The following is a 118,173-nucleotide window of genomic DNA, read 5'->3' as shown; positions in this document are numbered from 1 at the left end:
AGAGGAACCATGCTATGAGGGGTGGCCAGTCCTCTTCTGGCTGTGTCGGGTGGAGATTATAACAGAACATGGTCAAGATGTTCAAATGTTCATAAATGACCAGCATGGTCAAATAATAATAATCACAGTAGTTGTCGAGGGTGCAACAAGTCAGCAAATCAGGAGTAAATGTCAGTTGGCTTTTCATAGCCGATCATTAAGAGTATCTCTACCGCTCCTGCTGTCTCTAGAGAGTTGAAAACAGCAGGTCTGGGACAGGTAGCACATGAACAGCTCAGGGTTCCATAGCCGCAGGCAGAACAGTTGAAACTGGAGCAGCAGCACGGCCAGGCGGACTGGGGACAGCAAGTAGTCATCATGCCAGGTAGTCCTGAGACATGGTCCCAGGGCTCAGGTCCTCCGAGAGAGAGAAAGAAAGAAAGAGAGAAAGAGAGAATTAGAGAGAGCATACTTAAATTCACACAGGACACCGGATAAGACAGGAGAAGTACTCCAGATATAACAAACTGACCCTAGGCCCCCGACACATAAACTACTGCAGCATAAATACTGGAGGATGAGACAGGAGGGGTCAGGAGACACTGTGGCCCCATCCGATGATACCCCCGGCCAGGGCCAAACAGGCAGGATATAACCCCACCCACTTGCCAAAGCACAGCCCCCACACCACTAGAGGGATATCTTCAACCACCAACTTACCATCCTGAGACAAGGCCGAGTATAGCCTACAAAGATCTCCGCCACGGCACAACCCAAGGGGGGGACGCCAACCCAGACAGGAAGATCACGTCAGTGACTCAACCCACTCAAGTGACGCACCCCTCCTAGGTATGGCATGGAAGAGCACCAGTAAGCCAGTGACTCAGCCCCTGTAATAGGGATAGAGGCAGAGAAACCCAGTGTAGAGGAACCAGCCATGCAGAGACAGCACTCCGAGAATTATGGTTTGTAAAAAATAAATAAATATATACATATATATTTTTTTTATATTAGTTCGATCATTGTTGGATGACAATGATTCAAAAAATAAAGCGATAAAGTATACATTTGAATCAATCGCTTTCGGAGGTTTTAAATAAAAATAAAAAATCAGTAATCTTTAAACAGTAAGCTAGTAATATATAAAATAAATGCAAAATCTTTAATGGTTTAAAAAATGGACTTAGCAAGTTTGACTCAAACCTTTCCAAAATAGGCAGTAATGTTGCCCTCATGTTTTAAGATATTAGATTTGTTTTTGCTTTGAGAAAAAAAAAATAGTTAAACTGTAAAAAGACAGGTGATTAGATAAGTGATCTGTAGTGATTTTTATATATTCTATATATACTGATTGTTGCCTTGAGTGCAATTGAGTCATTGTAATGTTTACTTTTTTACACTCCTGGGCCAGACTACACTCAATCATATGACCTACTAAAGAGATGAGTCTTCAGTAAAGACTTAAAGGTTGAGACCGAGTTTGCGTCTCTCACATGGGTAGGCAGACCATTCCAGAAAAATGGAGCTCTATAGGAGAAAGCCCTGCCTCCAGCTGTTTGCTTGGAAATTTTAGGGATAATTAGGAGGCCTGCGTCTTACGTGTAGGTAGCGTACGTGTAGGTATGTACGGCAGGACCAAATCGGAAAGATAGGTAGGAGCAAGCCCATGTAATGCTTTGTAGGTTAGCAGTAAAACATTGAAATCAGCCCTTCCCTTTACAGGAAGCCAGTGTAGGGAGGCTAGCACTGGAGTAATATGATAATTTTTTTTGGTTCTAGTCAGGATTCTAGCAGCCGTATTTAGCACTAACTGAAGTTTATTTAGTGCTTTATCCGGGTAGCTGGAAAGTAGAGCATTGCGGTAGTCTAACCTAGAAGTAACAAAAGCATGGATACATTTTTCTGCATCATTTTTGGACAGAAAGTTTCTGATTTTTGCAATGTTACGTAGATGGAAAAAAGCTGTCCTTGAAACAGTCTTGATATGTTCGTCAAAAGAGAGATCAGGGTCCAGAGTAACGTCGAGGTCCTTCACAGTTTTATTGAGACGACTGTACAACCATCAAGATTAATTGTCAGATCCAACAGAAGACCTTTTTGTTTCTTGGGACCTAGAACAAGCATCTCTGTTTTATCCGAGTTTAAAAGTAGAACGTTTGCAGCCATCCACTTCCTTATGTCTGAAACACAGGCTTCTAGCGAGGGCAATTTTGGCGCTTCACCATGTTTCATTGAAATGTACAGCTGTGTGTCATCCGCATAGCAGTGAAAATTAACATTATGTTTTCGAATGACATCCCCAAGAGGTAAAATATATAGTGAATACAATAGTGATCCTAAAACGGAACCTTGAGGAACACCGAAATTTACAGTTGATTTGTCAGAGGACAAACCATTCACAGAGACAAACTGATATCTTTCCGACAGATAAGATCTAAACCAGGCCAGAACTTGTCCATGTAGACCAATTTGGGTTTCCAATCTCTCCAAAAGAATGTGGTGATCGATGGTATCAAAAGCAGCACTAAGGTCTAGGAGCACGAGGACAGATGCAGAGCCTCAGTCTGACGCCATTAAAAGGTAATTTACCACCTTCACAAGTGCAGTCTCAGTGCTATGATGGGGTCTAAAACCAGACTGAAGCATTTCGTATACATTGTTTGTCTTCAGGAAGGCAGTAAGTTGCTGCGCAACAGCTTTTTCTAAAATGTTTGAGAAGAATGGAAGATTCGATATAGGCCGATAGTTTTTTATATTTTCTGGGTCAAGGTTTGGCTTTTTCAAGAGAGGCTTTATTATTGCCACTTTTAGTGAGTATGGTACACATCCGGTGGATAGAGAGACGTTTATTATGTTCAACATAGGAGGGCCAAGCATAGGAAGCAGCTCTTTCAGTAGTTTAGTTGGAATAGGGTCCAGTATGCAGCTTGAAGGTTTAGAGGCCATGATTATTTTCATCATTGTGTCAAGAGATATAGTACTAAAACACTTGAGTGTCTCTCTTGATCCTAGGTCCTGGCAGAGTTGTGCAGACTCAGGACAACTGAGCTTTGGAAGAATAGGCTGATTTAAAGAGGAGTCCGTAATTTGCTTTCTAATGATCATGATCTTTTCCTCAAAGAAGTTCATGAATTTATTACTGCTGAGGTGAAAGCCATCCTCTCTTGGGGAATGCTGCTTTTTAGTTAGGTTTATGACCGTATCAAAAATAAATTTCGGATTGTTCTTATTTTCCTCAATTAAGTTGGAAAAATAGGATGATCGAGCAGCAGTGAGGGCTCTTCGATACTGCAAGGTACTGTCTTTCCAAGCTAGCCGGAAGACTTCCAGTTTGGTGTGGCGCCATTTCCGTTCCAATTTTCTGGAAGCTTGCTTCAGTGCTCGGGTATTTTCTGTATACCAGGGAGCTAGTTTCTTATGACAGATGTTTTTAGTTTTTAGGGGTGCGACTGCATCTAGGGTATTGCGCAAGGTTAAATTGAGTTCCTCAGTTAGGTGGTTAACTGATTTTTGTTCTCTGACGTCCTTGGGTAGGCAGAGGGATTCTGGAAAGGCATCTAGGAATCTTTGGGTTGACTGAGAATTTATAGCACGACTTTTGATGCTCCTTGGTTGGGGTCTGAGCAGATTATTTGTTGCGATTACAAACGTAATAAAATGGTGGTCCGATAGTCCAGGATTATGAGGAAAAACATTAAGCTCCACAACATATCCACAGTATATATCCTTTCGAGAGTTCGAATTGTGTCCTGCACGTCATCTTTAGGTTATTGTTTTAAATTAGAAAAAGAAATGAGCATTTTCATCTTTAAACTGGTTAAAAGTTGATCGTTAAAATGTTTTGTCAGAGACTACCTCTACTATACCTTCAGACATTCTGTTGAATGTACTGATCACCAACGCCTGATTACAGACCAATTGTTCATGAATGATGTAAATAAACTTGTGTTGTTCTGTCAATATTCTGTGTATCGTCTGGGACATGAACCTTTTTCTTCATATATTGCTGTGTTGTTGTTAAACGCTGTTATCAAATCACTTTGGCAATGTTAAGCTAATCTACTTTCCAAATGGAAACATGGGACATTTTGATAAGATTATGAAAAGGTACATTCAGCATTACTTAGTCCCAGATAGGTGCAGTGAAATATGTTGTTTTAGAGGGTCAGTCATAGAGGTACGGCGCTCCCAAGAGCAAATTAGGGCTAACGACAGGTTTTTCTCCTTGTCGGCTCACGTTTCACAAAACAGTGATTGAGTTATGTTATTAGCCTAAATTATGACTATGCAATCTATTCATCACGTAAAGAATGGTAGCCTATTTTACATAAGTTTTTGCTATAATAGATGCACGCAATGCTTTAATATAAAGGTTACATTTTATGTTGAAATAAAAGAGCTTCCCTAAACTTTAAACTCACGTGCCGCCTACGCATGTCGGCATTTGATGTCGGCCTTGTTGTTATTTGATCATGTGTATTATGCGTCTATTTCACGTTGCACTGAATATGCCGTTCCACAAGTAAATGAGACAATATACCATGAGGTTGAGTAATGGTCGACATTATACACCACATCACAAAACATTAGGAACACCTGCTCTTTCCATGACATAGACTGACCAGGTGAATCCAGGTGAAAGCTATGATCCCTTATTGATGTCACTTCTTACATCCACTTCAATCAGTGTAGATGAAGGCGAGGAGACGTGTTAAAGAAGGATTTGCAAGCCTTGAGACAAATGAGACATGGATTGTGTATGTGTGCCATTCAGAGGGTAAATGGGTAAGACAAAATATTGTATTATTTCAAGTGCCTTTGAAAGGGGCTATGGTAGTAGGTGCCAGACGCACCTGTTTGAGTGTGTGAAGAACTGCAACGCTGCTGGGTTTTTCACGCTCAACAGTTTCCCGTGTATCAATAATGGTCCACTACCAAAAAAGATATCCAGCCAACTTGACACAACAGTGGGAAGCATTGGAGTCAACATGGGCCAGCATCCCTGTGGAACGCTTTCGACAACTTGTAGAGTCCATGGCCCTACTAAAAAACGAAATATTAGGTAGTTGTCCCTAATGTTTTGTACACCCAGTGTATATGCCGTTCCACAAACCTTTAACTCTAATATTGCAGTGATAATGAATGGTTGTGAATAAAATACAATTTTTGTTTATTTTTGCTGTTCTCCAAATATTATTATAGAGTTTTTAAATTGTCTAGAAATGCAGTAAATGAGCTTCAACTTTCAAAAAAGTTCCCACTTTGCCATATCCTGTTTATCTAAACTGACCCCCCATATCCTGTTTATCTGAACTGACCCCCCATATCCTGTTTATCTGAACTGACCCCCCATATCCTGTTTATCTGAACTGACCCCCCATATCCTGTTTATCTGAACTGACCCCCCCATATCCTGTTTATCTGAACTGACCCCCCATATCCTGTTTATCTGAACTGACCCCCCCATATCCTGTTTATCTGAACTGACCCCCCCCCCCATACCCTAGGTTTATCTAAACTGACACACCATACTCTAGGTTTATCTAAACTGACACACCATACTCTAGGTTTATCTAAACTGACCCCCCATACTCTAGGTTTATCTAAACTGACCCCCCATACTCTAGGTTTATCTAAACTGACCCCCCATACTCTAGGTTTATCTGAACTGACCCCACTATACTCTAGGTTTATCTGAACTGACCCCCCCATACTCTAGGTTTATCTGAACTGACCCCCCATATCCTGTTTATCTGAACTGACCCCACTATACTCTAGGTTTATCTGAACTGACCCCCCCCATACTCTAGGTTTATCTGAACTGACCCCCCCCATACTCTAGGTTTATCTGAACTGACCCCCCATATCCTGTTTATCTGAACTGACCCCCCCATATCCTGTTTATCTGAACTGACCCCCCCATATCCTGTTTATCTGAACTGACCCCCCCATATCCTGTTTATCTGAACTGACCCCCCCCCCCCATACCCTAGGTTTATCTAAACTGACACACCATACTCTAGGTTTATCTAAACTGACCCCCCATACTCTAGGTTTATCTAAACTGACCCCCCATATCCTAGGTTTATCTGAACTGACCCCCCCATATTCTAGGTTAATCTAAACTGACCCCCCCATACTCTAGGTTTATCTGAAATGACCCCAAAGTTACACAGACTAGTATCCAGATATATTTTGCTTTCCCAGATTAGATGACTGTTCATTAACATTGTTCCTGAATTATATTTACTTTTGCTACATAGACGTTTTATATTTGTAACCACTTCACACTTTTCTTATCTGAAGTTGTGTTATCACTAGTGTTCCAAATGGCACTCTGTTCCCTACATAGGGCACTACTTCTGACCAGAGGCATATGGGCCCTGTTCAAAAGTAGTGCACTATATAGGGGATAGCATGCCATTTTGGGACATACCCATAGCTTTGACATTGTGTGCTGAAGGAGGGCATTAACATGGTCGATTGGCTGTGGGATTGGGTCCTGGTGTACAGGACGACTGTATATAAGGCCTGAGTTCTCCTCCTCCTAACTTCACTCCCTCTGTCCAAGAAGAACCAGAAGCAACCATGATGAACTGGGCTGTCCTCCTGTGTGCCCTAGTGGCCCTGTCCGAGTGTAATGTGAAGTAAGTTTTGTTCTTCTCTTCTCAGTCTGCATATTCTGTTTATTGTTGTCAGCACCTGACCCCAGGTCCAATTCCTGGTACATGGTAATTGCGGCGAATAAAGGGGATTTAGATTGTGACTGTTATTGTGTTTTCAGGATCTCTCTGATCAAGGGGAAGACTGCCAGAGAGACCCTGATGGAGAAGGGTATATGGGAGGAGACCAGGCTGAAGTTCCCCTACAACCCTATGGCCAAGTTCTACCAGACCGGTGATGAGGCTATGACCAACGATGCTGATGTAAGGCACAGACAGAAGCAGTATGGTGAAATGCCTGGTCACTGATCCCACAACTGTTTTTGCTCTATAGCTAATGGCCACGGGAGTTGTCTATACAGCACAAACAGACCTGGGACCAGGCTAGTCTATAGGCTGTATGTTTATTGTTTCAAATATGTCATTATATGTTGGATATTGTGACTGCATAGTTTGAACCCCATTGGCTCTACAGTTTGTGTTCATGTCTTGCTTAAGTTAAATGTACACTGGCATGATCAGATGAATTATGAGCTTACAGAGGAGCATATAGCCAGCCATGCTTCTTGGCATGTGACTAGCTACGTTGTTAGACAAATGTCTGTTTCTTCATAGGACTGTGAAATGTTCACTTGTGTGACCCTGTCACCGTCTCCCTGCAGATGTCCTACTACGGAGTGATAACCATTGGAACCCCTCCCCAGTCCTTCAACGTCATCTTTGACACTGGCTCCTCCAACCTGTGGGTTCCCTCTGTCTACTGCTCCAGCCAGGCCTGCCGTGAGTATATCTTAGGGGTCTGTAGAACACTGCTGGCGTTGGAGAATAGCTATATTTCAAAGTAGTTTACGAGTAGTCTCTTGTGACAAAAGTTGCAAAATACAGTTTTATATTGAGTACTTAGCCAGAGAATGGGAGACGTGGTTGTCGGTTGAGGTTAGGGGCTGAGGGTTTACAGCATAAGAGGGTTGGCTCAACACAATTAAACAATAGAATAGGATTAATGCGTTTTTTTCTATTGTCCCCTTAAGAGCGTGGATGGTAGCGAATAGATCAATACCAATGAATAAATGAATGTTCCGTTTTGCAATGGCACAGTATGTACTTGGTCTGTAATGAACATGTTCATGTTTTTAAATAGAGAATCATGCCAAATACAATCCTGCACAGTCCAGCACCTTCACGTGGGCCAACAAGCCTGTTTCCATTCAGTACGGAACCGGCAGCATGACTGGACAGCTGGCATACGACACTGTTTCGGTATGTAAATGTAGCTAGCTACACATTATTGTGATACATGTTTAGTTGACACTTTCAATTACAACATACTGTACATTACATACAATGCAACCCCTCAAATAATCTTCCACTCAGCACCCGCCATCCCAAAGCGGTCCTGTTTTATATCATCACATGCTAAAAAGTATATTAGTAACTGACTCCAGTACAATCAGCAAAGAAATATAACTACTATTTTGGGTACACTCAATATGGCCGCCTGTCCACACGTCACCAAACAATTGACTTGAATGGGGAAATCATATTCTAGTAATTCTATTTCTATGGTGCCCAGTGACTGACGCTTGCTGTTCTGTTTTTCCAGGTTGGCGGTATCTCTGTAACTAAGCAGATCTTTGGTGCCAGTCAGACTGAGGCTCCCTTCATGGCCCACATGGTTGCCGACGGTATCCTGGGTCTGGCTTTCCCCAACCTGGCGGCCTCTGGGGCCACACCCGTCTTTGACAACATGATGACCCAGGGCCTGGTGTCCCAGAACCTCTTCTCGGTCTACCTGAGCGGGTAACATAGTAACTGTACAAATACACCTGGATGGGAGGTGGCCTTTTCTCTCTGAGCTGTGATATTAATACAGCAATAACGTACCAGCGAATTGATATTTAATACAATTATACAACTGCTTTAAATGTCTTTGAAGGAAAGGTCACATCCATTTCAACATGTGTTGATGATTAAGCAACCTTGTTGACCTTTCTCCTCCTCCAATAGAAACTCAGCAGAGGGTAGTGTGGTGTCTTTCGGAGACATTGAGTCTAACTACTACACCGGACAGATCACCTGGATCCCCCTGTCCTCCGAGACCTACTGGCAGATCAACATGGACAGGTGGGTACACTAGTCCACACAGAGCCTATATCCTGGTCCATATCCATACAAAGATTCATGTCTATACAGTGCCTTCGGAAAGTATTCAGACCCCTTGACTTTTTCTACACATTAAGTTACAGCCTTATTCTAAAATCGATTGCATAGTTTCCCCCCCTTATCCATCTACACACAATGCTCCATAATGACAAAGCAAAAACAGGTTTTTGGAAACCTGATGTGTGTGTGTGTATATATATTAGAAATTTACATAAGGTTTCAGACCCTTTACTCAGTACTATGTTGGAGCACCTTTTGCAGCGATTACAGCCTCAAGTCTTCTTGGGTATGACGCTACAAGCTTGGCACAACTGTATTTGGGGAGCTTCTCTGTACTTTGTGTCGTTCATCTTTCACTCTATCATGACTAGTCTCCCAGTCCCTGCTGCTGAAAAACATCCCCACAGCATGATGCTGCCACCACATGCTTCACCGTAGGGATGGTGCCAGGTTTCCTCCAGACGTGACGCTTGGCATTCAGGACAAAGAGTTCAATCTTGGTTTCATCAGATCAGAGAATCTTGTTTCTCATTGTCTGAGAGTCTTTAGGTGCCTTTAGGCAAACTCCAAGTGGGCTGTCATGTGCCTTTTACTGAGGAGTGGCTTACATCTGGCCACTCTACCATAAAGGCCTGATTGGTGGAGTGCTGCAGAGATGGTTGTCCTTCTGGAAGGTTCTCCCATCTCCACAGACGAACTCTGGAGCTCTGTCAGAGTGACCATCGGGCTCTTGGTTACCTCCTTGACCAAGACCCTTCTTCCCCAATTGCTCAATTCTGACAGGCAGCCAGCTTTAAGAAGAGTGGTTCCAAACCTCTTCCATTTAAGAATGATGGAGGCCACTGGGTTCTTGGGGACCTTCAAAACTGCAGAAATGTTGTGGTACCCTTACCCCGTTCTGTGCCTTGACACAATCCTGTCTTGGAGCTCTACGGACAATTCCTTTGACCTCAGGCTTGTTTTTTGCTCTGACATGCATTGTCAAATGCGGGACCTTATATAGACAGGTGTGTGCCTTTTCAAATCATGTCCAATCAATTGAATTTACCACAGATGGACTCCAATCAAGTTGTAGAAACATCTCAAGGATGATCAATGGAAACAGGATGCATCTGAAATCAATTTCGAGTCTCATAGCAAAGGATCTGAATACTTATGTAAATATGGTATCTGTTTTAAATGTTTTATACATTTGCTAAAATGTAAAAAAAACCTGCTGTCATGTTTTTTTTCGCTTTGTCATTATGGGGTATTGAGATGTCATTATGGGGTATCGTGATGTCATTATGGGGTATTATGATGCCATTATGGGGTATTGTGATGTCATTATGGGGTATTGTAATGTCATTATGGGGTATTGTGTGTGTAGATTGACGAGAAAGATGTTATATTTAATCCATTTTAGAATAAGGCTGTAATGTTAAAAAAAAGTGTGTAAAAAGTCAACATGTTTGATAGTGGACAAGTACATGAAATGAACATACCTACTTCCTGTCTGGAGCCTATGACTAAATGTTGCTGTGCACCTAGCACGTTGAAGTTAATTTTCTCACAACAAACACCTAAAAATGCCAAGAAATATATACATACAACCAAATAGAGGAAGAACAGGTACTCAGCTAGTATTTGTACTTCCAGCGTTACCATCAATGGCAACACAGTGGCTTGCAATGGTGGATGTCAGGCTATCATAGATACTGGCACCTCCCAGATCGTTGGACCAACCACTGACATCAACAACATGAACAGCTGGGTCGGAGCCACCACTGACCAGTATGGAGATGTGAGTTACACGCACACGCACACACACACACGTGTCCAACTATAAGGCTTTTCACACTACTGAGCAGAACCAAGCCAACCCAAGCTGCACTAAGCTGCCTGGTCTTGTTAGTTGTTTGAACGACCGTATTGTTGGAACAACCATGCAACAAATATTTGGGTTGGGACCGGCGTGGTAGTGTGAAAAGGGTGTACATCTGTTCTTGATGTTTTTCCCCTCAATCACCGCCTCCCCTTTGATTAACCACAGAATAAATTACAACATGCTATTACTCCTCTCATAGGCCAACGTGAACTGCAACAACATCGCCAACATGCCCGCGGTGACCTTTACTCTCAACGGAAACGCCTTCACCATCCCTGCCTCCGCCTACACCTCCCAGGTAGTCTACTGAAATACATGTTACATACAACCTATCACCTCCCAGGTAGTCTACTGAAACACATGTTACCTACAACCTATCACCTCCCAGGTAGTCTACTGAAACACATGTTACATACAACCTATCACCTCCCAGGTAGTCTACTGAAACACATGTTACATACAACCTATCACCTCCCAGGTAGTCTACTGAAACACATGTTACATACAACCTATCACCTCCCAGGTAGTCTACTGAAACACATGTTACATACAACCTATCACCTCCCAGGTAGTCTACTGAAACACATGTTACATACAACCTATCACCTCCCAGGTAGTCTACTGAAAGACATGTTACATACAACCTTTATGACCCATCTGACCTTTAATGCTGATGTGTTTCGTAGCTCCTTCATCAGAACACAGATACATCTGAGACGTAACCTTTCTTTTAGATCCTAGAAGCAAAGGGCCTCACATGCCTGATTTTCCTCCTCTCTCTCTCTCTCTCTCTGTAGAGCTCCTACGGCTGTAGGACTGGTTTTGGTAACGGTGGAACTCAGCAGCTCTGGATCCTTGGAGATGTCTTCATCAGGCAGTACTATGCCATCTTTGACAGGCAGAACAACAATGTTGGTCTGGCCCAGATCGCGTAAGATATCTACTGTGAAAGAAGTCTGGATTGAATGGAAGTCTTCCAGTGATGAATAGTAATATGTTATATATGTGATTGTAGCACTAGAATTGGCATAGTTGGGGAAATGTTGTAGATTGTGAAATGTGCACAGTTGCTAAAGAATAAAATATATTTTAGCCTTGGGAATATAGTGTGTGTTTGATGGTCTGTAGCTCTTTCTCCCTGAAGTGAAACTATCCTCTTGTGGAACCTCTTAATGTAAGAGAAATAATAGAATACTATAGAATATAGATCTGGACATGGTGAAGGCAGGTAGGCCCAGAACCATAGATAACCATCTCTTATAGGACTCGGGGTACGAGAACGCTCTGGCTGTAAGGGTTTTCTCCAGAGGAAACTGATAAGGACATGGTGATTGGATGCCAGATAACCTGATGTCCCGATAGATACTGTATCTATCTCAGCCTGTCAATAGAACCAGCTTGTTGAAAGACAGTCTGATATCAAACTCAAAAGTAAATCCTGGTGCAGCGGATTGATCCTTTATTTGTATGGTTTATGAGTCAAAATAGATATCAATCAATCACCTTAAAGCTAGAATCTGTATCTGAAACAAAGTGGACACCCCACCTCTGTTTTGGTAAAAAGCTGAGGGATGGGGCTGGAGAAATGTAACCACTCAAATGAATAGACAGAGCTGTGGATGCAACGACTGACCATCCATGATATCAACATGATGGCATAAAACTTAGATTCAATCAAATCAAGCTTTAACTGGCGATAGCCAGAGGTGGAACTGCGTTTGTGCGGTCAAATCGGTGAGCAGCTGCTCTTGTGTCTGCTTGACAATGATCGCACCCGTCCCACTCGCTCCCACTCCTGTTAGAAGTTCAAAGCAAGAATATGTAAGCTAATTAAGCAATAAGGCCCGGCGAGGTGTGGTATATGGCCAATATACCACGGCTAAGGGCTGTTCTAAGCAAGACACAATGCGGAGTGCCTGGATACAGCCCTTAGCCGTGGTATATTGGCCATTTATCACAAACCCCCAAGGTGCCTTATTGCTATTATAAACTGGTTACCAACGTAATTAGAGCAGTAAAAATAAATGTTTTGTCATACCTTACTCTTACCTGTGTCCTGCGCCTGACTCCTTCGCTATCTTTTAGATAGACTCTGACAGAATCACGCACCTCTTAGAAGGAGTCAGGCGCAGGACACAGGTAAGAGTAATAATCACTGATTTACTCAATCCAAAACGTAACAAAATCCCGTTCCAAACAAGAACCAAAACAGGACTCAAAATACAACACACCGGAATACACAAAAGACAATCACGCACAAAACAGACAGGGAAAACCAGAGGGTTAAATAAGGAACATAATTATGAACCAGGTTTGTAAACAGACAAAACAAAAGGAAAAATAAAACATGGATCGGTGGCGGCTAGAAATCCGGTGACGTCGACCACCAAACACCGCCCGAACAGACGTGACAGATACAGAGATAGTAGGGGTCATTAGAAGGTAGAGAGACAGATACAGAGACAGTAGGGGTCATTAGAAGATAGAGAGAGACAGATACAGAGACAGTAGGGGTCATTAGAAGATAGAGAGAGACAGATACAGAGATAGTAGGGGTCATTAGAAGGTAGAGAGACAGATACAGAGATAGTAGGGGTCATTAGAAGGTAGAGAGACAGATACAGAGAGAGTAGGGGTCATTAGAAGGTAGAGAGAGACAGATACAGAGAGAGTAGGGGTCATTAGAAGGTAGAGAGAGACAGATATAGAGAGAGTAGGGGTCATTAGAAGGTAGAGAGAGAGACAGATACAGAGAGAGTAGGGGTCATTAGAAGGTAGAGAGAGACAGATACAGAGAGAGTAGGGGTCATTAGAAGGTAGAGAGAGACAGATACAGAAAGAGTAGGGGTCATTAGAAGTGACAGTTGGAAGGTAGAGAGAGACATAGAGAGTAAACACCAAATTGAGACTGCATGTAGAATTCTACAAAAATAAAAATATAAAATATCCTCTGTGTTCACCAAATAATGCATGCAGAGCAGAATTAGGACGATACCCGCTAATGATCAAATTCCAGAAAAGCGACGTTAAATTCTACAACCAATTCTCAAACCTTCCATAACAAAGCCATCACCTACAGAGAAATAGACCTGGAGAAGCGCCCGCTAAGATTGCTGGTCCTGGGGTTCTGTTCACAAACAGACTCCACAGAGCCCCAGGAGAGCAACACAATTAGACCCAACCATAGGCGGAAATCCCAAGGGGGACGGGACACACACAACCCCCCATCCTGGGAAAAATATGATTTGTCCCCCCCAATATATCACTGTAAACATAACTATGTAATTTCAATAATATTAATAATACGCAATGAAAGCACTTGTGCTGATTATAGACACTTAATAGCTTGTCTTTAAGTTTTAAAAGATTGCGACCCCCCCTGCCATTTGCACAGGTACTGGGCATCAAATCAAATCAAATCAAATGTATTTATATAGCCCTTCTTACATCAGCTGATATCTCAAAGTGCTGTCCAGAAACCCAGCCTAAAACCTCAAACAGCAAGCAATGCAGGTGTAGAAGCACGGTGGCTAGGAAAAACTCCCTAGAAAGGCCAAAACCTAGGAAGAAACCTAGAGAGGAACCATGCTATGAGGGGTGGCCAGTCCTCTTCTGGCTGTGTCGGGTGGAGATTATAACAGAACATGGTCAAGATGTTCAAATGTTCATAAATGACCAGCATGGTCAAATAATAATAATCACAGTAGTTGTCGAGGGTGCAACAAGTCAGCAAATCAGGAGTAAATGTCAGTTTGCTTTTCATAGCCGATCATTAAGAGTATCTCTACCGCTCCTGCTGTCTCTAGAGAGTTGAAAACAGCAGGTCTGGGACAGGTAGCACATGAACAGCTCAGGGTTCCATAGCCGCAGGCAGAACAGTTGAAACTGGAGCAGCAGCACGGCCAGGCGGACTGGGGACAGCAAGTAGTCATCATGCCAGGTAGTCCTGAGACATGGTCCCAGGGCTCAGGTCCTCCGAGAGAGAGAAAGAAAGAAAGAGAGAAAGAGAGAATTAGAGAGAGCATACTTAAATTCACACAGGACACCGGATAAGACAGGAGAAGTACTCCAGATATAACAAACTGACCCTAGGCCCCCGACACATAAACTACTGCAGCATAAATACTGGAGGATGAGACAGGAGGGGTCAGGAGACACTGTGGCCCCATCCGATGATACCCCCGGCCAGGGCCAAACAGGCAGGATATAACCCCACCCACTTGCCAAAGCACAGCCCCCACACCACTAGAGGGATATCTTCAACCACCAACTTACCATCCTGAGACAAGGCCGAGTATAGCCTACAAAGATCTCCGCCACGGCACAACCCAAGGGGGGGACGCCAACCCAGACAGGAAGATCACGTCAGTGACTCAACCCACTCAAGTGACGCACCCCTCCTAGGTATGGCATGGAAGAGCACCAGTAAGCCAGTGACTCAGCCCCTGTAATAGGGATAGAGGCAGAGAAACCCAGTGTAGAGGAACCAGCCATGCAGAGACAGCACTCCTAGAATTATGGTTTGTAAAAAATAAATAAATATATACATATATATTTTTTTTATATTAGTTCGATCATTGTTGGATGACAATGATTCCAAAAATAAAGCGATAAAGTATACATTTGAATCAATCACTTTCGGAGGTTTTAAATAAATAAAAAAAATCAGTAATCTTTAAACAGTAAGCTAGTAATATATAAAATAAATGCAAAATCTTTAATGGTTTAAAAAATGGACTTAGCAAGTTTGACTCAAACCTTTCCAAAATAGGCAGTAATGTTGCCCTCATGTTTTAAGATATTAGATTTGTTTTTGCTTTGAGAAAAAAAAAATAGTTAAACTGTAAAAAGACAGGTGATTAGATAAGTGATCTGTAGTGATTTTTATATATTCTATATATACTGATTGTTGCCTTGAGTGCAATTGAGTCATTGTAATGTTTACTTTTTTACACTCCTGGGCCAGACTACACTCAATCATATGACCTACTAAAGAGATGAGTCTTCAGTAAAGACTTAAAGGTTGAGACCGAGTTTGCGTCTCTCACATGGGTAGGCAGACCATTCCAGAAAAATGGAGCTCTATAGGAGAAAGCCCTGCCTCCAGCTGTTTGCTTGGAAATTTTAGGGATAATTAGGAGGCCTGCGTCTTACGTGTAGGTAGCGTACGTGTAGGTATGTACGGCAGGACCAAATCGGAAAGATAGGTAGGAGCAAGCCCATGTAATGCTTTGTAGGTTAGCAGTAAAACATTGAAATCAGCCCTTCCCTTTACAGGAAGCCAGTGTAGGGAGGCTAGCACTGGAGTAATATGATAATTTTTTTTGGTTCTAGTCAGGATTCTAGCAGCCGTATTTAGCACTAACTGAAGTTTATTTAGTGCTTTATCCGGGTAGCTGGAAAGTAGAGCATTGCGGTAGTCTAACCTAGAAGTAACAAAAGCATGGATACATTTTTCTGCATCATTTTTGGACAGAAAGTTTCTGATTTTTGCAATGTTACGTAGATGGAAAAAAGCTGTCCTTGAAACAGTCTTGATATGTTCGTCAAAAGAGAGATCAGGGTCCAGAGTAACGTCGAGGTCCTTCACAGTTTTATTGAGACGACTGTACAACCATCAAGATTAATTGTCAGATCCAACAGAAGACCTTTTTGTTTCTTGGGACCTAGAACAAGCATCTCTGTTTTATCCGAGTTTAAAAGTAGAACGTTTGCAGCCATCCACTTCCTTATGTCTGAAACACAGGCTTCTAGCGAGGGCAATTTTGGCGCTTCACCATGTTTCATTGAAATGTACAGCTGTGTGTCATCCGCATAGCAGTGAAAATTAACATTATGTTTTCGAATGACATCCCCAAGAGGTAAAATATATAGTGAATACAATAGTGATCCTAAAACGGAACCTTGAGGAACACCGAAATTTACAGTTGATTTGTCAGAGGACAAACCATTCACAGAGACAAACTGATATCTTTCCGACAGATAAGATCTAAACCAGGCCAGAACTTGTCCATGTAGACCAATTTGGGTTTCCAATCTCTCCAAAAGAATGTGGTGATCGATGGTATCAAAAGCAGCACTAAGGTCTAGGAGCACGAGGACAGATGCAGAGCCTCAGTCTGACGCCATTAAAAGGTAATTTACCACCTTCACAAGTGCAGTCTCAGTGCTATGATGGGGTCTAAAACCAGACTGAAGCATTTCGTATACATTGTTTGTCTTCAGGAAGGCAGTGAGTTGCTGCGCAACAGCTTTTTCTAAAATTTTTGAGAGGAATGGAAGATTCGATATAGGCCGATAGTTTTTTATATTTTCTGGGTCAAGGTTTGGCTTTTTCAAGAGAGGCTTTATTATTGCCACTTTTAGTGAGTATGGTACACATCCGGTGGATAGAGAGACGTTTATTATGTTCAACATAGGAGGGCCAAGCATAGGAAGCAGCTCTTTCAGTAGTTTAGTTGGAATAGGGTCCAGTATGCAGCTTGAAGGTTTAGAGGCCATGATTATTTTCATCATTGTGTCAAGAGATATAGTACTAAAACACTTGAGTGTCTCTCTTGATCCTAGGTCCTGGCAGAGTTGTGCAGACTCAGGACAACTGAGCTTTGGAAGAATAGGCAGATTTAAAGAGGAGTCCGTAATTTGCTTTCTAATGATCATGATCTTTTCCTCAAAGAAGTTCATGAATTTATTACTGCTGAGGTGAAAGCCATCCTCTCTTGGGGAATGCTGCTTTTTAGTTAGGTTTATGACCGTATCAAAAATAAATTTCGGATTGTTCTTATTTTCCTCAATTAAGTTGGAAAAATAGGATGATCGAGCAGCAGTGAGGGCTCTTCGATACTGCAAGGTACTGTCTTTCCAAGCTAGCCGGAAGACTTCCAGTTTGGTGTGGCGCCATTTCCGTTCCAATTTTTTGGAAGCTTGCTTCAGTGCTCGGGTATTTTCTGTATACCAGGGAGCTAGTTTCTTATGACAAATGTTTTTAGTTTTTAGGGGTGCGACTGCATCTAGGGTATTGCGCAAGGTTAAATTGAGTTCCTCAGTTAGGTGGTTAACTGATTTTTGTTCTCTGACGTCCTTGGGTAGGCAGAGGGATTCTGGAAAGGCATCTAGGAATCTTTGGGTTGACTGAGAATTTATAGCACGACTTTTGATGCTCCTTGGTTGGGGTCTGAGCAGATTATTTGTTGCGATTACAAACGTAATAAAATGGTGGTCCGATAGTCCAGGATTATGAGGAAAAACATTAAGCTCCACAACATATCCACAGTATATATCCTTTCGAGAGTTCGAATTGTGTCCTGCACGTCATCTTTAGGTTATTGTTTTAAATTAGAAAAAGAAATGAGCATTTTCATCTTTAAACTGGTTAAAAGTTGATCGTTAAAATGTTTTGTCAGAGACTACCTCTACTATACCTTCAGACATTCTGTTGAATGTACTGATCACCAACGCCTGATTACAGACCAATTGTTCATGAATGATGTAAATAAACTTGTGTTGTTCTGTCAATATTCTCTGTATCGTCTGGGACATGAACCTTTTTCTTCATATATTGCTGTGTTGTTGTTAAACGCTGTTATCAAATCACTTTGGCAATGTTAAGCTAATCTACTTTCCAAATGGAAACATGGGACATTTTGATAAGATTATGAAAAGGTACATTCAGCATTACTTAGTCCCAGATAGGTGCAGTGAAATATGTTGTTTTAGAGGGTCAGTCATAGAGGTACGGCGCTCCCAAGAGCAAATTAGGGCTAACGACAGGTTTTTCTCCTTGTCGGCTCACGTTTCACAAAACAGTGATTGAGTTATGTTATTAGCCTAAATTATGACTATGCAATCTATTCATCACGTAAAGAATGGTAGCCTATTTTACATAAGTTTTTGCTATAATAGATGCATGCAATGCTTTAATATAAAGGTTACATTTTATGTTGAAATAAAAGAGCTTCCCTAAACTTTAAACTCACGTGCCGCCTACGCATGTCGGCATTTGATGTCGGCCTTGTTGTTATTTGATCATGTGTATTATGCGTCTATTTCACGTTGCACTGAATATGCCGTTCCACAAGTAAATGAGACAATATACCATGAGGTTGAGTAATGGTCGACATTATACACCACATCACAAAACATTAGGAACACCTGCTCTTTCCATGACATAGACTGACCAGGTGAATCCAGGTGAAAGCTATGATCCCTTATTGATGTCACTTCTTACATCCACTTCAATCAGTGTAGATGAAGGCGAGGAGACGTGTTAAAGAAGGATTTGCAAGCCTTGAGACAAATGAGACATGGATTGTGTATGTGTGCCATTCAGAGGGTAAATGGGTAAGACAAAATATTGTATTATTTCAAGTGCCTTTGAAAGGGGCTATGGTAGTAGGTGCCAGACGCACCTGTTTGAGTGTGTGAAGAACTGCAACGCTGCTGGGTTTTTCACGCTCAACAGTTTCCCGTGTATCAATAATGGTCCACTACCAAAAAAGATATCCAGCCAACTTGACACAACAGTGGGAAGCATTGGAGTCAACATGGGCCAGCATCCCTGTGGAACGCTTTCGACAACTTGTAGAGTCCATGGCCCTACTAAAAAACTAAATATTAGGTAGTTGTCCCTAATGTTTTGTACACCCAGTGTATATGCCGTTCCACAAACCTTTAACTCTAATATTGCAGTGATAATGAATGGTTGTGAATAAAATACAATTTGTTTATTTTTGCTGTTCTCCAAATATTATTATAGAGTTTTTAAATTGTCTAGAAATGCAGTAAATGAGCTTCAACTTTCAAAAAAGTTCCCACTTTGCCATATCCTGTTTATCTGAACTGACCCCCCATACTCTAGGTTTATCTGTAACGGGTGACGCTCTCCTCATCCTCAGATGAGGTGAGGAGAGAAGGATCCTCAGACCAAAACGCAGGCTTTGGGAAATAAGCCATCTTTATTAACACAACGATAAAGATGGCAACACGAAACGAAACAAACACTTGCAAAACTACAAAATAACAAAACGACGTTGACGAGACCTGAACATAAACTTACATAACTAAACATAAACTTACGTACAGGTAACAGACGACATCGAAACGAAAACGAAACAAACAAACTCTACAGTCCTATGTGGTACGAACATAACATACGGACACAGGAGACAATCACCCACAAACAAACAGTGAGAATGCCCTACCTAAATATGACTCTTAATTAGAGGCAAACGCAAACCACCTGCCTCTAATCAAGAGCCATACCAGGCAAACCGAAACCAACATAGAAACAGATAACATAGAATGCCCACCCAACCTCACGTCCTGACCAACTAACACACAAAAACTAACATAAATAGGTCAGGAACGTGACATTATCTGAACTGACCCCCCCCATACTCTAGGTTTATCTAAACTGACCACCCCATACTCTAGGTTTATCTGAACAGACCCCCCCCATACTCTAGGTTTATCTGAACTGACCCCCCATATCCTGTTTATCTGAACTGACCCCCCCATATCCTGTTTATCTGAACTGACCCCCCCATATCCTGTTTATCTGAACTGACCCCCCCCCCCCCATACCCTAGGTTTATCTAAACTGACACACCATACTCTAGGTTTATCTAAACTGACCCCCCATACTCTAGGTTTATCTAAACTGACCCCCCATATCCTAGGTTTATCTGAACTGACCCCCCCATATTCTAGGTTAATCTAAACTGACCCCCCCATACTCTAGGTTTATCTGAAATGACCCCAAAGTTACACAGACTAGTATCCAGATATATTTTGCTTTCCCAGATTAGATGACTGTTCATTAACATTGTTCCTGAATTATATTTACTTTTGCTACATAGGCGTTTTATATTTGTAACCACTTCACACTTTTCTTATCTGAAGTTGTGTTATCACTAGTGTTCCAAATGGCACTCTGTTCCCTACATAGGGCACTACTTCTGACCAGAGGCATATGGGCCCTGTTCAAAAGTAGTGCACTATATAGGGGATAGCATGCCATTTTGGGACATACGCATAGCTTTGACATTGTGTGCTGAAGGAGGGCATTAACATGGTCGATTGGCTGTGGGATTGGGTCCTGGTGTACAGGACGACTGTATATAAGGCCTGAGTTCTCCTCCTCCTAACTTCACTCCCTCTGTCCAAGAAGAACCAGAAGCAACCATGATGAACTGGGCTGTCCTCCTGTGTGCCCTAGTGGCCCTGTCCGAGTGTAATGTGAAGTAAGTTTTGTTCTTCTCTTCTCAGTCTGCATATTCTGTTTATTGTTGTCAGCACCTGACCCCAGGTCCAATTCCTGGTACATGGTAATTGCGGCGAATAAAGGGGATTTAGATTGTGACTGTTATTGTGTTTTCAGGATCTCTCTGATCAAGGGGAAGACTGCCAGAGAGACCCTGATGGAGAAGGGTATATGGGAGGAGACCAGGCTGAAGTTCCCCTACAACCCTATGGCCAAGTTCTACCAGACCGGTGATGAGGCTATGACCAACGATGCTGATGTAAGGCACAGACAGAAGCAGTATGGTGAAATGCCTGGTCACTGATCCCACAACTGTTTTTGCTCTATAGCTAATGGCCACGGGAGTTGTCTATACAGCACAAACAGACCTGGGACCAGGCTAGTCTATAGGCTGTATGTTTATGGTTTCAAATATGTCATTATATGTTGGATATTGTGACTGCATAGTTTGAACCCCATTGGCTCTACAGTTTGTGTTCATGTCTTGCTTAAGTTAAATGTACACTGGCATGATCAGATTATTTATGAGCTTACAGAGGAGCATATAGCCAGCCATGCTTCTTGGCATGTGACTAGCTACGTTGTTAGACAAATGTCTGTTTCTTCATAGGACTGTGAAATGTTCACTTGTGTGACCCTGTCACCGTCTCCCTGCAGATGTCCTACTACGGAGTGATAACCATTGGAACCCCTCCCCAGTCCTTCAACGTCATCTTTGACACTGGCTCCTCCAACCTGTGGGTTCCCTCTGTCTACTGCTCCAGCCAGGCCTGCCGTGAGTATATCTTAGGGGTCTGTAGAACACTACTGGCGTTGGAGAATAGCTATATTTCAAAGTAGTTTACGAGTAGTCTCTTGTGACAAAAGTTGCAAAATACAGTTTTATATTGAGTACTTAGCCAGAGAATGGGAGACGTGGTTGTCGGTTGAGGTTAGGGGCTGAGGGTTTACAGCATAAGAGGGTTGGCTCAACACAATTAAACAATAGAATAGGATTAATGCGTTTTTTTCTATTGTCCCCTTAAGAGCGTGGATGGTAGCGAATAGATCAATACCAATGAATAAATGAATGTTCCGTTTTGCAATGGCACAGTATGTACTTGGTCTGTAATGAACATGTTCATGTTTTTAAATAGAGAATCATGCCAAATACAATCCTGCACAGTCCAGCACCTTCACGTGGGCCAACAAGCCTGTTTCCATTCAGTACGGAACCGGCAGCATGACTGGACAGCTGGCATACGACACTGTTTCGGTATGTAAATGTAGCTAGCTACACATTATTGTGATACATGTTTAATTGACACTTTCAATTACAACATGCTGTACATTACATACAATGCAACCCCTCAAATAATCTTCCACTCAGCACCCGCCATCCCAAAGCGGTCCTGTTTTATATCATCACATGCTAAAAAGTATATTAGTAACTGACTCAAGTACAGTCAGCAAAGAAATATACAGTATATCACAAAAGTGAGTACACCCCTCACATTTTTGTAAATATTTGAGTATATCTTTTCATGTGACAACACTGAAGAAATGACACTTTGCTACAATGTAAAGTAGTGAGTGTACAGCTTGTATAACAGTGTAAATTTGCTGTCCCCTCAAAATAACTCAACACACAGCCATTAATGTCTAAACTGCTGGCAACAAAAGTGAGTACACCCCTAAGTGAAAATGTCCAAATTGGGCCCAAAGTGTCAATATTTTGTGTGGCCACCATCATTTTCCAGCACTGCCTTAACCCTCTTGGGCATGGAGTTCACCAGAGCTTCACAGGTTGCCACTGGAGTCCTCTTCCACTCCTCCATGACAACATCACGGAGCTGGTGGATGTTAGAGACCTTGCACTCCTCCACCTTCCATTTGAGGATGCCTCACAGATGCTCAATAGGGTTTAGGTCTGGAGACATGCTTGGCCAGTCCTTCACCTTTACCCTCAGCTTCTTTAGCAAGGCAGTGGTCGTCTTGGAGGTGTGTTTGGGGTCGTTATCATGTTGGAATACTGCCCTGCGGCCCAGTCTCCGAAGGGAGGGGATCATGCTCTGCTTCAGTATGTCACAGTACATGTTGGCATTCATGGTTCCCTCAATGAACTGTAGCTCCCCAGTGCCGGCAGCACTCATGCAGCCCCAGACCATGACACTCCCACCACCATGCTTGACTGTAGGCAAGACACACTTGTCTTTGTACTCCTCACCTGGTTGCCGCCACACACGCTTGACACCATCTGAACCAAATAAGTTTATCTTGGTCTCATCAGACCACAGGACATGGTTCCAGTAATCTATGTCCTTTGTCTGTTTGTCTTCAGCAAACTGTTTGCGGGATTTCTTTGCATCATCTTTAGAAGAGGCTTCCTTCTGGGACGACAGCCATGCAGACCAATTTGATGCAGTGTACGGCGTATGGTCTGAGCACTGACAGGCTGACCCCCCACCCCTTCAACCTCTGCAGCAATGCTGGCAGCACTCATACGTCTATTCCCCAAAGACAACCTCTGGATATGACGCTGAGCACGTGCACTCAACTTCTTTGGTCGACCATGGCGAGGCCTGTTCTGAGTGGAACCTGTCCAGTTAAACCGCTGTATGGTCTTGGCCACCGTGCTGCAGCTCAGTTTCAGGGTCTTGGCAATCTTCTTATAGCCCAGGCCATCTTTATGTAGAGCAACAATTATTTTTTTCAGATCCTCAGAGAGTTCTTTGCCATGAGGTGCCATGTTGAACTTCCAGTGACCAGTCAGTATGAGGGAGTGTGAGAGCGATGAAACCAAATTTAACATACCTGCTCCCCATTCACACCTGAGACCTTGTAACACTAACGAGTCACATGACACCGGGGAGGGAAAATGGCTAATTGGGCCCAATTTGGACATTTTCACTTAGGGGTGTACTCACTTTTGTTGCCAGCAGTTTAGACATTAATGGCTGTGTGTTGAGTTATTTTGAGGGGACAGCAAATTTACACTGTTATACAAGCTGTACACTCACTACTTTACATTGTAGCAAAGTGTCATTTCTTCAGTGTTGTCACATGAAAAGATATACTCAAATATTTACAAAAATGTGAGGGGTGTACTCACTTTTGTGATATACTGTAACTACTATTTTGGGTACACTCAATATGGCCGCCTGTCCACACGTCACCAAACAGTTGACTTGAATGGGGAAATCGTATTCTAGTAATTCTATTTCTATGGTGCCCAGTGACTGACGCTTGCTGTTCTGTTTTTCCAGGTTGGCGGTATCTCTGTAACTAAGCAGATCTTTGGTGCCAGTCAGACCGAGGCTCCCTTCATGGCCTACATGGTTGCCGACGGTATCCTGGGCCTGGCTTTCCCCAACCTGGCGGCCTCTGGGGCCACACCCGTCTTTGACAACATGATGACCCAGGGCCTGGTGTCCCAGAGCCTCTTCTCGGTCTACCTGAGCGGGTAACATAGTAACTGTACAAATACACCTGGATGGGAGGTGGCCTTTTCTCTCTGAGCTGTGATATTAATACAGCAAGAACGTACCAGCGAATTGATATTTAATACAATTATACAACTGCTTTAAATGTCTTTGAAGGAAAAGTGACATCCATTTCAACATGTGTTGATGATTAAGCAACCTTGTTGACCTTTCTCCTCCTCCAATAGAAACTCAGCAGAGGGTAGTGTGGTGTCTTTCGGAGACATTGAGTCTAACTACTACACCGGACAGATCACCTGGATCCCCCTGTCCTCCGAGACCTACTGGCAGATCAACATGGACAGGTGGGTACACTAGTCCACACAGAGCCTATATCCTGGTCCATATCCATACAAAGATTCATGTCTATACAGTGTCTTCGGAAAGTATTCAGACCCCTTGACTTTTTCTACACATTAAGTTACAGCCTTATTCTAAAATCGATTGCATAGTTTCCCCCCCTTATCCATCTACACACAATGCTCCATAATGACAAAGCAAAAACAGGTTTTTGGAAACCTGATGTGTGTGTGTGTATATATATTAGAAATTTACATAAGGTTTCAGACCCTTTACTCAGTACTATGTTGGAGCACCTTTTGCAGCGATTACAGCCTCAAGTCTTCTTGGGTATGACGCAACAAGCTTGGCACAACTGTATTTGGGGAGCTTCTCTGTACTTTGTGTCGTTCATCTTTCACTCGATCCTGATTAGTCTCCCAGTCCCTGCTGCTGAAAAACATTCCCACAGCATGATGCTGCCACCACATGCTTCACCGTAGGGATGGTGCCAGGTTTCCTCCAGACGTGACGCTTGGCATTCAGGCCAAAGAGTTCAATCTTGGTTTCATCAGATCAGAGAATCTTGTTTCTCATTGTCTGAGAGTCTTTAGGTGCCTTTTGGCAAACTCCAAGTGGGCTGTCATGTGCCTTTTACTGAGGAGTGGCTTCCATCTGGCCACTCTACCATAAAGGCCTGATTGGTGGAGTGCTGCAGAGATGGTTGTCCTTCTGGAAGGTTCTCCCATCTCCACAGAGGAACTCTGGAGCTCTGTCAGAGTGACCATCGGGCTCTTGGTTACCTCCTTGACCAAGACCCTTCTTCCCCAATTGCTCAATTCTGACAGGCAGCCAGCTTTAAGAAGAGTGGTTCCAAACTTCTTCCATTTAAGAATGATGGAGGCCACTGGGTTCTTGGGGACCTTCAAAACTGCAGAAATGTTGTGGTACCCTTACCCAGTTCTGTGCCTTGACACAATCCTGTCTTGGAGCTCTACGGACAATTCCTTTGACCTCAGGCTTGGTTTTTGCTCTGACATGCATTGTCAAATGCGGGACCTTATGTAGACAGGTGTGTGTCTTTCCAAATCATGTCCAATCAATTGAATTTACCACAGATGGACTCCAATCAAGTTGTAGAAACATCTCAAGGATGATCAATGGAAACAGGATGCATCTGAAATCAATTTCGAGTCTCATAGCAAAGGATCTGAATACTTATGTAAATATGGTATCTGTTTTAAATGTTTTATACATTTGCTAAAATGTAAAAAAAACCTGCTGTCATGTTTTTTTTCGCTTTGTCATTATGGGGTATTGTGATGTCATTATGGGGTATTGTGATGTCATTATGGGGTATTGTGATGTCATTATGGGGTATTGTGATGCCATTATGGGGTATTGTGATGTCATTATGGGGTATTGTAATGTCATTATGGGGTATTGTGTGTGTAGATTGACGAGAAAGATGTTATATTTAATCCATTTTAGAATAAGGCTGTAATGTTAAAAAAAAGTGTGTAAAAAGTCAACAGGTTTGATAGTGGACAAGTACATGAAATGAACATACCTACTTCCTGTCTGGAGCCTATGACTAAATGTTGCTGTGCGCTTAGCACGTTGAAGTTAATTTTCTCACAACAAACACCTAAAAATGCCAAGAAATATATACATAAAACCAAATAGAGGAAGAACAGGTACTCAGCTAGTATTTGTCCTTCCAGCGTTACCATCAATGGCAACACAGTGGCTTGCAATGGTGGATGTCAGGCTATCATAGATACTGGCACCTCCCAGATCGTTGGACCAACCACTGACATCAACAACATGAACAGCTGGGTCGGAGCCACCACTGACCAGTATGGAGATGTGAGTTACACGCACACGCACACGCACACACACACACACGTGTCCAACTATAAGGCTTTTCACACTACTGAGCGGAACCAAGCCAACCCAAGCTGCACTAAGCTGCCTGGTCTTGTTAGTTGTTTGAACGACCGTATTGTTGGAACAACCATGCTACAAATATTTGGGTTGGGACCGGCGTGGTAGTGTGAAAAGGGTGTACATCTGTTCTTGATGTTTTTCCCCTCAATCACCGCCTCCCCTTTGATTAACCACAGAATAAATTACAACATGTTATTACTCCTCTCATAGGCCAACGTGAACTGCAACAACATCGCCAACATGCCCGCGGTGACCTTTACTCTCAACGGAAACGCCTTCACAATCCCTGCCTCCGCCTACACCTCCCAGGTAGTCTACTGAAATACATGTTACATACAACCTATCACCTCCCAGGTAGTCTACTGAAACACATGTTACATACAACCTATCACCTCCCAGGTAGTCTACTGAAACACATGTTACATACAACCTATCACCTCCCAGGTAGTCTACTGAAACACATGTTACATACAACCTATCACCTCCCAGGTAGTCTACTGAAAGACATGTAACATACAACCTATCACCTCCCAGGTAGTCTACTGAAACACATGTTACATACAACCTATCACCTCCCAGGTAGTCTACTGAAATACATGTTACATACAACCTATCACCTCCCAGGTAGTCTACTGAAAGACATGTTACATACAACCTATCACCTCCCAGGTAGTCTACTGAAATACATGTTACATACAACCTATCACCTCCCAGGTAGTCTACTGAAACACATGTTACATACAACCTATCACCTCCCAGGTAGTCTACTGAAACACATGTTACATACAACCTATCACCTCCCAGGTAGTCTACTGAAAGACATGTTACATACAACCTTTATGACCCATCTGATCTTTAATGCTGATGTGTTTCGTAGCTCCTTCATCAGAACACAGATACATCTGAGACGTAACCTTTCTTTTAGATCCTAGAAGCAAAGGGCCTCACATGCCTGATTTTCCTCCTCTCTCTCTCTCTGTAGAGCTCCTACGGCTGTAGGACTGGTTTTGGTAACGGTGGAACTCAGCAGCTCTGGATCCTTGGAGATGTCTTCATCAGGCAGTACTATGCCATCTTTGACAGGCAGAACAACAATGTTGGTCTGGCCCAGATCGCGTAAGATATCTACTGTGAAAGAAGTCTGGATTGAATGGAAGTCTTCCAGTGATGAATAGTAATATGTTATATATGTGATTGTAGCACTAGAATTGGCATAGTTGGGGAAATGTTGTAGATTGTGAAATGTGCACAGTTGCTAAAGAATAAAATATATTTTAGCCTTGGGAATATAGTGTGTGTTTGATGGTCTGTAGCTCTTTCTCCCTGAAGTGAAACTATCCTCTTGTGGAACCTCTTAATGTAAGAGAAATAATAGAATACTATAGAATATAGATCTGGACATGGTGAAGGCAGGTAGGCCCAGAACCATAGATAACCATCTCTTATAGGACTCGGGGTACGAGAACGCTCTGGCTGTAAGGGTTTTCTCCAGAGGAAACTGATAAGGACATGGTGATTGGATGCCAGATAACCTGATGTCCCGATAGATACTGTATCTATCTCAGCCTGTCAATAGAACCAGCTTGTTGAAAGACAGTCTGATATCAAACTCAAAAGTAAATCCTGGTGCAGCGGATTGATCCTTTATTTGTATGGTTTATGAGTCAAAATAGATATCAATCAATCACCTTAAAGCTAGAATCTGTATCTGAAACAAAGTGGACACCCCACCTCTGTTTTGGTAAAAAGCTGAGGGATGGGGCTGGAGAAATGTAACCACTCAAATGAATAGACAGAGCTGTGGATGCAACGACTGACCATCCATGATATCAACATGATGGCATAAAACTTAGATTCAATCAAATCAAGCTTTAACTGGCGATAGCCAGAGGTGGAACTGCGTTTGTGCGGTCAAATCGGTGAGCAGCTGCTCTTGTGTCTGCTTGACAATGATCGCACCCGTCCCACTCGCTCCCACTCCTGTTAGAAGTTCAAAGCAAGAATATGTAAGCTAATTAAGCAATAAGGCCCGGCGAGGTGTGGTATATGGCCAATATACCACGGCTAAGGGCTGTTCTAAGCAAGACACAATGCGGAGTGCCTGGATACAGCCCTTAGCCGTGGTATATTGGCCATTTATCACAAACCCCCAAGGTGCCTTATTGCTATTATAAACTGGTTACCAACGTAATTAGAGCAGTAAAAATAAATGTTTTGTCATACCTTACTCTTACCTGTGTCCTGCGCCTGACTCCTTCGCTATCTTTTAGATAGACTCTGACAGAATCACGCACCTCTTAGAAGGAGTCAGGCGCAGGACACAGGTAAGAGTAATAATCACTGATTTACTCAATCCAAAACGTAACAAAATCCCGTTCCAAACAAGAACCAAAACAGGACTCAAAATACAACACACCGGAATACACAAAAGACAATCACGCACAAAACAGACAGGGAAAACCAGAGGGTTAAATAAGGAACATAATTATGAACCAGGTTTGTAAACAGACAAAACAAAAGGAAAAATAAAACATGGATCGGTGGCGGCTAGAAATCCGGTGACGTCGACCACCAAACACCGCCCGAACAGACGTGACAGATACAGAGATAGTAGGGGTCATTAGAAGGTAGAGAGACAGATACAGAGACAGTAGGGGTCATTAGAAGATAGAGAGAGACAGATACAGAGACAGTAGGGGTCATTAGAAGATAGAGAGAGACAGATACAGAGATAGTAGGGGTCATTAGAAGGTAGAGAGACAGATACAGAGATAGTAGGGGTCATTAGAAGGTAGAGAGACAGATACAGAGAGAGTAGGGGTCATTAGAAGGTAGAGAGAGACAGATACAGAGAGAGTAGGGGTCATTAGAAGGTAGAGAGAGACAGATATAGAGAGAGTAGGGGTCATTAGAAGGTAGAGAGAGAGACAGATACAGAGAGAGTAGGGGTCATTAGAAGGTAGAGAGAGACAGATACAGAGAGAGTAGGGGTCATTAGAAGGTAGAGAGAGACAGATACAGAAAGAGTAGGGGTCATTAGAAGTGACAGTTGGAAGGTAGAGAGAGACATAGAGAGTAAACACCAAATTGAGACTGCATGTAGAATTCTACAAAAATAAAAATATAAAATATCCTCTGTGTTCACCAAATAATGCATGCAGAGCAGAATTAGGACGATACCCGCTAATGATCAAATTCCAGAAAAGCGACGTTAAATTCTACAACCAATTCTCAAACCTTCCATAACAAAGCCATCACCTACAGAGAAATAGACCTGGAGAAGCGCCCGCTAAGATTGCTGGTCCTGGGGTTCTGTTCACAAACAGACTCCTCAGAGCCCCAGGAGAGCAACACAATTAGACCCAACCATAGGCGGAAATCCCAAGGGGGACGGGGGACACACAACCCCCTATCCTGGGAAAAATATGATTTGTCCCCCCCAATATATCACTGTAAACATAACTATGTAATTTCAATAATATTAATAATACGCAATGAAAGCACTTGTGCTGATTATAGACACTTAATAGCTTGTCTTTAAGTTTTAAAAGATTGCGACCCCCCCTGCCATTTGCACAGGTACTGGGCATCAAATCAAATCAAATCAAATGTATTTATATAGCCCTTCTTACATCAGCTGATATCTCAAAGTGCTGTCCAGAAACCCAGCCTAAAACCTCAAACAGCAAGCAATGCAGGTGTAGAAGCACGGTGGCTAGGAAAAACTCCCTAGAAAGGCCAAAACCTAGGAAGAAACCTAGAGAGGAACCATGCTATGAGGGGTGGCCAGTCCTCTTCTGGCTGTGTCGGGTGGAGATTATAACAGAACATGGTCAAGATGTTCAAATGTTCATAAATGACCAGCATGGTCAAATAATAATAATCACAGTAGTTGTCGAGGGTGCAACAAGTCAGCAAATCAGGAGTAAATGTCAGTTGGCTTTTCATAGCCGATCATTAAGAGTATCTCTACCGCTCCTGCTGTCTCTAGAGAGTTGAAAACAGCAGGTCTGGGACAGGTAGCACATGAACAGCTCAGGGTTCCATAGCCGCAGGCAGAACAGTTGAAACTGGAGCAGCAGCACGGCCAGGCGGACTGGGGACAGCAAGTAGTCATCATGCCAGGTAGTCCTGAGACATGGTCCCAGGGCTCAGGTCCTCCGAGAGAGAGAAAGAAAGAAAGAGAGAAAGAGAGAATTAGAGAGAGCATACTTAAATTCACACAGGACACCGGATAAGACAGGAGAAGTACTCCAGATATAACAAACTGACCCTAGGCCCCCGACACATAAACTACTGCAGCATAAATACTGGAGGATGAGACAGGAGGGGTCAGGAGACACTGTGGCCCCATCCGATGATACCCCCGGCCAGGGCCAAACAGGCAGGATATAACCCCACCCACTTGCCAAAGCACAGCCCCCACACCACTAGAGGGATATCTTCAACCACCAACTTACCATCCTGAGACAAGGCCGAGTATAGCCTACAAAGATCTCCGCCACGGCACAACCCAAGGGGGGGACGCCAACCCAGACAGGAAGATCACGTCAGTGACTCAACCCACTCAAGTGACGCACCCCTCCTAGGTATGGCATGGAAGAGCACCAGTAAGCCAGTGACTCAGCCCCTGTAATAGGGATAGAGGCAGAGAAACCCAGTGTAGAGGAACCAGCCATGCAGAGACAGCACTCCTAGAATTATGGTTTGTAAAAAATAAATAAATATATACATATATATTTTTTTTATATTAGTTCGATCATTGTTGGATGACAATGATTCAAAAAATAAAGCGATAAAGTATACATTTGAATCAATCGCTTTCGGAGGTTTTAAATAAAAATAAAAAATCAGTAATCTTTAAACAGTAAGCTAGTAATATATAAAATAAATGCAAAATCTTTAATGGTTTAAAAAATGGACTTAGCAAGTTTGACTCAAACCTTTCCAAAATAGGCAGTAATGTTGCCCTCATGTTTTAAGATATTAGATTTGTTTTTGCTTTGAGAAAAAAAAAATAGTTAAACTGTAAAAAGACAGGTGATTAGATAAGTGATCTGTAGTGATTTTTATATATTCTATATATACTGATTGTTGCCTTGAGTGCAATTGAGTCATTGTAATGTTTACTTTTTTACACTCCTGGGCCAGACTACACTCAATCATATGACCTACTAAAGAGATGAGTCTTCAGTAAAGACTTAAAGGTTGAGACCGAGTTTGCGTCTCTCACATGGGTAGGCAGACCATTCCAGAAAAATGGAGCTCTATAGGAGAAAGCCCTGCCTCCAGCTGTTTGCTTGGAAATTTTAGGGATAATTAGGAGGCCTGCGTCTTACGTGTAGGTAGCGTACGTGTAGGTATGTACGGCAGGACCAAATCGGAAAGATAGGTAGGAGCAAGCCCATGTAATGCTTTGTAGGTTAGCAGTAAAACATTGAAATCAGCCCTTCCCTTTACAGGAAGCCAGTGTAGGGAGGCTAGCACTGGAGTAATATGATAATTTTTTTTGGTTCTAGTCAGGATTCTAGCAGCCGTATTTAGCACTAACTGAAGTTTATTTAGTGCTTTATCCGGGTAGCTGGAAAGTAGAGCATTGCGGTAGTCTAACCTAGAAGTAACAAAAGCATGGATACATTTTTCTGCATCATTTTTGGACAGAAAGTTCTGATTTTTGCAATGTTACGTAGATGGAAAAAAGCTGTCCTTGAAACAGTCTTGATATGTTCGTCAAAAGAGAGATCAGGGTCCAGAGTAACGTCGAGGTCCTTCACAGTTTTATTGAGACGACTGTACAACCATCAAGATTAATTGTCAGATCCAACAGAAGACCTTTTTGTTTCTTGGGACCTAGAACAAGCATCTCTGTTTTATCCGAGTTTAAAAGTAGAACGTTTGCAGCCATCCACTTCCTTATGTCTGAAACACAGGCTTCTAGCGAGGGCAATTTTGGCGCTTCACCATGTTTCATTGAAATGTACAGCTGTGTGTCATCCGCATAGCAGTGAAAATTAACATTATGTTTTCGAATGACATCCCCAAGAGGTAAAATATATAGTGAATACAATAGTGATTCTAAAACGGAACCTTGAGGAACACCGAAATTTACAGTTGATTTGTCAGAGGACAAACCATTCACAGAGACAAACTGATATCTTTCCGACAGATAAGATCTAAACCAGGCCAGAACTTGTCCATGTAGACCAATTTGGGTTTCCAATCTCTCCAAAAGAATGTGGTGATCGATGGTATCAAAAGCAGCACTAAGGTCTAGGAGCACGAGGACAGATGCAGAGCCTCAGTCTGACGCCATTAAAAGGTAATTTACCACCTTCACAAGTGCAGTCTCAGTGCTATGATGGGGTCTAAAACCAGACTGAAGCATTTCGTATACATTGTTTGTCTTCAGGAAGGCAGTGAGTTGCTGCGCAACAGCTTTTTCTAAAATGTTTGAGAAGAATGGAAGATTCGATATAGGCCGATATTTTTTTATATTTTCTGGGTCAAGGTTTGGCTTTTTCAAGAGAGGCTTTATTATTGCCACTTTTAGTGAGTATGGTACACATCCGGTGGATAGAGAGACGTTTATTATGTTCAACATAGGAGGGCCAAGCATAGGAAGCAGCTCTTTCAGTAGTTTAGTTGGAATAGGGTCCAGTATGCAGCTTGAAGGTTTAGAGGCCATGATTATTTTCATCATTGTGTCAAGAGATATAGTACTAAAACACTTGAGTGTCTCTCTTGATCCTAGGTCCTGGCAGAGTTGTGCAGACTCAGGACAACTGAGCTTTGGAAGAATAGGCAGATTTAAAGAGGAGTCCGTAATTTGCTTTCTAATGATCATGATCTTTTCCTCAAAGAAGTTCATGAATTTATTACTGCTGAGGTGAAAGCCATCCTCTCTTGGGGAATGCTGCTTTTTAGTTAGGTTTATGACCGTATCAAAAATAAATTTCGGATTGTTCTTATTTTCCTCAATTAAGTTGGAAAAATAGGATGATCGAGCAGCAGTGAGGGCTCTTCGATACTGCAAGGTACTGTCTTTCCAAGCTAGCCGGAAGACTTCCAGTTTGGTGTGGCGCCATTTCCGTTCCAATTTTTTGGAAGCTTGCTTCAGTGCTCGGGTATTTTCTGTATACCAGGGAGCTAGTTTCTTATGACAAATGTTTTTAGTTTTTAGGGGTGCGACTGCATCTAGGGTATTGCGCAAGGTTAAATTGAGTTCCTCAGTTAGGTGGTTAACTGATTTTTGTTCTCTGACGTCCTTGGGTAGGCAGAGGGATTCTGGAAAGGCATCTAGGAATCTTTGGGTTGACTGAGAATTTATAGCACGACTTTTGATGCTCCTTGGTTGGGGTCTGAGCAGATTATTTGTTGCGATTACAAACGTAATAAAATGGTGGTCCGATAGTCCAGGATTATGAGGAAAAACATTAAGCTCCACAACATATCCACAGTATATATCCTTTCGAGAGTTCGAATTGTGTCCTGCACGTCATCTTTAGGTTATTGTTTTAAATTAGAAAAAGAAATGAGCATTTTCATCTTTAAACTGGTTAAAAGTTGATCGTTAAAATGTTTTGTCAGAGACTACCTCTACTATACCTTCAGACATTCTGTTGAATGTACTGATCACCAACGCCTGATTACAGACCAATTGTTCATGAATGATGTAAATAAACTTGTGTTGTTCTGTCAATATTCTCTGTATCGTCTGGGACATGAACCTTTTTCTTCATATATTGCTGTGTTGTTGTTAAACGCTGTTATCAAATCACTTTGGCAATGTTAAGCTAATCTACTTTCCAAATGGAAACATGGGACATTTTGATAAGATTATGAAAAGGTACATTCAGCATTACTTAGTCCCAGATAGGTGCAGTGAAATATGTTGTTTTAGAGGGTCAGTCATAGAGGTACGGCGCTCCCAAGAGCAAATTAGGGCTAACGACAGGTTTTTCTCCTTGTCGGCTCACGTTTCACAAAACAGTGATTGAGTTATGTTATTAGCCTAAATTATGACTATGCAATCTATTCATCACGTAAAGAATGGTAGCCTATTTTACATAAGTTTTTGCTATAATAGATGCATGCAATGCTTTAATATAAAGGTTACATTTTATGTTGAAATAAAAGAGCTTCCCTAAACTTTAAACTCACGTGCCGCCTACGCATGTCGGCATTTGATGTCGGCCTTGTTGTTATTTGATCATGTGTATTATGCGTCTATTTCACGTTGCACTGAATATGCCGTTCCACAAGTAAATGAGACAATATACCATGAGGTTGAGTAATGGTCGACATTATACACCACATCACAAAACATTAGGAACACCTGCTCTTTCCATGACATAGACTGACCAGGTGAATCCAGGTGAAAGCTATGATCCCTTATTGATGTCACTTCTTACATCCACTTCAATCAGTGTAGATGAAGGCGAGGAGACGTGTTAAAGAAGGATTTGCAAGCCTTGAGACAAATGAGACATGGATTGTGTATGTGTGCCATTCAGAGGGTAAATGGGTAAGACAAAATATTGTATTATTTCAAGTGCCTTTGAAAGGGGCTATGGTAGTAGGTGCCAGACGCACCTGTTTGAGTGTGTGAAGAACTGCAACGCTGCTGGGTTTTTCACGCTCAACAGTTTCCCGTGTATCAATAATGGTCCACTACCAAAAAAGATATCCAGCCAACTTGACACAACAGTGGGAAGCATTGGAGTCAACATGGGCCAGCATCCCTGTGGAACGCTTTCGACAACTTGTAGAGTCCATGGCCCTACTAAAAAACTAAATATTAGGTAGTTGTCCCTAATGTTTTGTACACCCAGTGTATATGCCGTTCCACAAACCTTTAACTCTAATATTGCAGTGATAATGAATGGTTGTGAATAAAATACAATTTGTTTATTTTTGCTGTTCTCCAAATATTATTATAGAGTTTTTAAATTGTCTAGAAATGCAGTAAATGAGCTTCAACTTTCAAAAAAGTTCCCACTTTGCCATATCCTGTTTATCTGAACTGACCCCCCATACTCTAGGTTTATCTGTAACGGGTGACGCTCTCCTCATCCTCAGATGAGGTGAGGAGAGAAGGATCCTCAGACCAAAACGCAGGCTTTGGGAAATAAGCCATCTTTATTAACACAACGATAAAGATGGCAACACGAAACGAAACAAACACTTGCAAAACTACAAAATAACAAAACGACGTTGACGAGACCTGAACATAAACTTACATAACTAAACATAAACTTACGTACAGGTAACAGACGACATCGAAACGAAAACGAAACAAACAAACTCTACAGTCCTATGTGGTACGAACATAACATACGGACACAGGAGACAATCACCCACAAACAAACAGTGAGAATGCCCTACCTAAATATGACTCTTAATTAGAGGCAAACGCAAACCACCTGCCTCTAATCAAGAGCCATACCAGGCAAACCGAAACCAACATAGAAACAGATAACATAGAATGCCCACCCAACCTCACGTCCTGACCAACTAACACACAAAAACTAACATAAATAGGTCAGGAACGTGACATTATCTGAACTGACCCCCCCCATACTCTAGGTTTATCTAAACTGACCACCCCATACTCTAGGTTTATCTGAACAGACCCCCCCATACTCTAGGTTTATCTGAACTGACCCCCCATATCCTGTTTATCTGAACTGACCCCCCCATATCCTGTTTATCTGAACTGACCCCCCCATATCCTGTTTATCTGAACTGACCCCCCCCCCCATACCCTAGGTTTATCTAAACTGACACACCATACTCTAGGTTTATCTAAACTGACCCCCCATACTCTAGGTTTATCTAAACTGACCCCCCATATCCTAGGTTTATCTGAACTGACCCCCCCATATTCTAGGTTAATCTAAACTGACCCCCCCATACTCTAGGTTTATCTGAAATGACCCCAAAGTTACACAGACTAGTATCCAGATATATTTTGCTTTCCCAGATTAGATGACTGTTCATTAACATTGTTCCTGAATTATATTTACTTTTGCTACATAGGCGTTTTATATTTGTAACCACTTCACACTTTTCTTATCTGAAGTTGTGTTATCACTAGTGTTCCAAATGGCACTCTGTTCCCTACATAGGGCACTACTTCTGACCAGAGGCATATGGGCCCTGTTCAAAAGTAGTGCACTATATAGGGGATAGCATGCCATTTTGGGACATACCCATAGCTTTGACATTGTGTGCTGAAGGAGGGCATTAACATGGTCGATTGGCTGTGGGATTGGGTCCTGGTGTACAGGACGACTGTATATAAGGCCTGAGTTCTCCTCCTCCTAACTTCACTCCCTCTGTCCAAGAAGAACCAGAAGCAACCATGATGAACTGGGCTGTCCTCCTGTGTGCCCTAGTGGCCCTGTCCGAGTGTAATGTGAAGTAAGTTTTGTTCTTCTCTTCTCAGTCTGCATATTCTGTTTATTGTTGTCAGCACCTGACCCCAGGTCCAATTCCTGGTACATGGTAATTGCGGCGAATAAAGGGGATTTAGATTGTGACTGTTATTGTGTTTTCAGGATCTCTCTGATCAAGGGGAAGACTGCCAGAGAGACCCTGATGGAGAAGGGTATATGGGAGGAGACCAGGCTGAAGTTCCCCTACAACCCTATGGCCAAGTTCTACCAGACCGGTGATGAGGCTATGACCAACGATGCTGATGTAAGGCACAGACAGAAGCAGTATGGTGAAATGCCTGGTCACTGATCCCACAACTGTTTTTGCTCTATAGCTAATGGCCACGGGAGTTGTCTATACAGCACAAACAGACCTGGGACCAGGCTAGTCTATAGGCTGTATGTTTATGGTTTCAAATATGTCATTATATGTTGGATATTGTGACTGCATAGTTTGAACCCCATTGGCTCTACAGTTTGTGTTCATGTCTTGCTTAAGTTAAATGTACACTGGCATGATCAGATGAATTATGAGCTTACAGAGGAGCATATAGCCAGCCATGCTTCTTGGCATGTGACTAGCTACGTTGTTAGACAAATGTCTGTTTCTTCATAGGACTGTGAAATGTTCACTTGTGTGACCCTGTCACCGTCTCCCTGCAGATGTCCTACTACGGAGTGATAACCATTGGAACCCCTCCCCAGTCCTTCAACGTCATCTTTGACACTGGCTCCTCCAACCTGTGGGTTCCCTCTGTCTACTGCTCCAGCCAGGCCTGCCGTGAGTATATCTTAGGGGTCTGTAGAACACTGCTGGCGTTGGAGAATAGCTATATTTCAAAGTAGTTTACGAGTAGTCTCTTGTGACAAAAGTTGCAAAATACAGTTTTATATTGAGTACTTAGCCAGAGAATGGGAGACTTGGTTGTCGGTTGAGGTTAGGGGCTGAGGGTTTACAGCATAAGAGGGTTGGCTCAACACAATTAAACAATAGAATAGGATTAATGCGTTTTTTTCTATTGTCCCCTTAAGAGCGTGGATGGTAGCGAATAGATCAATACCAATGAATAAATGAATGTTCAGTTTTGCAATGGCACAGTATGTACTTGGTCTGTAATGAACATGTTCATGTTTTTAAATAGAGAATCATGCCAAATACAATCCTGCACAGTCCAGCACCTTCACGTGGGCCAACAAGCCTGTTTCCATTCAGTACGGAACCGGCAGCATGACTGGACAGCTGGCATACGACACTGTTTCGGTATGTAAATGTAGCTAGCTACACATTATTGTGATACATGTTTAGTTGACACTTTCAATTACAACATACTGTACATTACATACAAAGCAACCCCTCAAATAATCTTCCACTCAGCACCCGCCATCCCAAAGCGGTCCTGTTTTATATCATCACATGCTAAAAAGTATATTAGTAACTGACTCCAGTACAATCAGCAAAGAAATATAACTACTATTTTGGGTACACTCAATATGGCCGCCTGTCCACACGTCACCAAACAATTGACTTGAATGGGGAAATCATATTCTAGTAATTCTATTTCTATGGTGCCCAGTGACTGACGCTTGCTGTTCTGTTTTTCCAGGTTGGCGGTATCTCTGTAACTAAGCAGATCTTTGGTGCCAGTCAGACCGAGGCTCCCTTCATGGCCCACATGGTTGCCGACGGTATCCTGGGCCTGGCTTTCCCCAACCTGGCGGCCTCTGGGGCCACACCCGTCTTTGACAACATGATGACCCAGGGCCTGGTGTCCCAGAACCTCTTCTCGGTCTACCTGAGCGGGTAACATAGTAACTGTACAAATACACCTGGATGGGAGGTGGCCTTTTCTCTCTGAGCTGTGATATTAATACAGCAAGAACGTACCAGCGAATTGATATTTAATACAATTATACAACTGCTTTAAATGTCTTTGAAGGAAAGGTCACATCCATTTCAACATGTGTTGATGATTAAGCAACCTTGTTGACCTTTCTCCTCCTCCAATAGAAACTCAGCAGAGGGTAGTGTGGTGTCTTTCGGAGACATTGAGTCTAACTACTACACCGGACAGATCACCTGGATCCCCCTGTCCTCCGAGACCTACTGGCAGATCAACATGGACAGGTGGGTACACTAGTCCACACAGAGCCTATGTCCTGGTCCATATCCATACAAAGATTCATGTCTATACAGTGCCTTCGGAAAGTATTCAGACCCCTTGACTTTTTCTACACATTAAGTTACAGCCTTATTCTAAAATCGATTGTATAGTTTCCCCCCCTTATCCATCTACACACAATGCTCCATAATGACAAAGCAAAAACAGGTTTTTGGAAACCTGATGTGTGTGTGTGTATATATATTAGAAATTTACATAAGGTTTCAGACCCTTTACTCAGTACTATGTTGGAGCACCTTTTGCAGCGATTACAGCCTCAAGTCTTCTTGGGTATGACGCAACAAGCTTGGCACAACTGTATTTGGGGAGCTTCTCTGTACTTTGTGTCGTTCATCTTTCACTCGATCTTGATTAGTCTCCCAGTCCCTGCTGCTGAAAAACATCCCCACAGCATGATGCTGCCACCACATGCTTCACCGTAGGGATGGTGCCAGGTTTCCTCCAGACATGATGCTTGGCATTCAGGCCAAAGAGTTCAATCTCGGTTTCATCAGATCAGAGAATCTTGTTTCTTATTGTCTGAGAGTCTTTAGGTGCCTTTAGGCAAACTCCAAGTGGGCTGTCATGCGCCTTTTACTGAGGAGTGGCTTCCATCTGGCCACTCTACCATATAGGCCTGATTGGTGGAGGGCTGCAGAGATGGTTGTCCTTCTGGAAGGTTCTCCCATCTCCACAGACGAACTCTGGAGCTCTGTCAGAGTGACCATCGGGCTCTTGGTTACCTCCTTGACCAAGACCCTTCTTCCCCAATTGCTCTATTCTGACAGGCAGCCAGCTTTAAGAAGAGTGGTTCCAAACTTCTTCCATTTAAGAATGATGGAGGCCACTGGGTTCTTGGGGACCTTCAAAACTGCAGAAATGTTGTGGTACCCTTACCCAGTTCTGTGCCTTGACACAATCCTGTCTTGGAGCTCTACGGACAATTCCTTTGACCTCAGGCTTGGTTTTTGCTCTGACATGCATTGTCAAATGCGGGACCTTATGTAGACAGGTGTGTGTCTTTCCAAATCATGTCCAATCAATTGAATTTACCACAGATGGACTCCAATCAAGTTGTAGAAACATCTCAAGGATGATCAATGGAAACAGGATGCATCTGAAATCAATTTCGAGTCTCATAGCAATATGGTATCTGTTTTAAATGTTTTATACATTTGCTAAAATGTCAAAAAACCTGCTGTTATGGTTTTTTTCGTTTTGTCATTATGGGGTATTGTGATGTCATTATGGGGTATTGTGTGTGTAGATTGACGAGGAAGATGTTATATTTAATCCATTTTAGAATAAGGCTGTAATGTAAAAAAAAAGTGTGGAAAAAGTCAACAGGTTTGATATTGGACAAGTACATGAAATGAACATACCTACTTCCTGTCTGGAGCCTATGTTGCTGTGCACTTAGCACGTTGAAGTTAATTTTCTCACAACAAACACCTAAAAATGGCAAGAAATATATACATACAACCAAATAGAGGAAGAACAGGTACTCAGCTAGTATTTGTACTTCCAGCGTTACCATCAATGGCAACACAGTGGCTTGCAATGGTGGATGTCAGGCTATCATAGATACTGGCACCTCCCAGATCGTTGGACCAACCACTGACATCAAAAACATGAACAGCTGGGTCGGAGCCACCACTGACCAGTATGGAGATGTGAGTTACAAGCACACACACACACACACACACACACACACACACACACACACACACGTGTCCAACTATAAGGCTTTTCACACTACTGAGCAGAACCAAGCCAACCCAAGCTGCACTAAGCTGCCTGGTCTTGTTAGTTGTTGGAACGACCGTATTGTTGGAACAACCATGCTACAAATATTTGGGTTGGGACCGCGTGGTAGTGTGAAAAGGGTGTACATCTGTTCTTGATGTTTTTCCCCTCAATCACCGCCTCCCCTTTGATTAACCACAGAATAAATTACAACATGCTATTACTCCTCTCATAGGCCAACGTGAACTGCAACAACATCGCCAACATGCCCGCGGTGACCTTTACTCTCAACGGAAACGCCTTCACCATCCCTGCCTCCGCCTACACCTCCCAGGTAGTCTACTGAAATACATGTTACATACAACCTATCACCTCCCAGGTAGTCTACTGAAACACATGTTACATACAACCTATCACCTCCCAGGTAGTCTACTGAAATACATGTTACATACAACCTATCACCTCCCAGGTAGTCTACTGAAACACATGTTACATACAACCTATCACCTCCCAGGTAGTCTACTGAAACACATGTTACATACAACCTATCACCTCCCAGGTAGTCTACTGAAAGACATGTAACATACAACCTATCACCTCCCAGGTAGTCTACTGAAACACATGTTACATACAACCTATCACCTCCCAGGTAGTCTACTGAAACACATGTTACATACAACCTATCACCTCCCAGGTAGTCTACTGAAACACATGTTACATACAACCTATCACCTCCCAGGTAGTCTACTGAAAGACATGTAACATACAACCTATCACCTCCCAGATAGTATACTGAAACACATGTTACATACAACCTATATGACCCATCTGACCTTTAATGCTGATGTGTTTCGTAGCTCCTTCATCAGAACACAGATACATCTGAGACGTAACCTTTCTTTTAGATCCTAGAAGCAAAGGGCCTCACATGCCTGATTTTCCTCCTCTCTCTCTCTCTCTCTCTGTAGAGCTCCTACGGCTGTAGGACTGGTTTTGGTAACGGTGGAACTCAGCAGCTCTGGATCCTTGGAGATGTCTTCATCAGGCAGTACTATGCCATCTTTGACAGGCAGAACAACAATGTTGGTCTGGCCCAGATCGCGTAAGATATCTACTGTGAAAGAAGTCTGGATTGAATGGAAGTCTTCCAGTGATGAATAGTAATATGTTATATATGTGATTGTAGCACTAGAATTGGCATAGTTGGGGAAATGTTGTAGATTGTGAAATGTGCACAGTTGCCAAAGAATAAAATATATTTTAGCCTTGGGAATATAGTGTGTGTTTGATGGTCTGTAGCTCTTTCTCCCTGAAGTTTAACTATCCTCTTGTGGAACCTCTTAATGTAAGAAAAATAATAGAATACTATAGAATATAGATCTGGACATGGTGAAGGCAGGTAGGCCCAGAACCATAGATAACCATCTGTTATAGGACTCGGGGTACGAGAACGCTCTGGCTGTAAGGGTTTTCTCCAGAGAAAACTGATAAGGACATGGTGATTGGATGCCAGATACCCTGATGTCCCGATAGATACTGTATCTATCTCAGCCTGTCAATAGAACCAGCTTGTTGAAAGACAGTCTGATATCAAACTCAAAAGTAAATCCTGGTGAAGCAGATTCATCCTTTATTTGTATGGTTTATGAGTCAAAATAGATATAAATCAATCACCTTAAAGCTGGAGAAATGTAACCACTCTCAAATGAATAGACAGAGCTGTGGATGCAACGACTGACCATCCATGATATCAACATGATGGCATACAACTTAGATTCAATCAAATCAAGCGTTAACCGGCGATAGCCGACACCCGCACAGCCTATGCTTTGGCGGTGTCAGAGGTGGAACTGCGTTAGAGCGGTCAAATCGGTGAGCAGCTGCTCTTGTGCCTGCTTGACAATGATTGCAGCCGTCCCACTCGCTCCCACTCCTGTTAGAAGTTCAAAGCAAGAATATGTAGGCTATTTAAGCAATAAGGCCCGGCGAGGTGTGGTATATGGCCAATATACCACGGCTAAGGGCTGTTCTAGCCACAACAGAACACGTAGTGCCTGGACACAGCCCTGAGCCCAAGGTGCTTTATTGCTATTACAAAACTGGTTACCAACGTATTTAGAGCAGTAAAAATAAATGCTTTGTCATACCCGGGGTATACGGTCTGATATACCACGGCTGTCAGCCAATCAGCATTCAGTTTATAAACAGAAATAATGGCACAAATTAAAAAATAATTATCAGCCTAACCGTGGTGTAGATTACATCTCACATTGCAGTGTTCAAACTTGTAAACAAAGCTGCGTGGGATTTCTATCATTGCGAATCCGTGCAGCCAATGGCAATGTCCACCTTTAGGTATAATGCCCGGAGCCGCGTGTGGATTTGATAACCCTGCAAGCAGTTCCACCTCCAACACCGCAAAAACAACCACTATGCAGTCATCGACTAAAGTGGATCTGACTGAACAGAGCCCTAAACCAGGTTGAGGTTATACAATGTTTGTTTTCAAACATTGGAGTAAAAAAAGCTTATATTTTGGTTTCTGATGGGGACGACGACAGTTGAACAAAGGTCATGAGGCATCTATTCGTTATATTCTTCAAGAATAAATGGGTATATATATATAATGAATTTATAAGATCCCAAAAAATGTATGTAGCAACTAAAGATTCTAGCTTTAAACACAGTTTTCATACTTAATTAGCCACATTGAAGCAAGATACAGATAGCCTGGTCATAACAACATATCAAGACAAACAGTTCTGGGATCATCAGAAAGATAATCCGGTTCAGCGTCGGTTGCTAGCCAGTGTGGAGTACACCACTGTCCCAGCAGGCTCTCTGTGTGCGTCGGGGTTTCTGGGGCTGCGGAGTGTCTGTAGGTTAGCATACAGCTCAGTGGTATGGTTCTTATGAGGCTTGAAGTCCACTGTGGTGTAGACAATACTGCTCTCCTCCTGAAGGACATCCTGCATATTACATATTTAAATTCACTTTTTCCTGTGTTTTCATAGTTTCATCAGCTGTTTTTGCAATAACACTGAAACTAACACTAAAAAAGTGAGCACACATGTGATCAGTGCTATTTCCTGATAGTTGCTGGTTGAAAATACAATCTACACAGGACAGGCTTTCTAAAATCATCAGGTTTGCATGGGCAGGAGTGTCCCCACTTAGAACACTCCCAGAAAGTCCTATTGCATGAGAAATACATTTTTGCCCATTTGAATGAAAAATCTATTACAGTAAGGTACTTAATTCTTACACACATTTGTTTTGATGATGAGTAAAACGGCTGCACTGGGCCTTTAAGGTATACGTTATGAGTAGCAATACATATTTATAAGTAGTTAATAAACTGTTCAGTCTGGGGCACACTACAGAAGAACATCCACAGGGAAAATACATAATGGGAACGTCAAGTTCAAACACAAGTATTTTTCTTTGGTTGTTGTTTCTGGGACAAAAGACATTTGACACTGAGTCACAGAGACAAAGTCCACCTTTAGCACTTACTGAGAGGATGTGTGCAGCTGAGTCACTGGAAGTTGCTCCACATTTCTCTGCGAAGAACGAGGTAATTAAATCAATTTAAAAACAAAAGAACAGACACACTGCTACAATGAAAAAAAAAAAAAAAGTCATTGCACGTCTACTGGCTAGAAAGGTCATAGCCGACACATTTGAAAAATGATTTCAACATGAACAGCAATTCATCTATGAAACACTGAAGGTTTGTCCTCTTACTTTTCGTGATGATTTTGTGACAAACCACAACAAGGACTACTGAGCTGATCACAATCACCATAGCGATGCAGAGACCTGCAGCCAGTGGTAAACCAAAGCTCCAGGGAACACTACCAGGTGAATAGGACAAACATGACAACTTATTGACATAGGCATTAAAAACGCTCCCAGAAATATGCTCAACTATAACACGATCAACTACGAGGAATAATTAACCAGTGTTAGAGAGAGATTGCACCTGGGGCTGTCACTGTGGTCCTTGGTGAAAACAGGCCCAGAGGTGTCTGATGAGGAAGAGAAGATGAAGGGGCTGATGGTTGACCTGACCGGAGGTCGAGGGGATACAGGACCGCTACGCCGACCACTATCTAAACAGAGACTGAGTTTAATAAGCACTCCTTTCAATACAGTTAAATTGTTATTTTAAAAAGGTGACTTCCTCATCCTGTACAGATGTCTTTGTCTTCAACACTGATTGGTTTACAATATCACAGTTCCTAGAATACAACAGAATAACTTTCTTTCCCCAGATGAAACTTCATATAAGATTTAGTATGATTTATTTATGATGATTCTTACCAATCTGGAGGTTATAGTCATTGTACATACGATTCCATCCAATGGTGACAATAGCACACCTGTAGTCGCCAGCGTCCACTGGCTTTAAACTCCATATCATAACGTTCCTCCCACCGTTGTACTCTGTTGTGGATACTCTTCCCTTGTAGAAGTCATTGACATATCCTCTGGTATTCACAACAACAGAAAATCCCCAAGGATTTAGTTTAGAACAGAACTTCTCATAACCATTGTAGAAAGGAGGAAAGACAAATCTCAGCAGCGCTTGTCCATTCACCACCGTCCTCTGTTGTGCTTCCATCTCAGGGTCATCTATCAAACACACACACTAAGAAATGACAAACAAGCAGACCCCCTCCCACATACATGAAAAAAAACTAGTTAACTATAAAATATTATACAGTATTTACTATAGAAACATATTAAAATAAACATAACTATCACATTTACATAAATATTCAGACCCTTTTCTCAGTTTTTTATTTTTATTTATTTATTTTACCGTTATTTTACCAGGTAAGTTGACTGAGAACACGTTCTCATTTGCAGCAACGACCTGGGGAATAGTTACAGGGGAGAGGATGGGGATGAATGAGCCAATTGTAAACAGTACTTTGTTGATGCACCTTTGGCAGCGATTACAGCCCGAGTCTTCTTGGGTATGATGCTACAAGCTTGGCACCCCTGTATTTGGGCAGTTTCTCCCATTATTTTCAGAGAATCGTCGCTGCACAGCTATTTTCAGGTCTCTCCAGAGATATTAGATCGGGTTCAAGTCCGGGCTCTGGCTGGGCCACTCAAGGACATTCAGAGACTTGTCCTGAAGCCACTCCTTGTCACGTTCCTGACCTGTTTTCCTTGTTTTTGTATGTGTTTAGTTGGTCAGGGCGTGAGTTGGGGTGGGCATTCTATGTTATGTGTTTCTATGTTTAGGTTCATTGTCTATTAGCCTGATATGGTTCTCAATCAGGGACAGGTGTTTTACATTTCCTCTTATTGAGAACCATATTAAGGTAGGTTGTTCACACTGTTTGTTTGTGGGTGATTGTTCCTGTGTCTGTCGCACCACATGGGACTGTTTCGTTTTCGTTCGTTTGGTTAGTCTGTTCCTGTTCGTGCGTTCTTCGTGTTTATGTAAGTTCACATGTTCAGGTCTGTCTACGTCGTTTTGTTGTTTTGTAATCTATTCAAGTGTTTTTTCGTGTTCGTCTTTGCTTTAATAAATATTCGTCATGTCTTCACAACACGCTGCATTTTGGTGTGATCCCTACTCCTCCTCTTCAGACGAAGAAACCGTTACACTCCTGCGTTGTCTTGGCTGTGTATTTAGGGTTGTTGTCCACCCCAGTCTGAAGTCCTGAGCGCTCTGGAGCAGGTTTACATCAAGGATCTTTCTGTATTTTGCTCCGTTCATCTTTCCCTCGATCCTGACTAGTCTTCTAGTCCCCGCCACTGAAAAACATCCCCACAGCATGATGCTGCCACCACCATGATTCACCGTAGTGATGGTATTGGCCTGGTTTCCTCCAGAAGTGACGTGTTGCATTCAGGCCAAAGAGTTCAATCTTGGTTTCATCAGATAAGAGAATCTTGTTTCTCATGGACTGAGAATCCTTTAGGTGCCTTTTGGCAAACTCCAAGCAAGCTGTCATGTTCCTTTTACTGAGGAGTGGCTTCCGTCTGGCCACTCTACCATAAAGGCCACTATGTTCTTGGGGACCTTCAATGCTGCAGAAATGTTTTGGTACCCTTCCCCAGATCTGTGCCTCAACACAATCCTGCCTCGGAGCTCCACGGACAATTCCTTCGACCTCATGGCTTGGTTTTTGCTCTGACATGCACTGTCAACTGTGTGACCTTATATAGACAGGTGTGCGCCTTTCCAAATCATGTTCAAATCAATTGAATTTACCACAGGTGGACTCCAATCAAGTTGTAGAAACCTCTCAAGGATGATCAAGTTCCATAGCAAAGGATCTGAATACTTACGTAAATAAGTATTTTTTAATACATTTGCTAAAATAAAAACTGTTTTCATGGGGTATTCTATGTAGCTTGATGGGGGAAAAACATTTAATACATTTTAGAATAAGGCTGTAACGTAACAAAATGTGGAAAAAGTCAAGGGGTCTGAATACTTTCTGAATGCACCCTGCCCATTCCCCTCCCCCATATCTTATTTTGTGCCACCCATAAGTGAGAAACCTACATGCCAAGTATAAGACATATAGTGTTGTCTACAGCTTATTGAAAAGAGAGAAGAATCCATTTCAGACCCCAGTCCTACCTACAGGTTGTGGAAAATGTGCTCTTTTAAGCCTTGTTTCCATGGGCAGTTTGAAGTTTTTTTTGCACATCTGATTAAAATCTGTTATTTTTCCTGCAGTGTGAACAGCCAAAAAGCTATTTCAAGTCACCTTCCTACAGCGCCTTCAGAAATGAGTCATAACCCGTGACTTATTCCACATTGTTGTTTAACACCATGAATTCAAAACAGATTAAATATATGTTTTTCCCTCACCCATCTACACGCAATACCTCATAAAAGTGAAAAGCTGTTTTAGATTTTTTTGCGCATTTTAAATAAAAAACCCCAGACATATTGGATTTACATAAGTATTCAGACATGAGTCAATACATGTTAGAATCCCCTTTGGCAGCGATTACAGCTGTGAGTCTTTCTGGTTAAGTCTTTATTAAGAGCTTTGCACACCTAGAATGTACAATATTTGCCCATTATCTGTTCACAATTCTTCAAACTCTGTCAAATTGGTTGTTGATCATTGCTAGACAACCATCTAGACAACCAAATCCCAACTGTTTTTGGTTATTATCCTGCAGAAGGGTGAATTGTTCCCATGTCTGTTGGAAAGCAGACTGAACCAGGTTTTCCTCTAGGATGTTGCCAGTCCTTAGCTCTCCTACGTTTATTTTTATCCTAAAAAAACTCCCTAGTCCTTGCTGATGACAAGCATACCCATAACATGACGCAGCCACCACCATGGATTTGCCCCAAACGTAAAGCTTTGTATTGAGGACAAAGTTAATTTCTTTGCCACATTTGCAGTTCTACTTCAGTGCCTTGTTGCAAACAGGATGCCTATTTTGGAATATTTGTATTCTGTACAGACTTCCTTCTTATCACTCTGTGATTTAGGTTAGTATTGTGGAGTAACTAGAATGTTGTTGATCCATCCTCAGTTTTCTCCTATCACAGCCATTAAACGCTGTAACTGTTTTAAAGTCACCATTGGCCTCATGTTGAAATCCCTGAGCAGTTTCCTTCCTCCCCGACAACTGAGTTAGGAAGGACGCCTGTATCTTTGCAGTGACTGGGTGCATTGGTACACCACCTGAAGTGTAATAAATAACTTCACCATGCTCAAAGGGGATATTCAATGTCTGCTTTTTTTATTGTTACCCATCTACCAATAGGTGCCCTTCTTTGGAAAACCTCCCTGGTCTTTGTGGTTGAATCTGTGTTTGAAATGAAATGAACTGCTCGACTGAGGGACCTTAGAGCTAATTGTATGTGTGGGCTACAGAGATGAGGTAGCCATTAAAAAAATCCTGTTAAACACTATTATTGCACAGAGTGAGTCCATGCCATTACAAAGGTGTTGGATACTTATTCACTCAAGACATTTCAGCTTTTCATTTTACATTCATCTGTAAACATTTCTAAAAAACACAACTTCACTGACATGATGGGGTAATATGTAGGCCAGTGACACAATCTCAATTGAGTCCATTTTAAATTCAGTCTGTATCAAAACAAAATGTGGAAAAAGTCAAGGGGTGTGAATTATTTTTGAATGCGCTGTACCTAACTAGCTAGTTTACTGCCCTGGCTAGCCAAAAATAACTAGTTTTGAAAGTTGGATCGTCTTATCCTTTGAGGCTTTAAAAAAAGTGTTTTTACACTACGATTTTGAATATTCAAAGCAACTGGGAAACTTCCATGGCGAAGCATTGTCGTCACCTTAGGTTGTTACATAACTTCTGAGTGATGGGAAGCACGAGCACCACCACCAATCAAGACTACACCAAAGACCCATGTCGTTACTATGGCAACTAGCGTAGCCATATCAGCAAATGACTGCTGTTCTGAACACACACATCTGATTTGGTCATTTGTAACTTGCTGTTTGGACAGTCAGTTGTCCAAAATATATTTGGAAAACAAAACTGATTAGAGCATTAAGGTCTGGAGTGTGAACAAGGCTTTAGAATTTCTCCAGTAGGTTTCCTGAATGAGAACGCCTCAATGCCAAAGATAATAAAAAATAAAAAGACATAGTAAATACTAGTTATACTGCAAAGACACTACAGTAAATACTACAGTATAGTACAGTCTGCAAAAACACTACAGTATACTATATTATTTTTTCATGTGGGTCTCTCGCAAATTATTATAATTATTATTCTTTTTTTTTATCTTAAAATGAGACAAACCTGGATAAAATCTCACCTAATAGAAGAATCAAGAGAAAGATAATCTTCATCTTCAAGTCAAAAACTCACTGAGGCTGGGCAGCTGTCCCCACACATCCTAGTCACCAACCCAAAAAAAGGCAACTGGAGTTGACAGCGTTTTAACTGTATTGTTCCGAGACCAGCCTTGTGATTCACTTCCTTCATTTGTGCGGCGGGGCGGCGAGGGGGCGGGGTCTCTCTAACTTGCAATTTACAAGTTTCAGAACACTTATTATTGGCTTTAGAGTAGGAGGATGATAGGTTGTACTGTTGTCATGGTACCAGCATCAGGTATCACAGTTTCAAGTAGTATCATAATACCTCTATAATGTTTTTTGTCATAGAAAAACAAAATGATCTGGCCAATATTTAACCATAAGAAAACAAATCACATAAAAGGGAAGTGAAAGATCTGACAGAATGTAGTAATGGTGTGGCAGGCAGCCTAGCGATTAGAGCATTGGGCCAGAAACCGAAAGGTCGCTGGTTTGAATCCTTGCGTCAACTAGGTGAAAAATCTGTCGATGTGCCCTTGAGCAAGGCACTTAACCCTAATTACTCATTTAAGTCGCTCTGGATAAGAGCGTCTGCTAAATGATTCATATGTAAATGTTGTGATTTATTTGGCATCAGCTTTTAGCTTATTCAGCGATTTTCATTTAAGCAAATCATGGGAAAAAAATGCTTCATATGCAAAACGATATGTACAAATTACCAAATGATTAACCACTCCTTTTAAACCACAAATCACAATCAACCCTGTAGTCTGACAGTCCTCCGATCCTCCAGAGGCAGTCTTCACACAGTCCTTTCCCATTCAAAACTAAACATCCCATTGGAAGCTGTGCTTTATTCTAAAACATATCAGCCATTTTAATTTCTTCTTTCGTGACATTGTCTTGCAAGTCAAAGCAGGTGTTGAGGAAACCGCAGATCTTAAATAATTACAGAGTACGCCTACGTACCAAAATGGCAAACTATTCCCTATTTAGTGCACTACTTTTGAAGGGCCCTGGTCAAAAGTAGTGCACTATGTAGGGAATAGGGTGGCATTTCAGACACAACTAAGATCATCCAACCGTGTGTAACTTTGTTCTTTAATGTACATCAGCCCCTATTGATTAACCTAGAAGCGATGGGTATAATATTTAGAATTTACAAAAGCTTCTGTTAATGGATCTACTTAACAGTGAGAGTTCATCTATTTAACACTCCCACTATGAGTGATAGATCTACCAGCCACTAAAATCCTCTCTCGTGCTGTTTCTATCATCCCAGGTATCTGAAGCACGGCAGAGCTCCTAGAGTAGAGCAGTGTGTTCTGGGTATCTGAAGCACGGCAGAGCTCCTAGAGTAGAGCAGTGTGTTCTGGGTATCTGAAGCACGGCAGAGCTCCTAGAGTAGAGCATGTGTCCTGGGTATCTGAAGCACGGCAGAGCTCCTAGTGTAGAGCAGTGTGTCCTGGGTATCTGAAGCATGGCAGAGAGAGTAGACCAGTGTGTTCTAGGGGATGGATATAGGCAAGACCCTGCCCAGATTTGATCAATCTTGATCGCATAACGAGTAGCTGTTTGGGATGATTTTACACAATGATTTGTAGATTCTCTGCAGTCGCGCTCAGGCCGATCCTGACGAACCACGCTGGAGGTCACTGGTCATCGTGGTTCCACCGTACTAGTCCTGCAATACATACGGTCATCAGGCAGCCAATAGTAGACATCATACTAGGAGACAAGTCCGCAATCACAGAGAGCCATCCCTCCCGACTTCCATCCGTCCGACAGAGGGTCTCTACTCATCGGTGAAGGTGATGACATCATACTGGATTCCCTGCTGTTGTAGCTGCTCCAGCTGTTCTTGTGTGGCCTCTGTATAGACCGTCTGGGTCTGTTGCAAGGCTGCATCTGCGACCGCTGGAACAGAGAGGGAGGGAGGGAGAGCAGGTAGTGTTAATAAACTGACAAGAGAACAACCATTTCAAGGTTCTCAACCTCCAGTTCTTGAGCCCTTTTGTTCCAGCCCGTCGCCTCTAAAACTTCTGATTCAAAGAATCAACAAATCCTGGTGTTACATATAGACAGCATGAGGATTTTAATTGAACTAGGCAAGTCAGTTAAGAACAAATTCTTACTTTACAGTGAAGGCCTACCCCGGTCAAACCTTTCCTTAACCCAGACGAAGCTGGGCCAATTGTGCGCCGCCCTATGGGACTCCCGATCACGGCCGGTTGTGATATAGCAGGGTCTGTAGTGACGCTTCTAGCACCGAGGTGCAGTGCCTTAGACCGCTGCGCCACTCGGGAGCCCTCGGGATAGCATGAACCAGGTGTTGCTACAGGGTTGGACGGACTGCACCGGTGTTGCTACAGGGTTGGACGGACTGCACCAGGTGTTGCTACAGGGTTGGACGGACTGCACCGGGTGTTGCTACAGGGTTGGACGGACTGCACCGGGTGTTGCTACAGGGTTGGACGGACTGCACCGGGTGTTGCTACAGGGTTGGACGGACTGCACCAGTCTTTGCTACAGGGTTGGACGGACTGCACCAGGTGTTGCTACAGGGTTGGACGGACTGAACCAGGTGTTGCTACAGGGTTGGACGGACTGAACCAGGTGTTGCTACAGGGTTGGACGGACTGCACCAGGTGTTGCTACAGGGTTGGACGGACTGCACCAGGTGTTGCTACAGGGTTGGACGGACTGAACCAGGTGTTGCTACAGGGTTGGACGGAATGCACCAGGTGTTGCTACAGGGTTGGACGGAATGCACCAGGTGTTGCTACAGGGTTGGGCGGACTGAACCAGGTGTTGCTACAGGCTTGGACGGACTGAACCAGGTGTTGCTACAGGGTTGGGCGGACTGAACCAGGTGTTGCTACAGGGTTGGACGGACTGCACCAGGTGTTGCTACAGGGTTGGACGGACTGCACCAGGTGTTGCTACAGGGTTGGACGGACTGAACCAGGTGTTGCTACAGGGTTGGACGGACTGAACCAGGTGTTGCTACAGGGTTGGACGGACTGAACCAGGTGTTGCTACAGGGTTGGGCGGACTGAACCAGGTGTTGCTACAGGGTTGGACGGACTGAACCAGGTGTTGATACAGGGTTGGACAGACTGCACCAGGTGTTGCTACAGGGTTGGACAGACTGCACCAGGTGTTGCTACAGGGTTGGACAGACTGAACCAGGTGTTGATACAGGGTTGGACAGACTGCACCAGGTGTTGCTACAGGGTTGGACAGACTGCACCAGGTGTTGCTACAGGGTTGGACAGACTGAACCAGGTGTTGCTACAGGGTTGGACGGACTGCACCAGGTGTTGCTACAGGGTTGGACGGACTGCACCAGGTGTTGCTACAGGGTTGGACGGACTGCACCAGGTGTTGCTACAGGGTTGGACGGACTGCACCAGGTGTTGCTACAGGGTTGGACGGACTGCACCAGGTGTTGCTACAGGGTTGGACGGACTGCACCAGGTGTTGCTACAGGGTTGGACGGACTGAACCAGGTGTTGCTACAGGGTTGGAAGGAAAGCATGCCGTAGCTGGCAGGAGTTGAGAACCCTGGTCAAATGTATGCAGCAGACTGTGTATGCAGCAGACAGTGTATGCAGCAGACAGTGTATGCAGCAGACAGTGTCTGAAGCAGACAGTGTCTGAAGCAGACAGTGTCTGAAGCAGACAGTGTCTGAAGCAGACTGTGTATGAAGCAGACTGTGTATGCAGCAGACTGTGTATGCAGCAGACTGTGTATGCAGCAGACTGTGTATGCAGCAGACTGTGTATGCAGCAGACTGTGTATGCAGCAGACTGTGTATGCAGCAGACTGTGTATGCAGCAGACTGTGTATGCAGCAGACTGTGTATGCAGCAGACTGTGTATGCAGCAGACTGTGTATGCAGCAGACTGTGTATGAAGCAGACTGTGTATGCAGCAGACAGTGTATGCAGCAGACAGTGTATGCAGCAGACAGTGTATGCAGCAGACAGTGTATGCAGCAGACAGTGTATGCAGCAGACAGTGTATGCAGCAGACAGTGTATGCAGCAGACAGTGTATGCAGCAGACAGTGTATGCAGCAGACAGTGTATGCAGCAGACAGTGTATGCAGCAGACAGTGTATGCAGCAGACAGTGTATGCAGCAGACAGTGTATGCAGCAGACAGTGTATGCAGCAGACAGTGTATGCAGCAGACAGTGTATGCAGCAGACAGTGTATGCAGCAGACAGTGTATGCAGCAGACAGTGTATGCAGCAGACAGTGTATGCAGCAGACAGTGTATGCAGCAGACAGTGTATGCAGCAGACAGTGTATGCAGCAGACAGTGTATGCAGCAGACAGTGTATGCAGCAGACTGTGTATGAAGCAGACTGTGTATGCAGCAGACTGTGTATGCAGCAGACTGTGTATGCAGCAGACTGTGTATGCAGCAGACTGTGTATGCAGCAGACTGTGTATGAAGCAGACTGTGTATGAAGCAGACTGTGTATGAAGCAGACTGTGTATGAAGCAGACTGTGTATGAAGCAGACTGTGTATGAAGCAGACTGTGTATGAAGCAGACTGTGTATGAAGCAGACTGTGTATGAAGCAGACTGTGTATGAAGCAGACAGTGTGTTAACATACCGGTGACGGCAGAATGTTCAACAACCTCCAGGTCCTCAGGACTGACTATCTGTTGTTCTGAACCGATGGGAAGATACTGGATCTGCCCGTCATGACTCAGAGCAATCTGCAAAGAGACAGTTTTAAAAACAGTTAATGATCTAATATTCGGTTTTCAAACAATAGAGTAAGCAATGCACATAGAGTGAATTCAGAAAGTATTCAGACCCCTTGAGGTTTCCACATTATGCTACAGACTTATTCTAAAGTTCAATCTTGGTTTCATCAGACCAGAGAATCTTGTTTCTCATGGTCTGAGAATCATTTAGGTGCCTTTTGGCAAACTCCAAGTGGGCTGTCATGTGCGTTTTACTGAGGAGTGGATTACATCTGGCCACTACCATAAAGGCCTGATTGGTAGAATGCTGCAGAGATGGTTGTCCTTCTGGAAGGTTCTCCTATCTCCACAGAGGAACTCTGGAGCTCTGTCAGAGTGCCCATCAGGTTCTTGGTCACCTCCCGGACATAATGTCTCTGAGCTTTACAGACAATTCCTTCGAACTCATGGCTTGGTTTTTGCTGACATGCGCTGTCAACTGTGGGACCTTATATAGACAGGTGTGTGCCTTTCCAAATCATGTCCAATCAATTGAATTTACCACCGCTGGACTCCAATCAAGTTATAGAAACATCTCAAGGATGATCAATGGAAACAGGATGCACCTGAGCTCAATTTCGTGTCTCATAGCAAAGGGTCTGAATACTTATGTAAATAAGGTATGTTTTTTATTTTTTTTATTTATACATTTACAAAAAATTCTCAAAACCTGTTTTCACTTTGTCATTATGGGGTTTTGTGTGTAGATCCATTTAAGAATAAGGCTGTAACGTAACAAAATGTTGAAAAAAGTCAAGTGGTCTGAATCCTTTCCGAAGGCACTGTATAGCACCTTTACATTACATAATCATACTAAAAGAAAGATTTATTCTGGATTGAGTAATTTTGTTTTTGGGGGTCCTCTCTCCCTCACCTGTTGCTCCTGCAGGAAGGCCCCATCATGCTCATACTGGATGATCTGGCCATCTGACATCTGAATGTGGTTCCCGTCTGCTAGCACCACGTACTCCTGAGGTAGGAAGTGTTGGACTCCATCCTGAGAGATGATATACTGGACCTGGGAGGGCGAAGGAGAATTAGACCTGGGAGGGCGAAATAGGAGAACTAGACCTGGGAGGGCTAAGGAGGAGAACTAGACCTGGGAGGGCTAAGGAGGAGAACTAGACCTGGGAGGGCGATGGAGGAGAATTAGACCTGGGAGGGCGAAGGACGGGATTTAGCCCTGGGTGGGCGAAGGAGTAGAACTAGACCTGGGTGGGCGAAGGAGTAGAACTAGACCTGGGTGGGCGAAGGAGGAGAACTACACCTGGGAGGGCGAAGGAGGAGAACTAGACCTGGGAGGGCGAAGGAGGAGAACTAGACCTGGGAGGGCGAAGGAGGGGAACTAGACCTGGGAGGGCGAAGGAGGAGAACTAGACCTGGGCGGGCGAAGGAGGAGAACTAGACCTGGGCGGGCGAAGGAGGAGAACTAGAACTGGGAGGGCGACGGAGGGGAACTAGCCCTGGGTGGGCGAAGGAGGAGAACTAGACCTGGGTGGGCGAAGGAGGAGAACTAGACCTGGGAGGGCGAAGGAGGGGAACTTGCCCTGGGTGGGCGAAGGAGGAGAACTAGACCTGGGAGGGCGAAGGAGGGGAACTAGACCTGGGAGGGCGAAGGAGGGGAACTAGACCTGGGAGGGCGAAGGAGGGGAACTAGACCTGGGAGGGCGAAGGAGGGGAACTAGACCTGGGAGGGCGAAGGAGGGGAACTAGACCTGGGAGTGCAAAGGAGGGGAACTAGACCTGGGAGGGCGAAGGAGGAGAACTAGACCTGGGAGGGCGAAGGAGGGGAACTAGACCTGGGAGTGCAAAGGAGGGGAACTAGACCTGGGAGGGCGAAGGAGGGGAACTAGACCTGGGAGGGCGAAGGAGGGGAACTAGACCTGGGAGGGCGAAGGAGGGGAACTAGACCTGGCAGGGCGAAGGAGGGGAACTAGACCTGGGAGGGCGAAGGAGGGGAACTAGACCTGGGAGGGCGAAGGAGGGGAACTAGACCTGGGAGGGCGAAGGAGGGGAACTAGACCTGGGAGGGCGAAGGAGGGGAACTAGACCTGGGAGGGCGAAGGAGGGGAACTAGACCTGGGAGGGCGAAGGAGGGGAACTAGACCTGGGAGTGCAAAGGAGGGGAACTAGACCTGGCAGGGCGAAGGAGGAGAACTAGACCTGGGAGGGCGAAGGAGGGGAACTAGACCTGGGAGTGCAAAGGAGGGGAACTAGACCTGGCAGGGCGAAGGAGGAGAACTAGACCTGGGAGGGCGAAGGAGGGGAACTAGACCTGGGAGTGCAAAGGAGGGGAACTAGACCTGGCAGGGCGAAGGAGGAGAACTAGACCTGGGAGGGCGAAGGAGGGGAACTAGACCTGGGAGTGCAAAGGAGGGGAACTAGACCTGGCAGGGCGAAGGAGGAGAACTAGACCTGGCAGGGCGAAGGAGGAGAATTAGATTGTCACTGTCTGTCCTGTTTCTATATCATACTGTTACAGTGCCTTCGGAAAGTATTCAGACCCTTTGACTTTTTCCACATTTTGTTACGTTACAGCCTTATTCTAAAATTGATAAAATAAATAATAACTCCTCATCAATCTACAAACAATACCCCATAATAAACAGGATGAACCTGAGCTCAATTTCAAGACTCATTGCAAAGGGTCTGAATACTTACGTAAGTAAGGTATTTCTGTTTTCGCTTTGTCATTATGACGTATTGTGTCTAGTAGATTGATGAGGAATTATAACTTTTTGGTCCATTTTAGAATAAGGCTGTTAAGTAACAAAATGTGGAAAGTGGTCTGAATCCTTCCCGAATACACTGTAAGTAGTCGTATCTAGCTCCATTTGTAAAGGAATCTACCGTATGTATCTAGCAGAGGAGGCTGGGTGGGTAGAGGTATAGGAGGACGGGCTCATTGTAGTGGCTGGAATGGAACGGATGGAAAGATATCGAACACATGGTAACAATGTGACCGTCCTCCTATATCTCTATCCACTAGCCACCTCTGGTATCTAGCTATAGCTCTATCTACAGCAAGGGTATCAAACATACAGCACGCCAGGGGGTCCAATCCGGCCGCGGTTGGTTTGAGTAAAAGAATATAATAAATAAAAACGTTTGTGGTTTTGAACTCAATACTACTTTAAAATGACTAAAACCAAATCTAAAACTGTTCATAAATTATGATGGATCTACAAATTCATACAGTTTATTGACTGTGTCCAGCTCACTAATAAATCACAGAAATTAGTCATGGAACATTGAAAATTCCAAAGTACTGGATAGTGAACTTTTTAGATAATTTTAGTGGCGAGAAAATATAACCGATTTTCAGTGCGGTCTCCTGGACCTCGTTGAAGACCTCCTGCCCCCCCCCCCCAGTTTGACACCCCTGATCTACAGTGTACATCAGTCACCTGGTTGTCTCCTGTCATGTACTGTAACGTCTGTCCGTCCACTGTGGTGATCTGCTGAATGTACGTGGCCTCCTCTTGGTCTTCCAGGCCTTGTTCCTGGGACACTATGATGTGGTCCTGACCCAGGGCTTGTTCCTGGGACACTATGATGTGGTCCTGACCCAGGGCTTGTTCCTGGGACACTATGATGTGGTCCTGACCCAGGGCTTGTTCCTGGGACACTATGATGTGCTCCTGACCCAGGGCTTGTTCCTGGGACACTATGATGTGCTCCTGACCCAGGGCTTGTTCCTGGGACACTATGATGTGGTCCTGACCCAAGGCCTGTTGTAGCTGCTCTGGGCTGATAGTCTGTCCTGCCTGCAGAGCTGCTGGAGACACACAGGGGACAAAGACCAGGTCAGACAACGGGCTAATGGCTACCATACAATAACATTAAAACGTGAGCATTTCAAACCACCTTTCGGGGGAGCTATGTGTATTGCTCTAGGGTGCGTGTACAGTATATCAACCAGAATGTCAGATGGTATGGATGGAGATGGACTTATTCAACCAGTGAAATGATCTGTGTATGCGTGCTAGTGTGTAGGCTCTAAGTATGGTTCCTTACACTGTAGCGTGACGAGAGCCTCCTCATCACTGTTAACTATGACGGTCTGCTGGGAGCTTGCACCAGAGCGGCTCTTCTTTGTCGGAGGTTCCTGGCTGTGGAGTCGCTCCATATGGAACTTGAGGTGGCCATTACGGTTAAACCTGAAAGAATAAACATGGATATTCACAAAATCAGCCACGGAGTCACCATTCTCTACCCTTTTGCTCCAAGTGTGCACAAGGAAAGGACTGGTGTAAGAAATATGGGGGAACCTTTCTCTAGCCCAGTGGTTCCCATACCTTTTGGAACTGTGGCACATTCATTTATTTAGTGGTAATGCCCTCCATCTGATCCATACGGCAAATCATCACTTTTCAGTACAAACGTAGTTGTTTTAATAGATTAAGTAGGGTTTATTTGAACTATTTTTTATAGTTCCTTACTCCTGATGATTAATTTGTGTGTACCCCTTTAAGAGCGTCCCGCGAATACGCAATATAATAACTCGACATGCATGGGTTCCTCAAGGCACACCTCACAGTTCCTCAAGGCACACCTCACAGTTCCTCAAGGCACACCTCACAGTTCCTAAAGGCACACCTCACTGTTCCTCAAGGCACACCTCACTGTTCCTCAAGGCACACCTCACTGTTCCTCAAGGCACACCTCACTGTTCCTCAAGGCACACCTCACTGTTCCTCAAGGCACACCTCACTGTTCCTCAAGGCACACCTCACTGTTCCTCAAGGCACACCTCACTGTTCCTCAAGGCACACCTCACTGTTCCTCAAGGCACACCTCACTGTTCCTCAAGGCACACCTCACTGTTCCTCAAGGCACACCTCACTGTTCCTCAAGGCACACCTCACAGTTCCTCAAGGCACACCTCACTGTTCCTCAAGGCACACCTCACTGTTCCTCAAGGTACACCTCACTGTTCCTCAAGGCACACCTCACTGTTCCTCAAGGCACACCTCACTGTTCCTCAAGGCACACCTCACTGTTCCTCAAGGCACACCTCACAGTTCCTCAAGGCACACCTCACAGTTCCTCAAGGCACACCTCACAGTTCCTCAAGGCACACCTCACTGTTCCTAAAGGCACACCTCACTGTTCCTAAAGGCACACCTCACTGTTCCTCAAGGCACACCTCACTGTTCCTAAAGGCACACCTCACTGTTCCTAAAGGCACACCTCACTGTTCCTAAAGGCACAACTCACTGTTCCTCAAGGCACACCTCACAGTTCCTAAAGGCACACCTCACAGTTCCTCAAGGCACACCTCACAGTTCCTCAAGGCACACCTCACAGTTCCTCAAGGCACACCTCACAGTTCCTCAAGGCACACCTCACAGTTCCTCAAGGCACACCTCACTGTTCCTAAAGGCACACCTCACTGTTCCTCAAGGCACACCTCACTGTTCCTCAAGGCACACCTCACAGTTCCTCAAGGCACACCTCACTGTTCCTCAAGGCACACCTCACTGTTCCTCAAGGCACACCTCACTGTTCCTAAAGGCACACCTCACTGTTCCTAAAGGCACACCTCACTGTTCCTAAAGGCACACCTCACAGTTCCTCAAGGCACACCTCACAGTTCCTCAAGGCACACCTCACTGTTCCTCAAGACACACCTCACTGTTCCTCAAGGCACACCTCACAGTTCCTCAAGGCACACCTCACTGTTCCTCAAGGCACACCTCACTGTTCCTCAAGGCACACCTCACAGTTCCTCAAGACACACCTCACTGTTCCTCAAGACACACCTCACTGTTCCTCAAGGCACACCTCACAGTTCCTCAAGGCACACCTCACTGTTCCTCAAGGTACACCTCACAGTTCCTCAAGGCACACCTCACAGTTCCTCAAGACACACCTCACAGTTCCTCAAGGCACACCTCACAGTTCCTCAAGGCACACCTCACAGTTCCTCAAGACACACCTCACAGTTCCTCAAGACACACCTCACAGTTCCTCAAGACACACCTCACAGTTCCTCAAGACACACCTCACTGTTCCTCAAGACACACCTCACTGTTCCTCAAGACACACCTCACTGTTCCTCAAGGCACACCTCACTGTTCCTCAAGGCACACCAGTGTCATCGCTGCTTTAGCTTATGTTTACACCAATCAATGCCTTTGTGTAGGGAATTGCTTCAGTGCACTGTATCTATAATCCTTAACAGAACAAGTTGAGAGAAATCTGTAATCTGACTGTCTTTGGGTCATACCTCTGTCCACAGATCTGGCAGGTGAAGGGCTTCTCGTTGGTATGCGTCATCATGTGTCTCCTCAGATCCTTCTTGTTCTTGGAGGCAAAGCTGCAGCTGGGACACTTGTGAGGTCTCAGGTAGGCATGCATGACCATGTGTGTCTGGGGAAAGGAATGGGAGAACCACGTGATGACATAGTTTGGAAGTAGTTGTGGATCAGGACAAGGTCAACGCTGCCTTTACAGGCTGTAAACGATACGCTCAACCTCATCTATCTGGTGACTGTCAAAAGTCTTCCCCCATCCCCCATCTCCTAGCCGCCCCCATCTCCTAGCCGTCCCCCGTCCCCCATCTCCTAGCCGCCCCCATCTCCTAGCCGTCCCCCATCTCCTAGCCGCCCCCCACCCCCCCATCTCCTAGCCGTCCCCCATCTCCTAGCCGTCCCCCGTGCCCCATCTCCTAGCCGCCCCCCATCTCCTAGCCGCCCCCCATCTCCTAGCCGCCCCCCATCTCCTAGCCGTCCCCCATCTCCTAGCCGTCCCCCATCTCCTGGCCGTCCCCCATCTCCTAGCCGCCCCCCCGTGCCCCATCTCCTAACCGCCCCCCGTGCTCCATCTCCTAGCCGTCCCCCGTGCCCCATCTCCTAGCCGCCCCCCGCGCCCCATCTCCTAGCCGTCCCCCATCTCCTAGCCGTCCCCCATCTCCTAGCCGTCCCCCCGTGCCCCATCTCCTAGCCGCCCCCCCGTGCCCCATCTCCTAGCCGCCCCCCCCCGTGCCCCATCTCCTAGCCGCCCCCCCGTGCCCCATCTCCTAGCCGCCCCCCGTGCCCCATCTCCTAGCCGTCCCCCGTGCCCCATCTCCTAGCCGCCCCCCGCCTCCTAGCCGTCCCCCATCTCGTAGCCGTCCCCCATCTCCTAGCCGCCCCCCCGTGCCCCATCTCCTAGCCGCCCCCCCGTGCCCCATCTCCTAGCCGCCCCCCGTGCCCCATCTCCTAGCCGCCCCCCCGTGCCCCATCTCCTAGCCGCCCCCCCGTGCCCCATCTCCTAGCCGCCCCCCCGTGCCCCATCTCCTAGCCGCCCCCCCGTGCCCCATCTCCTAGTCGTCCCCCGTGCCCCATCTCCTAGCCGCCCCCCCGTGCCCCATCTCCTAGCCGCCCCCCGTGCCCCATCTCCTAGCCGCCCCCCCGTGCCACATCTCCTAGCCGCCCCCCCGTGCCCCATCTCCTAGCCGCCCCCCGTGCCCCATCTCCTACCCGTCCCCCGTGCCCCATCTCCTAGCCGCCCCCCGCCCCCCCATCTCCTAGCCGTCCTCCATCTCCTAGCCGTCCTCCATCTCCTAGCCGCCCCCCCGTGCCCCATCATTTACATTTACATTTAAGTCATTTAGCAGACGCTCTTATCCAGAGCGACTTACAAATTGGATCTCCTAGCCGCCCCCCCGTGCCCCATCTCCTAGCCGCCCCCCGTGCCCCATCTCCTAGCCGCCCCCCCCGCCCCATCTCCTAGCCGCCCCCCCCGTGCCCCATCTCCTAACCGCCCCCCGTGCCCCATCTCCTAACCGCCCCCCGTGCCCCATCTCCTAGCCGCCCCCCCGTGCCACATCTCCTAGCCGCCCCCCCGTGCCCCATCTCCTAGCCGCCCCCCCGTGCCCCATCTCCTAGCCGCCCCCCGTCCCCCATCTCCTAGCCATCCCCATCTCCTAGCCGTCCCCCATCTCCTAGCCGTCCCCCATCTCCTAGCCGTCCCCCATCTCCTAGCCGTCCCCCATCTCCTAGCCGTCCCCCGTGCCCCATCTCCTAGCTGCCCCCCGTGCCCCATCTCCTAGCCGCCCCCCGTGCCCCATCTCCGAGCCGCCCCCCCCCCCATCTTCCAGCCGCCCCCCCCATCTCCTAGCCGCCCCCCCGTGCCCCATCTCCTAGCCGCCCCCCCATCTTCCAGCCGCCCCCCCATCTCCTAGCCGCCCCCCCGTGCCCCATCTCCTAGCCGCCCCCCATCTCCTAGCCGCCCCCCGTCCCCCATCTAGCCATCCCCATCTCCTAGCCGTCCCCCATCTCCTAGCCGTCCCCCATCTCCTAGCCGTCCCCCGTGCCCCATCTCCTAGCTGCCCCCCGTGCCCCATCTCCTAGCCGCCCCCCGTGCCCCATCTCCTAGCCGCCCCCCGTGCCCCATCTCCTAGCCGCCCCCCCATCTTCCAGCCGCCCCCCCCATCTCCTAGCCGCCCCCCCGTTCCCCATCTCCTAGCCACCCCTCCATCTTCCAGCTGCCCCCCCATCTTCCAGCCGCCCCCCCCCATCTCCTAGCCTTATCCTGAAAAGGCATTGGAGGAGAAGGTTTCATCCCCTTAGACCTTCTCCTCAAGGAGGCAAGGATGAGAGATATCAAGAAAAACCTTTCTGAGATTTACCATGTAATTCACCATGTAATTCAAATGTCTCAAAGCTGATCAAAGATAGTCCCCCCCCCCCCACCTTGACAACTGGCCAGGACGAGGCAGTGAAGTCACAGTCGGGACACTTGAAGGTGGAGGGATCGATGTGGGCCCTCTTGTGGTTCTCCATATCACTGCGGCCGTGGAACGACTCCATGCAGATACGACAGGAGAACCTCTTAGGGTTTAGCTGGTTCTGCTGGGGAGAACCCACCATGGAGGGAGAACCCGGGGCCTCGCTGCTCAGCTGGAGAGAGAGTGAAAGAAAGAAAGAGAGCGTTAGGATGAGACTTCTGGGGTGGACTTGGTTCTGATATCCTGGGGCCTCAGACAGAGGGAGGATGAGATGACTTTCTGCAGCCTAATACTAGGCCAAAACTATATGACTTCTAAAATCTTAACAACTTGGACCTGCTCACATTTCCTTGTCCCAGATCTTTCCTTCCGTCCATCCTAAACCCCAGGACGTGGGTGCTCACTTTACACCATGACTCCCTAGTTGATCCTGCCCTGTGTTTCTCAGGTGTCGTAGGGGGGGGGAGGATCCTGACACGCAAATTCCCGAGCAGCACGTCATTATCATAAAAATATAAAAAAAGAGGCGGAGAATATGGACCAGCCAATGGTTGTGCAGACGTAGACAATATGGAGGTTCTTATTCTACAGAGTGAATTAGCGGTCATATAAAACGTTTAATATTGAAAAGGCCTCAGACAGAGGGAGGATGAGATGGGTGTTCTCTCCACAGCTCCACCAGTCTGTCTCCCATCACTTCAGTCCACATGGTGCCTGCTGCTGCTTGTTGTTGTTGTTGTTGTTGATGCTGTTGTCCTCTTCACGGTCATCGTTTTGGTCTCACATGCTGAGTGCTCATTGGCCATTGGCAGTAGCCCTTGTCCGATTGCGCGTCGTAGCGCTGTTCAGACTACAAAATTGCACCACCAACATTTCTGACATATCAGAAAATGTACAAAAAAAAAAAAAAAAAAAAATCAAATAATTTAAAAAATAAAAAAAAATAATAATAATAAAAAATAAGTTAAAAAAAATCGGGACATCCGACAGAAGTCTGGAGAACGGAACAGCCATCATCGGCGCGTACCTGACCCGCTCATACTACACGAGTCCCGACGTACTGATCCTAGCCCAAGTTCACAGGATTTCACCCCAATCATGAAAATTAGTCTGGAACGGCAAAATCGTCCAGTACAACTGTACTGAATGGTGATGACCTCTCAGCCATCTTCTGTTCAACCGAACAGAACCTAAAAGCCACAATCCTGACCACACGGTTTGGTATCAAGCTGAGGGACGGGACTGAATAAATGTAACCACTCTTATGAATAGACAGAGATATGGATGCGGTGGTTCCCTTCAGGCTTACCTCGACCTGCTGCAGCACTCCGTCCCCTAGCCCGGAGGACAGGTAGTACTTTTCTCCATTCTCTCTGACTATTTCTGTTCCCTCCTCCTCTTCTTCCATGGGCTGGGGACTCCCCTCGCCACTGCTGAAAACACAACACAACACACACACATTGGAACGCAGTGAAAACAAGGGAGTACTTCCTAAACTTGTCCAATGAGAGCAGAGGATTATTTTCTCTCTCTCACATTGCTCTACTAAACACAACCCTGGTGAGACCATGGTGTTGTACCTGACTGATGTGATTGATTGTACCTGTATCCAGGTCCGGTGCTGTGGATCTCCTCTGTAGCTTGTTCCACCTGTTCCAACACACTGAAGCCTTCTGCCCCCTCATAGGCCTGGATGGCCACCTGGGTGATCTCTCCATTCTCATTGGTCTCTGCCTCATAACCCTCCTGCACCTCCTGGACCTAATGGATCATTATTTTGGTGATTAACATTTTGATTGTTTTTCACACAAATACAAAGATGAACACCAACAAACAGAACAGACAACAAACCCAGTCAACACCACACAACGTCATCTAGAAGTAAAAAGGTCCAGTCCATGATAAATCAAATGAAGAAACTGCACCAAATATACAATAATAATAGTATACAATAATATACCATAATAACAGTATACAACAATATATCATAATAATTGTAAATTATAATAATAGTATATAATAATATATCATAATAATAGTATATCATAATAGTGTACAACAATATACCATAATAACAGTATCCAACAATATATCATAATAATAGTATATTATAATAATAGTATATAATATATCATAATAATAGTATATCATAATAGTAAATAATAATATATCATAATACTAGTATATAATAATATATCATAATAATAGTATATCATAATAATAGTATATCATAATATATTATAATAATAGTATATAATAATATATCATAATAATAGTATATCATAATAACAGTATATCATAATATATCATAATAATAGTATATTATATCATAATAATAGTATATCATAATATATTATAATATATCATAAATGTACCTCCTGCACCAGGGTCTCGCCGGTCTCAGACACGTGAAAGGTTACTACTTTTTGCCCTCCCCCCGTCGCCGAGGTAACACCCGTCCAGGAGCCTGCTTCTAGAACATTGGAGTCAGACGACTTCAACACCTGTACCTGAGGTGACAGACAGAAAGGCTGCTCATAGACAGAAACTAGATGCATTCCTAGTCGTGCAGACCATAGCATGTCTACTGCTCCTTAGGTGGATAGGTCAACTAAGCATGGATCGGTCAACTAAGCATGGATCGATCAACTAAGCATGGATCGGTCAACTAAGCATGGATGGTCAACTAAGCATGGATCGGTCAACTAAGCATGGATCGGTCAACTAAGCATGGATCGGTCAACTAACCATGGATCGGTCAACTAAGCATGGATCGGTCAACTAAGCATGGATCGGTCAACTAACCATGGATCGGTCAACTAACCATGGATCGGTCAACTAACCATGGATCGGTCAACTAACCATGGATCGGTCAACTAACCATGGATTGTCAGATAGAGGGCAGGATAGAACCTTGTCAGGATGTAAAACCAAAGCTTTGGGCAGTACCTGCAGTGAGTTTCCCACCAGCTCTCTGGCGTTGCTCATATTCAACAGCAGATCCAGAGCATTCTGGGCTGACAGGTCTGAGTTTCCGGCTGTGGAGATGGAGAGAGACCGTCTCAGTCATGGTTCAGTCATGCCTTACACTCAATATAATATACAGTACATGCAAATGTTCTTATCGTGTTTGGTGGAGATCAACTGACCTGTTGAGACAATACATTTATATTGAGCCATAAAAAAGGCATGTATTTTTTCATCCATGTAATTATTGTCTGTCCTTTGTACGGCAGGAATCACTGACCCTGTTCGTAGATGATGGTGGTGTTTCCCATTGCATCTTGGGAGACTGAGGCGTTCTGCATTGTCTGCATGGCTTGTAGTGTGTCAGGATCCACCGCCAGCTAACACAGAGACAAAACAGAGTCACAGGCCTGCAGCGTTTCTAATTCAGAACCTGCAGCGTTTCTCATTCAGAACCTGCAGCGTTTCTCATTCAGAACCTGCAGCGTTTCTCATTCAGAACCTGCAGCGTTTCTCATTCAGAACCTGCAGCTTTTCTCATTCAGAACCTGCAGCGTTTCTCATTCAGAACCTGCAGCGTTTCTCATTCAGAACCTGCAGCGTTTCTCATTCAGAACCTGCAGCTTTTCTCATTCAGAACCTGCAGCGTTTCTCATTCAGAACCTGCAGCGTTTCTCATTCAGAACCTGCAGCGTTTCTAATTCAGAACCTGCAGCTTTTCTAATTCAGAACCTGCAGCTTTTCTAATTCAGAACTGACAGCTTTTCTAATTCAGAACTGACAGCTTTTCTAATTCAGAACTGAAAGCTTTTCTAATTCAGAACCTGCAGCGTTTCTAATTCAGAACTGACAGCTTTTCTAATTCCAAAGCATAAAAATGCAAGAATAGCTCATCAAGCCTGTTTCCAGATCAGTTTGTGATGTCTTTCCACCTGCTATGGTATTTATCATATAACAGATCTGTCATGCCAGAGATCATAGGAGTTGGCCAATCAACCCTAACAGATCTGGGACCAGGCTATGCATCTAATCAACCCTAACAGATCTGGGACCAGGCTATACCTCTAATCAACCCTAACAGATCTGGGACCAGGCTATACCTCTAATCAACCCTAACAGATCTGGGACCAGGCTATACCTGTAATCAACCATAACAGATCTGGGACCAGGCTATGCCTGTAATCAACCCTAACAGATCTGGGACCACGCTATGCCTGTAATCAACCCTAACAGATCTGGGACCAGGCTATGCCTGTAATCAAACCTAACAGATCTGGGACCAGGCTATGCCTGTAATCAACCCTAACAGATCTGGGACCAGGCTATGCCTGTAATCTGCCTGCCTCCCGGGTGGCGCAGTGGTCTAGGGCACTGCATCGCAGTGCTAGCTGCGCCACCAGAGTCTCTGGGTTCGCGCCCAGGCTGGGCTGGGTTCGCGCCTAGGCTCTGTCGCAGCCGGCCGCAACCGGGAGGTCCGTGGGGCGACGCACAATTGGCATAGCGTCGTCCGGGTTAGGGAGGGTTTGGCCGGTAGGGATATCCTTGTCTCAGTATGTAAAATGTAATGAAATGTAAAAAAAAAAAAATAAAATGTAATAAAATGTATGCACTCTACTGTAAGTCGCTCTGGATAAGAGCGTCTGCTAAATGACTAAAATGTAAATGTAAAATGTAATCAACCCTAACAGATCTGGGACCACGCTATGCCTGTAATCAACCCTAACAGATCTGGGACCAGACTTTGCCTGTAATCAACCCTAACAGATCTGGGACCAGGCTACGCCTGTAATCAACCCTAACAGATCTGGGACCAGGCTATGCCTGTAATCAACCCTAACAGATCTGGGACCAGGCTATGCCTGTAACCAACCCTAACAGATCTGGGAGCAGGCTCTCCAGACGTACTATAGTGTTCTGTAGGCCTGGTGTGTCGTCGTGTTGCTGTTTGAGTTCCTCTATCTGTTGCTGGGTGAAGAAGGGTCTCCTCCTCCGCCTGACGGGCTCCTCAGGGTGCGTAGCGCTCCACTCCTCAAACGCCTCCGGGTGGCGACACTGGACGTGCAGACGCAGGTTCTTACGGTGTTTCGTCATGAAGTGGCACATCTCACAGGAGAACGGTTTCTCTCCTGGAAGGAAGAAATATTTTACACACGAAAACAAAACATTAGCCACTGAGAGGCACAGGGTGAATCTCAGTGCAGCGCCCCCTGGATGAAGAGCAATTAAGGGGTTGAGTGCCATAATCAAGGGGACAATGACAGGAGATCAGAGACCAACAGTTCAGTTCCCACTGTTAGGGTTTGAACCAGCAACCTTTTGGCTACTGCTCCGTCTCGCTAGCCTCTAGGCTAGCTACTGTGCCAACTGTCATCAAATCATTGGTGACTCACCTGTGTGTTTGATGGCCAGGTGTGAGACCAGGAAGTCCTCTTTAGAGGTGGAGTATTTACAGTAGTCACATTTAAAGGGCCGGTCGTTGGTGTGGGACAGCTGGTGGTTGAGCAAGAGCTTCTTGTTGTCACAGTCATAGTCACAGAACTCACACTTGAACCTGGAATAGAAACACGCATTAGATCGCAGGTCTTGAATCTAAACATGTCGACTGGGTCGTGTATGGTGAGTAGAAAAAGGTTTTGAAACAGGGTGAATTCGAAGTAGATTTTTATTTCACGGTGCAAATTGTTTTTGCTCCAGTGTGTACTGAACACCAACTTGGCATCACAGGACTGACTGGGTCTATGTTCCGCTAAGGGGCTATGTTCCGCTAAGGGGCTATGTTCCTCTAAGGGGCTATGTTCCGCTAAGGGTCTATGTTCCTCTAAGGGTCTATGTTCCGCTAAGGGTCTATGTTCCTCTAAGGGTCTATGTTCCTCTAAGGGTCTATGTTCCTCTAAGGGTCTATGTTCCTCTAAGGGTCTATGTTCCTCTAAGGGTCTATGTTCCGCTAAGGGGCTATGTTCCGCTAAGGGGCTATGTTCCGCTAAGGGTCTATGTTCCGCTAAGGGGCTATGTTCCGCTAAGGGTCTATGTTCCGCTAAGGGGCTATGTTCCGCTAAGGGGCTATGTTTCGCTAAGGGGCTATGTTGCGCTAAGGGGCTATGTTTCGCTAAGGGTCTATGTTCCGCTAAGGGGCTATGTTCCGCTAAGGGGCTATGTTCCGCTAAGGGGCTATGTTCCTCTAAGGGGCTATGTTCCGCTAAGGGGCTATGTTCCTCTAAGGGGCTATGTTCCTCTAAGGGGCTATGTTCCGCTAAGGGGCTATGTTCCGCTAAGGGTCTATGTTCCGCTAAGGGTCTATGTTCCGCTAAGGGTCTATGTTCCGCTAAGGGTCTATGTTCCGCTAAGGGGCTATGTTGCGCTAAGGGGCTATGTTTCGCTAAGGGGCTATGTTCCGCTAAGGGGCTATGTTCCTCTAAGGGGCTATGTTCCGCTAAGGGGCTATGTTCCGCTAAGGGGCTATGTTGCGCTAAGGGGCTATGTTTCGCTAAGGGGCTATGTTTCGCTAAGGGGCTATGTTTCGCTAAGGGTCTATGTTTCGCTAAGGGGCTATGTTCCGCTAAGGGGCTATGTTCCGCTAAGGGGCTATGTTCCGCTAAGGGTCTATGTTCCGCTAAGGGTCTATGTTCCGCTAAGGGGCTATGTTCCGCTAAGGGGCTATGTTCCTCTAAGGGGCTATGTTCCGCTAAGGGTCTATGTTCCTCTAAGGGTCTATGTTCCGCTAAGGGTCTATGTTCCTCTAAGGGTCTATGTTCCGCTAAGGGTCTATGTTCTTCTAAGGGGCTATGTTTCGCTAAGGGGCTATGTTTCGCTAAGGGTCTATGTTCCCCTAAGGGGCTATGTTCCGCTAAGGGGCTATGTTCCGCTAAGGGGCTATGTTCCGCTAAGGGTCTATGTTCTTCTAAGGGGCTATGTTTCGCTAAGGGGCTATGTTTCGCTAAGGGGCTATGTTCCGCTAAGGGGCTATGTTCCGCTAAGGGGCACGATGAAAATGGCACTACATCCCATACTGACCTGCTGTTGTCAACACTCTGGATGTGTGTGAGGAGATGCATCTTGAACGTATATCTCTTCTTGAAGGACTTCCCACACTGAAGTCAAAGCACATACAGAGATTTATAAAAGATTTTAAAAGAAAACCTGAGATTGTAACTAGAAAAACATGGTTGATTTGAGTGGATTATTGGAATGGTTAATGGTGACAGTGATGAACCATTCCAATAATACACAGGTCTCCTCATTCACATTTAAAAACAAAGTTGATTGGCAATTAATAATTAAGATTAATTAATTAAATGTACTTTCTTGTACATGCGTGTATGTGTGTCTCAGTGCTGTTACCTTGTCACACATGTGTGGTTTCTCGGTACTGTGTGTCTTCATGTGCTGAGTGAGTCTCTTCTGCATGGGGTAGACTCTGTGGCACACTGGACACGGGAACGACAACACCTTAGATACCTGCTGAGAGTCAGACAGACCACACTGGACACGGGAACGACAACACCTTAGATACCTGCTGAGAGTCAGACAGACCACACTGGACACGGGAACGACAACACCTTAGATACCTGCTGAGAGTCAGACAGACCACACTGGACACGGGAACGACAACACCTTAGATACCAGCTGAGAGTCAGACAGACCACACTGGACACGGGAACGACAACACCTTAGATACCTGCTGAGAGTCAGACAGACCACACTGGACACGGGAACGACAACACCTTAGATACCAGCTGAGAGTCAGACAGACCACACTGGACACGGGAACGACAACACCTCAGATACCAGCTGAGAGTCAGACAGACCACACTGGTCACGGGAACGACAACACCTTAGATACCTGCTGAGAGTCAGACAGACCACACTGGACACGGGAACGACAACACCTTAGATACCTGCTGAGAGTCAGACAGACCACACTGGACACGGGAACGACAACACCTCAGATACCAGCTGAGAGTCAGACAGACCACACTGGACACGGGAACGACAACACCTTAGATACCCACTGAGAGTCAGACAGACCACACTGGACACGGGAACGACAACACCTTAGATACCTGCTGAGAGTCAGACAGACCACACTGGACACGGGAACGACAACACCCTAGTAGGGTTTGGCGGTCAACCTTTGTCCTATCGTGATTATGTACCCCAAAAATATTGTGATATAAGATTATATTACCCCCATTGGTCACCCCCCCCAAAAAAAAAACTCTGTTAAAATGACAGTTGGGCTGTAGCGCAAAATCGCTACAGCAACTAGACGGATTATGACAAAATATGTTTTTTAAAGCCTGGCAAGTGCAAGCAATGGCAAATCTTTTCTAATAATTATTCCTGGTGGAGCAGAAGAGGTGTGTGTGGGTGAACGTATATATGTTCCTCTAGTGAGGAACAGTCTGTCTCACCGTAGTGAGCTAGGTTATAGGACTACATCATAATGAGGAACAGTCAGTCCCACCGTAGTGAGCTAGGTTATAGGACTACATCATAATGAGGAACAGTCAGTTTCACCGTAGTGAGCTAGGTTATAGGACTACATCATGATGAGGAACAGTCAGTCCCACCGTAGTGAACTAGGTTATAGGACTACATCATAATGAGGAATAGTCAGTCTCACCGTAGTGAGCTAGGTTATAGGACTACATCATAATGAGGAATAGTCAGTCTCACCGTAGTGAGCTAGGTTATAGGACTACATCATGATGAGGAACAGTCAGTCCCACCGCAGTGAGCTAGGTTATAGGACTACATCATGATGAGGAACAGTCAGTCCCACCGTAGTGAGCTAGGTTATAGGACTACATCATGATGAGGAACAGTCAGTCCCACCGCAGTGAGCTAGGTTATAGGACTACATCATGATGAGGACCAGTCAGTCCCACCGCAGTGAGCTAGGTTATAGGACTACATCATGATGAGGAAAAGTCAGTCCCACCGCAGTGAGCTAGGTTATAGGACTACATCATGATGAGGAACAGGCGGTCTTAACGTAGTGAACTAGGTTATAGGACTACATCATAATGAGGAATAGTCAGTCTCACCGTAGTGAGCTAGGTTATAGGACTACATCATAATGAGGAATAGTCAGTCCCACCGTAGTGAGCTAGGTTATAGGACTACATCATGATGAGGAACAGTCAGTCTCACCGCAGTGAGCTAGGTTATAGGACTACATCATGATGAGGAACAGTCAGTCCCACCGTAGTGAGCTAGGTTATAGGACTACATCATGATGAGGAACAGTCAGTCCCACCGTAGTGAGCTAGGTTATAGGACTACATCATGATGAGGAACAGTCAGTCCCACCGTAGTGAGCTAGGTTATAGGACTACATCATAATGAGGAACAGTCAGTCCCAACGTAGTGAACTAGGTTATAGGACTACATCATGATGAGGAACAGTCAGTCCCACCGTAGTGAGCTAGGTTATAGGACTACATCATAATAAGGAACAGTCAGTCTCACCGTAGTGAGCTAGGTTATAGGACTACATCATAATGAGCAACAGGCTGTCTTAACGTAGTGAACTAGGTTATAGGACTACATCATGATGAGGAACAGGCTGTCTTAACGTAGTGAACTAGGTTATAGGACTACATCATGATGAGGTAGAGTGACTGTCTGGTGAGGTAGAGTGACTGTCTGGTGAGGAAGTCAGTCTCACCGTAGTGAGCTAGGTTATAGGACTACATCATGATGAGGTAGAGTGACTGTCTGGTGAGGTAGAGTGACTGTCTGGTGAGGAAGTCAGTCTCACCGTAGTGAGCTAGGTTATAGGACTACATCATAATGAGGAACAGTCAGTCTCACCGTAGTGAGCTAGGTTATAGGACTACATCATAATGAGGAACAGTCTGTTTAACCATAGCGAGCTAGGTTATAGGACTACATCATGATGAGCAACAGTCAGTTTCACCGTAGTGAGCTAGGTTATAGGACTACATCATGATGAGGAAGAGTGACTGTCTGGTGAGGAAGTCAGTCCCACCGAAGTGAGCTAGGTTATAGGACTACATTATGATGAGGAAGAGTGACTGTCTGGTGAGGAAGTCAGTCCCACCGTAGTGAGCTAGGTTATAGGACTACATCATGATGAGGAAGAGTGACTGTCTGGTGAGGAAGTCAGTCCCACCGTAGTGAGCTAGGTTATAGGACTACATCATGATGAGGAACAATCAGTCCCACCGTAGTGAGCTAGGTTATAGGACTACATCATGATGAGGAACAGTCAGTCCCACCGTAGTGAGCTAGGTTATACGACTACATCATGATGACGAACAGTCAGTCCCACCGTAGTGAGCTAGGTTATAGGACTACATCATGATGAGGAACAGTCAGTCCCACCGTAGTGAACTAGGTTATAGGACTACATCATGATGAGGAACAATCAGTCTCACCGTAGTGAACTAGGTTATAAGACTACATCATAATGAGGAAGAGTCTGTCCCACCATAGTGAGCTAGGTTATAGGACTACATCATAATGAGGAACAGTCTGTTTAACCGTAGCGAGCTAGGTTATAGGACTACATCATGATGAGGAACAGTCAGTTTCACCGTAGTGAGCTAGGTTATAGGACTACATCATGATGAGGAATAGTGACTGTCTGGTGAGGAAGTCAGTCCCACCGTAGTGAGCTAGGTTATAGGACTACATCATGATGAGGAAGAGTGACTGTCTGGTGAGGAAGTCAGTCCCACCGTAGTGAGCTAGGTTATAGGACTACATCATGATGAGGAAGAGTGACTGTCTGGCGAGGAAGTCAGTCCCACCGTAGTGAGCTAGGTTATAGGACTACATCATGATGAGGAACAGTCAGTCCCACCGTAGTGAGCTAGGTTATAGGACTACATAATGGTGAGGAACAGTCAGTCCCACCGTAGTGAGCTAGGTTATAGGACTACATCATGATGAGGAACAGTCAGTCCCACCGCAGTGAGCTAGGGTATAGGACTACATCATGATGAGGAACAGTCAGTCCCACCGTAGTGAGCTAGGTTATAGGACTACATCATGATGAGGAACAGTCAGTCCCACCGTAGTGAACTAGGTTATAGGACTACATCATGATGAGGAACAGTCAGTCCCACCATAGTGAGCTAGGTTATAGGACTACATAATGGTGAGGAACAGTCAGTACCACCATAGTGAGCTAGGTTATAGGACATCATGGTGAGGAACAGTCAGTCTCACCGTAGTGAGCTAGGTTATAGGACTACATCATGGTGAGGAACAGTCAGTCTCACCGTAGTGAGCTAGGTTATAGGACTACATCATGATGAGGAACAGTCAGTCCCACCGTAGTGAACTAGGTTATAGGACTACATCATAATGAGGAACAGTCAGTCCCACCGTAGTGAGCTAGGTTATAGGACTACATAATGGTGAGGAACAGTCAGTACCACCGTAGTGAGCTAGGTTATAGGACTACATCATGATGAGGAACAGTCAGTCCCACCGTAGTGAGCTAGGTTATAGGACTACATCATGATGAGGAACAGTCAGTCTCACCGTAGTGAACTAGGTTATAGGACTACATCATGATGAGGAACAGTCAGTCTCACCGTAGTGAACTAGGTTATAGGACTACATCATAATGAGGAACAGTCTGTTTAACCGTAGCGAGCTAGGTTAAAGGACTACATCATGATGAGGAAGAGTGACTGTCTGGTGAGGAAGTCAGTCCCACCGTAGTGAGCTAGGTTATAGGACTACATCATGATGAGGAAGAGTGACTGTCTGGTGAGGAAGTCAGTCCCACCGTAGTGAGCTAGGTTGTAGGACTACATCATGATGAGGAAGAGTGACTGTCTGGTGAGGAAGTCAGTCCCACCGTAGTGAGCTAGGTTATAGGACTACATCATGATGAGGAACAGTCAGTCCCACCGTAGTGAGCTAGGTTATACGACTACATCATGATGAGGAACAGTCAGTCCCACCGTAGTGAGCTAGGTTATAGGACCACATCATGATGAGGAACAGTCAGTCTCACCGTAGTGAGCTAGGTTATAGGACTACATCATGATGAGGAACAGTCAGTCCCACCGCAGTGAGCTAGGTTATAGGACTACATCATGATGAGGAACAGTCAGTCCCACCGTAGTGAGCTAGGTTATAGGACTACATCATGATGAGGAACAGTCAGTCCCACCGTAGTGAGCTAGGTTATACGACTACATCATGATGAGGAACAGTCAGTCCCACCGTAGTGAGCTAGGTTATAGGACTACATCATGATGAGGAACAGTCAGTCTCACCGTAGTGAGCTAGGTTATAGGACTACATCATAATGAGGAACAGTCAGTCTCACCGTAGTGAGCTAGGTTATAGGACTACATCATGATGAGGAACAGTCAGTCCCACCGTAGTGAGCTAGGTTATAGGACTACATCATAATGAGGAACAGTCAGTCCCACCGTAGTGAGCTAGGTTATAGGACTACATCATGATGAGGAACAGTCAGTCCCACCGTAGTGAGCTAGGTTATAGGACTACATCATAATGAGGAACAGGCTGTCTTAACGTAGTGAACTAGGTTATAGGACTACATCATAATGAGGAACAGGCTGTCTTAACGTAGTGAACTAGGTTATAGGACTACATCATGATGAGGAACAGTCTGTCTTTCCGTAGTGAGCTAGGTTATAGGACTACATCATGATGAGGAACAGTCAGTCCCACCGTAGTGAACTAGGTTATAGGACTACATCATAATGAGGAACAGACTGTCTTAACGTAGTGAACTAGGTTATAGGACTACATCATAATGAGGAACAGGCTGTCTTAACGTAGTGAGCTAGGTTATAGGACTACATCATAATGAGGAACAGGCTGTCTTAACGTGGTGAACTAGGTTATAGGACTACATCATAATGAGGAACAGGCTGTCTTAACGTAGTGAACTAGGTTATAGGACTACATCATAATGAGGAACAGGCTGTCTTAACGTAGTGAGCTAGGTTATAGGACTACATCATAATGAGGAACAGGCTGTCTTAACGTGGTGAACTAGGTTATAGGACTACATCATGGGCTGTATAGAAGCAGTCTACCATCTTCACAACTGGATAATAATTGCTTTTCTGGCCCGCCTGGATAATTTCTTCCTTAAAAAAGACCTAAACGTAAACTTCCTGTAGGCTACTGATATAGTTGGTTCTTTTATTGAGGAATGATCTGGATAGAAAAGCCTAACCATGGTAACTGAATATTCATAAGGGGGAAATACTTACTGACTCAGACTTTGTTTTCCTGTGAAAGGAAGAAAAACACGTTACGGGATCTAATGATTGAACTGTATTTTTTATTTTTTAGATCAAGTCGATCAATCTGAAATCTAAAAACAGTAAAGCTCAATGTGCCATGTACTGTAGGTCTGGTGAGTTGTATGGAGCTCACAGGGGAACGGCCCACATGGTGGCAGGAGAACATAATGCTCCTGGTGGTGTACTGAGGAGTATCTCATCACATCCTGTGTGTGTGTGTGTGTGTGTGTGTGTGTGTGTGTGTGTGTGTACACATGTCCTTGTTGTGTATTGCTGTGTCTGATGACATACTGTGTGTGTGTGTGTGTGTGTGTGTGTGTGTGTGTGTGTACACATGTCCTTGTTGTGTATTGCTGTGTCTGATGACATACTGTGTGTGTGTGTGTGTGTGTGTGTGTGTGTGTCTGTGTGTACATACTTGTCCTTGTTGTGTATTGCAGAGTGTCTGATGACGTCCTTCTTATACACACTGCTGTAGTCACACTCCTCACACTTAAAGGGCTTGTTCCCCTGGTGGTTGAACATGTGCTCCTGTTAACCCCGCAGAGACAACAGGCTCTTACCATTCCACTGTGGTTATTACAGACAGTACAGTGAACAGACAAGGCCTGAGATACAAGAGAACAACCAAAGACTGACTCAATGATTGATTGAAGAAACAAAGTCATTATTTTGCAATAAAGACTAATGACCTGCTGCTGTAATGAGGGCTATGTACAGTCACTCAGTCAGTAGTCCAGTCAGTCAGCGATCCAGTCAGTCACTCAGTGATCCAGTCAGTCAGTAAACCAGTCAGTCAGTGATCCAGTCAGTCAGTCAGTCAGTAATCCAGTCAGTCAGTCAGTAATCCAGTCAGTCAGTAATCCAGTCAGTCAGTAATCCAGTCAGTCAGTCAGTAATCCAGTCAGTCAGTAAACCAGTCAGTCAGTAATCCAGTCAGTGATCCAGTCAGTCAGTAATCCAGTCAGCCAGTCAGTCAGTAAACCAGTCAGTCAGTCAGTAATCCAGTCAGTCAGTAAACCAGTCAGTCAGCCAGTGATCCAGTCAGTCAGCCAGTGATCCAGTCAGTCAGCCAGTGATCCAGTCAGTCAGCCAGTGATCCAGTCAGTCAGTAGTCCAGTCAGTCAGTCAGTCAGTCAGTCAGTGATCCAGTCAGTCAGTCAGTCAGTCAGTCAGTCAGTCAGTCAGTCAGTCAGTGATCCAGTCAGTCAGTCAGTCAGTAATCCAGTCAGTCAGTCAGTGATCCAGTCAGTCAGTGATCCAGTCAGTCAGTAAACCAGTCAGTCAGTAATCCAGTCAGTCAGTCAGTCAGTAATCCAGTCAGTCAGTCAGTGATCCAGTCAGTCAGTCAGTGATCCAGTCAGTCAGTCAGTAATCCAGTCAGTCAGTCAGTGATCCAGTCAGTCAGCCAGTAATCCAGTCAGCCAGTAAACCAGTCAGTCAGTAATCCAGTCAGTCAGTCAGTCAGTAATCCAGTCAGTCAGTCAGTGATCCAGTCAGTCAGCCAGTGATCCAGTCAGTCAGTCAGTAAACCAGTCAGTCAGTAGTCCAGTCAGTCAGTAAACCAGTCAGTCAGTAATCCAGTCAGTCAGTAATCCAGTCAGTCAGTCAGTGATCCAGTCAGTCAGCCAGTAATCCAGTCAGTCAGTCAGTAATCCAGTCAGTAATCCAGTAAACCAGTCAGTCAGTAGTCCAGTCAGTCAGTCAGTGAGTCAGCCAGCCGTACAGTGCCTAGTGAAAGTCTACACGCCCCTTGCACAGAAAATATAATCTAAGGGATTACCACCCCCAGACCCACAAAAAAAATATCAATCGACCTGTGGCTGAATCTAGCTGATGATCCCTGGCATGTCTTCACACCCCAGAGGTAATAGTTGGTGGTAGAATGTTTGGCAGTCATTAAAAAAAAATCATCATTCATGTACAGCAATATTCAAACTGTGTCTGATTTTCAACCGTATTTAAAGTAAGGACAGACTGTATCCCTCTCGAACACTCCACACCTCCTGGAAATACATTCTGACGTGTCTTTGTCATTAACATTTGTGTAATTGTCCCACACAAAAAAAGTTAGGTTTTGGTATAACTCTTTCCATGGACTTTGCTCCTTTCATATTTATTTTGATCCTGACAAATTCCCCAATCCCTGCCGGTGACAAGCATACCCATAACATGATGCTACCACCACAAGCATAAACATAACATGTATTTATTTGCACCAAAGAAAACAAGTGATAGACAACAATACAGATTAAAAAATAATAATAATAAAAAAAACTGTGTGCAGGTTGGAAGCCCAAGGGCTTATATGAAAACTACAGCACAAAACGATATACAATACATAGGTACAAAAAGAAAACCGGTTTGTTAAAACAGATGAGAAAACCTACTAATTATAAAATATATAAATGAGTTGATCAGTAATCACAGATAAAATGTTTGTTGTTGTTTTGTTTATATGTGTGTGCGTGAATGTGAGTGTGCGAGAATTAGAGATTACTGAGTAGTTTGGTTCCCCAGTCTTCATGGAGGAGATTACGGAGTAGTTTGGTTCGTCAGGCTGACCCCCAGTCATCGCTTGAAGTTTTTGAGGAATGATGATGTGAACATAAGAATTCCAGAATATGGTTCCTCTGTATCTCATAGAGAATTGACTATGTGAGGTGTGGCAGTGGGGAGGGTGAAGGTTATCACAGTATTGTGTTATGTAGATGGATGTCAGAATTAACTTGGAAGAATCCATTGAAGGGTTTAGTTAAACTGTCTGGGAGGTATGAGTATTTGTAGATGAAAATGCATAATTGTCGTAAATAGACAAGATATTAAGTTTCTTAAACAAAGGTGCAGATGGAGCCAGGTAATTAGAGGAGGTGGCTAGTCTTATACATTTATTTTGTATGATGAGTAAAAGGCATATGTTCTGGCCCAGACAATATTACAGTAAATGCGAGATGGGTAAATGAAGCTCTAGTATAGACTTAAGAAGCAAGCCTGATGAACCAAACCACTAATCTTTCTGATGATACAAACATATTTCCTCACTTTGCTGCAGACAAATTGAATATGATCTTTCCAGGATAACTTTTCATCACTTAGAACTCAGAGGAATCTAGTGGATATGACTTGTTCCATTTCATTCTCACCAATTAAGATTCCCGTTTTAAAGATTCCCTTTTTAAAGATTCGCTTTTTAAAGATTTGCTTTTTTAAAATTATTTGTTTTGATACAATATTTTTTATTCTTACTAGTGAATAAAATAATTACTTTTAAAGATAATGTGTTTATCTGGAACCATTCAGAACATTTGGCCATGCCTGTGTCGGCTTCATTAAATTAGTGAATCAAAATTATTGTGTGATAAAATCAAATTGGTTTTCATCAGCAAAAGAGAATGGGAGGTATGGTAGAAGACACAGCAGCAAGGTCATTGATGTGAATTAGGAATAACAAAGGTCCAATCATCCAACCCTGTGGGACGCCACAGGATATCTTGGCACTGGTAGATGCACAGCCGTTTGCACAAACGCAATGTTCTCTAACACAACTATATAAATAATTATAATCATGAAAAATGCAATAATGCAATTTAAAAAGTAAGCATTTCATGATCAACTGCGTCGAATGCTTTGGACATGACGATGCCACCACAATACTTGAAAATACAAAGGGATGAACAACATTGCATTCACTCCACATAGAATCTAATCAAATATTTTTTTAAATACTTCGTAAACAACAGGTGTAGACTAACAGTGAATAGTTACTTACGGGTCCTTTTCCAACAACGCACAATTAAGATAAAGATGCAAACATATTTTTTTATTTTTGAAATAGTGATACGAGGAATAACAATAACGAGTAAAACTAAGATGGATATATACAGGAAGTACCAGTACCAAGTTCCCGTGAAAAGAAAGAAGCATGAATAAAATTTTCAAACATGGCAACATGGCAAATAAATGTACTTTTCGGCTTAAAATAAATCCAATCCAACACATCAGAGTGAAACCCTCTGTATTTCCATGTAATGTGGTGCCAGCATCATGTTATGGGTATGTTTGTTACCGACAGGTACTGGGGAGTTTATCAGGATGAAAATAAATATGAAAGAAGCAAAGCTCAGGTAAAAAGTTAGAGGACAACATGCCTCAGTCTTTTGAAAACTGAACCCTGGGATAGAGTTTTATTTCTCAGTGGGATAATTATACACATTTAAATGCCAAAGACACACCAGAATGGCTTTCTAAGAGGTGTGGAGTGTTCCTGAATAACCCAGTATTGGTCCTGATTTAAATCTGCTTGAAAATCATAAACAAGGTTTGAATATTGTTGTCCATCAATGATTCCCAAACAAATGCATTGTGCTTGAGCGATTTTGACAAAAACAATGAATATATGTTGCCCTAAGAGTTTGTGCAGAGTTGGTAGAATCTTGTTCAAAATGACTTACAGCAGCATTTGTTGCCAAAGGGGCTTCTAATTTGTTACAAAAAAAAATGTGCTTAAAAAATTATAATAATTATATCTTTTTTCTTTGACTTTGAAAATATGGACCAGGTTGTGTAGATCTGTAGGGTATAAAAATAAACTATTGAATCCCTTTTTATAAGAAGAAGAGACTTGCCTGGGCCAAGAAACACGAGCAACGAGCATTAGAACATTTTATGGCAGCAAAATATGACAACTGTACAAGGGGTGTGTAGACTTTCACTAGGCACTGTACAATTGACTGACCGTCTGACTGGCTGACTGGACTGTATGCCCCGGCCCAACTCACCTTGAGCGAGGACCATCGTTTGCAGCGGTAGTTACACTGCAGGCATTTGAAGCACTCTGGGTCGTTTCCTTGGTGAGAGTCAACGTGGAACCTCAGGTCCTCCTGGGACAGGAAGCGAGAGCCGCAGATCCAACAGCTGTGAGGCCTCAGGAGCGGCTTCAGAGACTTACAGTACCTAACAGAACAGACAGGGAAGAGGTCCCTAAAAGCTTCATAGCTCATACAGTATTTTATATCTCTGGATGACGCAGAGAAGACTGACAGACTTTTATACCATCTAGAGCAGGGGTGTCAAACTCATTCCACGGAGGGCCTAGTGTCTGCAGGTTTTTGGTTTTTCCTTTCAATAAAGCCCTAGACAACCAGGTGTGGGGAGTTCCTAACTAATTAGTGATGTTAATTCATCAATCAAGTATAAGGGAGGAGCGAAAACCAGCAGACACTCGGCCCCCCGTGGAATGAGTTTGACACCTGTGATCTAGAGGATGCAGGGGATGAGGTAGTCAAGGTTTGGTTGTGAGAGCTCTTTCTGCAGATAAATAATTTATAGATTCTTATACCTTTTTCACACTACAGAGCAATGCTGAGCTACCTGCACTGCATGGCCTGGTTACACAATCATCACATCTGCTGGAAAGGACCATTTGAAAATAAATGTCTTTTTGCCAGCACACTTCCAACACAGTTGGGGCCCTCCCAATACTTCAACAAGGGTATATAGCTGTTTAAAGAATTCAGTGAGAAAGAAAGCTCCAGGTGTCAGTAATAATATGAAACGGAGTCTTACTTGCGGTTCATGTACTTCTTGTATTTCTTTCTGATGAACCGCTTGGAGGGTCGACCCCGTTTCCTTGGGAAAAGCTCCTCTGGCCTCCCATTGGACGACGGGTCTTTGTTCTCAGAGTCCGATTGGCTGATGCCGGCTTCCGCTGTGTTTCCATTGGCCAAGGGACCTGGGCCGTTTCCCAGGCCTGAGGAACTGGCCTCCTCCGAGCCTTGAGGATCCACACTCCCTTTAGGGTTTGACGTCCCGTCTGCTACTGCTTCTGGATACATACAAAACAAGAAGTTCAAGCCCTGATAGCAAACCTATCGAATAAGATCATTCAAATGAAAGACAAACGGCTTTTCAGCTAGAAAACCTTCATATTACAATGAACAGATTATTCAGAAAAAAGAGGTGGTGCATGGCGTGAGTATTTGTGCAGTATATGATACCCACCCTTCCCGTTGTAGCTGCCCTCTGTGTAGGTGAACTTCCTGGGTCGTCCCACCCTGCGTCTGGGGCGGTCTGTGGAGGAGGAGGAGGAGCAGGGAGGGGGGACAGGTTGTCGCAGGAGAGCAGGCTGCCTGCCCCTACAGTCCTCATCTGCTGGGTTATAGTCACTGTCCTCTGGGGGGGGGGGGGGAAGAGAGTGAGTGTGTAAATCCCAAATCGACTGCTAGCCCCTAGGCGCAGATCTGAGAGGGTTGGATATGGGGCTGTGGCGGTCATCACATTCCCCTCCCCCCCAGCCGGTTATTACCATGGAAAAGACGGCCAGTCTCGCGGTAATTGACAGCTAATTAGCATAAAGACGTTTAGCATCTTCAGGCCTCCATGCATTGGCTACAAGCCGCTGATGTGCACCTTTGAAACATCTACATTTAAAAATGTGTAATAATACACCATCACAATAAATACATTTTATATTTTAGGCAGGTCTAAAGAAACATGATATGAATATTTATTCAGGAGAACAGAATATGAGTTGGCCTACTGTATGTTATCTGTCTATGCCCCATGCTATAGGCTGTAGACTTGTTCAATTAGAAGACTAGATACGCTTATAAGTTTAATTATTTTATAATAAAGAAGAAAATAATTTATGTTGAGCATAAAAGTGATAATTTGAAACAGGTCCTATGAGATAGATTCAGAGTTATTTGGCAACTTTAGTTGTGAATGATACAAACCTTAGAATGTCTTATTAATCAAAACATATATGAGCTGCGTGATGGAACTATAGACTGTCGATGATTTGAGAAAGTCTCAAATAAAGCTTGTGCTCTGTTCCTTTCCTCAGGCTGCACCCCCTGTTCTCTCATCAAGTGATCATATTTTCACCCATCAGACTATTGTCAATTTAATCTCGTCTTTACTAATATGTAAAATTAGTCATGTGTAAAATAATGACTTAGAATGGCCCATTATCAGATGGGAAGGAACAGGGGAAGGGGCAAAAATACATGTCATCTGTATGCAATGGAATTGGAGCCACTTCCCCGCCAGTACGTTTTTCCACTCATGTCGGGTAGGCTACTCTGGTAATTTTGCAGCACAACAGGTGATATTCCGCCCAAACTCTGCATGCCATGGGCTCTCCAACCTGTTTCTGCAGCTATCCAGTGCTCCATTTGGGAAACCAAGGGAAATCCTCTGTTCAGGAACATCGATAGTAACATGTTTAAACAACGCAACATATTAAACTGTTGACAGCCCCTCGCTCTGTGTGCTGGAGAAAGGAATAAAGGAGAGAGGGGAGGAGATAGAAACTACGTTTATTTTTTATTTTTATTGTTTTTATTTAACTAGGCAAGTCAGTTAAGAACAAATTCTTATTTTACAATGACGGCCTACCCCGGCCAAACCCGGACAACACGGCCAATTGTGCGTCACCCTATGGGAGTCCCAATCACGACCGGTTGCGATAGAGCCTGGAATCGAACCAGGGTCTGTAGTGACGCCTCTAGCACTGAGATGCAGTTTAGACCGCTGAGTCACTCGGGAGCACAGTGGTGAGATACTGTATTCTGTAGCTAAAGGTAATGTATCAGCCTATTAATTAAGAAAATATTTAAAAGAATACCCTATTACTATTCAAAATCAAATACAGATGAATTATAATTGTAGGCTAACTCTGAATTTGTTTCATTTAGGCTAGACCAATGTACCAAAGATATCTTGAATCACCTCATGAAGCTGGTTGAGAGAATGCCGAGAGTGTGCAAAGCTGTCATCAAGGCTAAGGGTGGCTGCTTTGAAGAATCTCAAATATTTAAAAAAATGTTTTACACTTTTTTGGTTACTACATGATTCCATATGTGTTATTTCATAGTTGATGTCTTCACTATTATTCTACAATGTTGAAAATAGTAAAAATAAAGAAAAACCCTTGAACGAGTAGGTGTGTCCAAACTTTTGACTGTCCAGAGTGCATAAGAAGATATTACCGTGACTCAACAGTCACGTGGAATTTTACTGCTGGCATGACTCATGACTACCGGTGTGGCAGTAATATGGTCACAGCAACAGCCATAGTTGATGAGCAAGTGATGACAGTGGATCAGTGAGTGAGTGAGTGAGTGAGTGAGTGAGTGAGTGAGTGAGTGAGTGTGCGAGCGAGCGAGCGAGTAACTATCTGCTTTTGCCTAGTGACAATGCATTTCTGTAAAGTACAATAATTGATCTAAAATGACAGGGATCTCCACGGACTGTACCTTCAGGGTCATCGATGGCCCCAGCGTCTACGATGTCATCGTCCTCTGGCTCCTCGGGCTGGGGCTCTGGTTTCACCTCAGCCTGCTGACGGGCCAACGTATCACTACGCCTGGGCCGACCACGACCACGCTTCTTAGGAGGGGGGCCACCTGGAAGTAACACAAACACCATCAATCAGCTAATCAAATCAAACTTCCTCTTTGGCAGAGCGCTTGTTCCATAAATGGTTTGTATTAGTCTATTTTTTTTCTCCCTGGGGGATCAATAACGTTTAATTCCAATTAATTCAGCTGGGGATAAATAAAAGGTTCCTTATAATTAATTAGGCTGAGGATCAATAAAGTTTGATTTGAATTAATTTCGTTTCTGTCCTGACCTCACCATCGGGCGGCGCACAATTGGCCCAGCGTCGCCAAGGTTAGGGTTTGGCCGTCATTGTAAATAAGAATTTATTCTAAAAGGTTCAATTAAAAAAATACATCTGTGACTCTAGACTATGTCCAAATATAATTTCCCCCTTTTGGATGATGAATACAGTTTGTTCGATCATATGTTTATGTCTTTCTTCCGTCTAGGTGGGATGGAGCTACTGTACCTGTGGGTTTGAAGTGCCTGTCTCTCAGCTCTAGGTGGGATGGGGCTACTGTACCTGTGGGTTTGAAGTGCCTGTCTCTCAGCTCTCTCTAGGTGGGATGGGGCTACTGTACCTGTGGGTTTGAAGTGCCTGTCTCTCAGCTCTCTCTAGGTGGGATGGGGCTACTGTACCTGTGGGTTTGAAGTGCCTGTCTCTCAGCTCTAGGTGGGATAGGGCTACTGTACCTGTGGGTTTGAAGTGCTTGTCTCTCAGCTCTCTCTAGGTGGGATGGGGCTACTGTACCTGTGGGTTTGAAGTGCCCGTCTCTCAGCTCTCTCTAGGTGGGATGGGGCAACTGTACCTGTGGGTTTGAAGTGCCTGTCTCTCAGCTCTCTCTAGGTGGGATGGGGCTACTGTACCTGTGGATTTGAAGTGCCTGTCTCTCAGCTCTCTCTAGGTGGGATGGGGCTACTGTACCTGTGGATTTGAAGTGCCTGTCTCTCAGCTCTCTCTAGGTGGGATGAGGCTACTGTACCTGTGGGTTTGAAGTGCCCGTCTCTCAGCTCTCTCTAGGTGGGATGGGGCTACTGTACCTGTGGATTTGAAGTGCCTGTCTCTCATGTGGTTGATGAGGGTGTCTTTGGAGACGCTCTTGTAGGGACACATCTTGCACTTAAACTGCTGAACGATCACCACCTCCATCATCTCCTCCAGTTCAGCCATGGTGTGAGGAACAGCGACCCCTGGTCCGCTCCCAGCCCCCTCCTCCACGACTGGAGCCCCAGACCCCCCCACCACGCCGCCCTCCTCTCCCCTGGAAGGCCTCTCCAAACTGGGTGACCATGGAGGTTCGAGGGCCTCTTCCATCTCAGGCTCCGGGTGGTAGGAGTAGGTCCCACTGCTACTGATGTAAGGGCCAGGCTGGCTCTCAGAACACTCCATAGCCTCTGGATGATCTGCTGAGCCTGAGTCTGCGGTGTCTGCCTGGGGGTGGTGGTGGTCTGTGGTGGAACCCTCGCCTTCTGGGCCAGTGCTGCTGCTGGTGGTCTCCATGTAGTGGGAGTGCTGTGGCTGCTGCTGGTTAGAGTGCTGTGGCTGGTCTGGGTCCTGGTTCTGGTCTGAGTTCTGGTCTGGGTCCTCTCCTTGCCCTTCCTCAGCCTGGTATTGGTAACATCGTGGCTGTTCCGAATCTGCAGCCCCAGACTCCATATACTGCCGCAGGGTTTGGTGACTCTGAGAGTGGGAGTTGGAACAACCGGGCTGCTCTGAATCTGCAACCGCAGCCCCGGACTCCACATACTGCCGCAGGGTTTGGTGACTCTGGGAGTGGTTAGACAGAGTTTGGTGATTCTGGGAGTGGTTAGCACTGCTGCTACTGTCGATGTAGCTCCGAGAGTGGTGCTGCATCGAATCCTCTTCCTCGTCCCCGGCACACTCCAGGTACGCCCCCGTCCCCGCGCTGCAGTCCACCATATAATGGGTGTGTCGTAGGCGGACAGGGGACGAGGGGTTGGAGTCGGTGGCACCGCTACCACTACACTCCACGTAACCCCTTAGGTCCTGGCCAGAGTTTTCGACTATACCGTACTCAGGGAAACGGGACCGGACGAGGGAGCGGGAGGAACGTGTCTGGTCGGGTTCCTCATCGTCTACATACGAGGAGGAGGACTCTCCAGTCTGGTTACAACAAAATCAAACTTTATTTAAAATGCATTTAAAAATCACAACACACTCCACCATAAAACAATGGAATGAAAGATAACACCTCCCCCCCCACAAAAAATACAGAAAAGCCTTAAAGGTGATGAAGATAAAACAAGCATCAAAAACAGAACATAAAAAGGATGTGTAAACTAACAATACAATCATTGATTTAAAAAATCCAGGCAATTTTTAACATTTTTTTAAACATACGTTTTCAAACCTCAACTGAGTGTGTCCCTCATACCTGATCAGGTCCGTCCGCATCTCCACCGCTACACTCCATGTACTGGGACGCGTGGGAGTGCTGAGGCTGGCTGTCCTGGTCCTCATGGTCTGGGTAATGGCCGGAGTGAGAGTGACTCCCAGAGGGCTGGTCTGGATCCAGGTTATCTTGCATTGTCATAAACATATCAATCAAATAAGGGACAGCACTCACTTGAAAATCATTATGAAGCTTTTCTTTAGTAAAAAAAAAACATAACAAAGACCAAACACGGGCATAGGTTGCATGTGTCATACCCTGCATGTCCCCCTGGTCGTGGCAGGTGGAGGTAGGACCCTCTCCCAGAGCCTCGATGGCGATGCGGTGATGGCTGGACAGAGCCGAGGACGACATGTGGGCTACCATAGGGGCCCCTGGAAAGAGATGTTGTGTTCCCATGAAAAAACAAAATTTACTTTCCTTTGTACAACGTACTGGCTGCTGAAACATTGGTTCTCTAAATAAGAGTTTCCAAAACATTTTGCACTCAGACACACCCCCCCCCCCCCCATTCCAGCATTGGGGAACATTCTGCGCCCCCTCCCTGCACGGGGCACGTCTATTTGTATGGGGGCACAAGTTCTGTTCATGACACAAACTGTTTACCACTCTCTTGTTGGTGGAGAAAAAATGTATCAGGTTTGTCATTACATATTTTGTCATGGGGTGCAGATAAAATGTTGCCGTTTTAAAACATATTTCCTGTAATATACACATTTTGCCATGTATTATGTGTTCATGTGATATTTGAGTTACTCAACCATTACAACAAAATCTACGGGCTAAAAAACCTAGCTCAAAAATGTTAGCCAACACGGGCTAGTTGATCTGGACATTACTGACAAGTTAAAAATATCTCTCTAAGATCTGAAATGACAAGAGGAAAACTGATAACGCACTACCCATTTTTTGCATGCTCCCCCCCTGCCGACCCTTTGCCACAGTTTGGGAACCACTGCTGTAAACCCGTTTGGGAACCACTGCTGTAAACCCGTTTAGGAACCACTGCTGTAAACCCGTTTGTGAACCACTGCTGTAAACCCGTTTGGAAACCACTGCTGTAAACCCGTTTAGGAACCACTGCTGTAAACCCGTTTGTGAACCACTGCTGTAAACCCGTTTAGGAACCACTGCTGTAAACCCGTTTAGGAACCACTGCTGTAAACCCGTTTGTGAACCACTGCTGTAAACCCGTTTAGGAACCACTGCTGTAAACCCGTTTAGGAACCACTGCTGTAAACCCGTTTAGGAACCACTGCTGTAAACCCGTTTGGAAACCACTGCTGTAAACCCGTTTGTGAACCACTGCTGTAAACCCGTTTAGGAACCACTGCTGTAAACCCGTTTAGGAACCACTGCTGTAAACCCGTTTAGGAACCACTGCTGTAAACCCGTTTGGAAACCACTGCTGTAAACCCGTTTGTGAACCACTGCTGTAAACCCGTTTAGGAACCACTGCTGTAAACCACTGAAAGTAATATAGTGTGCTACTTGGAAGAACTAACAGATACAGTCGATATCAAAGAGGCCTCAGAGAAAAGCTCACCATCGTCTGGTCCTTGTAGTATCAAATACTGCCCCTCACTGGTCTCTGCAGCTCCGTCCTCTGCACTGGTCACTGCTATACATCCTGGAGAACAGGGATACATAGATATTGGCTGTGATGGACAGGTTACAGTGTGTGGTCAGTTCTCCACAAAGGAATCACACTAAGTCCTTTTTTTTTAATTTTTTTTTTTATACCTGAATGGTGTATTTGTACTCACATTGTTTGTTACATTTGTGTCTATTGTTCTATATATATTTTCATGATTGCTAGGAATCTAATTTCCTTCTTGCGAGGGGGGGGGGGGGGGGGGGTTCATTCCCTCACCGTTCATGATGTCAGGTCCGATGGTGGACTCTATGATCTTGTCTATGGCTGATCCCAGGTCTGAGGAGGTAGAGGCTGTAGAGTCAGACACCATCATGCCCCCGCAGTCTGACACCGCTGCACTGGAGTGGACCATCACCTGTAATACAATATACGGTATGCCGTTTAGCAGACGCTTTTTTATACCAAAGCGACTTAGTCAGTGACATTCAACACAACTATTAGCCAAATCAATGTTAGGAAGAAAAAAGACAAGTGAGAGTGTAATACAAAAGTCAGGGCTCGAAATTAACTTTTGTCATTGATATAACTGGTGCTCCTAACTGCAAAAAGTAAGGAGCACCAGACAAATAGTAAGGAGCACCAGCCAAAAAGTAAGGAGCACCAGCCAAATAGTAAGGAGCACCAGCCAAAAAGTAAGGAGCACCAGCCAAATAGTAAGGAGCACCAGACAAATAGTAAGGAGCACCAGACAAATAGTAAGGAGCACCAGACAAATAGTAAGGAGCACCAGACAAAAAGTAAGGAGCACCAGACAAAAAGTAAGTAGCACCAGACAATATATATTTTTTAACTGCAAATGACTGTCCCTATTATTATTAAAGTGTCATCAGTTGTTCGCTTGATGTAGAATGCATCACAAGACAGTGGGCACAACAGAATTAAATAATAATTTAAATAAATTGTATTCAAAAGTGCAACTAAAAATCTATTTACTGTACAAATAAAAGGTCATTTGTTTTGGACAAAAAAATCTAACATACAAAACAGAACATTGATTGTATATATAAAAAAAAAAGGAAACAGCTAAAATATTTACATAGGTGATTAAAACATAACCTTTATTGTATTTAACAGTGCAGCTGCAACTCTATACTGTTATCCATTACTGCATTCAGCTAACAGATAATAATACAAAACTATGTAGCTAATAATATTACATGTTGTAATAAGGTAACATGCTAACTATGAACTGATGCTTCATATTTATAAATATCTTAATTTCATTCTTTTACTTTTAGATGTGTGTGTATTGTTTTGAATTGTTAGATATTACTGCACTGTTGGAGCTAGGAACACAAGCATTTCGCTACACCCGCAATAACATCTGCTAAATATGTGTATGTGACTAATAAAATGTGATTTGATTTACTTGGATAATGAAATAAAAAGGTTTAATCTCCTCTCACAATAACGAATCAATTTCTTTGATCGAGAATCTAGCAACAACAAAAAAACGACTTGCTTTTATGGTTAGAGTAGGGACATCTCAATGATCCCGGATAGCACTAACCCTCTTCCCGGATAGTGTCTGCTATGGTGCCGATAATGTTTAACGGAAGACCACTCATTTCCATATGTCAGGTTGATTTGTAATTCATAATTTTTCTGGGTATGTAACATCTCCTCTGGCAATGCAGTAAGAAGTGTTAAATATAATCTCTAGCTCAGTTAGCTCTGCCGGTTGACTGGCATGGGCTGCCACCTGTTGCCTGTCAAATATGGCCGGTAGCTAGGCCGGCCGGTAGCTAGTATGGCTGGTACCTAGGCTGGCTATGGGGTCAACCAGGGTGCTCTTGAATATTAGAGATGCTCACCTGGGCCGACCCGGACACCAGGATGGACTGGGTTACGGTGGAGACGCTGGTGGACTGGGCCACAGAGGAGGAGTCTGGGAGGTGGACGGTGGCTCTGTGGTGGGTGACGTCTGTACTGGAGCTGGTCTCTGGTAGGAACGCCTGGAAACACAGAAACACACGTGAGAGGCAGGGAGATGGAGACTAACTGAAACGTATTACCAGAGACCCTACGGAGCCATTCAAACACTGAACAGTCTTTGGATTCTTGAAAAGCGCTTTATTAAAATGGATTATGATTATCATTGCAAACACACAGGCTTCCCTTGTATTACCATCACAGATTGAATGTTTATATCTCTTGTAGGATCTATCATGGTCCAAAAACAACAACACAGTTGTGAAAAAAGCACAACAAAGCCTATTCCCCCTCAGGTGACTGAAAAGATTCAGCATGGGTCCTCAGATCCTCAAAAGGTTCTACAGCTGCACCATTGAGAGCATCTTGACTGGTTGCATCCCCGCCTGGTATGGCAGCTGCTCGGCATCAGACTGCAAGGCGCCACAGAGGTTAGTGAGTATGGCCCAGTACATCAGGACCTCTATACCTGGCAGTGTCAGAGGAAGGCCCTAAAAATTGTTGAAGTCATTGACTGTTTTCTCCGCACAGCAAGCGATACCAATGCATCAAGTCTGGAACCAACAGGACCCTGAACAGCTTCTACCCCCAAGCCATAAGACTGATAAATAGTTGTTCGGTTAGCTATTTGGTTAACTATCTGCATTGACCCTTTTTGCACAAACTTTTTTGACATACGCTGCTGCTACTGTTTACTATCCGTTACTGTATTCCTAGTTATATGTACCTAATATTCCTGCACATCGACTCGGTACTGGTACCCTGTGTATATAGCCAAGTTATAGTTACACGTTGTGTATCAATTACTACATGTTTTACTTTTCTATTATTTCTCTATTTTCTTTCTCTCTGCATTGTTGGGAGGGGCCCGTAAGTAAGCATTTCACTGTTAATCCACACCTGTTGTTTACCAAGCATGTGCATGTAACAAATACAATTTGATTTGATGTTGAATAGCAATAAAATTTGATGATTCTGAACAGTTCACATAGTGTTGTTGTTCTTACCAGGATACCCTCTGAGCTTTGTCCCACATGGCAGTCTGACTCTGGGGCCTGGCCATGGTGACCGTGCCCATGGTGGCGCTGGTGGTGCTGGCTGTGGTGGCGGGAGGCGTGTGGTGCAGCTGCGTCGCTGCTGTCTGCAGACATGGCCTCCGACGACTCCATGCCCATACCGCTCTCTGACGGCTCCTCCATCCCAGACCCTGATGGACCAACATCACTGCTGCTCTCCACCTCTATCTCCCCTTCCATCTAGGATATAAAATAATATGGTCATTAGCTTTTAGAATAGAACTGCATTTTCCTCAGAGGGAACGTCAGTTTCCCCCCCAAATTTGTCTTGTTTTAGTAATTTGGCAGACGCTCTTATCCAGAGCGAAATACAGTAGTGAGTACGTACATTTTCATACTGGTCCCCTGTGTGGAATCAAACCCACAACCCTGGCATTGCAAACACCATGCTCTACCAACTGAGACACACAGGACTTATGAGTGGCACATGTTCAGTGTGAGGGAATCAAACCCACAACCTTGGTATTGTCAACATCATGTTCTAACCCTTGAGACATCTGAGCTCTAACCCCTTTTTAAAAATGTATTTTACCTTTATTTAACTAAGCAAGTCAGTTAAAATGATGGCCTACCCCAGCCAAACTCTAACCTACACAACGCTGGGCCAATTGTGCGCCGCCCTATGGGACTCCCAATCACAGCCAGTTGTGTTGCAGCCTGGAATCGAACCAGGTCTGTAGTGACACCTCTAGCACTGAGATGCAGTGCATTAGACCACTGCGCCACTCAGGAGCCATCCACACTACAGAGACATTATTGAGACAGACATGATGATGGATACCAGTTTAACTATCATACATGTATTCATTATCAATCTTCTGACATAAGACTATTCATTCACAGGGAGTGTACTTTTACACAAAATGTACCTTTTATTGGATATTGATTGTACTTATTTTGAAGAATTGCTGATTATTGCAAATAAGTTAAGGAGTTTCTGTAGAGTAGCATTTGTGAGGTTCATTAGAGATGTTAGTGTGGAGATAAATATTACGGACGCTAGATGGAACAGACTGTATTGGAGAGCTTGCTAGCTTCATCGCTAACTGTAACTGCCAACTGTTAATTGCGCTGGAAGTGGTTTACTTCTTCTTTGCGCTTGGACTGCACATTGGCGACCTTGAGAGGCAAATATACTATCTAGTAGCTAAACTAGTAATAGTAGTTTTTCTGGGAAGACAACAAGGTTAGTTAGCCAGCTAACTAACTCTCGGACAAGCCGTTCAGATCCTGCTAATAAACCTGCTAACATGAGGTTGCACATTAACATGCAACAAGGTCAGTGGCATTGTTATATGCTTCGTTGTTGGAATAATAGCGCGAAAAAACATTATATGTTGACAGCTCTAACTAAACACAACTTGAGTTCAGCGTGTAGCTATCAACGACCCTTCTTTATGATTTAAACAGGCCTAGCTGCCCTCTCTCCTGCCTGCTCTGCGAGCCCACTTTTTGCATTCAGGCATTCTAAAACCTACTAAGGCGGAGGGACCTCGAGGGCCTCAGCAAAAACAGACCGTCCAACGTCCGTCCCTGAAGAAAATTTTATAAATGTATCTATACAACACGAGATTCCTTGAGATTTTTACTTACTGTGTATTGCGAGTTAAATTTGTTTATGACTTAGTAGACACGCCAAACTGTATAAGAAGTTGTACGCGATAATTGCTTCTCCATTCTAGTCGGGCGCCATCAGTATCTCCTCACTTCCTGTTTGAACGACCGGATCTTATTTCTCTGTTTTGTTGAAAAGTGGAAGCTGTTTTAAAATGTGCTCCTTGTTTGTTCATGATATTAATGGCAGGTCTTAGATCTAAACGATTAGTTTCAATAGAGAACCGTATGGGAAATTACAGGACTATTGTTTCCAGATGAAGACGTATTAGATAATTTACCAACGATCGGCGTACTGGGCACAAGTAACAATATCAATTGTAGCGCGAACATGCTGCAATGTTTCGTAAAATCAGTAGTTATGGCTACAAATGTTCTACTATAGTTGTAAATAGTAGCTTGATGTTTGGTTAGATGATACAATGTATCTATTCACATAATGGCAGTGGCTAATAACGCTGGATGTTAGCTCAGTCTCTGGCTCTGTCTGCTGTGTGGAATTTCAACAAAAAAAACAGGCATAGCCCCATTTCCAAGGATTTTACTGAGTTACAGTTCATATAAGGAAATCAGTCACTTTAAATAAATTCGTTAGCCCAAATCTATGGATTTCACATGAGTGGGAATACAGATATACATATGTTGGTCACAGATACCAAGAAAAAAAATTAGGGGCGTGGATTAGAAAACTAGTCAGTATCTGGTGTGACCACCATTTGCCTCATGCAGCGCAACACATCTCCATAGAGTTGATCAGGCTGTTGATTGTGGAATGTTGTTCCACTCCTCTTCAATGGCTGTGTGAAGATGCTGGATATTGTTAGGAACTGGAACACGCTGTCGTAAACGTAAATCCCAAACATGCCCAGTGGGTGACATGTCTGAGAATGCAGGCCAGAAGAACTGGGACATTTTCAGATTCCAGGAATTGTGTACAGATTCTTGCGACATCGGGCCATGCATTATCATGCTGAAACATGAGGTGATGGCGTCGGATGAATGGTATGACAATAGGCCTCAGGATCTTTCCACGGTATCTCTGTGCATTCAAATTGCCATTGATAAAATGCCATTTTGTTGTCTGTAGTTTATGCCTGCCCATACCATAACCCCACCGCCATCATGGGCCACTCTGATCACAACGTTGACATCAGCAAACCGCTCACCCGTACAATGTCATACACATGGTCTGCGGTTGTGAGGCCGGCTTGGATGTACTGCCAAAATCTCTAAAATGACTTGAGGCTTATGGTAGAGAAATTAAAATTTGATTGTCCCCAGCACAAGGTGCACATGTGTAATGATCATGGTGTTTAATCAGCTTCTTGATATGCCACACCTGTCAGGTGGATGGATTATCTTGGCAAAGGAGAAATGCTCAGTAACGGATGTAAACAAATTTGTGCCCAAAATTTGAGAAATAAGCTTTTTTTGTGTGTATGGAAAATGTCAGCTGATCTTTTATTTCAGCTCATGAAACATGGGACCAACACTTTACATGTTGCATTTATAGTTTTGTTGTGTGTTTATGCGGAACCTCATTGTGTTGACAGCAGAGAGGAAGACAGCTGCACAAGATGATTAGCTAGCTACATGGTTACATAGACAATAACTGATGATGAAGTGCTATTTGTTTATTGAATTTTCAGTTCTGTTTAAGTACAAAACATTGATTTACATACAAAATAACTTAAGTGAGAGATACCATGGTGGGCCATTCAGTGCAAAATACATGGCTTTTGAGCCAGTTCAAAAATATTAAATAACTCTAAATAAACACATGGTATTGTTGAACACAAAAATAAAACCGAAGAGCAATATAAATAAATATAAACTCAGGTCTCATCCAAAATATCTGTGCCAAGGAGACAGGTTAAAGCCACAACAGATTTTGAATCGGTTCTGCTGGAGCTGTGGTTATTTCAGGGCTGTGGTTAAATCTCTCTGGACCCTAGTCTAGGTCAGATGACAGGAACCTGTTAACTCACACACCGTTCAAAGGAAAGTACCTATTCTACTGTTGGTACATGGAAGGTGGCCAATAATTTCACAATTTTACAAAACACAAACTTTGGGGTGACGTTTCAACTTTCCAAACGGCACTGCATAAACACAAACCGTACCTTAAGCTCTCGCCGTCATTCTCAAGTCGCTCTGGATAAGAGCGTCAGCTAAATTACTTTCAATGTAAATATATAGGTTGACAAGACAGCACAAACAGATCTGGGACCCTGCTCCAAGAGGCCCTATTGAAAGGGTTCTTCAATCTTCAGTCCCCTAGTTAGGAGTCACTACAGTTCAGGAGATCGTACTTCACATATCCCACACGGTCCACCTGTCTCTTGGAGTTCATTCGCCAGTAGAAATGATCCCGGCAGAAGTAGGAGTTGCCTAACAATACAAACAATCACAAGGATTAATCTTCTTTCATGTGTTGTGTGTTTAGTACACGTGATGGTACACAGCAGTGTGAAGTGTCTTGTTGTCATGGTTCCAATTACAGGAGGCTGGCTGAGCGTCCCCATTACAAAAAAAGGATCCACCCTAACAACTGGAATAATCCATGTACATCCCCTTATCAAAAATATAAACTGTCAGTTTGCTGCAATACTTATGCTGTTTCTTATCAAAAGCCTACGGTGTGAGTGGAGGAATATAGTTGAATATTTACCCTTGAATTGGAACACATCATGGGAATCAAGGGGGACTCCTCCAAAGACCAGGTCTGTGGAGTGAGGATATCCCTTGTCGATTTGCTGGTCCTCCACATCCAGCCTGTAAGGATCAGACACAATTGGTTTGGTTATTACAACACAGACCTACCATTACAGTAAATAGTTATACATCTAATCCTTCACTGAGTTCTACTGATCCACTTCTAGTTACATTTGAGGTTGTTTTGCTGTATGAAAAGAGAATACAGCTAATGATAGTCAATGCATACATTTCTAGTATGCGTGTGATTCCTTTGAAACTTGAACCCAGAACCTTATCTCAACACCCTGTCCTCCCATGTGAACTCGGGATTGACTCACCTCCAGTAGTTCTCTCCATTGAAGAGGAGCACCTTGCCTTTCCCTCTCTGCAGTGCTCCCTCCACCTTCTCTACAGTGGAGGACAGACCCAGTTTGTCAATGCTGCGGGGTCCCAGGAGACTCTGTCCTGTATACACCCAGAACCTGGTGCCTGTGGGACAACAGAGACAAAGGTTAGAGTGATGTGGGGCGGCAGGTAGCCTAGTGGTCAGAGCGTTGGGCCAGTAACCGAAAGGTTGCTAGATTGAATCCCCAAACTGACAAGGTAAAAAATCAGTTGTTCCTTCTCCAGAACAAGGCAGTGTAACCCACTTCCTAGACCGTCATTGTAAGTAAGAATTTGTTCTTAACTGACTAGTTAAATAAATAAATGGTGTTTGTGTGTATGTATATTCTGTTTACCTGAGAAGAAGTAGATTTTCTTGGTCGCAAGGTCCTCGAAGGCCGTGTCAACGACGGCTGGCACAGCTGGCCACCTCTCAGACATGGAGAACGGACCCTTCAGTCCACCATCAGTCTTGCTCGACAACCTCCAATATTGCCTATTGGATTCAGCAAAAAATATCACAATTATGAATTTAGCTACATTGCAACGCTATTATTTACATTGTAAGATAATGGGCTACACTGTTAGAAGAAATGGTTTCTAGAAAGAACCAACAAGTGTTCATTAGCTCTAATGGACGTTGTGGTGTAGATGTGCTTAGTAGTAAGAGGGGACTCCAGCGGGAGGAATTTGTCAACCATGGCTCGTTTATTTGCATTCTGTCCTGTAATCTCTCCTTTATCCCATAACTCTATCCTGTTTCTCTCTCTGGTTCTCTCTCCATTAGCCCATAACTCAATCCTGGTTCTCTCTCTGGTTCTCTCTCCATTAGCCCGTAACTCTATCCTGTTTCTCTCTCTGGTTCTATCTCCATTAGCCCATAACTCTATGCTGTTTCTCTCTCTGGTTCTATCTCCATTAGCCCATAACTCTATGCTGTTTCTCTCTCTGGTTCTATCTCCATTAGCCCATAACTCTATGCTGTTTCTCTCTCTGGTTCTATCTCCATTAGCCCATAAGTCTATCCTGTTTCTCTCTCTGGTTCTCTCTCCATTAGCCCATAACTCTATGCTGTTTCTCTCTCTGGTTCTATCTCCATTAGCCCATAACTCTATGCTGTTTCTCTCTCTGGTTCTCTCTCCATAAGCCCATAACTCTATGCTGTTTCTCTCTCTGGTTCTCTCTCCATAAGCCCATAACTCTATGCTGTTTCTCTCTCTGGTTCTCTCTCCATTAGCCCATAACTCAATCATGTTTCTCTCTCTGGGTATCTCTCCATTTGCCCATAAAGAATTGTCCAAGACCCCAGCCACCCTAGTCATAGACTGTTCTCTCTGCTACCTCACAGTAAGCGGTACCGGAGTGCCAAGTCTAGGTCCAAGAGGCTTCTAAACAGCTTCTACCACCAAGCCATAAGACTCCTGAACAGCTAATCAAATGGTGACACAGACAATTTGCATTGCCCCCCCCCCCCCCTGCGTTGCTACTACTCTCTGTTATTATCTATGCATAGTCACTTTAATAACTACCTACATGTACATATTGCCTCGCTATTGTTATTTACTGCTGCTCTTTAATTATTTGTTATTTATTTAAAAAAAAATAGGTATTTTCTTAACTGCATTGTTGGTTAAGGACTTGTAAGTAAGCATTTCACTGTGAGGTCTACACTTGTTGTATTCGGCTCATATGACAAATACAATTTGATTTGATTTGAACTCTTGTGCGCTCTTAAAGGGGCACACACCCATTTAACGTCACACCCCTAAAAAAGGTCGCACTGTTGAACCGCAAAGAAACCTTTTTTTTGTTTGTTACCAGTGTAAAGGTTGCTCACCCATCCTTGAAGAAGTGCAGGTCTCCATCAATTTCTGTGATGGTGTCGAATATGTTAATCTGGCAGGGGCTCTGGGATGGGTCCACGGGGCGTGTGGTGGTAGTGGTAGTGGACTTAGTGGTAGGGGTGTCAGGCTTGGGCTTAGGGCCAGGTGAAGGAATAGTGGGGATGGGGCCAGGGCCTGTCTTGGATCCTGGGTGGGAAGATATTGGAAATTAATGCAATGAAATGAACAACACTTAATTATAGTAATTTTTGTTCCATTGCCATCTGGTCTCTGTGGCGATATAGGGAAATGCTATGTTGTTGTCTGTATGTTGTGTATCCTGTATGATCACATGACTTTGCAGTCTGGTCCCAGCTCACTTGGCAAAAACTGGTTGAATCAACATTGTTTCTACGTAATTTCAAACCCCCCAAAAATGTATGTGATGACATGTCAATGTGCAAACTGATCGGATTTGCAGAAAATCATCAGTGTTTATATCTAACTGAAATCACAGTTAGATATAAATCAAAACTGGACGTTAAACTGACGTGTCTGCCCAGCGGGAGGTCTGTTTGTCACTCAAGACAGCACAAACACATCTAGGACCGGACTAGTGATATTGCATAATCAAGTTTCAAGTACAGGGAAATGCCTTTTCGAATCATGTCATATTGTGATAATATCATACCATAGAGATAGTGAATGCCTTCAACATCATCTTCATGCAGGGAGAAGTCTTTAACGTAGCCGTACATGGGATACATGAGGGCGTCTCTGATGTTGGAGTGGTCCAGACCCAGGGCATGACCAAACTCGTGGGCCGCAACCAGGAACAGACTGTAGCCTGAGAGAGGAGAGAGTGAATAGAAACATATCATTAAGTCAGCAGTGGTTTGCACCTATAGCCTGAGTGAGATCTGGGACCAAGCTAACTGGTAACAAACAGGTCTGGGACCAGGCTAACTGGTAACAAACAGATCTGGGACCAGGCTAACTATCAACAAACAGATCTGGGACCAGGCTAAATGGCAACAATCAGAACTGGGACCAGGCTAACTGGCAACAAACAGGTCTGGGACCAGGCTAACTGGCAACAAACAGATCTTGGACCAGGCTAAATGGCAACAATCAGATCTGGGACCAGGCTAACTGGCAACAAACAGGTCTGGGACCAGGCTAACTGGCAACAAACAGGTCTGGGACCAGGCTAACTGGCAACAATCAGATCTGGGACCAGGCTAACTGGCAACAAACAGGTCTGGGACCAGGCTAACTGGCAACAAACAGGTCTGGGACCAGGCTAACTGGCAACAGATCTGGGACCAGGCTAACTGGCAACAAACAGGTCTGGGACCAGGCTAACTGGCAACAAACAGATCTGGGACCAGGCTAAATGGCAACAATCAGATCTGGGACCAGGCTAAATGGCAACAAACAGATCTGGGACCAGGCTAACTGGCAACAAACAGGTCTGGGACCAGGCTAACTGGCAACAAACAGATCTGGGACCAGGCCAACTGGCAACAAACAGGTCTGGGACCAGGCTAACTGGCAACAGATCTGGGATCAGGCTAGTGCACCTACTATCATACACAGTTTCCATACTATTGAGCTGGTTATGCATCCACCTAGAACCATGCTGGAAAGGACAATGTGAAAGGAAATGATCTGACTCAGCGGTTCGAGTCGGCACAATAGTTTGAAACAGGTATAGATGCACTGGCGTTGTCTCTGACTGTCAACCAGCAGTTTGTCTCTGACTGTCAGCCAGCAGTTTGTCTCTGACTGTCAGCCAGCAGTTTGTCTCTGACTGTCAGCCAGCAGTTTGTCTCTGACTATCAGCCAACAGTTTGTCTCTGACTATCAGCCAACAGTTTGTCTCTGACTATCAGCCAGCAGTTTGTCTCTGACTATCAGCCAGCAGTTTGTCTCCGACTGTTAGCCAGCAGTTTGTCTTTGACTGTCAGCCAGCAGTTTGTCTCTGACTGTCAGCCAGCAGTTTGAGTCAGCACGGTAGGTGCACTGACGCTGTCTATATCACTCACCCCTATCTTGGCAGAAGCCCCATTTCGTGTCTGTGTCAAAGTTGCCGGTGGTAGCGCACCACAACCTGCCGTCGTCCCGTCCCTCGCTGGTGCATGAGTCAAACTTATTACCCAGGAAGACGAAGGGGAAGTGACACGGCTCTCCCTCAGAGTTTCCACCAATCACAGCCGTATCTGTCATAACACAGACACAACACTATTAGCGAACATGTGTCACTGACGGCAGGCTAGTGATTCATGTATGTGTGACAGCGATCAGACCTGGGTTCAAACACCATGTAATTTTAGCTGTACTCGTTTGATTTTTCTTGATGCAATGGAATCAATATATAGGCCCAAAACCACACCCATTTGCTAATCCTGTCAGGCTCCGTCAAACACTCAAAATATTTGAAATATAAAGAATACTATTTGAACCCAGGTATGGTAGTGGTGACAGTGACACTCCCTCACCTCTGTTGGGACAGAAGCCATATTTCTTATCCTTGTCAAAGTTGTCTGTGGTGGAACACCAGCGGTATCCATCACTGCGACCTTCTGTCGTGCAACCTTCATATGTCTCCCCGAGAAACACAAAGGGGAACACACATGCTTTGCCGTTGCTGTTTCCGTCGAATGTGTACAGAACTGTGTGTGTGTGTGTGTGTGTGTGTGTGTGTGTGTGTGTGTGTGTGTGTGTGTGTGTGTGTGTGTGAGAGAGAGAGAGAGAGAGAGAGAGAGAGAGAGAGAGAGAGACATATGATTAGAGGCATGTCATAGAAAACTCTGTTAAAAATACTTTCTGACCAATCCTTCCTCTCAAGTATTAACTGTCAATCTTACGTTCACTTGGACAGAAGCCAAATTTCTTGTCTCTGCTGAAGTCGGCTGTGGTGGCACACCAGGGCAGGTTGTCAGAGCGCCCCTCTGTGGTGCAGGTGGAATACTGCTTGCCCTCGAATAAGAAAGGGAAGTGGCACAGAGCACCCTCTGCGTTGCCATAGCTTGTCTTCACAACTGGAACAAAAAGGTTATGTTTTTATTAGGTGAAATTGTGAACGATAGCTATGTCCGACATTATTAAATACATCTAATTGACCAATAAAATGGTTCACTGCAGCTCAAGGATTCAACCCTACAGATTGATGTTGAGATGTTGGCAGAGACATATAATTCATTTGAATCTCAGTCAAGCAAATGCTTAAATTGGACAGTAGGGGGAGTCATAGCTCCATGAAATACTGGCTGACTGAAACAGCCAGGATTGACTATACACCTCCATGCTTACCTGCTCCTTTGCCGAGGGTCCAGTTTTCGTCGTCGTCAAAGTGGGCGTCTCCCTGTATGCCCTCACCAGGGGGGAAGGCGTGGGCCAGAAGGCCGTCCTTACCATCGAAGGGGTAGCCGTCTCCATGATCTGGAAATTAACAAGGCATTGAATGAATGGCATTCATTTCATGCAGAGTTGGGGGCCAATTCCATTTCCGTTTGGTCAATTCAGTTCTTTCCTTTCATGTTTCTTCAATAAATATTTATTTGAATGTCTACTCTTCAATTTAGAGATATGTTTTAAACGTAAATGTTCTGAGAGGCTGAGGCTGTTTAATTGTTGCTGTCAGATAATGTGGTACATATTGCTTAGCCTAGAATCCAAAATGATACGCTCTGTTTCACTGAAGTGAAACAATGGGTGAAACAGAGCGTCCGTTTGGATCCCGGGCTGCATAGAGTTACCGCAGCCCTTCTTACCTGCTTTTCCAAATGACACCATGATGTCGGCGGTGCCGTCGAAGAGTCGCGTGAAGGTGAGAGGGGTGACGTCACTCCACACCTTGAAGGCTCTGGCGAAGGCATCGTCTATCAGAGAGGCTCCCATGTCTGGAGAGTAGTTCAGGATCCTAGAGAGGCAAGCAAGATAGTACGGTCAAACTCACTATGCAGTCAACATCCACAGATTCAAATAGATAGGTAGGCCATTGTTTTTGCAATGCGCTATTTGCACACCATTTCAGGTATCTATTGCCAACTCAGGTCTGTTGAGGCACAGCATCTGACATAACTCTGGAATGTGCTTTCTCAGTCAGGAAACGGGTTGTAATTACAATACATGCATCTCATTACACTTAGCTACTGGGCTAATGAATATACATGAACGCAACAAGAGGTATTAGGAGCATAACTCTGTGCAGTCTTTAGGTTATTTTATCCCATCTTCCACCATACCTGTACGTAATGTCGTGATGATCCCATTTCAGGTCCCCCTCGAAGGTCTGGTAGGAGCGTACATCAGGGACCCCGCAGCGAGGGGCCTTCATGGCTGCTACCGTAGACTTGTCCAGCGTCCCTGTCTCCTCCAAACCCATCTGCCTCTGCATTCTCATCAGAGCCTTGGAGTTGGACACCATGGACTGGAAACCGCTGCGGTGCTGAACTTCCATATAGCCAAACCTCTTCAGGTAGCTCTGGAGGTAGGAAATAATGAATACGATGAGATTATTTGATAATTACATCATTGCAAATTCATGAAATTAGGTCAAATTATAATACATACATGTCTGCTCCAGGTAGTTCTGATGATAAATTACGATGACTAGATTTTCGCAAATTATGAGATTATTGCAAATCATAAAATTAGGTCCAACTATGCAGAATTTAGTGTCCCTTTAGTTTGATGTAATCCATAACATTGAAACATGAAGACGTTGGACAATAACCCATATTTCTTTATTGACTATAAAAGGAATCTCCCACCCTCACGTCATGTGTTTTGTCTTCAGAACAGAAAACAAGACAAATTAAGCATCTGTTCATAGACATAGATCAAATCTCTATTTATCTATTAGTTACTCACGTCTGCCAGCTCCATATCCGTCACGTTCTTGAGGACATCTCCAGGGAAAGTGACAGACACTGACTTCTTCAGGGGAACGCACCATCCACTCAGCATACACATCCCCAACACAAACAAAGCCAGAACTCTTCTCATGGTGAGACCAAAGGTGACAGAGAAGATGCAAGAATGTGCCAGATAGACAGTCAATGAAGATGAATGCTCTCTCGCCGACACACACACACAAAACAGTTTCTCCCTTGGCTCTTGTTGCTGTTCAATCTCTTTGTTGTGGCTGGCTCTTGAGACTAGTTGTCGTTCTCCTTTGTGACCTTGGTGTTTTGGGTTCAGTATTTATGCTCTCAGTCTTAGCCCCCCCCCCCCCTCCCACCTCTCTCTCTCTCTCTGCCTATACCAGTCATCACCAATCCCACAGGGACAAGGCTTCATGTTATTGTTCAGGGGTTTTCCAAAATGTAATAATCTACACATTTAGCCCAGTACATCACTTCCTAACAATGAACCCTTTTTTTAGCTACATTTCTGGTGAAGTCTTTGACAAATACTATTAGGGAAATGATCGAATAATTATGTTAGGATGTTTTGGCTTTATTCAAGCCAAAAGATTGTACGACATTTGGTTAGAAGAGCGACTCTGACATAATGTACATCTAAAAGTACTGTTTCTTATATTCTACAGCGACAGCATCTTGTGATTTCTATTAGTGCTGAATTTCTAGGAAAGGCCTCTGCAGACATATGACTCATATAAATAAATTAATAGCTGTGGTAATATCATGCTTATTCAATGGTCATATTCATCTGTGAGGTTTAGCCGGTGGTTTTCGTAACTGTAAGACACGTGGAAACCAAAATATATAAAAAATGTAAAATCATAACCTTAAATGGACTTGAACCTGGACTTCTGTTATCTTACAATAATACATTGTAGCTGCAGAATTTTATTGAATGAAGTTTGCCTCCATTTTTCTGTTTTTCAGATTTTGGGGAAAAAACTGTGACAGACTGAGTCAGTGGTCAAACAAGTTCAAGATATAACGACTATGTGTTACACCATGTAACTGCCTAGGGCTGCCAATGAAACATACAAAAAGGAAAACTCTCCATCTCTCGCCAATCCCCACAAAACCATGTAAGTGCCTAGGGCTGGTAATCAAAAAACACTCTCTGTTTGTCCCTGCATATCAATAATCAAATACATGTACAGAAACTTTTGTAATCAAATACATGTACAGAAACTGTTGTATGGTTCAGAAGAGTACGAATGAAAACGGACATTGAACCAAATAGCTACAAACATGAAGCTAAATACATTTATAAATTTTTTTAGATAGTATTAGTAGATCCTATGTACATTATTAATCAAATATAAACAGACAACACAAGTGTTGTGATCCGTTGCACAACATGCGCTTGCTGTACATGACCGTGTAATAATGGCGTTGCAATACTCTGTGGTTAATTCAATTTAAGGAACAATCTACTTAAATGTCACCATGACAGTGATGACATGCCATGGATCGTAACCCAAATCATTGTGATCAAATATGTGAAGGGATATTAGGTCATGGGAAACTCGTCTGTGTTTTTTTCTCACCCAAGGAGATATTTCATCATTCAAGACCGGTTTATTTCCGGCCCATCCGAGCACCTTACACAGGCCTATGGAGTTTCAGTGCAACACCTCTCAAATAGTATTATATGTGTATACGTGGGTATTCTCGTCAAAACTCTCATCAGTATAAATAAAGTCTAAATACCCACTGGGCCCAGACATCAATTCAACGTCTATTCCACGTTGGTTCAACGTAAATTTGTTGAATTGACGTGGAGACAACGTTGATTCAACCAGTGTGTTCCCAGTGGGCAGAGTTTGGTATTAAGCTTTCCAAACAAAATGGCGCTAATGACCTTGAAAGACCAGCTACAATCTGGTGACCTCAAGGTGATATCATCTAGCGTGTTATGATGATGTGGGAGAATGATGTGGGAGAATGATGTGGGAGCATGATGTGGGAGTATGATGTGGGAGCATGATGTGGGAGTATGATGTGGGAGCATGATGTGAGAGTATGATGTGGGAGTATGATGTGGGAGCATGATGTGGGAGTATGATGTGGGAGCATGATGTGGGAGCATGATGTGGGAGCATGATGTGGATGTGGGAGCATGATGTGGGAGCATGATGTGGGAGCATGATGTTGGAGTATGATGTGGGAGTATGATGTGGGAGCATGATGTAGGAGTATGATGTGGGAGTATGATGTGGGAGCATGATGTGGGAGTATGATGTGGGAGTATGATGTGGGAGCATGATGTGGGAGTATGATGTGGGAGTATGATGTGGGAGTATGATGTGGGAGCATGATGTGGGAGTATGATATGGGAGCATGATGTGGGAGTATGATGTGGGAGCATGATGTGGGAGCATGATGTGGGAGTATGTAGCAGCACTTTGTGGCAGTAAAGCAGAAAGATGACTCATGAACAGAAACCTGGATGAGGGACTTTTTTCCCGATGAGCACACGGCTGATATGCCACTCTGTCCCCCATATACACAAGACTAGAGGTGCTGAGCAGCAGTCTGCAGCTGGGAATGATACAGGTGTTGACACACCTGGAGGAAATCTCTGTCCTCTAACATGTGGGAGTCAGTTGAATGTAACAACCATAAAACGATGGGAATTGAAACCATTTTGCAGGTTTTACTAAATAATTTCTTCCATCCTAACCACATTTCCTCATCTGCTTGCATCCATCCTAACCACATTTCTTCATCTGCTTGCATGAGCCTCCCCTATATCCGGGTGTTCTGGTACTTACTTGTCTACGCTTTTCCACACGCTAACTTTTACCACAGGTTAATATAGTCTACATGTCTACCAGTCTAACTGTCTATCCTGCCCTCTAACAGACTAACTATACCACAGGTTAATATAGTCTACCAGTCTAACCTGCCCTCTAACAGACTAACTATACCACAGGTTAATATAGTCTGCCAGTCTAACCTGACCTCTAACAGACTAACTATACCATAGGTTAATATAGTCTACCAGTCTAACTGTCTATCCTGTCCTCTATCAGACTAACTATACCACAGGTTAATATAGTCTACCAGTCTAACTGTCTATCCTGTCCTCTAACAGACTAACTATACCACAGGTTAATATAGTCTACCAGTCTAACTGTCTATCCTGTCCTCTATCAGACTAACTATACCACAGGTTAATATAGTCTACCAGTCTAACCTGTCCTCTATCAGACTAACTATACCACAGGTTAATATAGTCTACCAGTCTAACCTGTCCTCTATCAGACTAACTATACCACAGGTTAATATAGTCTACCAGTCTAACCTGCCCTCTAACAGACTAACTATACCACAGGTTAATATAGTCTACCAGTCTAACCTGCCCTCTAACAGACTAACTATACCACAGGTTAATAAAGTCTACCAGTCTACCAGTCTACCAGTCTAACCTGCCCTCTAACAGACTAACTATACCACAGGTTAATATAGTCTACCAGTCTAACCTGCCCTCTAACAGACTAACTATACCACAGGTTAATATAGTCTACCAGTCTATCTGTCTATCCTGCCCTCTAACAGACTAACTATACCACAGGTTAATATAGTCTACCAGTCTAAACTGCCCTCTAACAGACTAACTATACCACAGGTTAATATAGTCTACCAGTCTACCAGTCTACCAGTCTAACCTGTCCTCTAACAGACTAACTATACCACAGGTTAATATAGTCTACCAGTCTAACTGTCTATCCTGCCCTCTAACAGACTAACTATACCACAGGTTAATATAGTCTACCAGTCTACCTGTCTATCCTGCCCTCTAACAGACTAACTATACCACAGGTTAATATAGTCTACCAGTCTAACCTGTCCTCTATCAGACTAACTATACCACAGGTTAATATAGTCTACCAGTCTACCAGTCTAACCTGTCCTCTAACAGACTAACTATACCACAGGTTAATATAGTCTACCAGTCTAACCTGTCCTCTAACAGACTAACTATACCACAGGTTAATATAGTCTACCAGTCTAACCTGACCTCTAACAGACTAACTATACCACAGGTTAATATAGTCTACCAGTCTAACTGTCTATCCTGTCCTCTATCAGACTAACTATACCACAGGTTAATATAGTCTACCAGTCTACCAGTCTAACCTGTCCTCTATCAGACTAACTATACCACAGGTTAATATAGTCTACCAGTCTAACCTGTCCTCTATCAGACTAACTATACCACAGGTTAATATAGTCTACCAGTCTAACTATCTAACCTGTCCTCTAACAGACTAACTATACCACAGGTTAATATAGTCTACCAGTCTAACCTGCCCTCTAACAGACTAACTATACCACAGGTTAATATAGTCTACCAGTCTAACCTGTCCTCTATCAGACTAACTATACCACAGGTTAATATAGTCTACCAGTCTAACCTGCCCTCTAACAGACTAACTATACCACAGGTTAATATAGTCTACCAGTCTAACCTGCCCTCTAACAGACTAACTATACCACAGGTTAATAAAGTCTACCAGTCTACCAGTCTACCAGTCTAACCTGTCCTCTAACAGACTAACTATACCACAGGTTAATATAGTCTACCAGTCTAACTGTCTATCCTGCCCTCTAACAGACTAACTATACCACAGGTTAATATAGTCTACCAGTCTACCTATCTATCCTGCCCTCTAACAGACTAACTATACCACAGGTTAATATAGTCTACCAGTCTAACCTGTCCTCTATCAGACTAACTATACCACAGGTTAATATAGTCTACCAGTCTACCAGTCTAACCTGTCCTCTAACAGACTAACTATACCACAGGTTAATATAGTCTACCAGTCTATCTGTCTATCCTGCCCTCTAACAGACTAACTATACCACAGGTTAATATAGTCTACCAGTCTAACCTGCCCTCTAACAGACTAACTATACCACAGGTTAATATAGTCTACCAGTCTAACCTGTCCTCTAACAGACTAACTATACCACAGGTTAATATAGTCTACCAGTCTAACCTGCCCTCTAACAGACTAACTATACCACAGGTTAATATAGTCTACCAGTCTATCTGTCTATCCTGCCCTCTAACAGACTAACTATACCACAGGTTAATATAGTCTACCAGTCTAACCTGCCCTCTAACAGACTAACTATACCACAGGTTAATATAGTCTACCAGTCTACCAGTCTAACCTGTCCTCTAACAGACTAACTATACCACAGGTTAATATAGTCTACCAGTCTAACTGTCTATCCTGCCCTCTAACAGACTAACTATACCACAGGTTAATATAGTCTACCAGTCTACCTGTCTATCCTGCCCTCTAACAGACTAACTATACCACAGGTTAATATAGTCTACCAGTCTACCAGTCTAACCTGTCCTCTAACAGACTAACTATACCACAGGTTAATATAGTCTACCAGTCTAACCTGTCCTCTAACAGACTAACTATACCACAGGTTAATATAGTCTACCAGTCTAACCTGACCTCTAACAGACTAACTATACCACAGGTTAATATAGTCTACCAGTCTAACTGTCTATCCTGTCCTCTATCAGACTAACTATACCACAGGTTAATATAGTCTACCAGTCTACCAGTCTAACCTGTCCTCTATCAGACTAACTATACCACAGGTTAATATAGTCTACCAGTTTAACCTGTCCTCTATCAGACTAACTATACCACAGGTTAATATAGTCTACCAGTTTAACTATCTAACCTGTCCTCTAACAGACTAACTATACCACAGGTTAATATAGTCTACCAGTCTAACCTGCCCTCTAACAGACTAACTATACCACAGGTTAATATAGTCTACCAGTCTAACCTGTCCTCTATCAGACTAACTATACCACAGGTTAATATAGTCTACCAGTCTAACCTGCCCTCTAACAGACTAACTATACCACAGGTTAATATAGTCTACCAGTCTAACCTGCCCTCTAACAGACTAACTATACCACAGGTTAATAAAGTCTACCAGTCTACCAGTCTAACCTGCCCTCTAACAGACTAACTATACCACAGGTTAATATAGTCTACCAGTCTAACCTGCCCTCTAACAGACTAACTATACCACAGGTTAATATAGTCTACCAGTCTAACCTGTCCTCTAACAGACTAACTATACCACAGGTTAATATAGTCTACCAGTCTAACCTGCCCTCTAACAGACTAACTATACCACAGGTTAATATAGTCTACCAGTCTAACCTGTCCTCTAACAGACTAACTATACCACAGGTTAATATAGTCTACCAGTCTAACCTGCCCTCTAACAGACTAACTATACCACAGGTTAATATAGTCTACCAGTCTATCTGTCTATCCTGCCCTCTAACAGACTAACTATACCACAGGTTAATATAGTCTACCAGTCTAACCTGCCCTCTAACAGACTAACTATACCACAGGTTAATATAGTCTACCAGTCTACCAGTCTACCAGTCTAACCTGTCCTCTAACAGACTAACTATACCACAGGTTAATATAGTCTACCAGTCTAACTGTCTATCCTGCCCTCTAACAGACTAATTATACCACAGGTTAATATAGTCTACCAGTCTACCTGTCTATCCTGCCCTCTAACAGACTAACTATACCACAGGTTAATATAGTCTACCAGTCTAACCTGTCCTCTATCAGACTAACTATACCACAGGTTAATATAGTCTACAAGTCTACCAGTCTAACCTGTCCTCTAACAGACTAACTATACCACAGGTTAATATAGTCTACCAGTCTAACCTGTCCTCTAACAGACTAACTATACCACAGGTTAATATAGTCTACCAGTCTAACCTGACCTCTAACAGACTAACTATACCACAGGTTAATATAGTCTACCAGTCTAACTGTCTATCCTGTCCTCTATCAGACTAACTATACCACAGGTTAATATAGTCTACCAGTCTAACTATCTATCCTGTCCTCTATCAGACTAACTATACCACAGGTTAATATAGTCTACCAGTCTAACTGTCTATCCTGTCCTCTATCAGACTAACTATACCACAGGTTAATATAGTCTACCAGTCTAACCTGCCCTCTAACAGACTAACTATACCACAGGTTAATATAGTCTACCAGTCTAACCTGTCCTCTATCAGACTAACTATACCACAGGTTAATATAGTCTACCAGTCTAACCTGCCCTCTAACAGACTAACTATACCACAGGTTAATATAGTCTACCAGTCTAACTATCTATCCTGTCCTCTAACATACTAACTATACCACAGGTTAATATAGTCTACCAGTCTAACCTGCCCTCTAACAGACTAACTATACCACAGGTTAATATAGTCTACCAGTCTAACCTGCCCTCTAACAGACTAACTATACCACAGGTTAATATAGTCTACCAGTCTAACCTGTCCTCTAACAGACTAACTATACCACAGGTTAATATTGTCTACCAGTCTAACCTGCCCTCTAACAGACTAACTATACCACAGGTTAATATAGTCTACCAGTCTACCAGTCTACCAGTCTAACCTGTCCTCTAACAGACTAACTATACCACAGGTTAATATAGTCTACCAGTCTAACTGTCTATCCTGCCCTCTAACAGACTAACTATACCACAGGTTAATATAGTCTACCAGTCTAACCTGTCCTCTAACAGACTAACTATATCACAGGTTATTATAGTCTACCAGTCTAACTGTCTAACTGTCTATCCTGACCTCTAACAGACTAACTATACCACAGGTTAATATAGTCTACCAGTCTAACTGTCTAACCTGCCCTCTAACAGACTAACTATACCACAGGTTAATATAGTCTACCAGTCTAACCTGTCCTCTATCAGACTAACTATACCACAGGTTAATATAGTCTACCAGTCTAACTGTCTATCCTGTCCTTTATCAGACTAACTATACCACAGGTTAATATAGTCTACCAGTCTATCCTGTCCTCTATCAGACTAACTATACCACAGGTTAATATAGTCTACCAGTCTAACTGTCTATCCTGTCCTCTATCAGACTAACTATACCACAGGTTAATATAGTCTACCAGTCTATCCTGTCCTCTATCAGACTAACTATACCACAGGTTAATATAGTCTACCAGTCTAACCTGTCCTCTATCAGACTAACTATACCACAGGTTAATATAGTCTACCAGTCTATCCTGTCCTCTATCAGACTAACTATACCACAGGTTAATATAGTCTACCAGTCTAACTGTCTATCCTGTCCTCTATCAGACTAACTATACCACAGGTTAAGATAGTCTACCAGTCTAACTGTCTATCCTGTCCTCTAACAGACTAACTATACCACAGGTTAATATAGTCTACCAGTCTAACTGTCTACCAGTCTAACCTGTCCTCTAACAGACTAACTATACCACAGGTTAATATTGTCTACCAGTCTAACCTGTCCTCTAACAGACTAACTATACCACAGGTTAATATTGTCTACCAGTCTAACCTGCCCTCTAACAGACTAACTATACCACAGGTTAATATAGTCTACCAGTCTACCAGTCTACCAGTCTAACCTGTCCTCTAACAGACTAACTATACCACAGGTTAATATAGTCTACCAGTCTAACTGTCTATCCTGTCCTCTAACAGACTAACTATACCACAGGTTAATATAGTCTACCAGTCTACCAGTCTAACCTGCCCTCTAACAGACTAACTATACCACAGGTTAATATAGTCTACCAGTCTAACCTGTCCTCTAACAGACTAACTATACCACAGGTTAATATAGTCTACCAATCTAACTGTCTCTCCTGCCCTCTAACAGACTAACTATACCACAGGTTAATATAGTCTACCAGTCTAACCTGCCCTCTAACAGACTAACTATACCACAGGTTAATATAGTCTACCAGTCTAACTGTCTATCCTGTCCTCTAACAGACTAACTATACCACAGGTTAATATAGTCTACCAGTCTAACTATCTATCCTGTCCTCTATCAGACTAACTATACCACAGGTTAATATAGTCTACCAGTCTAACTGTCTATCCTGTCCTCTAACAGACTAACTATACCACAGGTTAATATAGTCTACCAGTCTATCCTGTCCTCTATCAGACTAACTATACCACAGGTTAATATAGTCTACCAGTCTAACTGTCTATCCTGTCCTCTAACAGACTAACTATACCACAGGTTAATATAGTCTACCAGTCTATCCTGTCCTCTAACAGACTAACTATACCACAGGTTAATATAGTCTACCAGTCTATCCTGTCCTCTATCAGACTAACTATACCACAGGTTAATATAGTCTACCAGTCTAACTGTCTAACCTGTCCTCTATCAGACTAACTATACCACAGGTTAATATAGTCTACCAGTCTAACCTGTCCTCTAACAGACTAACTATACCACAGGTTAATTTAGTCTACCAGTCTAACTGTCTATCCTGTCCTCTAACAGACTAACTATACCACAGGTTAATATAGTCTACCAGTCTAACTGTCTATCCTGTCCTCTAACAGACTAACTATACCACAGGTTAATATAGTCTACCAGTCTAACCTGTCCTCTAACAGACTAACTATACCACAGGTTATTATAGTCTACCAGTCTAACTGTCTAACTGTCTATCCTGCCCTCTAACAGACTAACTATACCACAGGTTAATATAGTCTACCAGTCTAACTGTCTATCCTGTCCTCTATCAGACTAACTATACCACAGGTTAATATAGTCTACCAGTCTACCAGTCTAACTGTCTAACCTGTCCTCTAACAGACTAACTATACCACAGGTTAATATAGTCTACCAGTCTAACTGTCTATCCTGTCCTCTAACAGACTAACTATACCACAGGTTAATATAGTCTACCAGTCTACCAGTCTAACCTGCCCTCTAACAGACTAACTATACCACAGGTTAATATAGTCTACCAGTCTAACCTGTCCTCTAACAGACTAACTATACCACAGGTTAATATAGTCTACCAGTCTAACTGTCTCTCCTGCCCTCTATCAGACTAACTATACCACAGGTTAATATAGTCTACCAGTCTAACTGTCTATCCTGTCCTCTAACAGACTAACTATACCACAGGTTAATATAGTCTACCAGTCTAACTATCTATCCTGTCCTCTATCAGACTAACTATACCACAGGTTAATATAGTCTACCAGTCTAACTGTCTATCCTGTCCTCTAACAGACTAACTATACCACAGGTTAATATAGTCTACCAGTCTATCCTGTCCTCTATCAGACTAACTATACCACAGGTTAATATAGTCTACCAGTCTAACTATCTATCCTGTCCTCTATCAGACTAACTATACCACAGGTTAATATAGTCTACCAGTCTAACTATCTATCCTGTCCTCTATCAGACTAACTATACCACAGGTTAATATAGTCTACCAGTCTAACTGTCTATCCTGTCCTCTAACAGACTAACTATACCACAGGTTAATATAGTCTACCAGTCTATCCTGTCCTCTATCAGACTAACTATACCACAGGTTAATATAGTCTACCAGTCTAACTGTCTATCCTGTCCTCTAACAGACTAACTATACCACAGGTTAATATAGTCTACCAGTCTATCCTGTCCTCTATCAGACTAACTATACCACAGGTTAATATAGTCTACCAGTCTATCCTGCCCTCTAACAGACTAACTATACCACAGGTTAATATAGTCTACCAGTCTAACTGTCTATCCTGTCCTCTAACAGACTAACTATACCACAGGTTAATATAGTCTACCAGTCTATCCTGTCCTCTATCAGACTAACTATACCACAGGTTAATATAGTCTACCAGTCTAACCTGCCCTCTATCAGACTAACTATACCACAGGTTAATATAGTCTACCAGTCTATCCTGCCCTCTAACAGACTAACTATACCACAGGTTAATATAGTCTACCAGTCTAACTGTCTATCCTGTCCTCTATCAGACTAACTATACCACAGGTTAATATAGTCTACCAGTCTAACTGTCTATCCTGTCCTCTAACAGACTAACTATACCACAGGTTAATATAGTCTACCAGTCTATCCTGCCCTCTAACAGACTAACTATACCACAGGTTAATATAGTCTACCAGTCTAACTGTCTATCCTGTCCTCTAACAGACTAACTATACCACAGGTTAATATAGTCTACCAGTCTAACCTGTCCTCTAACAGACTAACTATACCACAGGTTAATATAGTCTACCAGTCTAACTATCTAACCTGTCCTCTAACAGACTAACTATACCACAGGTTAATATAGTCTACCAGTCTAACTATCTATCCTGTCCTCTATCAGACTAACTATACCACAGGTTAATATAGTCTACCAGTCTAACTGTCTATCCTGTCCTCTAACAGACTAACTATACCACAGGTTAATATAGTCTACCAGTCTATCCTGTCCTCTATCAGACTAACTATACCACAGGTTAATATAGTCTACCAGTCTAACTGTCTATCCTGTCCTCTAACAGACTAACTATACCACAGGTTAATATAGTCTACCAGTCTATCCTGTCCTCTAACAGACTAACTATACCACAGGTTAATATAGTCTACCAGTCTATCCTGTCCTCTATCAGACTAACTATACCACAGGTTAATATAGTCTACCAGTCTAACTGTCTAACCTGTCCTCTATCAGACTAACTATACCACAGGTTAATATAGTCTACCAGTCTAACCTGTCCTCTAACAGACTAACTATACCACAGGTTAATTTAGTCTACCAGTCTAACTGTCTATCCTGTCCTCTAACAGACTAACTATACCACAGGTTAATATAGTCTACCAGTCTAACTGTCTATCCTGTCCTCTAACAGACTAACTATACCACAGGTTAATATAGTCTACCAGTCTAACCTGTCCTCTAACAGACTAACTATACCACAGGTTATTATAGTCTACCAGTCTAACTGTCTAACTGTCTATCCTGACCTCTAACAGACTAACTATACCACAGGTTAATATAGTCTACCAGTCTAACTGTCTAACCTGCCCTCTAACAGACTAACTATACCACAGGTTAATATAGTCTACCAGTCTAACCTGTCCTCTATCAGACTAACTATACCACAGGTTAATATAGTCTACCAGTCTAACTGTCTATCCTGTCCTCTATCAGACTAACTATACCACAGGTTAATATAGTCTACCAGTCTAACTGTCTATCCTGTCCTCTATCAGACTAACTATACCACAGGTTAATATAGTCTACCAGTCTAACTGTCTATCCTGCCCTCTAACAGACTAACTATACCACAGGTTAATATAGTCTACCAGTCTAACTGTCTATCCTGTCCTCTAACAGACTAACTATACCACAGGTTAATATAGTCTACCAGTCTATCCTGTCCTCTATCAGACTAACTATACCACAGGTTAATATAGTCTACCAGTCTATCCTGCCCTCTAACAGACTAACTATACCACAGGTTAATATAGTCTACCAGTCTAACTGTCTATCCTGTCCTCTAACAGACTAACTATACCACAGGTTAATATAGTCTACCAGTCTATCCTGTCCTCTATCAGACTAACTATACCACAGGTTAATATAGTCTACCAGTCTAACCTGCCCTCTATCAGACTAACTATACCACAGGTTAATATAGTCTACCAGTCTATCCTGCCCTCTAACAGACTAACTATACCACAGGTTAATATAGTCTACCAGTCTAACTGTCTATCCTGTCCTCTATCAGACTAACTATACCACAGGTTAATATAGTCTACCAGTCTAACTGTCTATCCTGTCCTCTAACAGACTAACTATACCACAGGTTAATATAGTCTACCAGTCTATCCTGCCCTCTAACAGACTAACTATACCACAGGTTAATATAGTCTACCAGTCTAACTGTCTATCCTGTCCTCTAACAGACTAACTATACCACAGGTTAATATAGTCTACCAGTCTAACCTGTCCTCTAACAGACTAACTATACCACAGGTTAATATAGTCTACCAGTCTAACTATCTAACCTGTCCTCTAACAGACTAACTATACCACAGGTTAATATAGTCTACCAGTCTAACTATCTATCCTGTCCTCTATCAGACTAACTATACCACAGGTTAATATAGTCTACCAGTCTAACTGTCTATCCTGTCCTCTAACAGACTAACTATACCACAGGTTAATATAGTCTACCAGTCTATCCTGTCCTCTATCAGACTAACTATACCACAGGTTAATATAGTCTACCAGTCTAACTGTCTATCCTGTCCTCTAACAGACTAACTATACCACAGGTTAATATAGTCTACCAGTCTATCCTGTCCTCTAACAGACTAACTATACCACAGGTTAATATAGTCTACCAGTCTATCCTGTCCTCTATCAGACTAACTATACCACAGGTTAATATAGTCTACCAGTCTAACTGTCTAACCTGTCCTCTATCAGACTAACTATACCACAGGTTAATATAGTCTACCAGTCTAACCTGTCCTCTAACAGACTAACTATACCACAGGTTAATTTAGTCTACCAGTCTAACTGTCTATCCTGTCCTCTAACAGACTAACTATACCACAGGTTAATATAGTCTACCAGTCTAACTGTCTATCCTGTCCTCTAACAGACTAACTATACCACAGGTTAATATAGTCTACCAGTCTAACCTGTCCTCTAACAGACTAACTATACCACAGGTTATTATAGTCTACCAGTCTAACTGTCTAACTGTCTATCCTGACCTCTAACAGACTAACTATACCACAGGTTAATATAGTCTACCAGTCTAACTGTCTAACCTGCCCTCTAACAGACTAACTATACCACAGGTTAATATAGTCTACCAGTCTAACCTGTCCTCTATCAGACTAACTATACCACAGGTTAATATAGTCTACCAGTCTAACTGTCTATCCTGTCCTCTATCAGACTAACTATACCACAGGTTAATATAGTCTACCAGTCTAACTGTCTATCCTGTCCTCTATCAGACTAACTATACCACAGGTTAATATAGTCTACCAGTCTAACTGTCTATCCTGCCCTCTAACAGACTAACTATACCACAGGTTAATATAGTCTACCAGTCTAACTGTCTATCCTGTCCTCTATCAGACTAACTATACCACAGGTTAATATAGTCTACCAGTCTACCAGTCTAACTGTCTAACCTGTCCTCTAACAGACTAACTATACCACAGGTTAATATAGTCTACCAGTCTAACTGTCTATCCTGTCCTCTAACAGACTAACTATACCACAGGTTAATATAGTCTACCAGTCTACCAGTCTAACCTGCCCTCTAACAGACTAACTATACCACAGGTTAATATAGTCTACCAGTCTAACCTGTCCTCTAACAGACTAACTATACCACAGGTTAATATAGTCTACCAGTCTAACTGTCTCTCCTGCCCTCTATCAGACTAACTATACCACAGGTTAATATAGTCTACCAGTCTAACTGTCTATCCTGTCCTCTAACAGACTAACTATACCACAGGTTAATATAGTCTACCAGTCTAACTATCTATCCTGTCCTCTATCAGACTAACTATACCACAGGTTAATATAGTCTACCAGTCTAACTGTCTATCCTGTCCTCTAACAGACTAACTATACCACAGGTTAATATAGTCTACCAGTCTATCCTGTCCTCTATCAGACTAACTATACCACAGGTTAATATAGTCTACCAGTCTAACTATCTATCCTGTCCTCTATCAGACTAACTATACCACAGGTTAATATAGTCTACCAGTCTAACTATCTATCCTGTCCTCTATCAGACTAACTATACCACAGGTTAATATAGTCTACCAGTCTAACTGTCTATCCTGTCCTCTAACAGACTAACTATA

The 118,173-nt window shown here is 43.8% G+C and overlaps 5 protein-coding genes across 6 annotated transcripts; 3 read left to right on the top strand and 2 right to left on the bottom strand.

The window, feature by feature from the left end:
• The first annotated feature begins 6,534 nt into the window (after positions 1-6,534).
• On the top strand, positions 6,535-11,674 carry LOC129829347 (pepsin A-like). Its single transcript, XM_055891014.1, has 9 exons — positions 6,535-6,626; positions 6,764-6,905; positions 7,304-7,421; positions 7,783-7,901; positions 8,245-8,441; positions 8,649-8,765; positions 10,443-10,587; positions 10,871-10,969; positions 11,469-11,674. Exons 1-9 carry the CDS (start codon positions 6,568-6,570, stop codon positions 11,604-11,606), a joined length of 1,134 nt encoding a protein of 377 aa, XP_055746989.1. The 5' UTR covers positions 6,535-6,567; the 3' UTR covers positions 11,607-11,674.
• Positions 11,675-20,838: 9,164 nt separating this feature from the next.
• On the top strand, positions 20,839-27,810 carry LOC129829496 (pepsin A-like). The gene is made up of 9 exons (XM_055891213.1): positions 20,839-20,912; positions 21,050-21,191; positions 21,590-21,707; positions 22,069-22,187; positions 24,178-24,374; positions 24,582-24,698; positions 26,397-26,541; positions 26,833-26,931; positions 27,605-27,810. The coding sequence occupies exons 1-9, from the start codon at positions 20,854-20,856 to the stop codon at positions 27,740-27,742; spliced, it is 1,134 nt and encodes a 377-aa protein (XP_055747188.1). The 5' UTR covers positions 20,839-20,853; the 3' UTR covers positions 27,743-27,810.
• Positions 27,811-36,970: 9,160 nt separating this feature from the next.
• Positions 36,971-42,137, top strand: LOC129829346 (pepsin A-like). Its single transcript, XM_055891013.1, has 9 exons — positions 36,971-37,044; positions 37,182-37,323; positions 37,722-37,839; positions 38,201-38,319; positions 38,663-38,859; positions 39,067-39,183; positions 40,746-40,890; positions 41,199-41,297; positions 41,932-42,137. The coding sequence occupies exons 1-9, from the start codon at positions 36,986-36,988 to the stop codon at positions 42,067-42,069; spliced, it is 1,134 nt and encodes a 377-aa protein (XP_055746988.1). The 5' UTR covers positions 36,971-36,985; the 3' UTR covers positions 42,070-42,137.
• A 3,759-nt stretch (positions 42,138-45,896) lies between these two features.
• On the bottom strand, positions 45,897-93,665 carry LOC129829494 (zinc finger protein 335-like). Of its 2 annotated transcripts, none has more exons than XM_055891210.1 (30): positions 93,538-93,665; positions 91,876-92,124; positions 90,751-90,891; positions 89,153-89,291; positions 88,826-88,909; positions 87,537-87,653; positions 87,262-87,407; positions 85,907-86,990; positions 84,739-84,888; positions 82,481-82,651; positions 82,046-82,304; positions 81,259-81,433; positions 76,899-77,011; positions 76,448-76,466; positions 70,548-70,667; positions 70,221-70,297; positions 68,600-68,760; positions 68,115-68,335; positions 66,490-66,589; positions 66,192-66,280; positions 65,618-65,752; positions 64,846-65,003; positions 64,552-64,675; positions 63,208-63,414; positions 60,759-60,901; positions 58,544-58,686; positions 57,934-58,304; positions 55,401-55,544; positions 54,391-54,496; positions 45,897-51,678 (listed from the first exon to the last, which is right to left on the bottom strand). In XM_055891210.1, exons 2-30 carry the CDS (start codon positions 92,122-92,124, stop codon positions 51,557-51,559), a joined length of 5,268 nt encoding a protein of 1,755 aa, XP_055747185.1. In that variant the 5' UTR covers positions 93,538-93,665; the 3' UTR covers positions 45,897-51,556. The 2 variants fall into 2 exon arrangements, with proteins under 2 accessions (XP_055747185.1, XP_055747186.1); XM_055891211.1 differs by having other exon boundaries at positions 57,934-58,301; positions 70,548-70,664.
• A 1,512-nt stretch (positions 93,666-95,177) lies between these two features.
• On the bottom strand, positions 95,178-103,657 carry LOC129829495 (matrix metalloproteinase-9-like). The gene is made up of 13 exons (XM_055891212.1): positions 103,341-103,657; positions 102,713-102,951; positions 102,239-102,387; positions 101,778-101,906; positions 101,333-101,506; positions 100,964-101,137; positions 100,511-100,684; positions 99,154-99,309; positions 98,477-98,669; positions 96,996-97,135; positions 96,594-96,744; positions 96,230-96,333; positions 95,178-95,949 (listed from the first exon to the last, which is right to left on the bottom strand). Exons 1-13 carry the CDS (start codon positions 103,473-103,475, stop codon positions 95,840-95,842), a joined length of 2,028 nt encoding a protein of 675 aa, XP_055747187.1. The 5' UTR covers positions 103,476-103,657; the 3' UTR covers positions 95,178-95,839.
• Positions 103,658-118,173: the final 14,516 nt, after the last annotated feature.

The sequence above is a fragment of the Salvelinus fontinalis genome, chromosome 31 (genome assembly GCF_029448725.1).
Source record: "Salvelinus fontinalis isolate EN_2023a chromosome 31, ASM2944872v1, whole genome shotgun sequence".
Taxonomy (NCBI): Eukaryota; Metazoa; Chordata; class Actinopteri; order Salmoniformes; family Salmonidae; genus Salvelinus; species Salvelinus fontinalis.
Note: the sequence above shows the minus strand (reverse complement) of the source record. Positions and strands in the feature narration are given on the sequence as shown.

Excerpts from the sequence above, each read along its gene's own strand:
- LOC129829494 (XM_055891210.1), bottom strand. The coding sequence starts at position 92,124 with ATGGAAGGGGAGATAGAGGTGGAGAGCAGCAGTGATGTTGGTCCATCA. Across the intron at positions 84,889-85,906 it reads CAGGCACTTCAAATCCACAG|GTGGCCCCCCTCCTAAGAAG; the intron begins GTACAGTAGCCC and ends TGTTACTTCCAG. Across the intron at positions 54,497-55,400 it reads CCTTCCTGCAGGAGCAACAG|ATTGCTCTGAGTCATGACGG; the intron begins GTGAGGGAGAGA and ends GTCTCTTTGCAG.
- LOC129829347 (XM_055891014.1), top strand. The coding sequence starts at position 6,568 with ATGATGAACTGGGCTGTCCTCCTGTGTGCCCTAGTGGCCCTGTCCGAG. Across the intron at positions 7,422-7,782 it reads CTGCTCCAGCCAGGCCTGCC|AGAATCATGCCAAATACAAT; the intron begins GTGAGTATATCT and ends GTTTTTAAATAG. Across the intron at positions 7,902-8,244 it reads TGGCATACGACACTGTTTCG|GTTGGCGGTATCTCTGTAAC; the intron begins GTATGTAAATGT and ends CTGTTTTTCCAG.
- LOC129829346 (XM_055891013.1), top strand. The coding sequence starts at position 36,986 with ATGATGAACTGGGCTGTCCTCCTGTGTGCCCTAGTGGCCCTGTCCGAG. Across the intron at positions 37,045-37,181 it reads CTGTCCGAGTGTAATGTGAA|GATCTCTCTGATCAAGGGGA; the intron begins GTAAGTTTTGTT and ends TTGTGTTTTCAG. Across the intron at positions 40,891-41,198 it reads CCACTGACCAGTATGGAGAT|GCCAACGTGAACTGCAACAA; the intron begins GTGAGTTACAAG and ends CTCCTCTCATAG.
- LOC129829496 (XM_055891213.1), top strand. The coding sequence starts at position 20,854 with ATGATGAACTGGGCTGTCCTCCTGTGTGCCCTAGTGGCCCTGTCCGAG. Across the intron at positions 22,188-24,177 it reads TGGCATACGACACTGTTTCG|GTTGGCGGTATCTCTGTAAC; the intron begins GTATGTAAATGT and ends CTGTTTTTCCAG. Across the intron at positions 26,932-27,604 it reads CCTCCGCCTACACCTCCCAG|AGCTCCTACGGCTGTAGGAC; the intron begins GTAGTCTACTGA and ends CTCTCTCTGTAG.
- LOC129829495 (XM_055891212.1), bottom strand. The coding sequence starts at position 103,475 with ATGAGAAGAGTTCTGGCTTTGTTTGTGTTGGGGATGTGTATGCTGAGT. Across the intron at positions 100,685-100,963 it reads TGGCTTCTGTCCCAACAGAG|ATACGGCTGTGATTGGTGGA; the intron begins GTGAGGGAGTGT and ends GTGTTATGACAG. Across the intron at positions 98,670-99,153 it reads AGGCATTCACTATCTCTATG|GATCCAAGACAGGCCCTGGC; the intron begins GTATGATATTAT and ends CTTCCCACCCAG.